The sequence below is a fragment of the Salmo salar genome, chromosome 17 (assembly GCF_965601325.2).
Source record: "Salmo salar chromosome 17, fSalSal1, whole genome shotgun sequence".
NCBI lineage: Eukaryota > Metazoa > Chordata > Actinopteri > Salmoniformes > Salmonidae > Salmo > Salmo salar.
In genome coordinates this window covers 64,626,120-64,764,953 of record NC_138307.1, presented here as the reverse complement: position 1 = coordinate 64,764,953, position 138,834 = coordinate 64,626,120, and the positions used below count along the sequence as shown (strand labels likewise).

The window sequence follows — 138,834 nt, the reverse complement described above, 5'->3', positions numbered from 1 at the left end:
TATGTGTGAGTGAGACTACAGTATGTGTGAGTGAGACTACACTAGGTGTGAGTGAGACTACAGTATGTATATGAGTGAGACTACAGTATGTGTGAGTGAGACTACAGTATGTGTGAGTGAGACTACATTATGTGTGAGTGAAACTACAGTATGTATGTGAGTGAGACTACACTAGGTGTGAGTGAAACTACAGTATGTGTTTGTGAGACTACAGTCTGTGTGTCAGAGTGAAGCTACAGTAGGTGTGAGGGGGACTACATGTGGGTGTAGGGGGAGACTACAGTAGGTGTGAGGGAGACTACAGTAGGTGTGAGGGAGACTACAGGATGCATGTGAGTTAGATATGCCTTTCTGCCCTTGACCAAAGCAGTAACCAGCAACAACAACTGCTCCCCGGGCAGCGATGACGTGGATTAAGGTAGCCCCCTGCACCTCCCTGATTCAGAGGGGTTGGATTAAATGCAGAAGACACATATTAGTTGAATGCGTTCAGTTGTATCCTTACTGACAATTTGAGCAACATTAACCTGATACCAGCACTCATTATTCATTAGCCTTGTACAAACATTATAGGTTTAAATGCATATGTGCATGTACTGTAGCTCTTATTCGATAGGGTTCAATCCAACCCTATCTTTGACTCTATGGTATTATATATATACTGTATATATATAGCATGGTAAATTATATACAGTATATTAATTCTTAATACCCACCTGTGCTGGGCCAATCAAACAAAAAAACATCACTCTGCAAATAGAGGGTGACATTATTGTCAAGCAAAAGAGCACAGATCTGTGCAAAAAATACCATAAAACTATCTCTGCGTCATGATTATTTAAAGTAAGTCAACTGCATGTGATGCAATTGCGAGTGACAGTATTTGGAACACACACTGATTGATGAGCCTTCCTGTCTATTTGAAATGTTATGGTATTTTGATCAGAACGGTGACCTTTTGCATGACAAACATGTTGCCTGGAATGAGCACAACATATATAGCCATCAAACAGGCAGTGTCAATACAAGGCTAAAATCGAATCATACTACACAGGCTCGGACGCGCGACAGATGTGGTAGGGCTTGCAAACTATCACGGATTACAAAAGGGAAACCCAGCCGTGAGATGCCCAACGACGCGATCCTACCAGAGCTAAATGTCTTCAATGCTCGCAAGCAACACTGAACCATGCATGAGAGCACCAGCTGTTCTGGAAGACTGTATGATCTCAGGCCACGGGGCCAGATGGAATACCAGGATGCATACTCAGAGGATGCTCTGACCAGCTGGCAAGTGTCTTCACTGACATTTTAAATTTTCAAGTTTTAATGTCACGTGCACAAGTACAGTGAAATGCTTTTCTTGCAAGCTCTAAACCCAACAATCCAGTAAAAAGAACAAAAAATAAGAAATCACCTATCCTTGACCCGGTCTGTAATACCAACTTGTTTTAAGCAGACTACCACAGACCACTATAGTCCCCGTGCCCAAGAACGCCAAAGTAACCAGCCTAAATTACTATTGCCCCATAGTACTCACATCTATAGCCATGAAATGCTTTGAAAGGCTGGTCATGGCTCACATCAATACCATCACCCCAGACACCCTGGACCCACTCCAATTCGCGTATCTCTCCCTATGCTTTAAATGTTTATTAGTTTTTTTAGGTGGGTAAACAGCGTTTACTTACGTTTACCCTCCACTAGGCCTACACCCCTGCCGGTAGCCTACCATCTCAGCCAAGGCAATTTTAAACACACGAACACACGCAGAATAGGTAGTCTACATTCAATATAATACATGAGTTCAATTAAAACATGTTTTACACCGTAGATCATGAGTTGTCCATATTTAATGAGTTAAATGCTGGAGTCTTCACAGATCGTGTGACATAAAACACAAGCTTTTTTTCTTTACATGAATGCCATTTATGACAGTGTTATTTGTCATTACTATCAAAAATCAAGGTAAGACCCAAGTGCAGACTGTGTGAAGTAACAATGTTTATTGTAAGTACCGGGGCAGGCAAACGACAGGTCAAGGCAGGCAGGGGTTGACAATCCAGAGTAGGAGCAAAGGTACAGGACCGCAGGCAGGTACAGGGTCAGGACAGGCAAGGGTCAAAAACCAGGAGGATGAAAAAAAGAAGCTGGGAAAAGACAGGAGCTGACAGGACAAACGCTGGTAAGCTTGACAAGACCAACTGGTGACAGACAAACAGAGAACCCAGGTATAAGTACACAGGGGATAATGGGGAAGATGGGCGACACCTGGAGGGGGTGGAGACAATCACAAAGACAGGTGAAACAGATCAGGGCGCGACAATTACTAAGCATTTACCAATTGAATTAGAAAATGTAACATAAACCCTGTACGAATCATGGATCTTGGAGATCTCGTAAAATGCACTGTAAGTCTAAATATGCCTACGTAACATTTAATGTTTCTCTGTGAAAACAGTTCTCATGGGCACACAAATCCAAAATAATATAGGACTATGCCATTGCAAAATGTAATGCTTCTAACCCAAAGAGTCAACTATAGGCCTACTGTCATTAACATATACTTGTTGGATGGATTGAATGCGTATTGGTGTCTAGCTGTAGGATAGTTGTCTAGTGGTATTGTCGATCATCATCAGCTGATCCAGGAAAGAAAAAGATATTGATAGAAAGTAATAAAGCTATATAAATGGTCTGGTACTTCTGGCCCCAGACAGCAAGGAGAACAACAGTACCCAGGAACACCTGAAAAACACAACAATGATAAATCAACGAATAAAACTAATGCACTGGAATAAAGGCTATTTTTAATCAGGGACACAATGCAAACAAATGGCGAAAATGAGGAAGTACAAAGGAAAATGTATGCATAAAGAGTACTGCCACATATAAATAAACGGTTTAAACCATGACAGAGAGGTAGGGGTGTTCGTTTGAGTTGAAGATTTTCATATTTACCACTGAATTATTTAGAGAACCCCCCCCCAAAGTTCAAATTTTGTTGCATTTAGGGGAGCAAACATCTCATTCAGGGGAGCTGAGCCCCCCCTGGTCCCCCATGTGTTTTTTACTCGTTGCTGTTATTCATTATTCACTGTATTTATTCCATGTGTTACTATTTCTATTTTATCTCATTTATCTGTATCTTTAACTCTGCATTGTTGGAAAAGGACCCGTCATTAAGCATTTCACGTTAGTCTACACTTGAAGCTTGTGACAAATAAAATGGGATTTTGATTTGAAATCCTAGAAACCCAATGCTCTGTGCGTGTGTGTGTGTGTGTGTGTGTGTGTGTGTGTGTGTGTGTGTGTGTGTGTGTGTGTGTGTGTGTGTGTGTGTGTGTGTGTGTGTGTGGGGGGGGGGGGGGGGGGGGCCTGCCTGCATGACATCCCATTTTCTCCCTGTAGACCTAAGGGGTGTGTGTACAGTTTGGGATGGCTCAAGAGGCGTGTGTGTGTGTTTGTGTCATCCAATGATAGCTCAGAGTATGGTTTAGCATGAGATCATTATTAAGATCATGACCTGGTTAATTAACAAGCTGCTGGTTTCCCAGGAACGTACCAGTGTATTTCCTGTAGTGGACGTATCATTTTCTGTGTGTGTCTGTGTGTGTCTGTGTGTGTGTGAGAGAGTGTGCGTGTGTGCTACATTCACATATGGAAGTGTTACATATGGAATGTCTGGAAAATTTGAGCATTCCAATAAACAGAACAGAATGGAGTTTGTTATTTCTGGATTGGCTGTATAAAGTTGTGATGCATTGTTTAACTGAGCTGACATAATGTTCTGTATACATGTTCAAATGGTTAATTGAAACCATATGCTGTACCTAATGGCTAGACATCAATAAACCTACAGAAATAGAGTGATTTAGCTCATTAGCTAAATAAACTGGCTTAAAACCAAATGGTATAAATGCCTATTTCATTGTATTGGAGCAGAGTCTTGCAGTTCATCTAAATGTATAGATGTAATTAACAAGTTGCTGAGAAAGCAAAAATATACTTCCAATTTTTCCATCAATGAAACAGCCATCGTTTGACTTGTTTACATATATTGTAATAGTTCATTGTTACTGGTTTGGGAAGAAAATGGGACTGGAAACAGGTTGTATTCTGTACCGAAACAGCTTTTGATGACATAACGTTCCAGTGTCATCCATTAGAGACTTAGAACGTGGCCAGTATTAACACCAGAAAAGGAAAAAAAATGTTACTGAAATATAAATGGGGAAAATAGTCCTTAGAGCCAAGACCCATCATTTTCAAACCATTGGCTCAGTTCTGAGACGTGGAGAGGATGTGAGAGCATCAGGGTTGACGTCATCAAAGCGAACAGAGGAAGCAAGGTGACTGGGAAGAATATCTGTTTTCCGAACTTCTGAGGGTTTGAATAGGGGTTTGGAGTGTTTCCAAAGTAAAGTGCAGCAATAACAGGACTGAAACATCAACACATCACCTTCAAGACATAAACACTCTGTACAGGGTGATGATGAGGTGGTAAACCAACCCACAAGGACAGGACTGGACAATGGAAAGCACTAAGAAACATCCCACTGGGCAAAAATGTCATTCAATGTTGGTTCAACGTAATTTCATTGATATTACCTGGAAACAACGTTGATTCAACCAGTGGGATTGCACTGTTTTCTGGAGGATTCATAACAGTATATTTTCCACCTTTTGTCAATGTTTTGTCCTTCGAGAGATGATTGAAACAATAAATTGGCTTGTACAATGCCAGAATGCCCCCTTTGAATGTTGTCAGCTAAGGGAACGTATTTGGATAAACGTAACACATTTAACCACCCAGCCCCAAAGTAGATCACTGTGTTTACTGATCGTTAACAGGTAATACATTCTTGACCCCTAATTAATCATGCTAATAGCTTAGTGAGAATAAACAGCACCACCTCTTTAGGGGGTCTGTCTCCGGTTACTAAAATAGCAGTAGCAAGATGCAGAGAGGAGGTGGTAGAGGTGTCTAATTAGGAGACCAGATCAACATGTAAAAGTCATGTGTAAAGGCCACCACTAGTGCAGGGTGGAGGACATGGATTCAGATGTCTGAACTGGTATTCATGTCTAAACATTCTGCATTACTTAGACCTGCAACAGGCGTGCATTCAATGAGCAGCTAGATCTTTCCATTTCTTTAATCCTAACCGTCCAGCTAACCGTGTAACTTTCCCTTCCTTCTAAGGTCAGCACACCCCAAGTCCACTACAGTATCATCAAATCAAATGAAATTGCATTGATCACATACATATGGCTAGCAGATGTTAATGCGAGTGTAGCAAAATTATTGTGCTTCTAGTTCCGACAGTGCAGTAATATCTAACAAGTAATCTAACAAATTCACAACGACTACCTTATACAAACAAATGTAAAGGGATGGAATAAGAATATGTACATATAAATATATGGATGAGCGATGGCCGAACGGCATAGGCAAGATGCAATAGATGGTATAAAATACAGTATATACATATGAGATGAGTAACGTAGGATATGTAAATATTATTAAAGTGGCATTATTTAAAGTGACTAGTGATACCTTTATTAAATCCATTTATTAAAGTGGTCAGTGATTAGAGTCTGTATGTTGGCAGCAGCCTCTCAATGTTAGTGATGGCTGTTTAACAGTCTGATGGCCTTGAGATAGAAGCTGTTTTTCAGACTCTCGGTCCCAGCAGTGATGCACCTGTACTGACCTCGCCTTCTGGATGATAGCGGGGTGAACAGGCAGTGGCTTGGGTGGTTGTTGTCCTTGATGATATTTCTGGTCTTCCTGTGGCATCGGGTTCTGTAGGTGTCCTGGAGGGCAGGTAGTTTGCCACCGGTGATGCGTTGTGCAGACCGCACTACCCTCTGGAGAGCCTTGCTGTTGAGGGCGGAGCAGTTGCCGTACCAGGCGGTGATACAGCCCGACAGGATGCTCTAGATTGTGCATCTGTAAAAGTTTGTGAGGAATTTAGATGACAAGACACATTTTTTCAGCCTCCTAAGGTTGAAGAGGCACTGCTGCGCCTTCTTCACCACGCTGTCTGTGTGGGTGGACCATTTCAGTTTGTCCGTGAAGTGTACGCAGAGGAACTTTCCACCTTCTCCACTACTGTCCCGTCGATATGGATAGGGGGGTGCTCCCTCTGCTGTTTCCTGAAGTCCACGATCATCTCCTTTGTTTTGTTGACGTTGAGTGAGAGGTTATTTTCCCGACACCACCCTCCGAGTGCCCTCACCTCCTCCCTGTAGACTGTCTCGTCATTGTTGGGAATCAAGCCTACCACTGTAGTGTTGTCTGCAAACTTGATGATTGAGTTGGAGGCGTGCATGGCCACGCAGTCATGGGTGAACAGGGAGTACAGTAGAGGGCTGAGAACGCACCCTTGTGGGGACCCAGTGTTGAGGATCAGCAGAGTGGAGGTGTTGTTTCCTACCTTCACCACCTGGGGACGGCCCGTGAAAGTCCAGGGCCGAGTTGCACAGGGCGGGGTCAAGACCCAGGGTCTCAAGCTTAATGACGAGTTTGGAGGGTACTATGGTGTTGAATGCTGAGCTGTAGTCAATGAACAGCATTCTTACATATGTATTCCTCTTGTCCAGATGGTATAGGGCAGTGTGCAGTGTGATGGCAATTGCATCGTCTGTGGACCTATTGGGGCGGTAAGTAAATTGGAGTGGGTCTAGGGTAACAGGTAGGGTGGATGTGATATGATCCTTGACTAGTCTCTCAAAGCACTTCATGATGTCAGAGGTGAGTGCTACGGGGCAATAGTCATTTAGTTCAGTTACCTTAGCTATCTTGGGAATCAAATCAAATCAAATCAAATTTATTTTTACATAGCCCTTCGTACATCAGCTGATATCTCAAAGTGCTGTACAGAAACCCAGCCTAAAACCCCAAACAGCAAGCGAAGCATGTGAAAGAAGCACGGTGGCTAGGAAAAACTCCCTAGGAAAAACTCCCTAGAAAGGCCAAAAACCTAGGAAGAAACCTAGAGAGGAACCAGACTATGAGGGGTGGCCAGTCCTCTTCTGGCTGTGCAGGGTGGATATTATAACAGAACATGGTCAAGATGTTAAAATGTTAAAATGTTCATAAATGACCAGCATGGTCAAATAATAATAATCATAGTAGTTGTCGAGGGTGCAACAAGCACGTCCGGTGAATAGGTCAGGGTTCCATAGCCGCAGGCAGAACAGTTGAAACTGGAGCAGCAGCACGGCCAGGTGGACTGGGGACAGCAAGGAGTCATCATACCAGGTAGTCCTGAGGCAAGGTCCTAGGGCTCAGGTCCTCCGAGAGAAAGACAGAAAGAGAGAAAGAGAGAATTAGAGAGAGCATATTTAAATTCACACAGGACACCGGATAAGACAAGAGAAATACTCCAGATGTAACAGACTGACCCTAGCCCCCCGACACATAAACTACTGCAGCATAAATACTGGAGGCTGAGACAGGAGGGATCAGAAGACACTGTGGCCCCATCCGATGATACCCCCGGACAGGGCCAAACAGGCAGGAGATAACCCCACCCACTTTGCCAAAGCACAGCCCCCACACCACTAGAGGGATGTCTCCAACCACCAACTTACCGTCCTAAGACAAGGCCGAGTATAGCCCACAACGATCTCCGCCAAGGCACAACCCAAGGGGGGGGCGCCAACCCAGACAGGAAGACCACGTCAGTGACTCAACCCACTCAAGTGACGCACCCCTCCCATGGACGGCATGGAAGAACACCAGTAAGCCAGTGACTCAGCCCCTGTAAAAGGGTTAGAGGCAGAGAATCCCAGTGGAAAGAGGGGAACCGGCAAGGCAGAGACAGCAAGGGCGGTTCGTTGCTCCAGCCTTTCCGTTCACCTTCACACCACAGAAACAATGGTGGCCATCTTGAAGCATGTGGGGACAGCAGACTGGGATAGGGATTGATTGAATATGTCCGTAAATACACCAGCTGCGCATGCTCTGAGGACGCGTCTAGGGATGCCGTCTGGGCCGGCAGCCTTGCGAGGGTTAACACGTTTAAATGTTTTACTCACGTCGGCCACAGAGAAGGAGAGCCCAGAGTCTATGGTAGTGGGCCGTGTTGGTGGCACTGTATTGTCCTCAAAGCGCATAAAGAAGTTGTTTAATTTGTCTGGGAGCAAGACGTCGATGTCCGCGACAGGGCTGGTTTTCTTTTTGTGATCCGTGATTGTCTGTAGACCCTGCCACATACGTCTTGTATTTGAGCCATTGAATTGCGACTCCAATTTGTCTCTATACTGACGCTTTACTTGTTTGATTGCCTTGCGGAGGTAATAACTACATTGTTTGTATTTGGTCATGTTTCCACTTAAAACCATGACCTAGGCCTTCAACTAGATGGATGGTGAGATGGAGGAGAAATCGAGGGACAGTTGCTTTAGTTTGGGACGACCGAAGAAGAAAATGATCTAAAGACAAGGATGGAGGTGAACACAGAAGCAAGCAAGGACATGGCTTTTTAAAACGGTTGGAAAGCAATACATATGGTCAAAGCTTACGAGGATGCTAGTCTTATCAGAAGTGTCTGGAAGCTACTGCAATTTCAATTTGTCAAGTCGAGAATCTTGAGCAATTCGGTTAGGTGTGAGTAAGAAGAATGTTCATTGTTAAATGAATCATGGGTTTTTGTAGCGATAGGCTACACAGCTGTAGGCCACGGTGGTTCCTTTGGAAATGCTCAAAAAAGAAGTACACACATGCTCCTCCTCAAATCATCTCTGCAGTCCAATGTTGACGCGGGAAGTCTTTTCAATCTAAGATGGCCACCAGAAAGGCATGAGCTGTGTTCGAATACTCATACTAACCTCACCAACCGTACAATTTGTCACGTGAATTGAGTATATAGTATGTTTATTGGTCATAGTATGGATATAGTTAGTATGCCAAAAGTTCCCGGATGTCACCAAAATATGAAGTGTACACGCAGAGGACACTATTTCCTTACTTTAGGGCCCATAATGCAATTTTTCAGCCGAAGTACAACGAGAGTGGATACAAATTCATTGCTTTAACTAATTATGACAAATGTTAAGAAAAGTTTGAGCAATGTAATAAAATAATGACCTTTCAAATAAGTTACCTTACACGTTATGTTGACTGACAATTTGTTAGCTACGATATCTTTACGAACCACATAGCATATCATTACAGCAGTATGCACCGGTATGTCAAAGTTGCCAGTATATTAACTATAGGCTATCTATCTACCCAGCGTTTATTGACTTGATTATTCCAGTCATTCTTAGCTTTGCTAAATGGTATAGTCGTTGTGCGTTCACAATGGACATTCGGGTGCTTTCGTAAATTCGGTCTGACTATCTTCTCCAATTTCAGAGCACTCTCGTCTGAGTGTACCACAGTGCAGAATAATGCATTTACGAGTGCTCAACACCCTTTTGAAAATGGCCGCTGTCAGTAAACGTTGGCAAAACACCCTTTGAAAATGGTCGGTGTCAAGCAAACGTCGGCAAACGTCGGCACTCTGGCACTCCACATTGAATTTAAGAACACACCCGAAGTCGTAAAATGTCTAACTAGTAATTTGTTATGCTAACTAGCTAGCAATAGGTTGCATAGCAACAGCATCAACTTCCGGTAGACAGCAGAAGAGCTAGTACGCTCAACTGAAAGCATACTGTTTGTTTACAGTATACTAAAATGAACTAATAGTATATGTAATATACTGCTCAAAAAAATAAAGGGAACACTTAAACAACACAATGTAACGCCAAGTCAATCACACTTCTGTGAAATCAAACTGTCCACTTAGGAAGCAACACTGATTGACAATAAATTTCACATGCTGTTGTGCAAATGGAATAGACAACAGGTGGAAAATATAGGCAATAAGCAAGACACCCCCAATAAAGGAGTGGTTCTGCAGACCACTTCTCAGTTCCTATGCTTCCTGGCTGATGTTTTGGTCACTTTTGAATGCTGGCGGTGCTTTCACTCTAGTGGTAGCATGAGACGGAGTCTACAACCCACACAAGTGGCTCAGGTAGTGCAGCTCATCCAGGATGGCACATCAATGCGAGCTGTGGCAAGAAGGTTTGCTGTGTCTGTCAGCGTAGTGTCCAGAGCATGGAGGCGCTTCCAGGAGACAGGCCAGTACATCAGGAGACGTGGAGGAGGCCGTAGGAGGGCAACAACCCAGCAACAGGACCGCTACCTCCGCCTTTGTGCAAGGAGGAGCAGGAGGAGCACTGCCAGAGCCCTGCAAAATGACCTCCAGCAGGCCACAAATGTGCATGTGTCTGCACAAACGGTCAGAAACAGACTCCATGAGGGTGGTATGAGGGCCCGACGTCCACAGGTGGGGGTTGTGCTTACAGCCCAACACCGTGCAGGACGTTTGGCATTTGCCAGAAAACACCAAGATTGGCAAATTCGCCACTGGCGCCCTGTGCTCTTCACAGATGAAAGCAGGTTCACACTGAGCACGTGACAGACGTGACAGAGTCTGGAGACGCCGTGGAGAACGTTCTGCTGCCAGCAACATCCTCCAGCATGACCGGTTTGGCGGTGGGTCAGTCATGGTGTGGGGTGGCATTTCTTTGGGGGGCCGCACAGCCCTCCATGTGCTCGCCAGAGGTAGCCTGACTGCCATTAGGTACCGAGATGAGATCCTCAGAACCCTTGTGAGACCATATGCTGGTGCGGTTGGCCCTGGGTTCCTCCTAATGCAAGACAATGCTAGACCTCATGTGGCTGGAGTGTGTCAGCAGTTCCTGCAAGAGGAAGGCATTGATGCTATGGACTGGCCCGCCCGTTCCCCAGACCTGAATCCAATTGAGCACATCTGGGACATCATGTCTCGCTCCATCCACCAACGCCACGTTGCACCACAGACTGTCCAGGAGTTGGCGGATGCTTTAGTCCAGGTCTGGGAGGAGATCCCTCAGGAGACCATCCGCCACCTCATCAGGAGCATGCCCAGGCGTTGTAGGGAGGTCATACAGGCACGTGGAGGCCACACACACTACTGAGCCTCATTTTGACTTGTTTTAAGGACATTACATCAAAGTTGGATCAGCCTGTAATGTGGTTTTCCACTTTAATTTTGAGTGTGACTCCAAATCCAGACCTCCATGGGTTGATAAATTGGATTTCCATTGATTATTTTTGTGTGATTTTGTTGTCAGCACATTCAACTATTTAAAGAAACAAGTATTTAATAAGATTATTTCTTTCATTCAGATCTAGGATGTGTTGTTTAAGGGTTCCCTTTATTTTTTTGAGCAGTGTATATACTCATGAAGTATGGGTATTCGAATACGGCTATGGTTTCCACTAGTAACCACAGCCACAAAGTCAAAATTGGCTATATCGTAAAAATATTTGAAAACTAAAATTACTTATTTGGTCTTAATTTAAGGTTAGGGTTAGGCATATGGTTTTTTCAGTGTGGTTAAGGTTAGGTTTAAAATCACATTTAAATAAGATATTTTTTTGAAATGGGTGGGGTTTATGATTTTGTGGCTGTGGTAACTAGTGACTATTGAAAGGCATGTTCGTGGAGATACACATGGGACTGTGACCAATTGAATCCAGACGATAGCCCTGCAGTGATGCAAGAATTGAACATAAACAAAGAAAGGTAAAAATGGGAAACCATTACAGTGTCAGTCTTCTTCACCAATTTCAACAAAATCTTCTAGAAGAGCCATTGTCTTGAAACGTGTACTGTAGATGCAGTGCAGTCTGCAGACGGATAGTTGGATATGGAAGGAGATGAAGAGCACTTTGAAGTGTGTGAAGATAAATGGAGGGGGGAGGAGAAGGAGGGGGTCTGACGGCACTTGAGTGATTTACAGTGGGGACCAGAGGAGGTTGGCGGGAGGAGCTATAGGAGGACGGGATCATTGTAATGGCTGGTATGGTATGAATTAAACAGGTTCAAACATGTGGTTTCCATATGTTTGATGTTTTTGATACGGGTTCAATGAGCCCATCTTCCCATATCTCCTCCCACCAGCCTCCTCTGCTGGGGACATATGGAATTCATTGGACGTCTGCCTCACCTTACTTTCCTCTATTATGGTACCATGTGTTTACCATGAAGAGGCAGATTAGGTTAGGGTTTAGGGGCTAGGCACTCTCCACGGGCTCGGAAGAAAGCGGATGTTTATGGTTTTCAGGGATATTTTCAACCTAACTTCCGTTTCCCCTGACAAACGGATGTGGGGACTCAGAAGTCTTCTTACTCCTGCTACGTTAGGTTAGGGGCTAGGGGTCAATTTGGGATTCAGCATAGGCTGTTTTATAATCCTTTTCTGGTCCACTAAGACCTTGTCACTTTTTCCGAGACCCTATATAAGGTTTCATGCTGCTGCATAATAATTGGCAGTTGGCTCTGGCTGCGGACAGAATTTTTCCACACACTTTCTTTACCATTCCAGGAACCTTTTGTTTTAACTTGTATCCACTTCGCTTTTTTTGTTAGTAGGGGAAAGGAAGAAAGGGAGGTGGTTGTTTGGTGGAGAGGGAGGAAAAATGACAGATATATATGATGCCATGTGTCCTTTGTGAGGCTTCGCATTCTCATTCACGCATGAGGCGAACCTCGTATCCTGGTGACTGGTCAGGCAGAGCCCATAATTCTCAATGCCTTAAAAACTCATGTTGATTCCATCGTCTTTGTATACTACAGTGTGACTTCAGTTTGGGCAGCTGTCTTCTATCAATCCGGGACTACAGTCATCTGAAGAAGCAGAAGCTTTCCCACCCCTTTCCCTCGCTCTCTCTTTCTCTCGCTCTCTTTATCTCCCCCTCCCTCTCCCTTTCTCCCTCGTTCTCCTCCCTCTCTCCAGAGACATCTGGCTTTTGAGCAACCACAGTCTTCTTACCTGCTGACCTTCCATCCCACACGCAGAGGGAGAGAGAGAGAGAGAGAAGAGAAAGGTAAGAGGAATGGACTCTTGTCATTTCCTGAAGGGTTCCTGCTCGGTTGTCCCTAGGTATTTGGTCTTTCCATGCTGGGATTAATAGTTATCCCAGTCCCAGATAAACTCTGGGGGAGGATTGTGTGTGATACAGGGTTAACTAGTTGTCACTTGACAAGGGAAAGGAGTGGAGAGAATTTTGTACTTCGAAGTTATCTGATGCTTTTCATGTTGCATTGGACAATGTGTTGTTCTTATATTGCACCATGGCATGAATGGATTTATAAAATGAATACACTGTATTGATGCACATTATTGTTAGTCAAAGTCTTGTTAGTCAAAGGCATTAATGTGTTTGCATTTGCAGTACGGTATTCTCATGTGATTACATGTCATACTTTAAATCAACACATTGAGTTAAATCATCTTAAAAGTTTCAATATGTTATGATGATATTTATTGCCTTTATTTGTTGACATTATAAAGTGTGTGCTCACTGAAAAACCTGCATTGTTGGTTCATAGATAGTTCTGAGTATTTACAGTGGGGATCTGCCTATTTTTTTAAAGAGTTTTGCAGTTCACCGGTTTTACCAGATTGCTGTGTTAGGGGGATTCATGAATAGTTTTGGTCAATTGAGCTTTTTCAATAGATGTTTTTTTCTCTCTCAGGGAACCCTAGTAGCCTGAGATGAATGTTTCTAACTTGGAATCTGTAACAAGTCCATTCTTTACCAGTTTATGTCGTCTATCATGCAATCGAAATGTCATGTATTTAACTGTTCAAATAGAGTTTGTTCTCTGTAGATTTTAAAATCAAAGTACCACTCAGGATAATAGTAGGTAAGACTATGTAGGAAATGTTCAAGATGCGGTAGACAAACTTTTGCTGACTTTCTCCCCGTTTCACTTTACGTTTTTCTCTTTGTCTCCCTTTCTCCCTCTGTCTGTTTTCCTCTCCCCAGTACAGTTATGTTTCCCCTCCGTGTCCCCATCTTTGCCGTGCTGGTCAGCCTGACCGTGGGTCAGTACGATGACTACGACTACCAGCCGGCCTCCCAGTACGGCCCGTCCAGCGCCAACTGTGCCCAGGAATGCGAGTGCCCCATCAACTTCCCCACTGCCATGTACTGTGACTCCCGCAACCTTAAGTTTGTGCCCATTGTGCCCTCAGGCATCAAGTACCTGTACCTGCAGAACAACCTGATCGAGGAGATCAAGGCTGGGGTCTTTGACAACGTCACGGCTGAACTCCGTTGGCTGGTCCTGGACCATAACCAGATCACCAATGAGAAGGTGGCCAAGGGAACCATCGACAAGCTGACCGGACTTCATAAGATCTTGTTCAGCTTCAACAAACTGACGGAAGCTGTGATCCCTCCCTCCAAGTCATTGGACGAGCTGAAGATGATGAACAACCAGCTGTCCAAGTTCCCCGCAGGGAGTCTGGCCGGCATGCAGAACCTGACCTCGGTCCACCTCCAGAACAACGAGCTGACCTCTAAAGCTCTTAACGGGGTCTTCAAGGGCCTCAACAAGCTGGTGGCCATAGACTTGACCAACAACAAGCTGAAGAAGCTGCCCTCAGGCATGCCCAGTTCACTGGAGACTTTCTATGGCGATCACAATGACATCAGCAGCATCGCCGCCGGGGACCTCAAAGAGCTGCCCAAGCTGGCGTACCTGAGGTTGGCCTACAATCAGATGACGGACGCAGGGATTCCGGCGGGCGTGTTCAACGTGACGAGCCTGATCGAGCTAGATCTGTCCTACAACAAGCTGCAGTCCATCCCTGAGATCAACGAACAGCTGGAGCATCTCTATCTGCAGGTCAACGAAATCAACAGTGAGTGATTTTCTTTGTATTTCCTCTTTTTTTTCATTCTCTTTTCTCTTCTCTCTTTCTCTTCTCTCTCTTTTCTCTATTCTCTTTTCTCTCTTTCAACATTCTCTTTCTGTTCTCTTTCTGTTCTCTTTCGTATCGTAGTCATATCTATCCTCAAGTCTGCCTCCAGCAAGTGCCAGGCAATCGGTGTAGAATGTGTACATACAGTAGGAAATGTTGAATCATGTATGAGTCAGTTCACTAAACCCCTTCCCACCCTTCCAGAGTTCAACCTGGAAAATATTTGCAAGTTCTCTGGCCCTCTGAACTACTCCAGACTGAAGCACCTGCGTCTGGATGGGAACAACCTCACACATGCCGACCTACCCCATGACTCCTCCAACTGCCTGCGCCAGGCCTCTGACATCATCTTCGACTAAGGACCCTCCCCTCATCCGCAAGTCTCCCTCTGTGACCCTCCCCGGGCACCACGACCTACCCTAAACTAATCCTTCAAACCCCGATATACACAATGTGGCTATATTTCAATATCTACAATAGCATACTACTCAGAGTATCTGCCCAATATGTTTCTTTATTCTAAGTGGAATGCTAGTGTGGATAATGAACCCGAGCAACAGTGTTTGCAACAACCCTAAATATGCATCCTTCCCCCTACCGGCGAAATCGAGGTCACCTCTGTCAACTCATCGGTAGTCCTTTCATATTACCCATAACAAAGGTATTCTCATGACAACCATAGGGTATTTTGGCCGTAGCAAATGGCTGGCCCTGTACCAATAGTTTTACCCAAATTTGCGGCAAATCAAACAATTGGTCACAATATATTGTAACAGTGCCTCGTAAAAAGCACTTGAACTGTACTTGTCTGTACTTGTTTCAAACAACAGGTGCCTTTTCTTGTGCAAAAGAGACAATATAGGAACATAGTGATTCCTGAATGAAGTGCTTTAATGAAAAAGCAGCTCACACACTTCAAACATTCCAAAAGTAGTGGCACATGTTGTTTTCAGACAAGTACATTGAGGAATATGGGAATAAATCTCGCTTGCAAATAAATGCATTGTCCAATCCTCTATTGTATGTTTGTCATGATGTTTTTTAAAGGTTTCTTGTATTTAGTCAGTACACTCCCAGAATCATATTGCTGTGCAAAAGACCTGCAGGTAAGGAATACAAGTATCTAAGAGAGCTGTGTTGTGTACTCTGGTGTAATGTCTACTGGGGAATGTTGAACAGTGGAACACTTTTGGAACCAAATTAAAACTCATATGTCATGCCAAAAGCTATGGCATATTACCCATCTTTCTGTATGAATGATGGGGGGAAAGTTTTTAAAAAAAAACACGTTTTTAATAATCCTTATCGACAAGATTAAAAGGCTTGACACTGAATAGCTCTGTTGAAGTAATTTACTGTTTTTTTAATTAGTTATTATGCAGTTAAATAAGAGTCAATCGCCCATTCATTGCAGATCACCGTTGTTATGCCGACATTTATACAACATTTGCATTGCTTGCATGCATCTCATGGTAACTCTGTATGATAATAAAAGCTAGCATTTGAAGTTTTTGTCCATTCATGGTTACCTTGTTTGCCATGTTTGATGTGTGCTTTTGCCCGTATAGCTTTATCAGAATAACAACAATTTGTTGTGACGCTAACTTTATCTTGCTCTGTTGTGGCAATGTTGGTGGAATGTCATGTGCTATTTGGGCAGAGTATATCCAGATTTATTTTCATTATGGCTTTTGACTCAGTAATCGCTGGTGAATTTACTGTGAGGACATAAAATACATTTGAATAAACTACATTTCCAATACTCATGTGTGGCAAATGTTTGTTTTAAACCTATAATACTCAGTCGTAAATTCAGCAGAAGATTTTTTTGAATGACTACATTTACCATATACTGTTTCCTGAGGAAACAGACAGTAAATGTGTCTGCAGTATGACAACATACACAAAACACGTGACACAAGAAGAAAGAGATCTCTCTAGTCTCTTACCCCCCAGGCCCTACACGTGACACAAGAAGAATGGGATCTATCTAGTCTCTTACCCCCCAGGCCCTACACGTGACACAAGAAGAATGGGATCTATCTAGTCTCTTACCGCCCAGGCCCTACACGTGACACAAGAAGAATGGGATCTATCTAGTCTCTTACCCCCCAGGCCCTACACGTGACACAAGAAGAATGGGATCTATCTAGTCTCTTACCCCCCAGGCCCTACACTGACACATGTATGTTGCTTCTTACTTTAAGCTTTCCTGAGTGGTTTGTGTTTTAGGGGTTAATGTGTTGTGTTTGGGCCTGCACCACGATGGTTGGCAACTCTCTTCCTGCAGGAAATGGGTCTTCTCCCAGTGTCATGCTGTGTCTCTGCACATGAATAGCAAGTGGAACATTCTGATCTGTTCCATATTCTCCTTGGATGGGTGGGTGGGTGGGTGGGTGGGTTTGGTGGATGGGTGGGTGGGTGGGTTTGGTGGGTGGGTTTGGTGGATGGGTGGGTGGATGTTGTGCCAGTGCAGGCATGTAGGTATGTAGATCCTATGGTCCTGGAGGGCTGCAGGGGTTGCAGGGTTTGACTGGAAACCAGAGCTGAAATGCTCAGTTGAGGTAGCTGTAACTATTCACACGGTTAGCTTTGATGTAATGATGTGTGGTAAACAGGTTTTTGGTGTTCCTTACATGGTGATTTGACAGAAGGATGCCTGTAACTTAATCAACAGTAAGTAACGCCAAACAGGTCAAGCAGCCACTTAGGTGATCTTTGGCGGCCATTTTGTGCCAGAACACTCAGTGCTTTGAGAGTCATTTGTGCAGTGTGCACCACCTCCAACACAGGATCATAACTAAAGTATGGCCCAGTGGTGATTTTCCATCAGAATTACATAAACACGTAAGCCAGTGCCTACGTGTTCCAAACAGGTGTACACGTAGGCACTGGTTATTTTTGCAGATGGTTTTGGAGATGTTGACAACCTCTCTAAAGTGTCCAGGGTGGGTGGGACTGGGGGAGTCCATTTGGGATAGGGAGAGGGGATTTCAGGGAAGAGCTGATGGATGAGCAGAACCAGTGGACTAATGCGTTTCTCATATTGTACCAAGCCGTTATCCCATACACTCCTCCTCATCTTTTTCAATGACCAGACATGGCAAATTCCTGGGGCAGACAGTCCACAGAAAAATATACCGTCCAGAGTGAGGAACGTTGGACTAATTTGGTGAAATAATTCTTCCAGTTCAAACGCCGAGGCTGAGAAATCACGAAAGTGCCGGTGTTGCGGGAGGGATACTTTAAAACATTTACTCCCTCACGTGGAAATATGCATCTGTTGGTTTTCTTGTGTAGTTTTATACTGAAGACATTTCTGTTTTAATGTGTAGTAGGAGTGAACTGTTAGCATCCTGCCTATGTAAAGTCGTATTTTGGATGGGTTCTGTGCTGGGATCAGTGGTGTCGGCTAACTTGTGCATGCCTAATTACAGCAGACACTTTCTACAGGCTCCAGGTCAGCTAATTAGCTAAACATCTTTAGCGAGTATCACTTAAAGGGTTGCCAGACGTTCAATTTTTCCAGCCTGTTACTCGTAATAAGATCCCGCTGTTATAGTCAATCACACCTTGCAATTGCTCATCTTGCACAAATAATATCGTTGAGAGGGCTATATTATATTTGACACAGTGGTTTTCTTTCACTGTAGGCTGAGTGCTATTGTGCCGGTGCTTCTATATGTCTAGTCGCTCTAGAATATTCCTGGATATTCTTTGACCTAAACAAGAGACCTACCTCAAATGACGTACTACGGAAATTTGAACCAATTGAAGCATGGGCGGCAGGATTTATAAAACCCCTAAATTACCTAGATGACATTACTGTGTTTTTGCACAACCATTCTTACTGATCCCAAATCCAATATAATCTCCTCCACTTCCTCCTCGCCATTCCTCCGTTGGAGAATAGCTTGGAGCTCTTGCTGCTGTGTCTAGACAATAAAGCCCTTCATAAAGTCATGGCCCGCACATCCTCTTCCCTGCCTTTGGAAATGTTTAATGAAAGTTTAATCAGCTGCCTGGCCAGGACGTTCGGCTCAAAGGCCCATCCTAGGCACCTTCTCCAGCTGTTCTCACTCTGCTCTTTCTTTCCTCCTCTGTTAAGTGTTTTTGTCTCCCCTCTCTCCCTCCCTCCTTTCTCTATTTTCTCTGTCTGAATAGTCAATTCCTGGGATCATCAACTAGATTCAGCCATGGGAGGATTTTTTTCTTGAGCGGATGGTCGAGGGGCTGGAATATAATTACAAATCATTTGTAGACTGCAAATTGATTGCAAGAAGCCCAAACAGATATAATATTTGACTAAAACAAAATAATTTTAAATCTTGCTTACATTTGTATACAATCTGTGTGTCTCTGTACTATGCATGAGAATACTTGGGAAGAGATTTCCTAAATTAAAATAACGAACTGTTTTTATATTCTTATATCCAACAATGAAAATCATTTTTGCTCAGAAAACTTGGGGGGCAAGTTTTCTCCCAACTCTCTTTCCCATATCCCTCTATTCTCTCGCCCCCTCAATTCTCCATCTTCCCTTTTCGTTCTCACTCTCTCTCTCCACAGAGAGCAGGATCCAGATGTTGGGTCCAGATGTCCCCGCTCTGCTCCTGTCCTCCCTGGGCCTGCCCTGTTTATCACACACAAACAGAGAGAGAGAGAGAGAGAGAGAGAGAGAGAGAGAGAGAGAGAGAGAGAGAGAGAGAGAGAGAGAGAGAGAGAGAACAGAATACATAAACAGAGGGCCTGAAGGGATGAAGGGGGAGAGTAGAGAGAGAGGTAGAGTGCTGCAGTGTTAACCCTGTCAATGTTCTTTGTGTGTGTGCATGCATGTTGCTCTGTTTGTGTCACTAAGTGCCTGTGAGTGTCAGTACTCAGTAGCCTTACATTCTTGGTTATCAAGGTGCCTGAACGGTTCCCTAAGCTCCACTCAGTCCTGGACTGACACTATGATAAACAGAACCTATGAAGAGGTCATGTGCATTGCTATGGCGATGATGATGGGGTACAGCTAGGGCCGGGACAGTACCAGTATCACCATATTGTTTTCCATGGAAAACATTAAAACACAAATCAGACCGAACTCTTTGGTCCTTTAAAAACCTGCTGTATGCTGGGCTGGTGAAAAGTAGCCAATGAACACTCCCGAAAAGACAATCCCCACAAACCCATACCCCCACCCTTACCCGCACACACACACCCACCCTCACCCCCATCCTCATCCGTACACCCCACCCTCACACACACCCCCACCCTCACCCCTACCCCTACCCTCACCGACACACACACACACACACCCTCACCCGTACCCCCCACCCACTCTCACACACACCCCCACCCTCACCCCTACCCCCACTCTTACCCCCCAACCCTCACCCTCACACACACACTCTCTCTGCTCCACTAGTGGATGTCAAAGGTACAGCCTTGAGGAAATAATATTAAAAACAATACAGAATCTAATAGGGCTTTCTCTCTCTCTCTCTCTCCTCCTTGGTCGCAGGGAGCAACTGAGACTGTTAGAGCACTGTGGACCAGCACCAGAGAAGAGTACTGGAGGACCAGACGACCACTACTACCCCTGAGCCAAGCATCACCTGGCCATACACTACCAACAAACACCGTTTGGAGAAGCAGGTATTGTTTTTCCTGGAGAGGGGTGAAAGGCTAAAAGGGGTGTGGATGGGTCATCCTTTTCGGTTCTTTTCTTTTGGGGGGCATTATTTACATCTGGAGAGATTGATATGAGAAGTATTCTGGTCTTTACCTTTGATCTTGTGCTGCGTGCCAGTTTCGGTTCCAAAAAGGACCAATGCGTTCAAGAGATCTAGCAGTATTTTCTGCAGTTTGCTGCGGTCTTGCAGGGGTGTGAAATTCAATTAGAAGTGTACTCACAGATTATTTCTTAGTTAAATGTCTCCCTTGAAAAGTATGTTTTGAAGTTTGTTAGTGGAAAGAAATAATGCAGTAACAGATTGATTATGATAGCGGTGGAAGAGTTTATAGAAATGTTTGTGGTCATACACATATCCTTAAAAACATAGGTGCTGGGCTAAAGAATTAAACTTGAAAAGAACAGAGGCCTGCATAATGAATATGCTCCCAATTTACCACCTTTTACTGGCAACGGTTCAAATCAGCACTGAACTTTGTCAGGTCAAAAGCAGGTGGTAAATTGAGAGCATATTCAGTGTGCGGGCGTCTGTTATTTTCAAGTTGAAGAGTTTATTCCATAATCAGTCTCTTGTAAATATTCATAGATACTATTGGAAAATATGCAGAGATAAAAACTGCATCATGTTTGATATTCCAATGCCAGACATAGTTCTGCTTTCCAGAGCCTTGTAGTATTATGTAGACACAGGGCTTGTTTAACACAGCTGTAACTGAGCTGAATGTCCTCTGATCAATGCTCGAGAGAAGTCAATTTCATTTCAGCGCAGTCATCAAGTAGAGCTGAAACCAACTGAAGCCCGTTCAAACACAGTCCTTTAACTAATTAACATAGCTGGCTTTGACTGGAAACCTCTTCCAGGAAATTCACATTATCATACTCCTCCACATGTTTCCTTTCAGATCGTCAAACAGGAAAGTGGCCAACATTTGTTTTCAATCCTGTTTTGTTCCATTCTGCAACATAATGAGAAGCCCTGAGTCACTACAGTGAGATTATGAAAACTTGGTTGTCACTTTGCCATTAAATCAATAGTAATGTAGTTATACTAATGAAAATCCTAATGGATGGATTCCCTTGTGGTGCATATCTGCAGTCTAATCTTTCATTTGATTAGAGACATCTGATTTCCATCAAGACAAGGTAAAAACATGACTGAAGTACTGCCAAGTGGGTTTGCCGTGCAGAACACTTTATTAACTGTTATTGTGTGTTGATTTCATGCACATTTCTCATGACCAGTTTTACTATATAGTTACTGCTGATGTGTAAGTGCCTCTAAAGAGAAACAGATGATTTTTTAAATTAAATGTAACCCTTATTTTATAATGTAAGTTGACTGAGAACACATTCTCATTTACAGCAACGACCTGGGGAATTGTTACAGGGAAGAGGAGGGGGGATGAATGAGCCCATTGGAAGCTGGGGATGATGTGTAGGTGTGGAGCACTTGACTCTGGCAATGACCACACCTTTCTCCATCTTTATTGATATACCAGCTCTGCTAGACTGCTACCACTATAGAGTGGTGGGCGTATGCTGAGGGTGTCTTTTCAACAGCAAGGTGTTTTGTGATGGAGATGGAGGTCAAACAAACTGTAGACTGTTATCTGAGAGCATGTCAGATGAGATGCTGTATATGCCAAACCAGAAACTCACATATTTTCGTTATAAGTGGACATGACGTAAACAATATGCATCACTGATTTGCAACTTCCAGGTTTTGGAAACAGCTAAGTCTTTTTCGAAGTTTTCTATTTTTGAGTGTGAGCAACATTTACCTGTTCCCATTGAGGTAAAATAACCTGTGAGGAGATACGCACTGTGATTGACGCACAGTCACTGTTCCTTCCTTTACCTTGCATTTTACGCTTTGACCTTTGAAGTGTTGTCAGTTTAAATGTGTTCGGGATTCAAGGTAGCTAAATTCTCTTAAGGGGTTAGAGTGTTTCTACCTCTCGCATTGTGTTGAGGAGTGACTGTATTGTGCGCTAGCAGCTTGCCAGACACGAGACGATCCGTATTGGTCTCTCGCGGCACATGTTGGATCAAGACTAGCTCCAACCTGGACAAGCCAATCAGATGGGATTATCCCAAGGTATTAGGTGGGCCTATGGCAGCTTCAAAGGAAATGAGAATGAGCAAAACAAAATGACCTACCCACCCCAACTTAACTAGCTAGCCCAACCCCAATGCTAACTTGAGAACACTTTGCCAACCCAGTCTACACCTTTTAAATCCCCTTATTTTCACTCTAACCCCACCCCATTAAGTCTCATTCTAGACAGACTGATGTGTACTTAATTGTACTGGGTTTGATGTCTTTTAAGGTCAGAGTCTGATTGTGTCCGATTGTGCTAGAAGATTGTTGGGTGGGTCCGCATCAGAAAGGATTTAAACAAATCTGAATCATTAGCAAAAGCCAATTTGTTCCCACAGTGTATAATTTGTTTGCAGTTCTCTGAATTCCAATTCAGAGAACTGTCAGAAAGAACACCAAGGACTGAAAGACATTGTCAAAGCCATACGTTGTGAGTAGGATAATCCTATTGTCATGAGTTGGCCCAAAAGAGGGCCATCAGCTTATCCCTTATCATGCCAACACAAGGAGACACTGTGACCATATTTCTCCTGAGTTTTTATGGCCAAGTCACTATTATGAGGAACACATGGATTGCTATTGCACCATTCTGCACAGAAAAATGAGGAGACGTAGATTTGTTTCTTTCAAACAGAGTTGAGTTGTTCCATTCAGACATCGCTGCCTGATTAGCGCTAAGAACATTAGAGATCTCAGCAGGACATTTACCTGAAGGACATAAACATAGAGATGGTGCCAAGTGCCAACTGTGGGAGAACGGGGAGTGGACAGAAGGGTTAGGGTGGTTTCATAGTGAGTATATGCCCGTATTAGCCTGATTTTGAAGTGGGCCAAGTTTCAAGGCCTCAGCTACCACACCGCCGCAGGCTTAACAGGGAAAAAGTCACTGCATGGATTATGACCTCTGATTACAGGCCTCTGATTGGCTGAGAGGAACTACAGTGGGGCTGTCAATGAAGGGTTCCCACCAACTGAATGAAGACACCGTTGGTACAAATACAGGGGAGGTGAGCGGTGTTTCTCTAAGTTTGGGACTGCAGGTGCTACCACATCTCTTGAGCAAGGCAAAAACAGGGCGCAAAGACAGACTTTGGAAAATCACTTGAACTCAAAGGTACGTGTGGTTCTAGTGGACAATTAAATTGGGTTTCCAGTTTGAGGAAAAGTAGGTATAGATGGGACTTTGCTTGCAAACTAATGGTCACAAAGACAATGTGAGTTCAGTTTTGGGAGATGACAATTGAGGCACATTGAGTAGCTGGACCTTTATTTGGCGATTTTCTGCGTTCATTTGAACTATACTGTAGGTCATCTTGCACTGAAAAGCCAGAGCTTGTGAATGGCTTTGAAGCTTTGAACGAGTGAGGCTCTGAAGAGATTCCAGTTATGGTCTTTACGGCAGTTTGCTTAACAGGAATTTCACATTTGACAAATGTGATAAGTAAAAGTAACTTTTCCTGACCTTGGCCAAACGAAATACTAGCAGCTAGAATTATGGTCAGGTGGAAAGTTTAACCCAACAGTTGGGTCTCTAAGGTTAGAGGCATGGACACATGGTGTTCCCTAGATCTTTGGCCCCATACAGTGAGATAGGAGGTGCTAGGGGCTCCAGAACCAGGTGAGCGAACCAGGTCTTTGAAGTGGGCCCAGCCATGGCATAACAAGGCATGTTGAAAATGAGTTCCAGACCAATGTGTGGAGCACACGCCAAGAATTTAAATCAGCACCAGATGACAGTTGAGAGGAATCAAGGATTCTGGGACAGGATGGGTGGATGCGCTATTGCAGAGTTTAGATGTCTCTGAGTTATTGTCTGCCTCTGTCAATCTCTTTGTCACTTTGGCTTCCTGTCTCGCTATCATCCCCAGTTCCTCTTTTCTCCATGTTTTTCCTCTTCTATGTAGGTTAATTCCACTTTCTCTGTCATGATTGCGTGGAGAATGTAACTGCTTTTATAGGCATCTATGTACTGTATGTATAAATGCTTATACGGCATTCCACGGCTAGGTGTGTTGGTGGGTATTTTAATTCATTACCAAGGTCAGGTGTAACAGATTGTGCTTCATCCACAACAGTCAGGTGGATTTGGTTTGCTCTGTGTTTTACTCCTAAAGGAACACCCAACCTCAGCCCAACCTCAACTGCCTCCTGCATGTGCCGATTTGACAGATTAGCATCCAATCAGAAGTTTTCGTGTAAGGCCATTAATTTACCTGGCAGTGCATCCTGTCCTTAAGAAAGCTTATAATCTCCCATGGACCCAGTGGACAGCTGGCCTGACCACATGATGTGCCAACGCTCATTAACTTCATGTAAACTCGAATGCTAATGACCTTGCGTCAATGCAGGAGATTTGAAGCTAGCTACGGCTAGTTTGGGCTAGCCATTGATGGAAGGCCTGGCAGTTTTTTCAATAAGGGACTAAATTAACACCTGGAATCATTGTTGTTTACATGTGAATGAACATAAGGCAGCTTGATGAACACTTGCACACTTAATGCACCATGTCCAAATAAGCTTATCTGTACTTGAAAGCACTTCATCTAAAATAAGGTGAGAGGAAACGAGACTCGCCTATAATAAAACAGGATAGGTCACAATGAAGTGCTAACACCTAGTCCTCAATCCGGTCCATGTTGAGTTATCTTGGAACATGCAGAGATCATCATTTGTGTATTTGGGTTGGTGTGTTTGTTCAACCATGTTCTTGATCTTGTCTTCAGGGTTTGTGTCTGTGCCTGTATCTGTGTCTGTGTTTTGCATGAGTCAGTCTCATCTCATGTGTTTTCTCTCTCCTCTACCCCAGGCTAAGTGTTAAGATGGCGCTTCTCCTGGCCCTTTCCTCCGTCCTCCTTCTGGTCGGTCCCGCTCTGGCCCAGAGCCCGGACATGTCCTACGAAGACTATATGGCCCAGTTACAGGCCTGTCCCAAAGAGTGCCGCTGCCCGCCCAGCTTCCCCAACGCCGTCTACTGCGACAACAAGGCTCTGAAGCGCATCCCCACCATCCCCCCACACACCTGGTATCTGTACCTGCAGAACAACCTCATCGACGTACTGTCAACAGATGCTTTCCGCAACGCCACGCAGCTGCGCTGGATCAACCTCAACCGCAACCGCATCACCAGCGAGGGCATGGAGGAGGGTGCCCTGGCCGCCATGCTCCGCCTGGTCCACCTCTACATGGATGACAACCTGCTGAGCTCCGTCCCAGCCAACCTGCCCTCCAGCCTGGAGCAGCTGCGCCTCTCCCGCAACCGCATCTCCAAGATCCCCGCCGGGGTGTTCTCAGGTCTGGATCGGCTGATACTGCTGGAACTGCAGGGGAACAAGCTCCAGGATGATGCAGTGACCGAGGTGAGCCTGAAGGGCCTGAGCAACCTGGTCCAGATCAACCTAGCCAAGAACCAGCTTACCACCATGCCCCTGGGCCTCCCCATCACCATCACCCAGCTCTTCCTGGACAACAACGCCATTGAGAAGATCCCCGCTGACTACTTCAAGGGTCTACCCAAGGTGGCCTTCCTCAGGCTCAACCGCAACAAGCTGGGAAACGGCGGGCTGCCCAAGAATGTGTTCAACATGTCCAGCATCCTGGACCTGCAGTTGTCCCATAACCAGCTAACTCAGGTTCCTATGATCCCCTCAGGCCTGGAACACCTCCACCTGGACCACAACCAGATTAAGAGTACGTTTTTGACACTGTTCTAGTTTCATTGATACATTGACTGACTGCCTGGATGGTTAACTGATGATTTGTTGAAAATCCAGATAATTGTATTATTATAATCAGTGGAAAATGTCTTTGATGAGTTGTAGGACTGTTTTGCTAAGATGGTGTATTTGCAATTGCAGGTGTGAATGGATCTGATATCTGCCCTGTGTCGGCTGATGCTCTGGAGGGCTATGCCACTGAGACCGCTCCTAAACTCCGCTACCTCCGTCTCGATGGCAATGAGGTCAAGCCACCAATACCCAGAGACCTTATGGTGTGCTTCCGTCTCCTCAGGTCCATCGTCATTTAAGAAATACACTTCCAACAGCCAATCGCATCTAGCTATAGTCTCCCGGATCCAAGGGCAGATGATTACTAACGAATGGAAGTGACTATGCTAATCTATACGGATTTTTGATCTGTGGACTACTTATTTGCATACTTATGTTGAGAACCGCATATTAGACGCCAGGGTTGGGGTCAAACCAAACTCAGTCAATTTAAGAATTAATGCAATTAATTGGTCAATAGAAAATAATGGGCCATTTTCAGTTGTTGAATTGAGTCTCCTGAATTGGTAGAATGGGAATGGAATTGACCTCAACCTTGTTGGGTGAAGGTCACCTGACAATCTGTAGATAGTGTGATTGGACTGCACTACTGTCTTTTGACCACTAGTTGTGCCTTATGTTAGTCCTATAGTCACAAGTGCTGAATGCAACAGTGCAGTATGTCTGAGTGTGCTGCTTCAATACAGCACACATTGGTCTGAAAGTGGTAGAAAACCTTGAAATTGTGTTTTTCCAAAACTCTAAAAAAGACAATCATTTACTATGACAATGTGATTGGGACAAGATAAGAGGAATATTGTTTATTAACAGTATATATTTAAGGCATGTTGAATCTTCTGATGACTCATTGTCCCCATTCTCTTTCTTTGAATGGAAGATCATCTTTTGTGAATACTGCTCCTCTCTGACAGAATAACTTGAATTGATGATATAAGACTTGAAACCAAATTAAATGCAAATTATTTTATTTTCATGTTCTCTGTGAATATGAATATGTTGAGGTAACTTTAGACACATGCTATTCCACACAAACATGCAATTGTTTGCTCTTTCACATTTAGCTAATTTATTTAATTGTCTGTTTTTCACTGAATTCACTGAATTCTTGATCACTGTCTCAAATGTGAAATTCCATTTTCTACTCAATGGGTCAATCTTTTTGCAGTCATCTTACATATTTCGGAAATGCCAAAGCAATTTTGGAATGCTTGCATTTTGTTAAGAATATGTTAAGTTGTGAATTCCTTATACAGTCAATAATATAAATAAAACATTTTTCTGGAAAAACATTAAATGAAGGAAGAAATATGTTACATTAATCACCTTCCCTTCTATAGACACACTCACAAACACACACACAGACAGACACACACAGACAGTCACACACAGACAGAGAGAGACTCAGTCACACTAACACACACACAGACAGATACACACAGACAGACAGACACACACACACAGACAGACACACACAGACAGACACACACAGACAGACACACACACACACACAGACAGACACACACACACAGACAGACACACACACAGAGAGAGACTCAATCACACTCACACAGACCTAGAAACCACACATTCTTTGAGTGCATATTTGCGGTAGTCTCTATGACTTACTGCTTAATAGTTGGAGAGCTAAGATCTCCCAGAATGCACTTCCACATGCACCAAGGAAGCAGTGCCAGAGGAAGACCAGAGAAAACACTGAGTCTCAAGCCGCTGGCCTGGTAATGATATCATGAAGGTGTTGTCACTTTATGGTTTCTCTCAGGACACATTTCCACCATTCTGCTATAGCCAATGTTTGGTGACCGATGGAATCGACAGTACAGTCAGAATACTATTCTTGCAGGAATACCACAACAGTGGTGAACACACTCAGTAATGCAACAACGTCCAAGAATTGACAGGGATTGTTATTGTGTGCCAGAAGCAAGCATTCCTCATGTCAGTTGTGATCAATCACTCTCGCTTCATATCGCCTTCTTCAGAACTTTCTCTCCCTCTCTAAATCTCTCTTTCCTTTTCATGGTTGGTGTTTTTAATTGATTGTAGCTTTATATTTTAGCTGGTAACAGTCTCAGATGAAAAGATGAATCAATTAACCACCATCATTAACCAATCCCTTCTCAGAATCATGCTGGGGTTAGTAAAATCAGAACTCCACCTGACCATAGCTATACACTGAGTTGACAAAACATTATGAACACCTGCACTTTCCATGACATAGACTGACCAGGTAAATCCAGGTGAAAGCTATGATCCCTTATTGATGTCACCTGTTAAATCTACTTCATTCAGTGTAGATGAAGGGGAGGAGACGGGATAAAGAAGGATTTTCAAGCCATGAGACAATTGAGACATGGATTGTGTATGTGTGCCATTCAGAGGGTGAATGGGTAAGACAAAATATTTAAGTGCCTTTAAAAGGGGTATGGTAGTAGGTGCCAGGCGCACCAGTTTGAGTGTGTCAAGAACTACAGTGCTGCTGGTCATTTTTACGCTCAACAGTTTCCCATGTGTATCAAGAATGGTCCACCACCCAAAGGACATCCAGCCAACTTGACATAACTGTGGGAAACATTGAAGTCAACATGGACCAGCATCCCTGTGGAATACTTTCAACACCCTGACAAATTGAGGCTGTTTTGAGGGCAAAAGGGGGTGAAACTCAATATTAGGAAGGTGTTCCTAATGTTTTGTACACTTAGTGTATGTCACCATTCCTGGTAGCAGGTGTAGCACGATTCCCAATGATTCTAAACGATTCCCAGCATTCCAGCATAGTTCAATTTCCCTCACTCAGCAAAAGCTCCAGTTACTTGGGGAGAAAGAAAGAGCTAGGTTTGGGGGGGTCGAGTGAAAATTGAGGCCAGAAAATCAGAAACGTAAGATTAAATTTACACATGAAAGCTAGTAAGGTACTTCCAGTCTGTGTCTACCGCTCCAGGCTGGGTGGAAGTAGGAATAGCAGGTCCTAGGTCAGTTTGTATTTCCCTCCTATCGGTTTAACAATAGGAATTAGAATTGAGTGAGTTGACCCTGGATCTGCATTTAATCCCAACCTCTGCCTGCATTGGGCCTTGACTATGCTGCACCAAGACCTAACCACAGATACAGGATTTGATTTCCTAGGCCAAGTCTTGAACAATAAGAATTGAAGATAAAACTGACCTGTAGTTAGGAGGAAACAACAATAGGAATTGAAGATAAAACTGACCTGTGGTTAGGAGGAAACAACAATAGGAATTGAAGATAAAACTGACCTGTGGTTAGGAGAAAACAACAATAAGAATTGAAGATAAAACTGACCTGTGGTTAGGAGGAAACAACAATAGGAATTGAAGATAAAACTGACCTGTGGTTAGGAGGAAACGTAGCTGAGCGATACCAGTGTATGGAGAGCTGAGGCCGTTCTCCTCCAGGCAGGGACTTCCTCTCGGCAGCGTGCTAACAGAGGCTCCTCACAGAGGCCCCATTGTGTTCTGGGGCCCCGTAGATTCCTCACCACATATGAAAGCCGCACATGCCAGAGTTTCACCTTATGAAAAGGAAGACAAACATTTCTGAGTCACACTGCAGGTCTGATTAAGCCACGAACCCCTCTAGAAAAATAACGGCTACTCTTGTTAGTGATAAAGATATTTTGTCCATTTGGGTGCTTCTCTCTCTCTGTCCCTCTCTGTCTCTCTCTCTCTCTGTCCCTCTCTGTCGCTCTCTCTCTCTGTGTGTGTGTCTATCTGGTGTCTGTTGTTATAGCAGGTTCTCTATGTGAGTGAGGTGGGTGTGTGTGTGTGTGTGTGTGTGTGTGTGTGTGTGTGTGTGTGTGTGTGTGTGTGTGTGTGTGTGTGTGTGTGTGTGTGTGTGTGTGTGTGTGTGTGTGTGTGTGTGTGTGTGTGTGGGTGGTGTGGGAAAAGTGTTCATGGTACGGGGTGGGTGCACAGCCCAAGTCCGAGTGACCAAAAGCAGTCCGCTCCCCTCCGATCGTTCTCAGTGCCTACCTTCACACACGCAAGGTAGGGCACACTGCTCTGGTCTGCCAGAGCACACACACCTACACACACCTACACATACACACCTATACACACCTACACACACCCACACATACACACCTATACACACCCACCCTCTCTCTTCCCGGCATCATTGGCCAGGTCCCCTAGCCCTCAGCATCTCCATCACGGCTGAAGGGACCATTCAAGAAAACAGGAGACAGAGGTAAGCCTTCTGGGTGCGATCTTCACTATGGGCTATGGGTTTTAGTATGCAGGATTTGCAAGGCACTCTAGCAAAATTAACCCCTCTAAAAAGTGCTGTTCACAAGGGTTAGTGCAGTGCATGGACAAGTTGGCTAATTGCTGATAGAGGTTTTGATATTAGATTTATTTATTGCTTTGGGATTTTTACATCTATTCTTGGTTTGGATGTCTACTGTCTGATCATACCAAGTAATTATATTTATTTATTTATTGAGTGTTTCCCTATTTCTTGCTTAATACACAACTGGCTTGGTAATTGTAACCATTCAGGTATGGGCGAACAGGTGACTTCGAGGAGTAGAGACGGCACTTTGACACGTCCTCAATTGGGACCATAACATTTGATCCGATGTCAAATTTCATACTGAACAGAGCAGTGGTTGACATACTTTTTAGGGATGAAGTTACACACGTTCTTGATTGGATCCTTTAACTGGATTGTTAGCGCGTTGTATCAAGAGTTTTGATCCCTTCTAATAACCATTGTGGTGACAGGGAAATTGGCACCCTGGATTGGAATCAGCAGGTTGAAGAGATTGGAGATATTATATTTGGCAATTGGTCTATGCATATTTTGATCTAGTAACACTGTGCCAATTTTGCCTGAATTTCAATTTACAGTAATTGATTGTACTTTTGGCTCTTCAGTTTTGTACAAATTAGTCTTACTGCTAATTTTGTGTATGTACGTCTGTCAAAAATAAATCAGCTTTGCTTCCAGCTATTGGGAAGAATAAGAAAAGCTGTCAAATCACTGAATATCAGGAATGCCCAACAAAGAGCCAAGCAAAACACAGAGGCAGTCTGTAGGCTACACACACACACACACACACACACACACACACACACACACACACACACACACACACACACACACACACACACACACACACACACACTCACACACACACACTGTGTGCTGTGATGGCGTGTATAAAAGCAAGCCTCTGTCTTTAGTATAGTCCCTCTTTCACCGTTGCCATGCGTTGTCATGGTTTCATGACATTATGAAAACTGACAGATCCCAGACCTTCCTCTATGCACCAATAAAGAGTAGATAGTGTGCTGTTATAAATAGCAGAGGTATAAAACCACATTTAGATGACTCTCTACCTCATATCAACAAAGAATGGATTTATGACTAAAATAAGGTGTTTTTTGTTTTTTTAATCAGCACTCATCCCAAAAATAGAGAATCAACATTCTTTCTGAAAGATAGGTGTGTTAGGTGTGTGTGTCTCTGTGAGGGTGGTGTTTGTGTGAGTCAGTGTTTAAGTGTATGTGTGTGTCTGCAAGTGTGTGTGTGTGTGTGTGCGCATTGAATGAAGGTTTTTCTTGCAGTCGTAACTCACTGCCATCCTGTCCACAAACCTCGGTGGAATTTCGAGTGTGAGTGCTGAGACAGGCCGGGACGTGGACTCATAAAGAACCTCTGTGAAGGCCGAGGGGGCGAGTCAGCTCACTCTCTCTCTCTCTCTCTCTCTCTCTCTCTCTCTCTCTCTCTCTCACACACACAGTGATATTTTCCCTCACTCTCTCCAGCTAACCCTGAGGGCCAGTGCCTCATCCACGTTTCTCGCAATCCTCTCTCTCTCCCCTCGCTCTCCGTTTCCCTGCCGGCCTAAAGGACTCTCTCTCTTCCCTCGCTCTCCATTTCCCTGCCGGCCTAGTGGACTCTCTCTCTCCTCTCGTTTTCCAGGGCCTTTTTTGACCGGCCTGTTTCAGTTCAGCCCAAAGTCAGGCCCTGTGTTACTGTAGAGGCTGCACTCACAAGTGGCTGTCTGGTCCTTCTACACATTACAGAATGTAGCTGTCAATGATCTACTGAACATCAGTTAGACTGGCTTTTTCTTTTCCTGGGCTCAGTATCTTCACAGCCAACAGTCCGTCTGGAATTGTCATTCTTTCTTTTATAGTGTCCAGAGATAGTCCTTATAACCTACAGATGGTCGTGTCAGATATTGTTACTGTTTGTGTGGAGTGTGTGGGGAATTAAGTATGAAGGCTAGCATCAAAGCTCTCGTCCAAGGAGGTGGTGAGAGACAGAGAGAGAGAGAGAGAGAGAGAGAGAGAGAGGAGAGAGAGAGAGAGAGAGAGAGAGAGAAAGAGAAAGAGGTCTGACTCAGAGTTTTCTGCACAACAAGCAGAAAAGCACACATGATAAATGTTCACCAATTCAAGTGAACCAAAAATTCTTATGATAACATAGCCAAAATGTTGTGACATTTTCTAGTAGGGAATAAAAAACAATAGTGATTCAGCAGTAAGATAAAAATGAAAATGAACTGGGGAAAACAACCCATATTTTCCAGCATCTTGTAAACCAATGTGCTGGGAAGATTTAGCAAAAAAACATGTTCCCACGACACCACTGAATATAATTGCAGGTACAGCAGCATTTACCAGATCAACTCTGACCCTTCACCTTTGATACACCACAGGCAGCCAATGATTAAAACCAAGATGGCCACCACCTCTTACAACAGTGAGCTTTGGGCTTTAAGGAAGGAGGTTTCAGGGGAATTTGGGGGACTCATATTTCATCTATTTGGGTTGTCTGCACCTTGGTAATGAATATTGAGTTCCCTGACCTCAAAAGTGTGTTCTACCAACCAAACGTCCAAACCGGACCCACAGCACACCCATGCAGTTGGTAACGGAGTGATGCTGAGACTCATTCAAATCTGGCATACAAAAACCAATGACTGCAAAGTTAAACAAACCATATGCACAAGGACTACCTTTAATGATTTCCACACAACAACAAAAAACCTTTACTAGAAGAACATTGCACAAGCAAAATCTGGTAACAATGACTGTTTGTGCTGTTGGTGCCACCATTCTGTTATCAAAGTTCTTCAAGTAAATGTGTTTTCGTAAAAAAAAATCTGTGGAAATTGTTATAAGTCATCCAATGAGTTGTATGGTTTGTTTAACTTTACAATCACTGGTTTTTGTTTGACATACATTTTTGTCTCAGCATAACTCTGTTACCATGAAATTTCCCTGCAGGTACTGTAAGATGGGCAAACAAATCCTTTTTCTTTGGATATGATTGGTTTCCATGGCTATTAGAGCTGTATCTAATGCAGAGATGTGACTTTCCAATGTGTGTGTTGGCGCTCTATGAAATTCAAAGGCTTGCATATACAGTATATGCATTATAGGAATGCCATGACATTTAGCGAAGATATAGCAACAAACATTTGTGACTTCCTTTGTTGTCTCTGAAGATTGAGGATAGATGATACAGCCTTTGCCATACACACTACCGGTCAAAAGTTTTAGAACACTTACTCATTCAAAGGTTTTTCTTTATTTGAACTATTTTCTACATTGTAGAATAATAGTGAAGACACCAAAACTGTGAAGTAACACATATGGAATCATGTAGTAACCAAAAAAGTGTTAAACAAATCAAAATATATTTTATTTTATCTTCAAATAGCCACCCTTTGCCTTGATGACAGCTTTGCACACTCTTGGCATTCTCTCAACCAGCTTTACCTGGAATGCTTTTCCAGCAGTCTTGAAGGAGATCCCACATATGCTGAGCACTTGCTGGCTGCTTTTCCTTCACTCTGCGGTCTGACTCATCCCAAACCATCTCAATTTGGTTGAGGTTGGGGGATTGTGGAGGCCAGGTCATTTGATGCAGCACTCCATCACTCTCCTTCTTGGTCAAATAGCCCTTACACAGCATGTAGGTATGTTGGGTCATTGTCTTGTTGAAAAATAAATGATAGTCCCACTAAGCCCAAACCAGATGGGATGGCGTGTAGCTGCAGAATGCTGTGGTAGCCATGCTGGTTACGTGTGCCTTGAATTCTAAATAAATCACAGACAGTGTCACCAGCAAAGCACCTCCACAACATAACACCTCCTCCATGCTTTACGGTGGGAAATACACATGCGGAGATCATCCGTTCACCCACACCGTGTCTCACAAAGACACAGCGGTTGGAACCAAAAATCTCAAATTTGGACACCAGACCCAATGATACATTTCCACCGGTCTAATGTCCATTGCTCGTGTTTCTTGACCCAAGCAAGTCTCTTCTTCTTATTGGTGTCATTTAGTAGTGGTTTCTTTGCAGCAATTCGACCATGAAGGTCTGATTCACACAGTCTCCTCTGAACAGTTGATGTTGAGATGTGTCTGTTACTTGAACTCTGTGAAGCATTTATTTGGACTGCAATTTGTTCATTAGAGGCTGATAACTCTAATGAACTTATTCTCTGCAGCAGAGGTAACTCTGGGTTTTCATTTCCTGTGGCGGTCCTCATGAGAGCCAGTTTCATCACAGCGCTTGATGTTTTTTTGCGACTGCACTTAAAGAAACGTTCAAAGTTCCTGAAATGTTCCGTATTGACTGACCTTCATGTTTTAAAGTATTGATGGACTGTCATTTCTCATTGCTTATTTGAGCTGTTCTTGCCATAATATGGACTTGGTCTTTTACCAAATAGGGCTGTCACGACTTCCGCCGAAGTTGGTGCCTCTCCTTGTTCGGGCGGCGTTCGGCAGTCGACGTCACCGGCTTTCTAGCCTCCACCGATCTACATTTCTTTTTCCATTTGTTTTGTCTGTATTGTTCACACTTGGTTCCCATTACGTTTTAATTATTTCCCTATTTAACCCTCTGGAGCCATCATGGTTTTGTGCGTGTTTATTGTTGTCAGTTGTCTCGTTTATGTGATTCTGGATTTTCGTTCTCCTTGTTGGAAGACTGATTTTGAGTAAAGTTACTATTAGTACTCATCTCTGTGTCCTGCGCCTGACTCCGCCTTACCCACATCACATAGACTCTGACAAGGGCTAACTTCTGTAAATGCTCAAACACATTATTAAGAAATTCCACAAATTATCTTTTAATTGAAATGCATTCCAGGTGACTACCTCATGAAGCTGGTTGTGAGAATGCCAAAAGTGTGTAAAGCTGTCATCAAGGGAAAGGGTGGCTATTTGAAGAATCTCAAATATAAAATATATTTTGATTTGTTTAACACTTTTTGGATTATTACATTATTCAATATGTGTTATTTCATAGTGTTGATGTCTTCACTATTATTCTACTTTGTATAAAATAGTAAAAATGAAGAAAAATCCTTCAATGAGTAGGTGTTCAAACTTTTGACTGGTAGTGTAGATGCTCACTACTTTCTTATGGTTGGTTCATAAGATTATCCCTTTTCCTCAGTAAAATAAAATATACTGAAGGTTTAATCAATATGTCTTCTTTGTACTATGAACGTTTCATCAAAATGTTTCTTTATCAGTGTTCAGGTTGGGTTCAGGGTTCATGATCTCACTCCCTGTGTTCAGTGCTTGGTTGACATGTCTCTCTCGTCCTGTGTTTCCAGGTGGACTATGAGGATGTTGGCGAGGCTCATATTGGGACTCTTCGTCCTAAAAGCAGTGGTGGCCAACCCCAGATTTGCCCGGCAGCTGGAATTAGACACGTACGACAGCGCTAACTATGATGTGGATCTAGACAACTTGAATTTGGAGAACCAGGATGTCTATGATTATGAAGATGGACTGACTATTGACGAACCTCAGGTAAGATACTTGGGGGAAATTGGAGGGATGGTTGACAGAGATGCTGAGATTTGACCTCAGACCCCGTTTGAACATTCTAAGAATGTATCCCTCTATCCACACGTCCTTGAAGCAATCACTAATCAGTGCGATAGGTAAAAGAAACTAGCAGATTACATACTATAGCTTACACTGACTCAGTTATGACAGGTCAGTGACAGAGGAAGGAACCTCACATCATAGACATCCTATGAAGGTGAATGTATTACTTAGAATTTTGTACATTGTACATATCACATTACTGTTTTGCCTTGGTTGATGTTGCCTGCACTTTGCTAGCTCCATTTCCTGACTCAGACATCAATGTCAAAGTGCCATGTAAGTTGGCGGATAAAGCATTGGCATTCTATCTTGTGGAAGATGGTGTGTTAATTCGTTGATGGGGACTTATTATGGCTTACACCCTACAGTATCCTGAGCCTCGATGATGGAATCTGCATTACTGAAACATTGGAAGAGTTCGAGACCCAAGGACTTGGGACTACACGTTTTTATCTGCAAAACGTATCGTTTTGAGATCATTTGTATTTTCAAGTCCCAGATCTCAGAACTGTTTTGTGATGTCTTCCTCTTTCGTGACTCAATAAGTAAACAGTCACATACAATTATTTTTGATTGACAACCCAGAATTGTGTGATTGGATTGCATAAAGAACTTTATAGCACCAAATGAACAGCTGTTTGCGCAGATAGAACTTTCAGATTTTTGGATTATATTGTACATTTACTTGTAAAGGACCACTTAAAGAGCAACTCTATGTGAATATTATTTTTTTGACCAAAATGTCAGATAGAACCTCACAAGTTTTCCTGCTTATTAGTTTGAATGCTCATAGCTGACTGTAGTTGTCAACGCTTGTCACTTTGGCCCAATTCCATGTATCCCTTTCCTCCCCCTTCTCTCCAAACTGCACTCGTTCACTCCCCCCTCAAGGGTTGATTGGCACTGATGGATTGTACTGTATGCATGCACTGAAACTAGGGAGTCTTGAACATTTGTGATAGACATCTAATTAACTCTTCTATGATGAGCAATGGTTGAAGGGAGAAGTTGAGTTTTGAGTTGGGTGGGATTAGAGGTTCCATACTTCTCAACTCTGATTGTTAGATTACATCTAGGGCTATTACAGCCATATAGCATTCAGAGTCAAATACTGCAGTTGCTGTGTCTGTAGACATGACTTGATGGGCTCAGTGAACATTTGTCCTCAGCTACAATGCCTTCAGACAGAGAATAATGCATACAATTACATTTTATTCATCTATGTCGAAAATCTTCTTTATCGTTAGTCAGAGTCAGGTACTCAATCTCCCTCTGAAAGCAGGTGTATTCCCCCCCTTTGGGGTGAGATTGTAGACTACAAACAATACTGTAGTCGTGCAGTAGTGTGTTGGTTTATCAACGTGTATATGATATCATAACTTTTTTTCTCTAATGACAGTGATTCGAATTTGATGAGTTTTGCAGATTACGTCATCTCAGAGAATGTTCTAATGGCTCAGTTTGATGGAGGAAGGTGATGTTAATGCAGAGTGTGTGTGCATGTGGGCGTGTGTGCATGTGTGCATGTGTGTTGCTTCGGATAATCACTTGTTAAATTACCACATTTTTATTTCAAGCAATTACATCTAATTAAATCTAATTTACATTGGCCCAATTAAAACTCTTCATCTCAATATAAACAGGACAGATGGAGTACAGTCCATAGGATCCAAAAGCCTTGCATACAATGCAGTTGTCAGACTCAAGTACTCAATCTCACTCTGAAAGCAGGTGTATCTTTCTCCGCTTTGGGATTACTACTTGGTTGGTTCTGGGAATATTACCAAGTTCATCATGATGCCCTTTTGCATGGTTAAACCCTTCATCCACAGTAGGGGGCAGGCCCTATATCCTGCCGTTACCACCTGGATATTTCTGCCTATGTGTCATTTAGATCAGTTATTTATCAATGTTATGAGACATCTGATTTACTGTCACTGCTGGTTTAAACTGGCCATTTTTCAGAATATTTCAAATTGCCTTTGGGGAGAAGAAAAACATGCATGAAAATATTGTGCTTGTGTGTTGGGGGGGGGGGGGGGGGGGGGGTTAGATGGAAGTGTATGCATTGAGCAATACAGCTGTTTCATATCCGGCCGTGATTGTGAGTCCCATAGGGCACACAATTGGCCCAGCGTCGTCCGGGTTTGGCCGGGGTAGGCCGTCATTGTAAATAAGAATTTGTTCTTAACTGACTTGCCTAGTTAAATAAATGTTAAATAAAAATTAAATAAATAAATACAGCTGCAGGGTTCGAGCCTTTCAACTCACTTGCATACAATGTATTCATAAAGGCCTGGGGAAGGGATACAATTAGGATAGGAATGTAGCTACATTAGACATGGAACTATTATGGCAAGTATGGGTCAAAGTAAATGAGTGGCGTTGCTGTTTGTGAGAGGTGTTAGTACCTTCTACAGTAGCCTGTAGATACTGATGGCCTATGTGGCAAAGGATATTATAGCCCTTGTTGTTAAGTTCAATTCTAACCCACATTTGGCCCAGGTCTGACATCGGCATGCTAAAATGGTCTAAACTGCTCTGTGCTAGCCAGAACCCAAACGGTTTCAAATGGGCCAGAGGGTCCTGTCGGACATTAAACAATCTGAACAATAAAAAGCACCCAAATGAGTCCAAAATGGAGGAAAGAGGAGAGTGAGCAGAGAGAGCGCTGCCCATGACAGAAGTAGCCTTCAACGGCCCAAGTTGGACGTGATGCAACTAGTCTGCAATGCAGGTTTGGACAGAGAACACTAAAACAGCCCATTTCAGCCAATGTTCCCATTTATTTTCTTTTGTAACAAAGACACAATGCCAAAACGATGTCAGGCTGGCATGAGGCTAAACAGCGGGATCAGATTTTCGACTAGTTCCCCTTGAGCCAAACCATTTAAACTGAACCCGATGTGGTATGCCACCATCCAAGTCAGTCCCACAATCCAATGCACATTTGGCTATTATGACATGAGGGATCTGTGTACAAAACAATGTTGTAGTCTTTCATTAGTCTGCTGGTTTATCAATGTGCAATCTCAGAGAATGTTCTAATGGCTCAGTTTGATGGAGGAAGGTGATGTTAATGCATTGTGTGTGTGTGTGTGTGTGTGTGTGTGTGTGTGTGTGTGTGTGTGTGTGTGTGTGTGTGTGTGTGTGTGTGTGTGTGTGTGTGTGTGTGTGTGTGTGTGTGTGTGTGTGTGTGTGTGTTTTGGATAATCACATCTGTTAAATTACCACATTTTATTTCAAGCAATTACAGCTAATTACGTCTCATTTACATTGTCCCAATTCAAACTCTTCTTCTCAGTATAAACAGGACAGATGGAGTATAGTGCATGTAATCCAAAAGCCTTGGAATGATTCAGGGGAAAGAGAAACTGATACAGGAGAAAACAATCCCTTGACAATAGTGTAGCTAGAAGACAGGAAAAACTCCAGCAGTTCCCTTCAGACCTTCTCTTCAGTGGTGTGTGTGTGCTGGGGAAAATATATTCTAGATCGCTCTCACATGATTAACATTTTCAGTGCAATTATAGAATATTTGTTAGTGTGTGGCAGCGCTTACCCTTGATACAGTAGGCTACTGAAGGGTGAGAGGGCAGATTTAGGAATAAGGATGTAGAGTGGGAAAGGGGATCATGCAGACTGGAAGGAGTCCTCCCTCACCAAGTCAGAGGAGACTCAGTGATCTCTGCTTTCTCTTTCCAGCTCTCTATTGCCTTTCTTTGTTCTGCAGCTCCTCTAAGCCTAACCCTAAGAAGCTTCACACTTTTCTCCTGTAAACTGTAATCCAAGGCCAGAGTTAGTGATCTGGTGCATTTAAAGCTCTTTGCAGACACTCCTAGAACAGGAGCTGACTTGGTTTAGAGCACTGTAGAGTATGTGCTTGTTGTGAATAGGTCACAGGTCACATTGCATCAGCAACATGCAAATAGAAGCTTGTAATGCTCTCTTTGGTCTATTTAAATGGTACCTCTAAGCAGCTTCAGAGTAGCAGCTTTAGAGACGGTGCTAGGGGCCACTCCTGGAAAACAAGTGAAGTTATGTAGTAAAAATCCGTCGCTTTATTCTGTTTATACCTGATTGTCATTATCCTCTAGTGGTGTCCTTAAATATTTTAATACCAGTCCTGGGTCAAATATAGCCATGTATGGAAAATACTTTCAAATACTTGAGCTGCACTTCATTTAGTTTTCCCGTTACAATAGAACCAATAGAATAGTCCCAAAAGTACAAATTCCACGTTAAATCAAGCTCATCTCAAATTTTACTTTTTAAATATTTTAGCGAAGTCTGATCTATACTGCAATTCCACGTAAGATCCACAAAAGTTTTTTTTTTTAAATACAATCATTGCATATGCATTTTATTTATTATATCATAATACATGACAACTGCCATTGTTTCGGCTATTTCTCAAATTAAAGTCTGTGGTGTTGCTTTGAAAACAAACAGACGTGTCCGTCTGATCGCTCAGGTGACCTATGACCTTGTGATTGGCAGTTGCTGCATGTGGACAGGGATTAGTGTTTTCATCAACTTATAGGTCACGCATGCTGAACCCGTGTCATCTGGGCACCACAAGTCCCTATTAGCCCACTTAGCTAAACCCTAAACGTGAGCCAAGTGTTTAAGTCCTTCGTCACGTGTAACTAGGTCACCAAACTTTATAGCAGAAAGCCTTTCAATGGACAACATATTGTAAACAAGCGCTCTGCAAAATGTTTTGATCTTACATAGATATTGTATTTCTTACCATTAGAATGCATTAACTTGATGTCTTACCAAGGTAAATTATTTTAGTGCACTGGCAGGATTGAAACAAGTCTGAATTATCTTGTATTTCCTGGGGAAGCAAAATCAACAAAAAAAAGTTCATGCATTTTCTGGGTGAGTGAGAGAAACTCAAAACAAGTCATGTTTACTTCCTTATCTCAATACAAAAGAAAAATCTATGTAAGATTGACATTTTTTGCAGTGTGGCTGCAATGTATCTTGTGTTATCATGAAGCCATCATTGAGCGAAGTTAGCCGTTGTAGAGAGGGGCAGTGGGCCCTGAAAAAGACACACGGAACATTACACAAAGGCAGATGGAACGTATGCATACAGATGTACATGTGTGTACAGTCCCATATGCCTGCCATTGAACCCATACAGTGCGTTCGGAAAGTAATCAGACCCCTTGACTTTTTCCACATTTTGTTACGTTACGGCCTTATTCTAAAATGGATAGTTTTTTCCTCATGAATCTACACACAATACCCCATAATGACAAAGCAAAAACTGGTTTTATAATTTTTTTGCTAACTTATAAAAAATTGAAAAATTCAATCACATTTACATAAGTATTCAGACCCTTTACTCAATACTTTGTTGAAGCACCTTTGTCAGCGATTACAGCCTCGAGTCTTGGGTATGACACTACAAGCTTGGCACACCTGTATTTGGGTAGTTTCTCCCATTCTTCTCTGAAGATCCTCTCAAGCTCTGTCAGGTTGGATGGGGAGCGACGCTGCACAGCTATTTTCAGGTCTCTCCAGAGATGTTCGATCGGGTTCAAGTCCGGGCTTTGGCTGGGCCACTCAAGGACATTCAGAGACTTGTTCCGAAGCCACTCCTGCGTTGTCTTGGCAGTGTGCTTACGGTCGTTGTCCTGTTGGAAGGTGAAACCTTGCGTCTGTCTGAGGTCCTGAGCGCTCTGGAGGAGGTTTTCATCAAGGATCTCTCTGTACTTTGCTCCATTCATCTTTCCCTCAATCCTGACTAGTCTCCCAGTCCCTGACGCTGAAAAACATCCCCACAGCATGATGCTGCCACCACCATGTTTCAACGTAGGGATGGTGCCAGGTTTCCTCCAGAAATGACACTTGGCATTCAGGCCAAATAGTTAACTCTTGGTTTCATCAGACCAGAGAATGTTGTTTCTCATGATCTGAGAGTCTTTAGGTGCCTTTTGACAAACTCCAAGAGGGTGGTCATGTGCCTTTTACTGAGAAGTGCCTTCTGTCTGGCCACTCTACCATAAAGGCCTGATTGGTGGAGTGCTACAGTTGCTTGTTCTCCCATCTCCACAGAGGAACTCTGGAGTTCGTCAGAGTGACCATCGGATTCTTGGTCATCTCCCTGACCAAGGGCCTTCTCCCCCGATTGCTCAGTTTGGCCAGCTCTAGGAAGAGTCTTGGTGGTTCCAAACTTCTCCCATTTAAGATTGATGGAGGCCACTGTGTTCTTGGGGACCTTCAATGCTGCAGACATTTTTGGTACCCTTCCAAGATCTGTGCCGCCACACAATCCTGTCTCAGAACTCTATGGACAATTCCTTCGACCTCATGGCTTGGTTTTTGCTCTGACATGCCCTGTCAACTGTGGGACCTTATATAGACAGGTGTGTGTCTTTCCAAATCATGTCCAATCGATTGAATTTACCACAGGTGGACTCCAATCAAATTGTAGAAACATCTCAAAGGATGATCAATGGAAACAGGATGCACCTGAGCTCAATTTCGAGTCTCATAGCAAAGGGTCTGAATACTTAAATGAGGTATTTTCTGTTTTTTTTTATTATACATTTGCTAAAAATTCCACACCAAAAAATGCTTTTTCAATATGGGGTATTGAGTATAGATTGATGAGAAACAAATATTGAATCAATTTTAGAATAAGGCTGTAACGTAACAAAATGTGAAACAATGGGAGGGGTACGAATACTTTCTGAATGCACTGTATTTGTTTAAAATTCTTGTTTATATGTAAAGAAGCACTTTCCAACATACCACTTCACCCCTATGTGCATGGAGTACCAATACGCATATTCTAAAGTTATTCATTCCATTTGCCGGTTTTGGGTTCCATTGTATATCTTCTTGGTCCTAAACAAGCCTGATATTGTCTGACAACTAGAAGACTCCTAGACAAACCCATTTAGCCTCTTCCTGCACATTGTTTTAACTTACTGGTTTTATCTGTGCAAATAAACTACATCCAAATGGGTGATCATATGTGGTATACACTCTGACAATGACCTAACATATAAACCATTCTGTGAGGCTAGGACTTTGTGGTAAATGGGATTCCTTGGTTGGTTTTGTGACGTGTTTTAGGGTGTCACAGCTTGGTTTGGAAGAGTGATGGTATTATGCATAGATCTCTCTAGAGTTGTGAAGTTTCTAAAGAGATGCATTGGCGTGATAGACCAGAAAATAATGTTTGTGAGTGAGCAAGAGTGCAGTGCTGCACAGAAAGATCTGTATGCTTCAAATCAGCTCCTCTATTTCACATTATGGAACTTCAAAACTCTCTCCCTGCACATTTTGTATTCCCACGTTGTATCCCAGAGTTGTTTTTTTGGGGGTGGCCAAGCTTACGCCTCTCGTTTCCCCCGAGTTTGTATGTTTGCTTTTTGGGGGGAGGAGGAGGAGGGGCATCAGCAGCAAGCAAACTAACTCTGTGCAAGACTACTCAAAGGTCTACCTTGTTGTCTCCTAAACTCTGTCACTGCCAAACTGCATTTTCAATTTCATACCTGTTCTACGTGGCTGCGTTTACAAACGTCCCCATTTTACTGTACATGCCTTTACTTGCATCTAAATGTGTATCTACTTTTAGGAATTTCATTATACAACAACATACACTTTGTGGTGAGTTGCCTTTAGGTAAGTCTCAGGCTACCTCGGGTTAGGAATCTGCCTGACTTGGAGTGAAAGTCGATGGACAGCTTCTCTCAACATTGGTTGAGAGAAGTGGAGTGAAATATGCATTTTTGCAGCTACCATGTGTCTCTTGGTTCCACAAGGACCATTCCCTGTTTTGGAAGATAAGAATCAGCCCATGGGTGTAAGAGGCTCAAATATGACCTTTTGCACATTGTGGGGTTTCAGCGCCCCTGTGTGGCTAATAATAGAACTGCATGGCATTACTCTGGTGGTTTGCTGAATAGCAAGGACAATGAAGGCAGGTACCCCTTGAAGTGACTATCACATTCTTAACATTAGTTGAGAGTAGATATTTCTTTATTGTCTGATTTTCAGATATTTGCTTTACGTGCAAGAAAATGCACTGTGGTCAGGTGGCATAGGCCAGACATAACATCAAACAAACAAAACAAGAATGACAGTTCTTACCCCTCTCTTCCACATTGCATAACAATGTAGCTGTGTTGGAAGTTTTGCATTATGTTCATCTGTTTAGGAGGTGAGATGTATGGCTTAAAGCACAGTAGATAGATGCAGTTGCAGTTGATATCATAACTGGTATTAAAACAATGAGTGTGTCGTGCTTTGCTGTGAGGCACTATCACAACATACTATGGGGGCCCTCTTACAGCCAAAGACCGCTTCTGGAAAGTGTGCCATTAGGATTTCAAAATGTCCTCTTGACATTGCATATTTCGGCTGTCTGTTCGGTAAATTTGAGTCAAAATGCTTCAACCTTCTGACACACACACACTCCTCATTGGGTTCTGAGGAGTGTGAGAACATGGAGAGGTGAAAGGTCAACAGGATAAGATGTGACTGAGTTTAGGAGATTTTCTTTAGATGTAGGCCTACCTTGTAGTGTGACTGTTTATTTGCTTTCTAAACAAACCAAACACCTGCTGTGGTCATCATTCTACATGAAACACACAAACTGCTCATAAATGGCATAATTCCTCTTTTACAATTTGTCATAGTCAATCTCAACTGGGTCAGGTTAGACATGTTTCCAACATGTTCACACTGTAGCCATTCTAACTTCTCCATTTGCAACGGATTCTTCCATTTTTCGGTTTGTATGTACTGTCTGAATGTGACCCCTATGAGTATATCCTGTCACTTGAACCAGGAAGTGATTGTCACAGAGCATCCTACCAAGACATCACTGCCATAGGTAAGCCTACTGTGCAGGTTATGCAGTCCCCAAGTTGAAGACCCACAACAGTCAGTTAAAGGGGAAGTTCGGTATTTTACAAGTTGTCGAATGGTTCGTCACACTGAAAAGGCCTTCTTTTTTTTAAACAACCATGGATTACGGTTTCCCCTGGTCCATAGACTACTTTCAGGGTGAGGAAGTTTCTTACATTAAATTGTAAAATACTGAACTTCCCTTTAATGAAAATGATAGGACGTTCCTATTGTATAGTGACGGAAAGTTGGTTTGTGCCACACCTGTGATGTTTGAACTGATGCTCACTATCCTGTTAATTTTGACCAAACATTTTACAGTTATGTTTACAAACCAACAGACCATGGAGAATGTGGTAACAGTAAAAAATCTGTCATAAAATATCTGTAAAACAGGGTGAGAATAGTCTTGTTTCCTTGGTTGGAAGGTGGAGTTTCCCCACTAAAAACCCTTTCTGTTGTGCCTTTACCCAGACTGCACTTATATTCTTCTCTCATCTCAGTTTGTGGTGCGAAATTGTACCCAGACATTTGTATCCACATTTTCCAATTCCTGGCTGGGATTTTTGGGGGGAGGGCAACCCTTGAGGGTCTTCCTCAAATCAATATTCATGTCCTCAATTTTTTTTCAACATTCACCTGTAGATATGAAGCAATACACCAAGTCTTCCACTACTTGGCCATTACCAGTGTCATGATCATTTAGGAGGTTTATCATGACTGAATCATCTGCATACTTAATGATGTGTCTCCGTTCCTGGTTGCTTCTTCAGTCATCTGTATTTAAATGGTAGAGGTGAAACAGCATAGCCCTGAGGTGCCCCTGTTAAGCTACACCTGTGAATGACTGATACTATAACTGTCTCTGGATCTTCTATTCTCTCTGAACGGTAGAAGTCAGGATGTCTAGAAGTCCTCATGTTCCTGGTCCTTTTCCTGGGCACTCTTTAGCTACTCGTGTTGTATCCAAATATGTCATTCTTGTTTGGTCGCTGTTAAGCTTTATTGCCTATTGAGCATGGTCATACATAACGTTATCCTGTGACATAAATTGGGTACTGATGAGATGATTACTGATATTGAACTCAAAATCAGTGCTTCACACTCTGCATGGCTATACCAAAAGATGTAGAGCTTCCGGTCCATGAGCGACAGTTGGCTTTTGATGCCTCCGGTTACTCAGTAAGTGAGGCTACTGCCCTCTGGTGGTCTCTGGCGCTCTCTGGTGGTCTCTGGCGCTCTCTGGTGGTCTCTGGTGGTCTCTGGCGTTCTCTGGTGGTCTCTGGCACTCTCTGGTGGTCTTTGGCTCTCGATGGTGGTCTCTGGCTCTCAATGGTGGCCTCTGGCGCTCTCTGGTGATCTCTGGCGCTCTCTGGTGGTCTCTGGCGCTCTCTGGTACTCTCTGGCGGTCTCTGGTGCTCTCTGGTACTCTCTGTCGGTCTCTGGTGCTCTCTGGTACTCTCTGGCGGTCTCTGCCGCTCTCTGGTGGTCTCTGGTGTCTGGCGGGCTCTGGCGCTCTCTGGTGGTCTCTGGCGCTCTCTGGTGGTGCACCTCCTGCATTAGCATTGACTCCCTCTGTCGCTGTCTTTCTCACAGATAGAGATTGGCACACTGGCCCCACCAGATTATAACTACCCTGGCCCTGGGGGCCCTGCATCACTAGAGGAGGAAGAGGAGGAGGAGTTGCCCCTAAGACCCCAGCTCATTCCCCAAGGCTCAGGGGGGTCTGGGGTACTCATGGGCCCCGACGCACAGGGAGGTCTGTATACACACATACACACACCCACAGCACATACACCGTGTCACCTCACACTATGAGCCCATACACACAGGGAGGTCTGTATACACACACCCACAGCACATCCACTCTGTCACCTCACACTATGAGCCCATACACACAGGGAGATGAAGGTATGTGTCCAGTACTGACAGTGATACATAACACACAACCTTCCCTCTTAACGCCTACCCATGCAAATCGACCCCTTTTTACAATCATCCTTCGTCATTTCCAAATGCATGAGTTCCATTTAACTGTCTGACATTAGTTAAATGTGTGGTACTCAACCATAAATCTCATTAACTTTTTGTAATGTCACCTAATCATCATTAGAAACATGACTCACTAGCCCTAAACGGAATCATGGTCCACTCTGCTCTAACCTGTCTCTTCTAACACCTAATCTTGTCTCTAACAAGAGGAGGAGCTGCGCCTGAGTCCCATTGACATTCTTCATATCTCCGGGGACTTCGGGGGTTCCACGGGTTCTGGAGGTTCCGGTGGCTCTGGGGTTTCCGGAGGTTCTGGGGGTTCCGGAGACCTTTTGGCTTCCGGTTCTGGGGACCTTTTGGCTTCTGGAGGCTCAGGGGGTTCCAGGGAAATTGGTTCAGCAGGTTCTGGGGATCTTGGTTCTGGGGGTTCCAGGGTCCTTGGTTCCGGAGACTCTGGGGGTTCCGGGGACCTTGGATCCGGAGGCTCTGTGGGTTCCGGGGACCTTGGATCCGGAGACTCTGTGGGTTCTGGGGACCTTGGATCCGGAGACTCTGTGGGTTCCGGGGACCTTGGATCCGGAGGCTCTGTGGACCTTGGTTCTGGAGGCTCTGGGGGTTCCGGGGATTTTGGTTCCCAGGGCTCTGTAGGTTCCGGCACCCTCCTAGGCTCAGGGGGTTCCGGGGACATATTGGTTTCCAGTACTGGGGCTTTCGGAGGTTCTGGAGGTTCCGGGGACTCAGGAATAATAATTATATCTGGAGGTCAGTACCTATACTTATACAGACTAGACTGTAGAAGTATACAGATAGTTGGTTGGGCCTATAGTGGCCTTGTGAACCTAGTACAGTTCCAAGCACTGATTGATACACTAAGACTATATGGGATTTCATTGCATTTCTAAATTTGCCTTTTCATTTAACTGCTTTGTGCTGGTTAAATGTGAATTGATAATGCTTTCTTGTGATTTGCTACTTGTCGTCATTGTAAACCCTGTGTCATTGCTTTGCCACTTACAGTATCATTGTCAGTGTAACCATCACTCATTGTCCTACCATTGTCATTGCATTACTTGCCATAAGTTCCTAATCATTGTTAACCTAACCCACTGTCAAACCATGTTTGAGAATGATTGATTGATTGGCTGATTGAATGATTGTTGATTGACAGTCCATCCCATCCCATGAGAAGCACTAACCTGTCTCCTAACACCTCCCCTTGGCGCTAACAAGAGGAGGAGCTGCCCCTCATTCCTGACACTACCCCCCAGGAGGCATCGGGTGCTTCTGGGGAGTCCGGGGCCTCTGGCACCTCAGGGGCCTCAGGGCCTGGGGGCTCCGACTCTGGTGGGTCAGAGGTCACATTAATCCCTGACCCTGAAGAAGGTCAGTACCACCAAATAAAGAAACAATAAGAAAACATATCTATGCTATCAACCCATTGTATCATATGTGTAAGGATAACAGAGGTAAAGGTCCCAAAAACTTTGAGCAGAAAGCATGCTCTGCTGCCATGTCCGTATTTGGACAAGAGAAGGTGACCAAATAATCTGGTCAAGAGATGCTTTTCAAAGGATTTGTGGTTGACAAGTATGAATAATCTCCAATTCCAGCTAAGAACACTGTTCCAATGTACCTACAGTTGAAGTCGGAAGTTTACATACACCTTAGCCAAATACAATTTAACTCAGTTTTTCACAATTCCTGACATTTAATCCTAGTAAAAATTCCCTGTTTTAGGTCAGTTAAGATCACCACTTTATTTTAAGAATGTGAAATGTGTCAGAATAATAGTAGAAATTTGATTTATTTATTTCTTTCATCACATTCCCAGTGGGTCAGAAGTTTACATACACACGATTAGCATTTGGTAGCATTGCCTTTAAATTGTTTAATTTGGGTCAAAAGTTTTGGGTAGCCTTCCACAAGCTTTCCACAATAGGTTGGATGAATTTTGGCCCATTCCTCCTGACAGACCTGGTGTAACTGAGTCAGGTTTGTCGGCCTCCTTGCTCACACACGCTTTTTCAGTTCTGCCCACACATTTTCTATAGGATTGAGGTCAGGGTTTTGTGATGGCCACTCCAATACCTTGACTTTGCTGTCCTTAAGCCATTTTGCCACAACTTTGGAAGTATGCTTGGGGTCATTGTCCATTTGGACGACCCATTTGCGACCAAGCTTTAACTTCCTGACTGATGTCTTCAGATGTTGCTTCAATATATCCACATAATTTTCCTTTCTCATGATGCCATCTATTTTGTGAAGTGCACCAGTCACTCCTTCAGCAAAGCACCCCCACAACATGATGCTGCCACCCCCGTGCTTCAAGGTTGGGATGGTGTTCATCGGCTTGCAAGCCTCCCTCTTTTTCCTCCAAACATAACGATGGTCATTATGGCCAAACAGTTCTATTTTTGTTTCATCAGACCAGAGGACATTTCTTCAAAAAGTATGATCTTTGTCCCCATGTGCAGTTGCAAACCGTAGTCTGGCTTTTTTATGGTGGTTTTGGAGCAGTGGCTTCTTCCTTGCTGAGCGGCCTTTCAGGTTATGTCGATATAGGACTCGTTTTACTGTGGATATAGATACTTTTGTACCTGTTTCCTCCAGCATCTTCACAAGGTCCTTTGCTGTTGTTCTGGGATTGATTTGCACTTTTCGCACCAAAGTGCGTTCATCTCTAGGAGACAGAAAGTGTCTCCTTCCTGAGCGGTAAGACAGCTGCGTGGTCCCATGGTGTTTATACTTGGGTACTATTGTTTGTACAGATGAACGTGGTACCTTCAGGCCTTTGGAGATTGCTTCCAAGGATGAACCAGACTTGTGGAGGTCTACAATTGTTTTTCTGAGGTCTTGGCTGATTTCTTTTGATTTTCCCATGATGTCAAGCAAAGAGGCACTGAGTTTGAAGGTAGGCCTTGAAATACATCCACAGGTACACCTCCAATTGACTCAAATGATGTCAACTAGCCTATCAGAAGCTTCTAAAGCCATGACATCATTTTCTTGAATTTTCCAAGCTGTTTAAAGGCACAGTCAACTTAGTGTATGTAAACTTCTGACCCACTGGCATTGAGATAGTGAAATAATCTGTCTGTAAATTAATGTTGGAAAAATGAATTGTGTCATGCACAAAGTAGATGTGTGGAGTGGTTGAAAAACGAGTTTTAATGACTCCAACCTTAGTGTATGTAAACCTCTGACTTAAACTGTATTTATATTAAACATATATCAACATAACATAATTTGATTAACTCTCAAAATCCATTCCCAAGATTCCATTTAACTATTACCTAATTTAATCAGTTAAATGTGTCCTAAACAACGACAACAACATAACTCCCTTGCTATTTGTGACTTCTCACCGTGGCAAACAGCCCTTGTTGTCGTGTCACTGTCTATGCTGTTTCCAACCTGTCTCTTTAATACCTCATCTCTATCTCTAACAAGAGGAGGAAGTGCTCCTGACTACTCCGAAAACCCCTGAGGAGTCTGGAGGTACAGTAGGCTCAGGGGGCTCTGGGTTGCCAGAGGTTGACTTGGACATCAAAGGTCAGTATCCAGCACAAACGCTAACTATTCAATCAAAACCTGTAACCAGGCTTCTGGGGTTATAGGGTCTATTCTACTTCACTATGCAGTATATGGGGTCTATCACATTCCCATATCGAAACATATTTTCTCATATCTTTACATGATGTGTCTCTTTCATTTCACCCCAGAAACCCTGGTTTTGATTGAATAGGGTTATTGAATCTTATATTTATGTGCATACTGTTAAAACTGATCACAAACTGGGTTTAAGCCATATGTATCTGTAATGTCCGTTACATGACTTATGTCTTGTCCTTACCTGTCACAAACACTATCATGTGTCTGTCTGTATCATGTGTTTACTATCAAGTTGCTCTACGATATGAGTCTGTAACATCTGTTATCGTCATCTTCACCTAACATCTGTGTTATAACCTGTCCCGAACACCATTAACACAATGTCTAACATTGGCAATGCACTACACCTCAACCATAGCACCTCAGCAACAACCATCTTAATGTGCCCACCATTGTCACATCAAGAGCTGCGTCCAATCCAAGACTTGACAACATTTCTTGATGCAAGAGGTAAAACAAACAAATCATATCAACACTGAGTACACGTCTCCACCATTCTACAAACCCATTGTTACTGCATCGAAGGCTGGTGGCCTAAACTTCATCACACAACCTCTCAGACCTATCAACTGTTCTCTCAAGTGTATCGCCTACCTCCATCTTACTTCCTTGTCCTGTCTGTCTGTCCCAGGTATGCCTACCTGCCTGCTGTGCACCTGTCTGGGTGGTTCTGTCTACTGTGATGATGTGAAGCTGACGAGCGTGCCGCCTCTCCCCAAAGAGACCACTCACTTCTACGCCCGCTACAACCACATCACCAAGATCAACAAGGGCGACTTTGCTCAGATGAGTAGGTGTCACATGTTAAAGGCACAGCCCGTGAGATTTCCTGCTGTTCAATGGCTGTTTCAATTAATGAAACCACGTGGAACAGTCTGAGTACTTTACCTTCTCTCTCTTGCAGACAAGCTGAAGAGGATCGACTTGACCGCCAACAAGATTGCATCCATCGCTAACGATGCGTTCTCCGGCCTGCCCGTGCTGGAGGAGCTGGTGCTCCGTGAGAACGGCGTGTCACAGCTGCCTGCCCTTCCGCCCGTGATGACCCTCATCGACGCCAGCCACAACAACATTGGCGCTACAGGCATCCACAAAGAGGCTTTCAAGGTATGTAGGTCTGACAAGGATTACAAACAATTGATTTGCTTTTTCCCAGCATTATCACATTTGATTCCCATACTGGACTAATCACCAAGCCCTTGATGAGTTGAATCAGGTGTTAGTGCTGGGATTAAACAAAAACAGGGATGTATTGAGAGACTGTCTGGCATAAATGACTCCACTCTAAATGTAAACAACGTGTTTTGTTTAGGACATGACGGGTCTGCTGTACCTGTACCTAACAGACAACCACATTGACCACATCCCTGTGCCCCTACCGGACAGCCTGCGCTCTCTGCACCTACAGGTATCTGCACTTCTGCCTCTTTACTGCCCCTATGTGGGTGATGTGGGAACTATAGGATAACCCCATACTGTACACCGGTGGTGACTAGAGGGATTTTTGCTCAACTGACCACTGTATCCCCTCTTTCTGCAAGCTGTTTCAAAACATTCTGGCCAATTCTCTGCCATTCAGTTATTAGGGCAAATTATTGTATATTTAAACTGTACTTTTCTCCAGCACTCTGGCAGACCGGTGCAGAATCTCAAACAAGCATTAGTTCGTCATGCATCGTTTTTTTAAGGCCCATAGATAAATAAAAATGTAACTAGGCAAGTCAGTTAAGAACAAATTCTTATTTACAATGACGGCCTAGGAACAGTGGGTTAACTGCTTTGTTCATAGGCAGAACGACAGATTTTTACCTTGTCAGCTCAGGAATTCGATCTTGCAACCTTTCGGTTACAAGGCCAACGCTCTAACCACTAGGTGGTGGTTAGAGCGCCATAATGAATGTGTTGTTTCGGAGTGTTTTCTTAGACTTCCAATGCCTTGTTTTCCAGCGCAACAACATTCAGATGATCCACGAGGACACGTTCTGCAACCTGAAAGATTTCAACTACATCAGGAACGCACTGGAGGACATTCGCCTGGACGGCAACCCCATTAACCTCAGCAGGACCCCACAGGCCTATGTATGTCTGCCCCGCGTCCCCATCGGAGCCCACATCTAACCACACACTGATCAATACACACGCATCTTCACACAGCTCAACTCATTGTCTACGAGACATATGTACATACCATACACACACACTTAGCTACTGAGACAGATCATAAAAGTTGTCCAGTCTCAGTTCAATTGCAATCTGCACATACAGTAAACACCGGAACACAGTATCTACCTATCTTGCCTAATTTAAGTCTGATGAGTTGTTGATCGCATACATAACACACAGTGAGCGAGATGGTGTGTATCTCTCATTCCTACACACACAAATACACACCACATAATTTTTTGTCAAAAGCCAAACTGTTCAGCAACTTGAAGCAAAAAAAAGAATGAAAATGTGACATTTTATTGATCCAACAATCAAACATTGTTTCATGTCTGTTCACGACTGGCAATGACAACCTGTAATATTGTTTAAATATGTTTTTGTAAAGGAAAAAAATTATATTACAGAAATCTAACACTATTTAAAAAAACTATTATACTAGCATTAACTAATTGAAGCTTACTGGAATGCTAAATTGAATATCAATGCAATAAAAGAAGCAATTAAACAAGCATTTGTTGTAAAGTCTGTACTGTAATATAAAAATATATTCTGAAGTCACTTTTTTACATGAACTGCAATATTTGGCATATTACATTTCAAAGTTACTGTTATGACCACAATAGCCTACATCAATAAAGATCAAGACTATTGTATGACTGGGGAGGGGGGGTCTGTTGGGTGTGGATGGGGTTAACAAGAAGAAACAGCCTGCTATTGTGTGCTTTGTATGGAAATACCACAATTGAATAAAGTTGTTTTGATGACCTCAATGGCTAAACATTTTAATTGAGAATTGACCGGTAAGGTGTGTAACTGCAAACTGGTTTTGAAATGAACTGACTGAGTACAACTGTTTAGGCAGTTAATGTTCAAATACTTCGAGCCCAGATAACAATAGGCATACAGGCATCTCTGAACAGCAATACAAAAAGGATTTGTCATTATACTTTATACATTCATAGAAAATAAAACCAATACAAATGATATCCAATTACTTTCCAATTGAATAGTCTAGTCTATTGTAAACAAACGTGTAATTGTTCTTCACATACGTTCAACCAACTTTTCAAACATCTTGAGGAATCTCTCGGTTCTTTCCAACGACCCAACGACCCTCTGTCCTCCTGTTTTACAGCTTTGTCCTTCCGCACCGTTCTCCTCCGCTGCTCTACCCTCCGCCAGTAGAACTCTGTCTCTGTCCACAGCCAGCCTATCCCTGGCTACCTGCGCTTTCTCCTTCTCTATCAGCCCCCTCTCCCTCTCCACCGCTGCCTTCTCCCTCTCCAGTTGGGCACGCTCCCGGTCCAGGTTGGCCATCTCTCGTTCCAGCCCTGCTTGCTCTCTCTCCAACGCCATCCGCTCTCTCCCCATCACCTCTCGCTCGCCCTCCAATGCCGCCCGTTCGGTCTCCAGCGTCGCCCTCTCGGTGTCCATCTCATCCAGGTCGCAGTGCATCCCCATCACCCCTATTCCGCCCATCATGGATCTCTTCCTGGGCCGGGCGTCTGGGAGAAAATCACTGTCGCTAGTGCCCGGGGGGAGTGGGCCGATGATGGGGGCTGAGCCTGCCAGACGCCCCTCCATTGCGTCACTCATCAGATCATACCAACGCCAACTGTGGGGGAACACCTGCACCCCTGGGGGAGGGTACTTCAGCTCCTGTCCCCAAAAGGATAAACAGTATTAGTAGGTAGTCAGATAATGAAGGTTTTGTCTCTAGGGCAGGGTTATTAAGAACTTTACAAGGATGCCAATTAAAGGGTCAAATTCAGAGGTTTCCATCCTGAGGTACACAACATGGCCAAAAGTATGTGGACACCCCTTCAAATTAGCGGATTCTTCCATTTCAGCAATACCTGTTGCTGACGTGTATAAAATCAAGCACACAGCCATGCAATCTCCAAAGACAAACATTGGCAGTAGAATGGCCTTACTTAAGAGCTCAGCGACTTTCAACGTGGCACCGTCATAAGATGCAACCTTTCCAACAAGTCAGTTTGTCAAATTTCTGCCCTAGTCAACTGTAAGTGCTGCTACAGTGAAGTGGAAACAGCTAGGCGCAACAACGGCTCAGCCGCAAAGTGGTAGACCACACAAGCTCACAGAACAGGACCATCGAGTGCTGAAACACATATCAAGTAAAAATCGCCTATCCTCAGTTGTGACACTCACTACAGAGTTCCAAAATGCCTCTGGAAGCAATGTCAGCACAAGAACTGTTTGTCGGGAGTTTCATGAAATGGGTTTCCATGGCCAAGCAACCGCACACAAGCCTAAGATCACCATGCGCAATGTCAAACGTCAGCTGTAGTTGTGTAAAGCTCGCAGCCATTGGACTCTGGAGCAGTGGAAATACGTTCTCTGGAGAGATTAATCCCGCTTCACCATCTGGCAGGAAGACGGACGGAGAACGCATCCTGCCCCAATGCATAGTTCCAACTGTAAAGTTCGGTGGAGCAGGAATAATGGTCTGGGGCTGTTTTTTATGGTTCGGGCTTGCCCTCTTAGTTCCAGTGAAGGGAAATCTTAACACTACAGCATACAATGACATTCTAGACGATTCTGTGCTTCCAGGTCTGTGGCCCTTTCCTGTTTCAGAATGACAATGCGCCCATGCACAAAGCAAGGTCCATACAGAAATGGTTTGTTGAGATCAGTGTGGAAGAACTTGACTGGCCTGCACAGAGCCCTAACCTCAACCCCATCAAACACCTTTGGGATGAATTTGAATATAGACTGCGAGCCAGGCCTAATCGGCCAACATCTGTGCCCGACCTCACTAATGATCTTGTGGCTGAATGGAAGTAAGTCCCCACAGCAATGTTCCAACATCTAGTGAAGAGTTTTCCCAGAAGAGTGGAGGCTGTTATAGCAGCAAAGGGGGGGACCAACTCCATATTAATGCCCATGATTTTGGAATGAGATGTTCGACAAGCAGGTGTCCACTTACTTTTGGATATGTAGTGTATGTAGGATGCAATTGCTACCTTGTATCGTTTCTTCAGATTTTCCCATTTTTTCATTGCCTGACTGGCAGTCATCTTCCCCTGCAAGCCCATGTGTTTGAGGATGGCCCTGCAACAAAAAGGTATACAATGATCATTTCGATTTCAAAACATACACATTGACTCGTCTCAATGACAGGTAAAATGAAAAAACGTATCTAACAAAACGTGTACTGGGTGGGATCTCGGGTAAGTATCTGAACTCACCTCCAGGCCAGTCGAGAGGCATTTCTCCTCCCCGTAAACATGTAGCGATTTGATACGCGCAATTTCACAAAGTCCATTGTTTCATATTCAGACACTGAAATAAATAAATATGTTTTAAATCACTACATACACAATGTAATAAATAGCATTCATATTTTGACGAATAGGACAAAGGTGGATCGCGCCGTCTGATGCCTACGGCACGCATCTGCTCGAACAAGTATTCGAGACAAGGCGCCATGATGTCCCCTTTGTAGGTAGCTAGCTTGCTTGCTAACTAGCTCGGAGTTCCTTACTTCATTTGTAGTCCGAAATAAACATATACAGGATAAATTGACTACTTACATTTGTATGTGTATTCTGAATTCACTTTCTTTTTACTTTTCTTTTTTGCATTATTAGAGTATAGCGGTAGCGTGTGTTCGATGTTTTCCATTGTAGCATCCATGTTAGCTAGCACTGCGAAGGGACCACAAAGGAGTGCACTTCGTCTCTTCCGCCCTTCGTCTCTTCTTCTTCGTGTTGGTTTCCGGCCGCAGACTAGTCGCATCTAGGCATGTTGCTTCCACCCACAGTTCAGACTGCGCACACGCACCACATACTACCATTCCTCACCTCACATTAGCAAGTGCCCCTGCCTACATCAGAACGTTTTATTACTAAAGCTGTAAGATATGCAGCGGGTCTAGCTAGCTGCTCAGGTACATATTTAGGACGAATTTTGTGTTATACACATATCAAATCAAACTGTATTTGTCACATGCGCCGAATACAACAAGTGTAGACCTTACCGTGAAATGCTTACTTACAAGCCCTTAACCAACAGTGCAGTTCAAGAAGAAAATATTTACCAAATAAACTAAAGTAAAAAAGAATCAAAAGTAACACAATAACATAACAATAACGAGGCTACACTGACTCGGTACAGGGGGTACCGAGTCAGTGTGCAGGGGTACAGGTTAGAGGTAATTTGAACATGAAGGTAGGGGTGAAGTGACTATGCATAGATAATAAACAGCTAGTAGCAGCAGTGTATGGCTTGGGGGTAGATGCTGTTAAAACTTTTTGGGATCGGTGTCCCTTCCACGGGACAGTTGAGCTAACGTAGGCTAATGCGATAAGCATGAGGTTGTAAGTGTAACAGTGTAGGTTCCGTCCCTCTTTTTGCCCCAACCCGGGCTCGAACCAGGGACCCTTGCACACATCAACAACTGACACCCCATGAAGCATCGTTACCCATCGCGCCACAAAAGCCGCGGCCCTTGCAACGCAAGTGGAAACCCTACTTCAAGTCTCAGAGCGAGTGACGTCACCAATTGAAATGCTATTAGCGTGCACCACGGCTAACTAACTAGCCATTTCACATCGGTTACACTCACCCCCCTTTTGACCTCCTCCTTTTCCGCAGCAACCAATGATCCGGGTCACGGCACCAATGTAACAGTGTAGGTTCCGTCCCTCTCTTTGCCCCAACCCGGGCTCGAACCAGGGACCCTTGCACACATCAACAACTGACACCCCACGAAGCATCATTACCCATCGCGCCACAAAAGCCGCGCCTCTTGCAATGCAAGGGGAAACCCTACTTCAAGTCTCAGAGCGAGTGACGTCACCGATTGAAATGCTATTAGCGCGCACCACGGCTAACTAACTAGCCATTTCACATCGGTTACATAAGTAACAAGAACATTTCCCAGGACATAGACATATCTGATAATGGCAGAAAGCTGAAATTCTTGTTAATCTAACTGCACTGTCCAATTTACAGTGGCTATTACAGTGAAAAAATACCATGCTATTGTTTGAGGAGAATGCACAATTTTAAAATAAAAAGTTATTAATAAACAAATTACGCATATTTGGGCAGTCTTGATACACAATTTTGAACAGAAATGCAATGGTTCATTAGATCAGTCAAAGATTTTGCACATACACTGCCGCCATCTAGTGGCCAAAATGTATATTGCACCTGGGCTGTAATAATACATTATGGCCTCTCTCTTGCATTTCAAGTGATGGTACAAAAAAGTATTAGTTTTTTGCTTTATATTATCTTTTACCAGATCTATTGTGTTATATTCTCCTACATTCCTTTCACATTTCCACAAACTTCAAAGTGTTTCCTTTCAAATGGTACCAAGAATAGGCATATCCTTGCTTCAGGGCCTGAGCTACAGGCAGTTAGATTTGGGTATTTCATTTTAGGTGAAAATTGGGGGGGGGAAGGGGCGGATCCTTTAAGCTTTCCTGAATAACTGAGCCTGCCGGAGCATGTGTGGCCACATTTTAATTGGATGACTTGGGAGAAGGATGATCTGCAACAGACAGCCCATCTCAGTATATTCCCATGTAGCTCATCTGGTGGGTTTGATTGACACGGGGTACCAGTACGAAAAAAATAATTAAAATGTATGCACTCACTACTATGAGTCGCTCTGGATAAGAGTGTCTGCTAAATAATGAAAATGAGTATCAGAAGTAAAAATACAGTCAGTCTGGCCTTCTACCATGCCTTTCTACACCTTATATAACTGACGAGAGTAGACTCAAAACTGATCTTAATGGAATGAAACATTCATAATCACAGGGCTTTTGAGCCATTATTCAAATGGCATTTCACTGCAGACTAGAGTATAATGTTGTACTCACTTGAAAACAATAATGCAATGATTTATTGCATTAAGGTGTCGTAGGCTAGTCTAGGTAGGATAATTGTATTGTCACTAAACAAGATCAATAGGGGAGCATTTTGAGCTGTGCGTCTCAGGTCTTCACTGTTCTTTCATGCGCAATGATGCACCTGGCCTCTCCGCATCAGCTACACCTATTTGTTCTCGTGGATTCCTATTGAAAATTAATGCTGCTTTTAATGCTTTTTATGTGTGGTATGATTGCTAGTTAGCCTATTGCAGATTTGGATAAACGATCCACCTACCACTATTGTCACTATGAATGGTGGATCAAGGGCAGGATAGACAGACTGGTAGAATATATTGACCTGTGGTATAGTTAAGAAATAAGGCCTGAAGGGGTGTGGTATATGGCCAATATACCAGGGCTAAGGGCTGTTCTTATGCACGACTGTTCTTGTGCACTACGCAATGCTGAGTGCCTCGAAACAGCACTTAGTCGTGGTATATGGGCCATATACCACAAACCCCTGAGGTGCCTTATTGCTATTATAAACTGATTACCAACGTAATTAGAGGAGTATAAAGTTATGTTTTGTCATACCTATGGTATATGGTCTGATATATAACTTCTTTCAGCCATTCAGCATTCAGGGCTTGAACCACCCAGTTTATATTTAAGCAATAAGGCCCGAGGGGGTGTGGTACAGTATATGGCCAATGTCTAAGGGCTCCCGTTGTGGGGTCTGAGACGCCGACGGCTCCCACCATTAGCTCTGACAAATTGAAAAACCTAGTCATTGGCGACTCCATTACCCGCAGTATTAGACTTAAAACTAATCATCCAGCGATCATACACTGTTTACCAGGGGGCAGGGCTACCGACGTTAAGGCTAATCTAAAGACGGTGCTGGCTAAAGCTAAAACTGGCGAGTGTAGATAGTATAGAGATATTGTTATCCACGTCGGCACCAATGATGTTAGGATGAAACAGTCAGAGGTCACCAAGCGCAACATAGCTTCAGCGTGTAAATCAGCTAGAAAGATGTGTCGGCATCGATTAATTGTCTCTGGCCCCCTCCCAGTTAGGGGGAGTGATGAGCTCTACAGCAAAGTCTCACAACTCAATCGCTGGTTGAAAACTGTGTTCTGCCCCTCCCAAAAGATAGAATTTGTAGATAATTGGCCCTCTTTCTGGGACTCACCCACAAACAGGACCAAGCCTGGCCTGTTGAGGAGTGACGGACTCCATCCTAGCTGGAGGGGTGCTCTCATCTTATCTACAAACATAGACAGGGATGCCACTAGCACAGTCAGCGTAGTCAGCTCAGCTTTCCCCATTGAGACCGTGTCTGTGCGTCGATCTAGGTTGGGCAAAATTAAAAATGGCGGTGTTCGCTTTAGCAATCTCACTAGTATAAAGACCTCCTCCATTCCTGCCATTATTGAAAGAGATTGTGATACCTCACATCTCAAAATTGGGTTACTTAATGTCACTTCCAAGGCGGTTATAGTCAATGAACTAATCACTGATCATAATCTTGATGTGATTGGCCTGACTGAAGCATGGCTTAAGCCTGATGAATTTACTGTGTTAAATGAGGCCTCACCCCCTGGTTACACTAGTGACCATACCCCCCGTGCATCCGGCAAAGGCGGAGGTGTTGCTAACATTTACGATAGCAAATTTCAATTTACAAAAAAAAAAAAAAATAACGTTTTCGTCTTTTGAGCTTCTAGTCATGAAATCTATGCAGCCTACTCACTCACTTTTTATAGCTACTGTTTACAGGCCTCCTGGGCCATATGCAGTGTTCCTCACTGAGTTCCCTGAATTCCTATCGGATCTTGTAGTCATAGCAGATAATATTTTAATTTTGGTGACTTTAACATTCACATGGAAAAGTCCACAGACCCACTCCAAAAGGCTTTCGGAGCCATCATCGACTCAGTGAGTTTTGTCCAACATGTCTCTGGACCTACTCACTGCCACAGTCATACTCTGGACCTAGTTTTGTCCCATGGAATAAATGTTGTGGATCTTAATGTTTTTCCTCATAATCCTGGATTATCGGACCACCATTTTATTGCGTTTGCAACAAATAATCTGCTCAGACCCCAACCAAGGAGCATTAAAAGTCGTGCTATAAATTCTCAGACAACCCAAAGATTCCTTGATGCCCTTCCAGACTCCCTCTGCCTACCCAAGGACGCCAGAGGACAAAAATCAGTTAACCACCTAACCGAGGAACTCAATTTAACCTTGCGCAATACCCTAGATGCAGTTGCACCCCTAAAAATGAAAAACATCTGTCATAAGAAACTAGCTCCCTGGTATACAGAAAATACACGAGCTCTGAAGCAAGCTTCCAGAAAATTGGAACGGAAATTGCGCCACACCAAACTGGAAGTCTTCCGACTAGCTTGGAAAGACAGTACCGTGCAGTATCGAAGAGCCCTCACTGCTGCTCGATCATCCTATTTTTCCAACTTAATTGAGGAAAATAAGAACAATCCGAAATTTATTTTTGATACTGTCGCAAAGCTAACTAAAAAGCAGCATTCGCAAATGGAGGATGGCTTTCACTTCAGCAGTAATACATTTATGAACTTCTTTGAGGAAAAGATCATGATCATTAGAAAGCAAATTACAGACTCCTCTTAAAATCTGGGTATTCCTCCAAAGCTCCATTGTCCTGAGTCTGCACAACTCTGCCAGGACCTAGGATCAAGGGAGATACTAAAGTGTTTTAGTACTATATCTCTTGACACAATGATGAAAATAATCATGGCCTCCAAACCCTCAAGCTGCATACTGGACCCTATTCCAACTAAACTACTGAAAGAGCTGCTTCCTGTGCTTGGCCCTCCTATGTTGAACATAATAAACGGCTCTCTATCCATCGGATGTGTACCAAGCTCACTAAAAGTGGCAGTAATAAAGCCTCTCTTGAAAAAGCCGAATCTTGACCCAGAAATTATAAAAAACTATCGGCCTATATCTAATCTTCCATTCCTCTCAAAAATGTTAGAAAAAGCTGTTGCACAGCAACTCACTGCCTTCCTGAAGACAAACAATGTATACGAAACGCTTCAGTCTGGTTTTAGACCCCATCATAGCACTGAGACTGCACTTGTGAAGGTGGTAAATGACCTTTTAATGACGTCAGACCGAGGCTCTGCATCTGACCTCGTGCTCCTAGATCTTAGTGCTGCTTTTGATACCATCGATCACCACATTCTTTTGGAGAGATTGGAAACCCAAATTGGTCTACATGGACAAGTTCTGGCCTGGTTTAGATCTTATCTGTCGGAAAGATATCAGTTTGTCTCTGTGAATGGTTTGTCCTCTGACAAATCAATTGTACATTTCGGTGTTCCTCAAGGTTCCGTTTTAGGACCACTATTGTTTTCACTATATATTTTACCTCTTGGGGATGTCATTCGAAAACATCATGTTAAATTTCACTGCTATGCGGACGACACACACTTGTACATTTCAATGAAACATGGTGAAGCCCCAAAATTGCCCTCGCTAGAAGCCTGTGTTTCAGACATAAAGAAGTGGATGGCTGCAAACTTTCTACTTTTAAACTCGGACAAAACAGAGATGCTTGTTCTAGGTCCCAAGAAAGAAAGAGATCTTCTGTTGAATCTGACAATTAATCTGGATGGTTGTACAGTCGTCTCAAATAAAACTGTGAAGGACCTCGGCATTACTCTGGACCCTGATCTCTCTTTTGAAGAACATATCAGGACTGTTTCAAGGACAGCTTTTTACCATCGACGTAACATTGCAAAAATCAGAAACTTTCTGTCCAAAAATGACGCAGAAAAATTAATCCATGCTTTTGTTACTTCTAGGCTGGACTACTGCAATGCTCTACTTTCCGGCTACCCGGATAAAGCACTAAATAAACTTCAGTTAGTGCTAAATACGGCTGCTAGAATCCTGACTAGAACCAAAAAATTTGATCATATTACACCAGTGCTAGCCTCCCTACACTGGCTTCCTGTTAAGGCAAGGGCTGATTTCAAGGTTTTACTGCTAACCTACAAAGCATTACATGGGCTTGCTCCTACCTATCTTTCCGATTTGGTCCTGCCGTACATACCTACACGTACGCTACGGTCACAAGACGCAGGCCTCCTAATTGTCCCTAGAATTTCTAAGCAAACGGCTGGAGGTAGGGCTTTCTCCTATAGAGCTCCATTTTTATGGAATAGTCTGCCTACCCATGTGAGAGACGCAGACTCAGTCTCAACCTTTAAGTCTTTACTGAAGACTTATCTCTTCAGTAGGTCCTATGATTAAGTATAGTCTGGCCCAGGAGTGTGAAGGTGAACGGAAAGGCTGGAGCAACGAACCGCCCTTGCTGTCTCTGCCTTGCCGGTTCCCCTCTCTCCACTGGGATTCTCTGCCTCTAACCCTATTACAGGGGCTTAGTCACTGGCGTACTGGTGTTCTTCCATGCCGTCCATAGGAGGGGTGCGTCACTTGAGTGGGCTGAGTCACTGACGTGGTCTTCCTGTCTGGGTTGGCGCCCCCCCCTTGGGTTGTGCCGTGGCGGAGATCTTTGTGGGCTATACTCGGCCTTGTCTTAGGACGGTAAGTTGGTGGTTGGAGACATCCCTCTAGTGGTGTGGGGGCTAGGGTCAGTCTGTTACATCTGGAGTATTTCTCTTGTCTTATCCGGTGTCCTGTGTGAATTTAAATATGCTCTCTCTAATTCTCTCTTTCTCTCTTTCTTTCTTTCTCTCGGAGGACCTGAGCCCTAGGACCATGCCTCAGGACTACCTGGCATGATGACTCCTTGCTGTCCCCAGTCCACCTGGCCGTGCTGCTGCTCCAGTTTCAACTGTTCTGCCTGCGGCTATGGAACCCTGACCTGTTCACCGGACGTGCTTGTTGTACCCTCGACAACTACTATGATTATTATTATTTGACCATGCTGGTCATTTATGAACATTTTAACATCTTGACCATGTTCTGTTATAATATCCACCCGGCACAGCCAGAAGAGGACTGGCCACCCCTCATAGCCTGGTTCCTCTCTAGGTTTCTTCCTAGGTTTTTGGCCTTTCTAGGGAGTTTTTCCTAGGGAGTTTTTCCTAGCCACCGTGCTTCTTTCACATGCATTGCTTGTTGTTTGGGGGTTTAGGCTGGGTTTCTGTACAGCACTTTGAGATATCAGCTGATGTACGAAGGGCTATATAAATAAATTTGATTTGATTTGATTTGTTCTCATGCACAATGTAACAAGGAGTGCCTGGATACAGCCCTTAGCCGTGGTGTATTGGCCATATACCATAAACCCCCAAGGTGCCTTATTGCTATTATAAACTGGTTACTAACATCATTAGAAGAGTAAAAAGTAATGTTTTGTCATACTGTACCTGTGGTACATTGTCTGATATACCATAGCTTTCAGCCAATCAGCATTCAGGGCTCGAATCACCCAGTTCATAATTAAGCAATAATGCATGAGGGGGTGTGGTATATGGCCAATATACCACGGCTAAGGGCTGTTCAAATGCACGACGCAAGCGGAGTGCCTGGACACAGCCCTTAGCTGTGGTATATTGGCCATATACCACAACCCCCAAGGGCCCTTATTGCTATTATTAACTTGTTACCAACCTAATTAGTGCAGGGAAAACAAATGTTTTGTCATACCCATGGTATACGGTCTGATATGTCAGCCAATCAGCATTCAAACCACCCAGTTTATAAATAAACTTAGTGCAAGGAAAAGGCAGGCATAAGGGAAGTACCATAACACATTGATTATAGGGGAGGCGAATGCAAGCAGATGGGGACATTTGGATAGGATGGAAGAATTATATCGTAAACAAACGCAAGAGAGTCAATGTAAACCTAGGGGAAAAAAACACACTACCATCCCCTGTGCCCAATAAAAAAAAAAAACACACACACAACCCTCCCCAAAGCAAAATAAAAAAGTTTGTCAAACCCTGCTCCGTAAATTTCGATCTGTCCCTAATATAAAACGATTGAGCAAACTTCACTGGGAAACGAAAGCTATTACTATTCTCACCATGGCGTCCAGCAGCGTAAATGGTAAGACGCATTACATTCGAACTGATTAGATTATTTCCTTACAATGTTTTATTTTATTATATCCCCTTCCCTTGTAATATTTATGTTTCATATCAAGCGGTATGATGCGTGAATTGTTGTTGTTTCTTGTCGGACAGACGGCTTTGATTCAAAAGGTCCTAGCCAACTTGACTACACGTTAAAGTTAATTTAGGTGTTTTATATAAAATTCACATTTCAATGTTTACTTTGTTCTCAGGTATAGTCGTTATGGTAAAGTTACTATAATAGTAGGATTTTGTTTCTATGAAATTATAACATGCTTTCACTTTCATTTCTTTAATTCATAACAATGTCCTATAATGCTCAGACGGGTAGACTAAAAACAAGAAAGCCATGCCTATACACAGCTACACTACATGACCAAAAGTATGTGGACATCTGCTCGTTGTACATCTCATTTCAAAATCATGGGTATTAATATGGATTTGGTCCCCCCTTTGCTGCTATAACAGCCTCAACTCTTCTGGGAAGGCTTTCCACTAGATGTTGAAACATTGCTGCGGGGACTTGCTTCCATTCAGCCACAAGAGCATTTGTAAGGTCTGGCAACTGATGTTGGGCGATTAGGCCTGGCTCGCAGTCGGCGTTCCAATTCATCCCAAAGGTGTTTGATGGGATTGAGGTCAGGGCTTTGTGCAGGCCAGTCAAGTTCTTCCACACCGATCTCAACAAACCATTTCTGTATGGACCTCACTTTGTGTATGGGGGCATTATCATGCTGAAACAGGAAAGGGTCTTCCCCATTGCCACAAAGTTGGATGCACAGAATTGTCTAGAATGGCATTGTATGCTGTAGTGTTAAGATTTTCCTTCACTGGAACTAAGGGGTTTAACCCAAATCATGAAAAACAGCCCCAGACCATTATTCCTCTTCCACCAAACTTTACAGTTGGCACTATGCATTGGGGCAGGTAGCGTTCTCCTGGCATCCGCCAAACCCAGTCGGACTGCCAGACGGTGAAGCGTGATTCATCACTCCAGAGAATGCATTTCCACTGCTCCAGAGTCCAATGGCGGCGAGCTTTACACCACTGTCATTGCGCATGGTGATCTTAGGCTTGTGTACGGCTGCTCGGCCATGGAAACCCATTTAATGAAGCTCCTGATGAACAGTTCTTGTGCTGATGTTGCTTCCGGAGGCAGTTTGGAACTCGGTAGTGAGTGCTGCAACCGAGGACAGACAATTTTTACCCACTTCAGCAGTCGGCGGTCCCGTTCTGTTGTTGCTCCTAGATGTTTCCACTTCACAATAGCAGCACTTTCAGTTGACCAGGGAAGAAATTTGACGAACTGACTTGTTGGAAAGGTGGCATCCTATGACGGTGCCACGTTGAAAGTCACAGGTCTTCAGTAAGGCCATTCTACTACCAATGCTTGTCTATGGAGATTGTATGGCTGTGTGCTTGATGTCATACACCTGTCAGCAATGGGTGTGGCTGAAATAGCCGAATCCACTAATTTGAAGGGGTGGCCACATACTTTTGTATGTATAGTGTAAATCAAAATCCTTCTTGCCAATTTAACCAGGTCCATATTGCTGTTATCAATTGTGGGAAACACATTTAACACTGCATTCGGTCTAAACCTCATAATAAGCAGGAGGACAGCATTATACACTGTAAACCCGGATAAGTTCTGGCTTCTCAAACATTGAGGGGGAAAAAATGAAGTTAAGATACTTAAATAGTACTGCTCACTTCAGCTATCTTCATATGAGTAAAATAAATGCAGTTTCTTTTGAGTAAGGTATACTTAAATTTAAGCCCCCAGTGTGCCTTTCAATTGTAGAGTTACCGCCCATGACTGTATTTGTTAATGAGAGACATAGTTGTTGAATTTGTTCGTTTTCAGTCCTGTGGCCTTCACCATGTGAGTTCCTAGGCGAGGATCATTATAATTGAGCCATGACATACAGTATACCTTAACATAAGGCCTTAAACCGTGGCCTGAAACTCATGGTTTACAGGCCACAACAGGCCTGTAAGTAGGGTTGCAAAATGTATCGTTTAAAGTAATTATCAAAACCAGAGAAATAGTTTCAAACAAAACTATGCTCATCCATATCAAATGCTTTAAAAATATTTATTAAGACACTATAGTCTATGACATCTAAGACCAAACAAATATTACAAATGTGTCTCCCTCATGATTCCCATGTCCAGCCATACTTTGGGTCTCAGTGTGTGTCCCTAAACATCATTTAGTCTCAACTGCAGCATTCAAATTGTGGTCATCGTGTGTCTGTGAATCACAACATTAAAAACGTGAGTAATCACAGCATTTCCACAAATTAAGCCATACACAACATTATAGTTTACACTAGGTCTACTGTGTGGGAATGGTGAAAAAATCTTAGCCCAGCTGTAGGTCCATCTGAGTGTGTGGTCACTTAGGGTGGCACATCAACCAGTTCTGGGACCATTGGAGACTTGGGCTGCTTGCTCTCAAAGTGCTATAAAAGGTCATGTACAAATTGGAGGACATAAAAATCTGTGGCTTAGATGGAATTCAAAGTTGACAAATGATAAACTGAGCAATACGATACAACAAACTACTACACATGAAAAACTGTACCACACAGGCCAGGTCCCGGTTAGAACCTTCGTGGGAGCATCGTTAAATCTCCGAGCTGTTTCCCAAAACCATTTTTACTGAAGTTGCACTTAAAAACGCTTGTTACTTACCAAATGCCTCAGACCACTCGTAACACAGCTTAGTGCTTCGTTAGAGGTGTTTTTCCCTACCGTATCACTTCATACACAGAAGATCTCTGCTAAACATAGAATCAAGATACTTCTCTGTCTATGACTTCAGATAACTTCAGAACTAAGTTGAATACAAATACAGAGTTGCCAATGTCTTTACAATTGTTACAAACAAGTGAAGGATACAAATATGCTTCACATGAAAACTGAGATGACTGCATTAAAAGATAAATAGTCTAGTGTAGGGATGTTTAGTTTGTGAATGATTCATTATTTTTGAACAACTCTTTACTGACTCGAGAGTCATGATATGTTTTGAGTGAGTCGTTCGTTTGACCTGCTATTGCTGGCCTCAATGAGTTCTACAGCAGGAGTAATTGCAGATCGCTATTAGGGGCGTTTTCTGATGTCAAGTTACACCCATTGATGCTCGCCATTGAATCAAATTTGTCACATGCGCCAAATACAACAGGTGTAGACCTTACCGTGAAATGCGTACTTCCAAGCCCTTAACCAACAATGCCGTTCAAGAAATAGAGTTAAGAAAATATTGACTTAAATAAGTAACACAATGCAATTACATAACAATAACGAGACTATATACAGGGAGTATCGGTACAAAGTCATTGTGCGGGGATACAGGTTAGTCGAGGTAATTTGTACATGTAGGAAGGGGTAAAGTGACTGTGCATAGATAATAAACAGCGAGTAGCAGCAGTGTAAAAACAAGAGGGGGCGGGGTAGGTAACACCAATGGGCATTACCTGATATCAAGGAACGACCACATCAAGAAAAGCCCTGAATTGCATCTGCAATTACACCATATTGGGGTCAGCGGCTCCAGAGACGTGCTCCGACCACAAACTGTCTGTCATATGCTGTTGTCATGAACCGGCTCGAAGTTCATAACAAAAAGGAGACAACGTGGAGATAAGGAATAACAAAATATATTTATTAACTGAAGTAAATACAATTAACAATGGTGTGTGTAGTCAGTAATCAGTAGTGTAAGTGAGTGGTTGCGTGCATAAATGTGATAATGAGGGGTGTAGAAAGGTGCCAAAGCAAACAAACGGCCACAAAAATGCCACAACCAAAATCTATAAGTGTGTCTGCATGGAGAGAGTCTCTTCAATGAATGGGGAAAGATGTATATTTATCCCGGGACACACAGGTGTCCCATGTCGCTGACGACCCTCCCAGCTCCACCCACCGACATCCTAATAAGGAAAACAAGAGCAAAGAAAAAGAATATGGCAGACAGAGTGTGGGAGGGTCATCCCGCCCCCCCCCCCCCCCATAACACCGGGGACCAAGAAGGACCCCGGAACACCATACCAGTCACAAACAAAATACTGCCCTGGATCCTAGTAAATGACCTAGCCTGTGTCCCAAATAAACCCAGCCTGCTTACCAAATTCATAAGGGGCTACGTGTTCACACTTCCACTTGCCCCAGCCAACCTCGTCCTCCCCAGACCTTAGCAACCTTAGCGCACAGGAAGTAACCTTTAAAAGGAAAGACAAAAACGAGACCAGAAGGGAACAGACAGGAGCGACAGAACAGGACAATACCAAACAAAATAAACAACGGTCAGTCACATAGACATTCAGGAACAGGGTGCATGAGAGAGCGCGTCAGCAACAAGCTCCAACAAAAATAAAGTCTCAGGGTCCTTCTCATTACATTTTGGCAACATACGTAAGTTTCCAATAATATCAAATGTGTCCGGTAGAGGTCGACCGATTAATCGGAATGGCCAGATTAATTAGGGTCGATTTCAAGTTTTCATAACAATCAATAATTGGCATTTTTGGACTCCGATTGTGGCCGATTACATTGCACTCCACGAGGAGACTGCGTGGCAGGCTGAATACCTGTTACAGGAGTGCAGCAAGAAGCCAAGTTAAGTTGCTAGCTAGCATTAAACTTATCTTATAAAAAACAATCAATCTTAACAATCACTAGTTGACGGTATTACTAGTTTATCTAGCTTGTCCTGCGTTGCATATAATCGATGCGGTGTCTGTTAATTTCTCATCGAATCACAGCCTACTTCGCCAAACGGGTGATGATTTAACAAGCGCATTTGTGAAAAAAGCACTGTCGTTGCACCAATGTGTACCTAACCATAAACATCAATGCCTTTCTTTAAAATCAATACACAAGTATATATTTTTAAACCTGCATATTTAGTTAATATTGCCTGCTAACATGAATTTCTTTTAACTAGGGAAATTGTGTCACTTCTCTTGCGTTCCGTGCAAGCAGTCAGGGTATATGCCAGTTTGGGCCACCTGGCTCATTGCGAACTGTGTGAAGACAATTTATTCCTAACAAAGACCGTAATTAATTTGCCAGAATTGTACATAATTATGACATAGCATTGAAGGTTGTGCAATGTAACAGCAATATTTAGACTTAGGGATGCCACCCGTTAGATAAACAGAACGGTTCTGTATTTCACTGAAAAAATAAACGTTTTGTTTTCTAAATGATAGTTTCTGGATTTGACCATATTAATGACCTAAGGCTCGTATTTCTGTGTGTTATTTTGTTATAATTAAGTCTATGATTTGATATTTGATAGAGCAGTCTGACTGAGCGGTGGTAGGCAGCAGCAGACTCGTAAGCATTCATTCAAACAGCACTTTCGTGCATTTGCCAGCAGCTCTTCGCTGTGCTTCAAGCATTGAGCTGTTTATGATTTCAAGCCTATCAACTCCCGACATTAGGCTGGTGTAACCGATGTGAAATGGCTAGCTAGTTAGCGGGGTGCGCGCTAATAGCGTTTCAATCGGTGACGTCACTCGCTCTGAGACCTTGAAGTAGTTGTTCCCCTTGCTCTGCAAGGGCCGCGGCTTTTGTGGAGCGATGGGTAACGATGCTTCGAGGGTGGCTGTTGTCGATGTGTTCCTGGTTCGAGCCCAGGTAGGGGCGAGGAGAGGGACGGAAGCTCTATTGTTACACTGGCATACTATAGTGCCTATAAGAACATCCAATAGTCAAAGGTATATGAAATACAAATGGTATAGAGAGAAATAGGCCTATAATTCCTATAATAACTACAACCTAAAACTTCTTACCTGGGAATATTGAAGACTCATGTTAAAAGGAACCACCAGCTTTCATATGTTCTCATGTTCTGAGCAAGGAACTTAAACGTTAGCTTTTTTACATGGCACATATTGCACTTTTACTTTCTTCTCCAACACTTTGTTTTTACATTATTTAAACCAAATTGAACATGTTTCATTATTTATTTGAGGCTAAATTGATTTTATTGATGTATTATATTAAGTTTAAATAAAAGTGTTCATTCAGTATTGTAATTGTCATTATTACAACAAAAAAAAGAAATCGGCCGATTGATCGGCATCGGCTTTTTTTGGCCCTCCAATAATCGGTATCGGCGTTGAAAAATCATAATCGGTCGACCTCAAGTGTCCGGGGCACGGCCAAAAGAGCAGCGACCCCTAGGTAAATCTGGGTCACCTTCCCAGAGCAAACTCTCCCCTGAGAGGTTTCCTTCCCTAACCAACTCTAGCCGGTCTTGTTGCAACTTGATTTTAGCACTCGCCAAATCCTGTTTAAATTCCAATTCCTTTTCATATTTTACACGATCATGCTCTAACTGTAACAGAAGCAGTTCTTTCTGCTGTTCAAAAAGAAGCCTACTAGGGCTAACAGATGGAGCAGCCATTGTAATGAAACAGGAGGGTGGTGAGTCCTCGGCAGAGGCTGCTCCAGTGGTAACTTCAAGAATACCACTCTCCATCAGATTGGCCTTCAATATCAACCTAACAGAATTTTAGACCTTTCACTAATCTCAACCTTGTAGTGTTCAGCGATCTTCAACAGCTGTTCTTTAGTACATAATTCTAACAGTTCCTCTGATTGAAAGCAAATGAACTCGTCTACGTAAGACACCATAGTCACAAGTAAATACAAAAAAGAATCTTGCTCTTCCCCTCTGCTGAGCACACCAGACCAGACCACAAGAGAAACACCAATCACACTGGGCACCACAGAAGAGTGATGAGATATATATATGGAGCTTCCCCAAAACCTACAATAACTCAACCCTAGTCTTCGTGCGGATTTGCAGTGGGTAATTGCGCACTGTAGCCCGCTAGCAAGGAAGAGAGAAAAAACAAAAAACACCCAGCACGCTGGCATATTCCCCCAAGCCACGGATGTGTCCCCGAGACAACTGTGTCCCCGACATGTGTCCCCGAGACAACTGCTCAGTCCACGGACATCACAAAAATAAACAAAATAACCATGCCCAACGTATTCCAAAGTGAAACATGTCGCTAAGCCTAACAGGGGAAAAAGAAAGGCTATAGCTCCGATTGTACTCACCTCCTCGGACCGATGTCCCAACAGCAAGCAGAGCAAGAGTCTTCAACCTGGGCAGGGGCCTGGAAACTAACCAATGTACTCTCTCCAACGCAGCACACAACCAACTATCCACTGCAGTGGCAAGTTTTCCAAACAAATAAAGGCAGCCAACACTGGGCACCAAAACATTACAACTCAAAAAAGCTGTAACAAAAGTTGCAAACAAAGCACCAACAGAGTTTAACATTAACTCCACGTTTCCTCCCAAACACAATACCTTCAAGATCCCGGACGAGCCTCCACATGTCATGAAACGGCTCGAAGTTCGTAACAAAAACGACCCTCCCCGCTCTGTCCACCGACATCCTAATAAGGAAAACAAGAGCAAAGAGTAAGAATACGGCAGACAGAGTGGGAGGGTCGTCACACTGTCCGTCATATGCTGTTTGTCATATGCTGTCTGTCATATGCTGTCTGTCATATGCTGTCTGTCGTATGCTGTCTGTCATATGCTCGCAGGAAAATAGATCATGAGCATAGAGAACAAAAAATACATGTTTGGAACTGATAACTGATCGCATGGTGCTAGAATGACTGAAATTCATTGATTATTGAATGTTGTAGTGGACACAGCTTTGTAAAACCAAGACATACACAGCCTCTGCTCAACAAACTCAAACTTGAGAACAAATTGTTTGGGGGGGGCTGCAGTTTGTGACTGTGATTATCATCTTGCCTGGCTACACAATCTAGTCCAGTTGCGGCCACAACTAGACTTCTATTCAAATGTATCAAGAAACAATCTTATTTGTATGCTTAGCAATCAACAAATGTACATTGTTTAAAGCACATGTTTACAAGTCTCAGTCACAAATGACAGCTCCAATAAGCCCCCTATGGTGAACAACATGTGACAAATATGGCTAGGTTGTAGATTCGAAAGAACATTAAAATAAGGGAAAACTTCAGTGCTGATATTAGGCCAGAAGGAAACACTACAGAATGTTCGTCCAAAACAAGGAAGGAAGCAGTATTTCCAGATTAAGGGGGTTTATTGAAGATACACACACACACACACACACACACACACACACACACACACACACACACACACACAACCATTGTAATCCAAGATGGCATAGCAGTCAGACATCTTTGTCCTTCGTCTTGTCGTGTCCCATGTATATATCTTTTTATATTTTTCTAAACCTCAACTTCAAAATACTCTCCTGCAATCCGCCTCACCCAATGTGGTGTGGATTAGTTTTTTTGTAAAGGATTTTTATTTACCTTGGAACCGGAATCCCCCAACAGAAGCTAGCCAGCTCACTAGCGACTAGCTAGTAGTCAGCTAACCACTGCTAGCGGTCATCAGCTAACCTTTAGCTCGGAAAGCTCTCGCCAGTTTGTACAACGCGATTCAAACCAGAGCATACCGGACCTATTTTCTGTCCATATCCCCAGATTCCTACCGCAAGCTCTGAACCTTTTCACCTGGATCATCGCAGGTAGCTAGCTGCAATCCGAGTGACTACTCCTGGCTAACGTCTGTCCCGACGCAAGCACCAATAAGCCTGGAGCTAGGCCCATCTCCCGGCTAGCTGAAGAAGCCCATTTGCCACTCCTGGGCTATAATACCCGGACCTCTTCTACTGCCGGTACGGGGCACGGAACCCCGTCGATCCTTCACAACTGGACTACCGATGTAATCTGCTCGAGGGAGTACTCAACTGGCGCCTACGCTGTGACGTCTCCTAAATGCCCATCTGCTAGCCACGGCTCGCTAGCAGTCTAGAGCATATTGGACTGTTAGCTGAATAGATCCATCGGCCAATTTCTTGGGCCACTATACCTATTTTGCCAATTGGACTTTGACTCCTCTGCTACTCGGAACCCTACTAATCCATCACGACTGGTCTATCGACGTCACCACATGCGGAGGCTAAAACAGACTTTCCTCCGTCTTGACGTCCCTCTAAGGCCCTTCTGCTAGCTTGGTAGCCTTGGCCTGCTAGCTGTCTGAATCGCCGTGTCTCTAGCCAGCCCAACCACTCACTGGACCCCTATGATCACTCGGCTACGCATGCCTCTCCCTAATATCAATATGCCTTGTCCATTACTGTCCTGGTTAGTGATTATTGTCTTATTTCACTGCCTTAACCAACCATTTAGTTCCACCTCCCACATATGCGGTGAAATCACCTGGTTTAAACGTCTCTAGAGACAATCTCTCTCATCATTACTCAATGCCTAGGTTTACCTCCAATGTACTCACATCCTACCATACCTTTGTCTGTACATTATGCCTTGAATCTATTCTATCGCGCTCAGAAACCTGCTCCTTTTACTCTCTTTCCGAACGTACTAGACGACCAGTTCTGATAGTCTTTAGCCAAACCCTTATCCTACTCCTCCTCTGTTCCTCTGGTGATGTAGAGGTTAATCCAGGCACTGGAGTGCCTAGCTCCACTCCTACTCCCCAGGTGCTCTCATTTGTTGACTTCTGTAACCGTAAACGTCTTGGTTTCATGCATGTTAACATTAGAAGCCTCCTCCCTAAGTTTGTTTTAGTCACTGCTTTAGCACACTCTGCCAACCCGGATGTCCTAGCCGTGTCTGAATCCTGGCTTAGGAAGACCACCAAACACCCTGAAATTGCCATCCCTAACTATAACGTTCCGACAAGATAGAACTGCCAAAGGGGGCGGTGTTGCAATCTACTGCAGAGATAGCCTGCAGAGTTCTGTCTTACTATTCAGGTCTGTACCCAAACAATTCAAGCTTCTACTTTTAAAAATCCACCTTTCCAGAAACAAGTCTCTCACCGTTGCCGCTTGCTATAGACCACCCTCTGCCCCCAGCTGTGCCCTGGACACCATATGTGAATTGATTGCCCCCATCTATCTTCAGAGGTCGTGCTGCTAGGTGACCTAAACTGGGACATGCTTAACACCCCAGCCAACCTACAATCTAAGCTTGATGCCCTCAATCTCACACAAATTATCAATGTACCCACCAGGTACAACCCCAAATCCGTAAACACGGGCACCCTCATAGATATCCTCCTAACCAACTTGCCCTCCAAATATACCTCTGCTGTTTTCAACCAAGATCTCAGCGATCACTGCCTCATTGCCTGCATCCGTAACGGGTCTGTGGTCCAACGACCACCCCTCATCACTGTCAAACGCTCCCTAAAACACTTCAGCGAGCAGGCCTTTCTAATCGACCTGGCCCGGGTATCCTGGAAGGATATTGACCTCATCCCGTCAGTAGAGGACGCCTGGTTATTCTTTAAAAGTGCCTTCCTCACCATCTTAAATAAGCATGCACCTTTCAAAAAAAATTGAACCAGGAACAGATATAGCCCTTGATTCTCTCCAGACCTCACTGCCCTTGACGAGCACAAAAACATCCTGTGGCGTTCAGCGTTAGCATCGAATAGCCCAAGTGATATGCAACTTTTCAGGGAAGTTAGGAACCAATATACACAGGCAGTTAGGAAAGCTAAGGCTAGCTTTTTCAAGCAGAAATTTGCATCCTGTAGCACAAAATCAAAAAAGTTCTGGGACACTGTAAAGTCCATGGAGAATAATAGCACCTCCTCCCAGCTGCCCACTGCACTGAGGCTAGGAAACACTGTCACCACCGATAAATCCACTATAATTGACAATTTCAATAAGCATTTTTCCACGTCTGGCCATGCTTTCCACCTGGCTACCCCTACCCCGGTCAACAGCCTGCACCCCCCACTCGCCCAAGCCTCCCCCATTTCTCCTTCACCCAAATCCAGATAGCTGATGTTCTGAAAGAGCTGAAAAATCTGGACCCATACAAAATCAGCCGGGCTAGACAATCTGGACTCTCTCTTTCTAAAATGATCTGCCGAAATTGTTGCAACCCCTATTACTAGCCTGTTCAACCTCTCTTTCGTATCGTCTGAGATTCCCAAAGATTGGAAAGCTGCGGTGGTCATTCCCCTCTTCAAAGGGGGAGACACTCTAGACCCAAACTTCTACAGACCTATATCTATCCTACCCTGCCTTTCTAAGGTCTTCGAAAGCCAAGTTAACAAACAGATTAGAGACCATTTCGAATCCCACCGTACCTTCTCCGCTATGCAATCTGGTTTCAGAGCTGGTCATGGGTGCACCTCAGCCACGCTCAAGGTCCTAAACGATATCATAACCACGGTCAATAAGAGACATTACTGTGCAGCCGTATTCATTGACCTGGCCAAGGCTTTCGACTCTGTCAATCACCACATTCTTATCAGCAGACTCAACAGGCTTGGTTTCTCAAATGATTACCTCGCCTGGTTCACCAAATACTTCTCAGACAGAGTTCAGTGTGTAAAATCGGAGGGCCTGTTGTCCGAACCTCTGGCAGTCTCTATGGCGGTGCCACAGGGTTCAATTCTCGGGCCGACTCTCTTCTCTGTATACATCAATGATGTCGCTCTTGCTGTTGGTGATTCTCTGATCCACCTCTACGGAGACGACACCATTCTGTATACCTCTGGCCCTTCTTTGGACACTGTGTTAACCTCCAGACGAGCTTCAATGCCATACAACTAACTATCCTTCATGGCCTCCAACTGCTCTTAAATGCAAGTAAAACCAAATGCATGCTTTTCAACCGATCGCTGCCCGCACCTGCCCGCCCATCCAGCGTCACTACTCTGGATGGTTCTGACTTAGAATATGTGGACAATTACAAATACCTAGGTGTCTGGTTAGACTGTAAACTCTCCTTCCAGACTCACATTAAGCATCTCCAATCCAAAGTTAAATCTAGAATCGGCTTCCTATTTCGCAACAAAGCATCCTTCACTCATGCTGACAAACATACCCTCGTAAAACTGACCATCCTACCGGTCCTCGACTTCGGCGATGTCATTTACAAAATAGCCTCCAACACTCTACTCAACAAATTGGATGCAGTCTATCACAGTGCCATCCGTTTTGTCACCAAAGCCCCATATACTACCCACCACTGCGACCTGTACGCTCTCATTGGCTGGCCCTCGCTTCATACTCGTTGCCAAATCCACTGGCTCCAGGTCATCTACAAGTCTCTGCTAGGTAAAGCCCCACCTTATCTCAGCTCACTGGTCACCATAGCAGCACCCACCCGTAGCACGCGCTCCAACAGGTATATCTCACTGGTCACCCCCAAAGCCAGTTCTTCCTTTGGCCGCCTTTCCTTCCAGTTTTCTGCTGCCAATGACTGGAACGAACTGCAAAAATCACTGAAGCTGGAGACTCATATCTTCCTCACTAGCTTTAAGCACCAGCTGTCAGAGCAGCTCACAGATCACTGCACCTGTACATAGCCCATCTGTAAATAGCCCATCCAACTACCTCATCCCCATACTGTATTTATTTATTATCTTGCTCCTTTGCACCCCAGTATCTCTACTTGCACATTCATCTTCTGCACATCTACCATTCCAGTGTCTAATTGCTATATTGTAATTACTTAGCCACCAGGGTCTATTTATTTCCTTACCTCCCTTATCCTACCTCATTTGCACACTCTGTACATAGACTTTTTGTACTGTATTATTGACTGTATGTTTGTTTATTCCATGTGTACCTCTGTGTTGTTGTATGTGTCGAACTGCTTTGATTAATCTTGGCCAGGTCGCAGTTGTAAATGAGAACTTGTTCTCAACTAGCCTACCTGGTTAAATAAAGGTGAAATTAAAATAAATAAAACGCACACTGACCACTCTTAGTTTTAAGTTCCAACCCAGTAATAACTGTAGATGGTGATTCTACAAGGGTAGAAAAGAAAGGACAAATTATAACACATCATCAAATTTAAAAGGGGTAAGGCTATACACAGATACAACTTGACTTAACTGAATGATAATGCAGCATAGAAAAATATGAACGACAATAGCAGGATAAAGCTGCAGTCTTTACTGCTACATAACACAGATCCGATATGCACACATAGACTGAAGTATAATGTGGCCCGAGAGTACACGTGACCACCGCACGTTAAGAAAACTGTCACTAAACCAAGTTAATGGCGGACAGAGCGAGAGCGCTCATTAACCAACTTAACCGTGGTATACTTGGTCATTAAGATGCTGCAACAGTGAGCAGGCTGTACAGTATAACAAGAACTCTGTATAGAATGGAACTACCATCTTACAAGTAAGGCATAATCATGACTCAAATACACAGTGTATGACACAGGGGAAAGGTAGCTAGTTAGCCTGGCTAACTGGCTAGTAAGCTAGTAATGACAATGTACATAATTATATTACAATGTCCCCCCCGACAGCATGTAATATACAAAGCATTAGGAACACCGTCCTAATATTGAGTTGGATCCCTCTTTGCCCTCAGAACAGCCTCAATTCATCAGGGCATGGACTCTACAAGGTGTCGAAAGCGTTCCACAGGGATACTGGCCCATGTTGACTCCAATGCTTCCCACAGTGGGTCAAGTTGACTGGATGTCCTTTGGGTGGTGGACCATTCTTGAAATTGTTGAGCGTGAAAAACTCAGCACCTTTGCAGTTCTTGACACACTCAAACTGGTGCGCCTGGCACCTACTACCATACCCCGTTCAAAGGCACTTCAATCTTTTGTCTTGTCCATTCACCCTCTGAATGGCACACGTACACAATCCATGTCTCAAGGCTTCAAAAATCGTTCTTTAACCTGTCTCCTCCCTTTCATCTACACTGATTGGATTTAGTCAGTGGATTTAAAGATGCACTATGCAGAAATAGCTCTGCCTTTTCCTGTTTGCCAAAATTCGAATAGTTCTCCTAATTTCAGTTTATGTGGCTAAACAAGCAAGTATAGTCTAGAAAGTCATTGCACCATCTAAACCGCCATAAAATATATTTTCCATAACCAAAATATTGAATTTTCAGCTGTTTGAAATTGGTGTACAAAACCGAAAGTAAAAGACGCAAAAACAAAACTTAAGAATGGGAAGCATAGAAATAGTGCACATAGAACATATCTACCGCTTCTTAGATTTGCTTTCGATGCGAAGGACAGAACAATAACACACATTTCTATGTGAATTCGGTCAGGTCCCTGAAAAAGTTACATATTGTGCTTTAACAGATGACATCAATAAGGGATCATAGCTTTCACCTGGATTCACCTGGTCAGTTTATGTCATGGAAAAGGCAGGTGTTCCTAGTGTTTTGTACACTCAGTGTACATCACATTGAAAATACACACTCATATTATTCACCTAATTTCCACAAGGGGCCAGCTCTTTACATGTAGCTCCTATTTTTGTGGTTTACTTTTAACAATGGAAAATGATTTATTTGTATGTTGTGCCTTTCTGACTGTATATGTTTGTGTATAATATAAAACAACACTGCCATCAACAAAGTAATGCATATAAATCAACAAAACAAGTACCAGTAAACGAATAATAAAATATTAAATGTATTGTGTAAGTGAACTGCTACTGTATTTTATGAAGCATTTATTTACGTTACAAAATACTTAAAATATTTCCCAGTCGTTACATTTTTCCCGAATATGCAATGTAATATACAGTTTGTTACTATTGATTATACAGTTATTTACTGTGACAAAACACAATTTGATATCACACTGGTCCAATATCACACTGTAATCACAGCTTCTCTTCTATTTCCTATTGTTCTATTCTATTGTATTTCTATTCTATTTTCCCTGTCCAGACCCTAGTCAAGGGAACAGCTACCAGGAGGACTTCAGCTGCTCTGAGAGTAACTCTGAGAGCAGTGCTACAGAAGAGGAATCAGACAGTGATGCAGCAGGACCCCGGCAGGTCAGAACTAAGTCTGTAAAAATATCAAGCATCCTTTTTTTTTTTGTAGTTTCGATCTGTGGCTCAAATTAAACATTTTATGTAAAAGTAAAGAAAATAGCCTTTACACGTGAACTGTTCAACTTTACAAATGCAACCCCACTTATAGTTAACAGATATAGTGCCTTTTTCAGACCCCTTGACTTTTTTCCACATTTTGTTATGTTATAACCTTTTTCTAACATTTATAAAATTGTTTTTTCCCCTCATCAATCTACACACAATACCCCATAATGACAAAGCAAAAACAGGTTTTTAGACATTTTGCAAATGTATAAAAAAAAAAGAAAACTGAAATATCACATTTACATAAGTATTCAGACCCTTTACTCAGTACTTTGTTGAAGCACCTTTGGCAGCGATTACTGCATTGAGTCTTCTTGGGTATGACGCTACAAGCTTGGCACAATTGTATTTGGGGAGTTTCTCCCATTTTTCTCTGCAGATCCTCTCAAACTCTGTCAGGTTAGATGGGGAGCGTCGCTGCACAGCTATTTTCAGGTCTCTCCAGAGATGTTCAAGTCCGGGCTCTGGCTGGGCCACTCAAGGACATTCAGAGACTTGTCCCAAAGCCACTCCTACATTGTCTTGGCTATGTGCATAGGGTCGTTGTCCTGTTGGAAGGTGAACCTTCGCCCCAGTCTGAGGTCCTGAGCACTCTGGAGGAGGTTTTCATCAAGGATCTCTCTGTACTTTTCTCCGTTCATCTTTGCCTCAATCCTGACTAGTCTCCCAGTCCCTGCTGCTGAAAAACATCCCCACAACACAATGCTGCCACCAGCATGCCTCACCGTAGGGATTGTGCCAGACGTGATGCTTGGCATTCAGGCCAAATAGTTCAATCTTGGTTTCACCAAACCAGAGAATCCTGTTTCTCATGGTCTGAGAGTCTTTAGGTGCCTTTTGGCAAATTCCAAGTGGGCTGTCATGTGCCTTTTACTGAGGAGTGGCTTCCGTCTGGCCACTCTACCATAAAGGCCTGATTGGTGGAGTGCTGCAGAAATGGTTGTCCTTCTGTAAGGTCCTCCTATCTCTGCAGAGGAACTCTAGAGCTCTTGGGTTCTTGGTCACCTCCCTGACCAAGGGCCTTCTCCTCCGATTGCTCAGTTTGGCCAGGCGGCCTGCTCTCCATCATTTCAGAATGATGGAGGCCACTGTGTTCTTGGGGACCTTCAATGCTGCAGACATTTTTTGGTACCCTTCCCCAGATCTGTGCCTCGACACAATCCTTTCTCGGAGCTCTACGGACAATTCCTATGACCTCATGGCTAGATTTTTGCTCTGACATGCACTGTCAACTGTGGGACCTTATATAGACAGGCATGTGCCTTTCCAAATCATGTCAAATCAATTGAATTTACCACAGGTGGACTCCAATCAAGTTGTAGAATCATTGCAAGGATGATCAATGGAAACAGGATGCACCTGAGCTCAATTTCGAGTCTCATAGCAAAGGGTCTGAATACTTATGTAAATAAGGTAGTTATGTTTTTACAAACCTGTTTTTGCTTTGTCATTATGAGGTATTGTGTGTAGATTGCTGAGGAAACATTTTTATTTATTCCATTTTAGAATAAGGCTGTAACGTAACAAAATGTGGAAAAAGTCAAAAGTCATGCTGTCATATCTATTTCAGTTTAATTGATTATATTATATTTGATCAGGATCAGGAAGAGCCTTGCCGGTACTACAACAGTGGTCACTGCCGGGATGGGAAAAGGTGCCACTACTTACACGTCTGCAAATACGCACTGAGAGGCAACTGTCGCTACGGAGCCAAGTGTCGCCTCAAGCACCTCAGCTCCTCCTCTGACCGTAATGGAGGTAGTGGGAGGAGGGAAAGGAGGAGATCTTTATCTGGAGGGAGAAGAGAAGGCGGTGGGAGAGAAAGGAGGAGGTCTTCATCTGGAGGTAGAGGAGGAAGAGGTGGAAGGAGGGACAGGAGGAGGTCTTTATCTGGAGGTAGAGGAGGAGGTGGAAGGAGGGACAGGAGGAGGTCTTCATCTGGAGGTAGAGGAGGAAGAGGTGGAAGGAGGGACAGGAGGAGGTCTTTATCTGGAGGTAGAGGAGGAGGTGGGAGAGAAAGGAGGAGGTCTTCATCTGGAGGGAGAGGAGGAAGTGGGAGGAGGGACAGGAGGAGGTCTTTATCTGGAGGGAAAGGAGGAGGTGGAAGGAGGGACAGGAGGAGGTCTTTATCTGGAGGTAGAGGAGGTGGAAGGAGGGACAGGAGGAGGTCTTCATCTGGAGGTAGAGGAGGAGGTGGGAGGAGGGACAGGAGGAGGTCTTTATCTGGAGGGAGAGGAGGAAGTGGGAGAGAAAGGAGGAGGTCTTTATCTGGAGGAAGTGGGAGAGAAAGGAGGAGGTCTTTATCTGGAGGTAGAGGAGGAGGTGGAAGGAGGGACAGGAGGAGGTCTTTATCTGGAGGGAGAGGAGGAGGAGGTGGGAGGAGGGACAGGAGGAGGTCTTTATCTGGAGGGAGAGGAGGAGGAGGTGGGAGGAGGGACAGGAGGAGGTCTTCATCTGGAGTGAGAAGAGGAGACCGGGCCAGGGAAAGTTCTTCATCTAGAGGTGAGACGTGTACTAGGCTGTAATAGGGTCAGAGAGGAAGGGAGGGAGTCGACAAGTTTGCTTCCATTCACTCCATAAACCTTGAAACGTTAAGAAATGTTAATTGACCAAGACTGAAAATGGACATTGGCCTAATCAAGTTAATATGGTTGTGTTTGTGACCATGAGCAGAGATATGTATGGATGCAACGAATGAGTGTGTTGTGAGTGTAATTTACCTGTATCCATTTTGTGCCCCACTGTCAGGGGCTCAGCGTGACTTTAGCGGGCCATACAAATGGCAGTTGGAAGATGGACATGGCTGGAAGGACATAGCCAACGATCACATTTTGGAAGGACAGTACTCCCAACCCAATACCAAGGGCATCAATATCTACAACACCCCCTACGGGTAAGGAGAGGAAGTACACCTGATGGTATTAGTTCAGTTCAGAGCCAGATAGGCCTACATACATTGTCTGTATATACAATATATATACAGTACCAGTCAAAAGTTTGGACACACCTACTCATTCAAGGGTTTTTCTTTATTTTTTACAATTTTCTATGTTGTAGAATAATAGTGAAGACATCAAAACTATGAAATAGCACAGATGGAATCATGTAGTAACCAAAAAAGTGTTAAACAAATCAAAATGTATTTTTTTATTTGAAATTCTTCAAAGTAGCCACCATTTGCCTTGATAAACTCTTAGCATTCTCTCAACTAGCTTCACCTGGAATGCTTTTCCAAAAGTCTTAAAGGAGTTCCCACATATGCTGAGCACTTGTTGGCTGCTTTTCCTTTACTCTGCAGTCCAACTCATCCCAAACCATCTCAATTGGGTTGAGGTCGGGATTGTGGAGGCCAAGTCATCTGATGCAGCACTCCATCACTCTCCGTCTTGGTCAAATAGCCCTTACACAGCCTGGAGGTGTGTTGGGTCATTGCCCTGTTGAAAAACAAATGATTGTCCCACTAAGCGCTAACCAGATGGGATGGCGTATCGCTGCAGAATGCTGTGGTAGCCATTCTGGTTGTGTGCCTTGAGTTCTAAATAAATCACAGACAGTGTCACCAGCAAAGTACCCCCACACCATCACACTACCTCCTCCATGCTTCACGGTGGGAACCACACATGCGGAGATAGTCCGTTCACCTACTCTACGTCTCACAAAGACACGGCGGTTGGAATCAAAAATCGATTTCCACCGGTCTAATGTCCATTGCCAATTTCGGATGCTGGTAACTAATGAACTTATTCTATGCAGCAGAGGTAACTCTGGGTCTTCCTTTCCTATGGCGGTCCTCAAGAGAGCCAGTTTCATCATAGCGCTTGATGGTGTTTCCGACTGCACTTGAAGAAACTTTCAAAGTTCTTGAAATGCTCTTGATTGACTGACCTTCATGTCTTAAAGTAAAGATGGACTGACGTTTCTCTTTGCTTATTTGAGCTGTTCTTGCCATAATATGGACTTGGTCTTTTACCAAATAGGGCTATCTTATGTATACCAACCCTACCTTGTCACAACACAACTGATTGGCCCAAATGCATAAAGAAGGAAAGTAATTCCAAAAATGTACTTTTTAACCAGGCACACCTGTTAATTGAAATGCATTCCAGGTGACTGCGTTCCTCACTAAGCTGTTTGAGAGAATGCCAATAGTGTGCAAAGCTGTCATCAAGGCAAAGGGTGGCTACTTTGAATCTCCAAAATAAAATATATTTTGATTTGTTTAACACATTTTTGTATCTACATGATTCCATATGGGTTACTTCATAGTTTTGATGTCACTTCACTATTATTCTACAATGTAGAAAATAGTAAAAATAAAGAAAAACCCTTGAATGAGTAGATGTGTCCAAACTTGACTTGACTGGTATTGTGTATATATACAGTGGCAAGAAAAAGTATGTGAACCCTTTGGAATGACCTGGATTTCTGCATAAATTATTCATACAATTTGATCTGACCTTCATCTAAGTCACAACAATAGACACACAGTGTGCTTAAACTAATAACACCCACATTATTGTAATGTTCTTGTCTATATTAAATACATCATTTAAACATTCACAGTGTAGGTTGTAAAAAGAATGTGAACCCCCTAGGCTAATGACTTCTCCAAAAGCTAATTGGAGTCAGGAGTCAGCTAACCTGGAGTCCAACCAATGAGACGAGATTGGAGATGTTGGTAAGAGTTGCCCTGCCCTATATAAAACACTCACAAAATTTGAGTTTCCAATTCACAAGAAGCATTGCCTGATATGAGCCATGCCTCGAACAAAAGAGATCTCAGAAGACCTAAGATTAAGAATTGTTGACTTGCATAAAGCTGGAAAAGGTTATAAAATTATCTCTAAAAGCCTTGATGTTCATCAGTCCATGGTAAGACAAATTGTCTATAAATGGAGAAAGTTCAGCACTGTTGCTACTCTCCCTAGGACTGGCCATCCTGCAAAGATGACTGCAAGAGCACAGCGCAGAATGCTCAATGAGGTTAAGAAGAATCCTAGAGTGTCAGCTAAAGACTTACAGAAATCTCTGGAACATGCTAGCATCTCTGTTGATGAGTCTACGATACGTAAAACACTAAACAAGAATGGTGTTCATGGGAGAACACCACGGAAGAAGCCACTGCTGTCCAAAGAAAACATTGCTGGACGTCTGAAGTTCGCCACCTGGATGTTCCACAGCGCTACTGGCAAAATATTCTGTGGACAGATTAAAACTAAAGTTGAGTTGTTTGGAAGGAACACACAACACTATGTGTGGAGAAAAAAAGGCACAGCACACCAACATGAAAACCTCATCCCAACTGTAAAGTATGGTGGAGGGAGCATCATGGTTTGGGTCTGCTTTGCTACCTCAGGGCCTGGACAGCTTGCTATTATCGACAGAAAAAATGAATTCCTATGTTTATCAAGACATTTTGCAGGAGAATGTAAGGCTATCTGTCCGCCAATTGAAGGTCAACAGAAGTTGGGTGATGCAACAGGACAACAACCCAAAACACAAAAGTAAATCGACAACAGAATTGCTTCAACAGAAGAAAATACGCCTTCTGGAGTGGCCCAGTCAGAGTCCTGACCTCAACCCGATTGAGATGCAGTAGCATGACCTCAATAGAGCGGTTCACACCAGACATCACAAGAATATTGCTGAACTGAAACAGTTTTGTAAAGAGGAATGGTCCAAAATTCCTCCTGACCGTTGTGCAGGTCTGATACGCAACTACAGAAAACGTTTGGTTGAGGTTGTTGCTTCCAAAGGAGGGTCAACCAGTTATTAAATCCAAGGGTTCACATACTTTTTCCACCCTGCATTGTGAATGTTTACACGGTGTGTTCAATAAAACATGAAAATGTATAATTGTTTGTGTGTTATTAGTTTAAGCACACTGTGTGTGTCTATTGCTGTGACTTAGATGAAGGTCAGATCAAATTGTATGAACAATTTATGCAGAAATCCAGGTCATTCCAAAGGGTTCACATACTTTTTCTTGACACTGTATATATACATGGGTTTGGTTGACTGATCTAAAGTCTTTCAAGGACTTTGAAATAATGATTTTGGTAATTGAGACTCACCCCCCCCCCCCCCCCCCCCATGTCTGTCTGTCTCTCCCTCTATCTTGTCTCTTTCTATTATCTCTCTCTGTAGCAAAGTGAGTATTGATTTCAAGGCGATGAGAGTCCACGGTAAGAAGAATCTGAGGGTGAGGCGTTTGGATGGTCAGCAGACAGAGTGGATCTGGTTCTACTCAACTAGCAAAGGCTGGACCAAATATGGAGAAAAGGTACAGCAGAACACCAGGCAACAACCCCAAGTGTACCGTTATCTTTAGAAGCTGAACTTAGGGACATGCCAGGGTTGAGGTCAATTCCATTTCAATTCAGTCAATTCAGGAAGTAAACTGAACCATGGAAACCTCTTCTGGAACTCTGGAATCCTCTTCTCCAGTCTTAATTCAGCTTAGAAACATATCATATGACATGTAATGCTATTGAGAGAAAAAAAGTGTCACAGAAACCATTGTTGAGTGACAGGAAGAGTGTTTGTTTTTTCTCTCAGGATTCCAAGGGAAACCCAGGCCCCATCCAGAGTTCTGAGATCGAGAAGAAATTCCAAGGCAACCGTAACGGTTCTCTTACGTTCAACATCGGATCCGATATCTTCGAGATCCGATTCAGACGTGAGTCAGACTGAAAGAAACCTTAGACAAACACTTATATTGACATTAGAACTTTAATGTCAAATCAGTCAAATCACATTTTATTTGTCACATGCGCCAAATACAACTGGTAAAGACTTTACCGTGAAATACTTACTTACGAGCCCTTTCCCAACAATGCAGAGTTAAAAAGTAAGAAACATTTGCTAAAGAAAAAAAGGAAATAGTAACACAATAAAATAACAATAATGTGGCTATACAGTATAGATATAGATATATATATATATATAGATATATATTTCAAAATAAACATATATTTCTAAATAGACATATATACACCGCCTGTTATAGAGCTGGATGTACTGGGCCGTACGCGCTACCCTCTGTAGTGCCTTGTGGTCGTTGCCAAGCAGTTGCCAGTCTGTGACTCACTCAAAACAGAAAGACTCAACGTAACTGGGAAAGTGAAAGTATGTGAATAAAACATTTCTGCGTTGCTTATTCATTTCTCTGTTCATTATGTGTGTGTGTGTTTGTCAGAAATGAGACAGGTGAGCGGCAAGAGGAAGAGGAAAGTTGTCCGTCGTCCAAAGTACCAACCACCTCAAAGCGGAAATCTGTAAGTTCAAACACAATGGAACAGATTACCCCTTTAGGAGAAGACATTGACTGTGCCATAGATAAAACCCTCATTATTTGAATGTGCTGATTTGAATGTATTGATATTTTACTTGAGACAAGCGAACCGGTCTCTCTGATTGAACAGAATTGGTCGAGTGACGTCTGCTTTCCAGAGAGTGAAGATGTCCCCAGCGGGCCAGAGTGAATCTCCAGAGTGGCAGTTTGGGGGGAAAAGTGGGGGCTGGCACACCTTCAAAGACAGTGCTGACATTGAACACCAGTACCAGCAGGACTTCAAGGGATCCATGTCCTACACTGTCAACCGACAGACCTACAAGCTGGACTTCTCAGGTAGGAGGCCTCAAGACGTGTAGCCTTACAGATGATGTGTAACTCATGTTAGAGGAGAGAGAACTTCAGTGGGATCTCTTTTGAAGATCATCATTCTCATAGTAGGTCTTAATCAATTAGATTCTCTAGAAAAGGAATGACAGTATGTATTTAGGCCTTGTCTGAAGCATTCTCTAAATGTCTCTGTCTTTTGCAGCCATGAAGCAAACCAACCAGTCTACAAGGGTGACGCGCAACATCAGGCGTGTCTTGAGAGCATGATGAACAACGCAACACTCCAACATCATCATTGCCTGTTTATTTCAGGGGAAGTAGAATTGTTGGGTTGCTATTGTTTACATGCAAGAACCTGCCATTAGCTCACTAACGAAATACATGCCTATTGCAGAAATGGACTACAGATATTGGATATACTCCTGTATACACTGTGTATGAAACAACATACACAATAACAAACTGTTTACCTTTTTCTGTGTGTTTTTTATTTTTAATTTTTATTTTGCATATATGAGGAATGCTGTAGCAGACTGCCATGATCAAGTAACTGGGACATTTAGTTAGATAACATTTGTGTGCATGATGTTGAAATGTAGGTCATACCTTTTATCTCAGGTGTTGTTCGAAAAGACGGGAATATTCAAAGCACTCATTAAATAAGCCTTAATATTTTTAATTGAATCATTTATTTCAATCAAGAGTCATAGCCAATGATGTATATACACATCATTGGTCATCTAGCTTGTGTTCATTTCTAACATGGCTGTTCAGAATAAACAGCCCACTGACTGCCTTATACTTTACCCCTAGATGAGTTACAATTTTTTGGTGCAATAACTGCTCAGAAGAACTGTGAGTAAACAAATTCTGTTACGAACAGTTGAACAGTTTGACTTTAAGCAATGATGAATTGATTATGTTTTATGAAAATCAATGCAATACAATCTACAGTAATGTGGTAGTAACAATGTTGGACTAACACTGCGTTAAAATGTTCAAAAAAATGGGCAAACGCTTGTCCTAGGTACCTTAATAATATAATTGAAAGCTTAAACTGCCGTATTGTTACTGTACACAATGAATAAAGACAAAACAGTGTATGTTTCTATGTAATAAGGTTTTGAAAAAGCAGAATAAATTGCAATGCTTTTATTTTGTGTTCTGGTAGTTAGTATGATTTTTCTTGGTTCTAATAAATCTGCGTTTCACCAACCCTTTGTTCGTCTTTATTTATCTTTCTCCAATCTGAAAGGGTATGTTTTATGCGAAACAAGAGTCGCGCCCGTCATGCCCAAGAAATGAAAGTGAAAGCAATACAAAATAAAGTCATGAGTGATGTGTAAAGACGAATGAAACTTCCACTCTATATTTTCAACTAAAAGTAAGAAGTTTTATTTGTTTAACCATTTGACTATTATATTTAAATAACTAGCCTTTCAACTTTTCTAGACATGATTTAATACCCATTTAATCTTTTGGGAGGTTTTCTTTGTACTAAAGCAAGCAAGTCGGCTCGTCATTGACTAGATAATTTTTCACTTTGTTTGTTATAATGATTACGTTTTATATCTGTTATTTACAGTGTCATTACGTGGGTTTGGCAATAGTTATCTGGTAAGTTTACGAGCATTACAGGTCAACATTTCTCAGTTGCATTATTGTTTGCATAGGCTATTGTCAATAACACACCAACAAAACACTTTATTGTCAAATGCCTAATGCTGATGTCACAACTGACTACTTGAGCAATAAATCGGCCATAGCAGAAAATCAAGTACTTAACAATGAATAAGAGCCCATAGACCTGTCGGTATATCATTCTATAGATGAACATTATTTATAGGAAATAGTTTCAGACTTGTTTATTACCGGTCTAATCCTTATTGAAGGAATATGACGAGGAAGAGGAGGAGGAGGAGGAAGACAACTATGAGCAGAGCACATCTAGGGAAAGAAGGGAAGAAGGGAAAGAACTACAGAAACTGACCTTAGATCAGTGCAAAGGGGGCAACTTCAACAGATGACGCACAATTGCTATTCCTATTTCGACAGCCAGGGGGAGCCACTTTGAGTGGCAGCTGTATGAAGGACAGAGATGGCTTAATATTGGCAATGACCATGTGATCGAGACCCACTACTGCCAGCCTGGGGCCAAAGGAATGAACATCTACCCATCACACATGGGGTCAGTTTACAGACGTTTCGTGCCAATTTCTTTTATACAGGCTGCATCCCAATAGTCTTGAATAGTGTTCATTCCTTGTCCCCTTTCCTTGATAGATAATATTGGTTCAAGGAGGTGAACAGGAGAGGAAGCATTTTAAGAGAATTAAGACTCAAACCTAGGATCTGATTATGTATTTGTTATATGTTAAACAATAGTTCAGTAATCTAAGTTCTGACATATGTTTCTGAACAAACAGGTGGATTGTGTGTGTAGCCTTTCTGCTCTGTGTATTCTAGGCAGGTCTATATAGATTTTGATCAGATTGAGGCTCAAAATGCTGCCATGGGTGTACGGCGACTCACGTTCCTACCTCAGGGTCAAAGTGAAGACATCGGGTGGTACTTCAAACACAATCTGATATGGCGTGAATACGGTTCTTTGGTGAGTGAATCTGAAAGTTCCCAAATGGTCCTATAATACAACGTTTTAAATTGGAATTAAATAAAAATGAAATTCTCCCTGCATATTTCATTTCTCTCTCTCTCTCTCTTTCTGCTCCCCCCCAGGGTCCAGGTCCGGGCTCGTCCTCAGTCAGTAGTGGTGATGTGGAACGACAGTACATCCTCAGACCTCAGGGGACCTTCCACTTCACTGTGGGGAGCACCAGCTACACGTTAGACTTCACAGGTAGACTCCACACAGGGCCGTATTCATTAGGTCACGCTGTAGCAAAATGTTTGGAAACGTGCAGCGGAAAAACAAAACAAGTTTTTCTTATTATAAAGTCCTAATCCCTCCCAATTATGACAGAGCAAGTAGCATAAAGAGGGAACACCGGGGTTGAGATCTGGCACTTGGGGTTTGATTCAATCCATAGCGTGGAAGATCTGCGCTTTAGCGCGATTGACATTTAAAGGCAATGTTACCACGTTTGCGGAGACTGCATTCACATAAACGCTGCATATTTTGGCTCAATCGTAAATGACCTTTAAATGTCAACTGCGCTACAAGGCAGGTCTTCTGCGCTATGGATTGAATTGATCAGTTTCTTCATCACTTTTTGGACATAATGATATGTACCTATTAATTATTGAAGAATATAACTTATAAATGCCTTATGAGCTTAGTTCAACTGTCATACCCCATCAGAACCCAAAATACAAGCTTGTTTCACTCCAGTGTTTGTAAATGTAAACAAACATTTAATAGCCTCAAAACATGGTTAAAACTATACTTTTGATATCATGAATGGTCAGTCCTTGTAATCATAGCTCTATGAATTTGAGATTGGTTACATTTCTCCAGCTTCCTCCCTTACCTTTTTACCAAAACGGGCATGGAGAACGATTTGTTATTGTTTCAACTGCTGATTGCTGCTTTAAGCTTATTTTTTGTTTTTGTAGAGCAATTGACAATACTTTGCATATCCTGCCAGACAGCATTTTCCCGTACAATACAAAGGTTTTTCTTAGCATATGTATGTCTTCTTCAGCTATGACACAGACCAATTCAGCCACCCGGGTACAGAGAAAAGTCCGGCGGCGTCCAAAGTTCAACTCCATCGTCTCAGGGAATGGCAGGTATGAGGTTTCGTCCACAGCCTTATTCCATTTAGACCCCTGGCCTCTTCCCCTAGGATAGGGCCTACGGTGAACAGCAGGTATTTTGGCCCCTAGCCTCTTCCCCTAGGACCTACGATGAACAGCAGGTATTTTGGCCCCTAGCCTCTTCCCCTAGGACCTATGATGAACAGCAGGTATTTTGGCCCCTAGCCTCTTCCCCTAGGACCTACGGTGAACAGCAGGTATTTTGGCCCCTAGCCTCTTCCCCTAGGACCTATGATGAACAGCAGGTATTTTGGCCCCTAGCCTCTTCCCCTAGGACCTATGATGAACAGCAGGTATTTTGGCCCCTAGCCTCTTCCCCTAGGACCTACGGTGAAGAGCATTTATTATGCTGCCTCATCTATATACACCGTTAAGCGCCTGCCTCATTAATTTAACCTGTGTGATGGTGGTGTTGCCAAAGTTATTTGAATGGATAAGTTCCAGGTCAACTTCATTGCATTCGTTGTATTGCATCATCGACTGAGCACTCAGGCAGCTGTATTATATGATGTGTTTAGCTGATTATTTAAACCCATCCAGGCTTTGTGAGATCTGGCCGCTGTCTGCAATGTAATCAGCCTGGAATGCAGACTTTCTGTATACAAACTGCCCTATAGGAATCTTGTATGTGTTAATCAATAGAAATCTTCATCAAATCTATACAGAAAAAGTTACAAACACCAAAACAAAATAGCCACAACATAATAAATAGCATTAAATATACATTATTTATAACAAAAAATTCCAGCTTCTCTTTTTTATTTTATTGATTTTTATTTCACCTTTATTTAACCAGGTAAGCTAGTTGAGAACAAGTTCTCATTTACAACTGTGACCTGGCCAAGATAAAGCAAAGCAGTGCGACACAGAGTTACACATGGAATAAACAAGCGTACAGTCAATAACACAATAGAAAGAAAAAGGCTATATACAGTGTGTGCAAATGGAATGAGGAGATATGGCAACAAATAGGCCATAGTAGCAATGTAATTGCAATTTAGCAGATTAACACTGGAATGATAGATGAGCAGATGATGAGTAGATGATGGTGTGTAAGTAGTGATACTGGTGTGCAAAAGAGCAGCAAAGTAAATAAAAACAATATGGGGATGAGGTAGGTAGATTGGGTGGGCTATTAACAGATGGACTATGTACAGCTGCAGCGATCGGTTAGCTGCTCAGATAGCTGATGTTTAAAGTTAGTGAGGGAAATGTAAGTCTCCAGCTTCAGCGATTTTTGCAATTCGTTCCAGTCACTGGCAGCAGAGAACTGGAAGGAAAGGCGGCCAAAGGAGGTGTTAGACATTTTACATTTACATTTTTTTTTACATTTTAGTCATTTAGCAGACGCTCTTATCCAGAGCGACTTACAAATTGGTGCATTCACCTATAATATCCAGTGGAACAACCACTTTACAATAGTGCATCTAAATCTTTTAAGGGGGGGGTTAGAAGGATTACTTTATCCTATCCCAGGTATTCCTTGAAGAGGTGGGGTTTCAGGTGTCTCCGGAAGGTGGTGATTGACTCCGCTGTCCTGGCGTCGTGAGGGAGCTTGTTCCACCATTGGGGTGCCAGAGCTTTGGGGATGGCCAGTGAAATATACCTGCTGGAGCGCGTGCTATGGGTGGGTGTCGTTATTGTGACCAGTGAGCTGAGATAAGGTGGAGCTTTACCTAGCATAGACTTGTAGATGACCTGGAGCCAGTGGGTCTGGCGACGAATATGTAGCGAGGGCCAGCCGACTAGAGCATACAGGTCGCAGTGGTGGGTGGTATAAGGCGCTTTGGTAACAAAACGGATGGCACTGTGATAGACTGCATCCAGTTTGCTGAGTAGAGTATTGGAAGCTATTTTGTAGATGACATCGCCGAAGTCGAGGATCGGTAGGATAGTCAGTTTTACTAGGGTAAGTTTGGCGGCGTGAGTGAAGGAGGCTTTGTTGCGAAATAGAAAGCCGATTCTAGATTTGATTTTGGATTGGAGATGTTTGATGAGTCTGGAAGGAGAGTTTACAGTCTAGCCAGACACCTAGGTATTTGTAGTTGTCCACGTATTCTAGGTCAGAACCGTCCAGAGTAGTGATGCTAGTCGGGCAGGCGGGTGTGAGCAGTGAACAGTTGAAAAGCATGCATTTGGTTTTGCTAGCGTTTAAGAGCAGTTGGAGGCCATGGAAGGAGTGTTGTATGGCATTGAAGCTCGTTTGGAGGTTAGTTAACACAGTGTCCAAAGAAGGGCCAGATGTCTACAGAATGGTGTCGTCTGCATAGAGGTGGATCAGTGAATCACCCGCAGCAAGAGCGACATAGTTGATATATACAGAGAAAAGAGTCGGCCCAAGAATTGAACCCTGTGGTACCCCCATAGAGACTGCCAGAGGTTCGGACAACAGGCCCTCCGATTTACACACTGAACTCTATCTGCGAAGTAGTTGGTGAACTAGGCGAGGCAGTCATTTGAGAAACCAAGGCTATTGAGTCTGCTAATAAGAATACGGTGATTGACAGAGTCGAAAGCCTTGGCCAGGTCGATGAAGACAGCTGCACAGTACTGTCTTTTATCGATGGCGGTTATGATATCATTTAGTACCTTGAGTGTGGCTGAGGTGCACCCGTGACCAGCTCGGAAACCGGATTCCGAGCTGGTCACGGGTGCCCCCGACCAAACCAATCTCTCTAGTGGGATTGGTTTCCCCTTTGACCTCAACTCAGTGTCAAGATAACTTTACATACTTTCCTGACATATGCAAGTGTGATCATCTATAGTTTCATACCTAGTTTCTTGTCACAGCAACACTGAAGTGTAAATTCACTATTTCTTTGCAGCGTATCCATTGCCCAATCAGCCCCCACCGTAATTGCCTCACCACCTCCCTCTGCTGGCTACACCTGGGAATTCATGGGCGAGGAGGGAGTGTGGATAGAATACCAGACTCCAGTGAGTGGGACATTATTTGATTCCTTGAACCCTTGCAAATAGCACACTACATGACAGATTGTATATTGTATATGCCCTCATTAAGGTGAGAAAGGGGGAGGGAGACAGTCATGGTATAGCAGCACATAATATGTGGCTATTTCCAGAGTTGCTCACTGGACAGTGCTGGGATTGAGAGACGCTACCAGAAGAACCCTAAGGGACAGATACGCTTCAAAGCTGGGAGATATTCCTACACCCTCGACTTCTCAGGTCAGACTGACTTAAATACTGGTGTATCGTAACGTGACCTGTCTAGGAACACTCCTGAAGTGTTCTGTGTCTCTTCCAGGCATGTGTCAGACCAACGTTCGCGTCGGGACCAAAAGAATTGTGAGGAGAACTCAATGTGAAGCTCAACAAACAAGCAGGTATGGACAATACAGGCTGGGAACCTAGAGCAAGGAGTTTTACTGACCAGGTTAGGGCCAAGAGTTTTTCCTGGTCTGGTCATGTATTCAGGAAGATGTCCTGGCCATTAGTCAAGGCCTTTCTGACCAGCTAGAGAGAACCCATGTGTAACAACTGTACAATGTGACAAATAATGAAAACCTCAATGTCTAATTCCCATCCTCCTCTCACAGTGGAGGTATGGGTTTACAGTCCCGTTGGCAGTTTCAAGACGTGGACGGAAGCTGGAAAGACTTTGCCAAAGTAAGATGAACCGTTTTACTGCGCTCTCTCATCAGACTCCATAAGAGTAGTCTTCATATTACTACATTAAAAACACATGACCGAGCAGCGTGTGTGTGTTGACTTAATCCTGTAGAGAAGCGGCACCTGCAGTGTATCTAGCCAGGACATTGAAGCCCAGTACCAGCAGAACCCAAATGGAACTATGAACTTCACTACCAGGGGATTCAGCTATCAACTGGACTTCTCCGGTAAATATGTCATCTTCTCAGAACAAGTGCCTATAGCAGGGGTGTCAAACTCATTCCATGGAGGGCCTAGTGTCCGCTGGTTTTTCCTTGTAATTAAGACCTAAACCACCAGGTGAGGGGAGTTCCTTTCTAATCAATGACCTTAATTCATCAATCAAGTACAAGGGAGGATCGAAAACCCGCCGAGACTCGGCCCCTCCGTGGAATGAGTTTGACAAGTGCCTATCGGGTAAAGGATAGCGGTTGGTTGAAGGTTGAGGAATAGTTTAACTGATTTGATGAATCCAAACTCCAAACCAAGCGTTTCCTGTGTTGGAGAACATTATTGTCATGACCTAACAGTTGTTTGATTTGTCTTTCGCAGCCCTGACCCAAAAAAACCTGTCCACTCAGACCACCCGATCGGTTCGACGCCTGAACTAATCACTGCCCACGACGACACTGTCCTCTGTCAGGGGCGAAGTGCAATACCCTGGCAGTGGAGGCTGGTGGGAGGAGCTATAGGAGGACAGGCTCAATGTAATGGCTGGAATGGAATAAATGGAACGGTATCAAACACATGGAAACGTTTCACTCCGTTTCCTTTATTCCATTCCAGCCATTGTACCCTGGGTGCATCTCAATTGTCTAAAGTGGCTTCCTCTCAACTCCATTTCTTCGTGTGCACAGTGAAGACGAAGTCACTGTCCGGTATTGAGATGGAACCCCTTCCATTCCACTTCCTCCTAAAAATGACTTGTTTACGTATGTATTCATGGGTTCCTGTTATTTCTTCAACATAGTGCATATACTTAAAAACCAATAATATTATTAGAAAAGTAGCTTCTGACTATCTGCACAATACTTTTTAAAAAATGTGATCTGTAAAAAGAACCCTTTCACTGCCAATGGTACAAAAGGAACAAGCCTTTTGAGCATGTTCTAGCATGTACATTTTCATTGTCTTTAGTTTGAATAAAGGTGATTTTCAAGTATCTACTGTTGAGGCCATCTTATTCCAGAACTCAAAGTTACTTTTCAAATCTCTGGCTCAGACTCAAATACACAGACATCATAGAGAATATTAGATTGTGTATTTTCATATATATGTACAGATTTTCATTGAATTACCTCAGACAACACCACACAATACATAGTTCATAGAGGCCACACAACACATATGACAGCAGTAGTATACAAAGGATCAGAACTCTTGTAGAAGAATAGGCTTTTGTTTTTTGTCCTCGCGTCCAAACGCACGAGTCACAATGACAGGAAATGCAATCCAGTTCTCGCCCTCAAAAAGGCTTCCGTCGTCATAGTTACAATCACATGAACATTGCAGCTACCTTTCGTGAAAGATGGACATCAGAGAGGTCTTTGCCCAATCAGGACAGACCTCCATCACTTGTGTCCAATAGAGAGAGGTTTACAACCCAGAAGGCCCACCTTTTTGTTATACACTGGCCCATAACATTATCATTGTGCCAGCTCAGTGCCAGCTCACCTAGTCACGGTTTACAGTAGGAATAATTATTAATTTTAATCCAACAAAGACCTGTGAATATAAATTAGCATGTGTTCAGTTAACTAACAAAACCTACATCCCCCAGTCTGCAAACAGCATTCAATGAGGATTCACACAAGGGGGTTGGTCTCAAAAGTCTACAATGGCGTCCTTTTCTCCTCTCCTTCCTTCACCTGCACTAGTCTGCAACAGGTTGATAGGTGAGATGACACTCCTGTCCCATTTGGTCCATAGGGCTTTCACCTATCCTGGGATTTCAGATGAGTGCAGATGAAGGGAAGGAGATACGCAAAGGGGACGAGGAAAGGAGGCTACTTTTGACTATTGAGATGCAGTCCCAGACTTAGTTCCACCCCCAAGGATTATTACTGCACACAGCGCTCCTCTAAGGCCTTTCATTCATCATCACAAGACCACAACAATCCAAGGGCCCCTTTAAGAGCTCTTCCAATTGAAATAGATTTATTTATCAACAATTTAGGACAGGTCCCCTTTAATGAAAAAGTGCTCAACTCATATATATATATATATATAAATAAAAACTGCATTTGATAGTACATTTGATATGTCCAACGATTAACTTAAAATGCACGGACTGCTTGCTTTGTTGAAAGCAGCCTGGTTTGATGCATGGAATAAAATAATTCATTACTAAATTCACTACATTTCAACAGGATCACAATCATTTGTGGTGTCCCAGCTTGGTCAGGTCAGTAACATGATGGAAGGGAACACATTGATGAAGTCAGAGGGGGTATTACAAAACAGGAACACACAGGGCTAAAGTTACCAGATACCGGGCAAACTAACTCAATGAATGATGATTGTGATGACATTTCAATATGCACCCATTTGTGTATACTACTTCACATTCATTCACAATTCCCAGTATATATCGACCAATCACTCACTTACAGCAAACCATTCAGTACATATGCAGGTGAGTTACTTCAATTAAGAAGGTAGACATATGTAACAGTCACCCTCACAGCACACACAGGATTCTGTGTGGATAACAATCCCTCACCAGACTTCTAACCTAAACACAATCAACCCCTCCCTTTTCAAACTGTTCGTTGAATTGGATTTCTGCTCAGAAAATAACCTTTTCTTTAGGTCAGATATAGAGACTGCAGAAGTGCTAGTAATATTTCACCGCACCCACTATAACATCTGCTAAACTGTGTACGCAACCAATAAACTTCGATTAGATTTTCACTTCCATCCCGTTTCATTTGGATTCATTTATACTGTAAGAATCTTGACACTTATGACATCACTGTTGAATCCTTATCCATCATCTCCTAGGCAGAGAACAGAAAGCATAGGTACTAAAAATCCCCAAATGGAGTGGGGTGTTACTGCGGAGACCGTTTCCATGGAGACTTGGCCTTTCCGCCCGTGCGGTTTAGCCGGCGATTCTACAGCTCTTCTGGATTGTCGTCCTCAAAGCAACAGAACCCCTAAAAAGAACCACATTGATATGATATAGCAGGCTGCTGAGGTGGGCAGCATGAATAACGTGTTAGCACTGGGCTAAAAAGGAATGGACTGAGAAAGACTGGTCTCCATGCCACTGCTCATCCTAGCACATAGAACAGGGATTATGGAGAAGATATGCATTCTAGAATAAACCTTTCACCCCAAAGTGTCTCAAGTAAGAAACGATATGAAACCCCCACAAACATTACTGAGAGCAGAACACAACGTGAGTCTTTTTCCCTCTCTCTCTAGTCAAGAAGGTTTGGAATCCGCGTGCAGATTGAAAAGCTGAGTCTTCAGTGTTCAATCTGATGGGAGCATAGAAGAACCACACTGCAACCCAAACCACAGAAGATTAAAATACAAAAAGCAACAAATATCAAGTGGATTTCATCATCATTTTCACAGTCGGTCCAAAAAGTGGATTTTTCTTTCTTCTTGTTTGCAGTTCAAAAGTCCAACTCCCCTTTTATCAGTCTGTCGTCATTAAAAGAGGGGAAAGTTGTTTTCAGCCAAAGAGGTCTTTCAGGTCGTTGTTGACGGACGAACTGTGTCTGAGCCCACCACCCGCGTTCATTCCGGGAGCGGCTGTGGGCTGAGAGAAGTTCTGCGGGCTGAAGAAAGGGTTGGCCTGCATCCCGAACCCACTGGTCAACCCTCCCATGGCTAATGGCGAGCCCTGCATCGGGGCAGTCTGACTGGGCTGGGCTGAACCAAACTGATTAAGCCAGGGGGTGGCGGTGGTCCCAGGGGTGGGCTTGGGAGGAGCCATTTGGTTGAGGCTGACTTTGGGCTTGTTGGAAGTGAACAAGGAGTCCAAGACAGACATGTCAGGGGTGTTGGTGCTCCCTTGGTTGTGGGTCAGGGCACCAAAGTTAGGGGTGCTGGTGGTGGTGGCCATCCCTCCGTAGAGGCCGGGGCCGGGGGGCCGCATGCCCAGCCCCCCTGTCTGGAAGCCCATGGTTGGGTTGTAGCCGTTGCTGACCATAGAGCCCATGGGAGTGGTGGAGGGGTAGGCTGAGATGGTGCTGCCCTGGATGAGGCCTGGTCTGGGGGGAGAGGTGAGGGACAGGCTGCCCAGGGATGTCATATTGTTCAGCAGGCAGCTGGTCAGGTCCTTGGCCTGCCAAACACATCAGGTCAAATCAGCTTATCATCTCAATGACAAATAGGTGGCAGGTTTGAAGTGGAAACTAAAGTAGATTACATCACTCTAAACATCAAACTAATAAATTATACAGATATATTGTGATTGTTCTATATGAGGAGATCAAAACGTGTAACCATGGATGGCTACCAAGTAAGAAACCATACATTTTCACATGAGTATGAGTGTGTATGTCTATTACCTGGGCAGAAGGAGTAGATGGTTTGATACTCTGGGGGGCTAGTGCTGGCTGGTTTCTTAGTTTGGCTGCCTGTTCCTGCTCCTTGGCTAACCGCTGCTTCTCCTCCAGAGTCAGAGACATCTATAGAGAGAGAGGGAGAGAGAGAGAGGAGAGGGACAGAGGAGGAGAGGGACAGAGAGAGGGGGGGAGGGAGAAAGAACAGAAAACAATAATAACCCCTTATCCCTGAAATATACACTAGCAGCTATACAAGGTTAGGATAGATAAGATGGGTTTGGTAACGTTCAATCACAAAAAGAGAGTCAAACAGAACATGCACCACCCAAGCTAATTTAACAGGAACGTTAACAGACTTCCAGTGCAATACGTTTGCTCCAGTCTGTGCCTACTGAATAAGATCCAGAGTACGTACTCTGTTGAGTTGGGGAGCTGATGCCGAGTTTCCGTTCGCTTTCCCATTAACCCCTGCACTCCCAGAACTCCCTCCAAAGACATCATCAATCTGGAAAAAGACAATGGTTTCAATAAGCCATAACACTAACCCATGCCAACATGCATTTTTATTATACATTCGACCTTATAAGTGTATGAAATCACAAACATCAAGCCTTCATTAAATCAATCCTTCATGCATTTGCCTCATCCGGGCAAACGCCTCTCCCCTCGCTGTCAAGGAAATGACCTCTCACCTGGTTGCCAGGGCTGGGGGTGCGCTTCGTCTCTTCCGATTGGTTGGTCTGACTGGTATTAATAGTCATACTCCTGAGGACAGACAGAATAGCTCAAACTATTTCATTCAGGGGAATTTGGTTCGCACAAACAATCAAATATGACTCAACCCTCATCTTTCTAATCAGATTCTGAACATTAACTTGCATCACATCTTTCCTGAGTCATTGTTGACCAATAAAAGGAGAAGTAGGAAGATAGACTTCTGTTCTTTCTGTATTTACTAAAACATTATAAAGTGTGTAGAGCCCTGTGAGTGTGCATAGAGAATAAAATACAAATGTCTGACCATCTCTATGCACACTCACAGGGCTCTACACCCTAGCCACACTGACACTCCAACACACATACACAAACCTATACATATCTACCTCTATCGACCCAATATCCCTGCTGGAACTGACCCTGTATATAGTAACCTTACCCCTATACATATCTACCTCTATCGACCCAGTATCCCTACTGGAACTGACCCTGTATATAGTAACCTTACCCCTATACATATCTACCTCTATAGATCCAGTATCCCTACTGGAACTGACCCTGTATATAGTAACCTTACCCCTATACATATCTACCTCTATAGATCCAGTATCCCTACTGGAACTGACCCTGTATATAGTAACCTTACCCCTATACATATCTACCTCTATCGACCCAATATCCCTGCTGGAACTGACCCTGTATATAGTAACCTTACCCCTATACATATCTACCTCTATCGACCCAGTATCCCTACTGGAAATGACCCTGTATATAGTAACCTTACCCCTATACATATCTACCTCTATAGATCCAGTATCCCTGCTGGAACTGACCCTGTATATAGTAACCTTACCCCTATACATATCTACCTCTATAGATCCAGTATCCCTGCTGGAACTGACCCTGTATATAGTAACCTTACCCCTATACATATCTACCTCTATAGATCCAGTATCCCTGCTGGAACTGACCCTGTATATAGTAACCTTACCCCTATACATATCTACCTCTATCGACCCAGTATCCCTGCTGGAACTGACCCTGTATATAGTAACCTTACCCCTATACATATCTACCTCTATCGACCCAGTATCCCTACTGGAACTGACCCTGTATATAGTAACCTTACCCCTATACATATCTACCTCTATAGATCCAGTATCCCTACTGGAACTGACCCTGTATATAGTAACCTTACCCCTATACATATCTACCTCTATCGACCCAGTATCCCTACTGGAACTGACCCTGTATATAGTAACCTTACCCCTATACATATCTACCTCTATAGATCCAGTATCCCTACTGGAACTGACCCTGTATATAGTAACCTTACCCCTATACATATCTACCTCTATCGACCCAGTATCCCTGCACATTGGAAATGTGGTACTGGAACTGACCCTGTATATAGTAACCTTACCCCTATACATATCTACCTCTATCGACCCAGTATCCCTGCTGGAACTGACCCTGTATATAGTAACCTTACCCCTATACATATCTACCTCTATCGACCCAGTATCCCTGCACATTGGAAATGTGGTACTGGAACTGACCCTGTATATAGTATGCGTACTTACTTTATCGTGTTGTTCTTATATCTCATGTGTTTTTGTTCTACCTTGTTATTTTTAGTAAAACATTATGGATTCATCATCATTGTACTGGTGCACCTGACATTACAACGTCAGAGGAAGACAGGAGGGAGAGAATGATTTGACTGATACCTCTGTTGTTCCTGCATGCTGTGTAGCTGCTCCAGTTTGGTCTTGTGTTCTGCCTCCATACGAGTTAGCATGTCTTTGATCACAGCCATGAAGGAGTTAAACTGAAACACACAGAGAGAGGGTGGGAATACAACCTCTGTGTCTGTCTGTGTGTGTGTGTGTGTGTGTGTGTGTGTGTGTGTGTGTGTGTGTGTGTGTGCGCACTCGTGCGCACGCACACACATCTACATACCTGGTTGAGGTTGAGGTTGTTGTCTATACTGAGCGAGACTAGGTGAGGCAGACTCTTGGCAGCTAGGTGCTCTTTGGGGATGCCCAGTTTCTTATGGGAGAAGGTACACTTGTAGATCCCTATGGGAGGAAACAACCATTCCACAATAAATCAGAACCACAACAATCAACAGACAAAGCAGCAATACTGTTAAAGCGATAGATCATGTTTTTAAGTGTTAGCCTATTTCAATTTGTCATTTCATCCTAGGTGAGTTGTCGACTCATTTCATCCTAGGTGAGTTGACTCATTCCATCCTCGGAGAGTTGACTCATTCCATCCTCGGAGAGTTGACTCATTCCATCCTCGGAGAGTTGACTCATTCCATCCTCGGAGAGTTGACTCATTCCATCCTCGGAGAGTTGACTCATTCCATCCTCGGAGAGTTGACTCATTCCATCCTCGGAGAGTTGACTCATTCCATCCTCGGAGAGTTGACTCATTCCATCCTCGGAGAGTTGACTCATTCCATCCTCGGAGAGTTGACTCATTCCATCCTCGGAGAGTTGACTCATTCCATCCTCGGAGAGTTGACTCATTCCATCCTCGGAGAGTTGACTCATTCCATCCTCGGAGAGTTGACTCATTCCATCCTCGGAGAGTTGACTCATTCCATCCTCGGAGAGTTGACTCATTCCATCCTCGGAGAGTTGACTCATTCCATCCTCGGAGAGTTGACTCATTCCATCCTCGGAGAGTTGACTCATTCCATCCTCGGAGAGTTGACTCATTCCATCCTCGGAGAGTTGACTCATTCCATCCTCGGAGAATTGACTCATTCCATCCTCGGAGAATTGACTCATTCCATCCTCGGAGAATTGACTCATTCCATCCTCGGAGAATTGACTCATTCCATCCTCGGAGAATTGACTCATTCCATCCTCGGAGAATTGACTCATTCCATCCTCGGAGAATTGACTCATTTCATCCTAGGTGAGTTGACTCATTTCATCCTAGGTGAGTTGATTCATTTTATCCTAGGTGAGTTGATTCATTTTATCCTAGGGGATTCTAAAATAAGATATAACTCTAACAGTACTGATAATTTTCTGTTGAGATTTTCTTTGTTTGAAAAAAAGCAAACTATTCCTAGGACTATCATCTAGATTCTAAGACGTTCTAGATGTTCTGTTACCTAGAACCCCCATGAGTACGGCTGGTTCTCTGGAGGGGATCTGTTGCAGGAAGGGAAGGATCTCGTCAATGACGTACCATTTGTCCAGGTACTCCAGAATCTTCCCCAGGCACACCAGAGAGTTCACCCTCACCTACACACACAGGTCAAACATACGCACACACAATCAGAATATTTCTGTCACCTGTCAATCAATGGTCAGTCAAAAACAACCGTGTGCATTTGATCAACAGAGAGAGAGACTGACAGAGACAGACAGAGAGTCAAATGAAAGCGAGAGACTGACTGCAAGTGAGGAGGTCTGTAGACAGGCAGACTTGATGCGGGGGATGAGTGCGTTCTTCATGGAGGGATACTCAATCAGGTTGGCGAAGGTAGGGATTATGTTCAAACACAGCTCCTGGGGGGGGCACACAAATATATGGCACAGCATTGCTGATGACTTAACGGCAGGGGTTTCCATAGAATCACATAAAGCCTAGAACTCTCGAATGGACATTGGGATCATAGCAACGGCAAAATATTGTCTGTCTTGGTCAGGCGTATTATAGAATCTCTATGGAGGTTCCCATGTGAGCTTTACAGAGTTGGTTGAATGTGCTGCTAACCACTGGTCCAGGGTCAGGTTTTTCTTATCCTCGCAATGGTTAGTTTAGGATTTGGGGACAGGCAATGGGATTCTAGAGCTGTGGTTAGGGGCAACTTGTACCACAATCAGTGTTTAGACGTTAACGCTGCAGTTATCCTCCTACACTTTACTTCCTTCACTACATCACTGACTCATTTGGATAGGTAAATAGAGATGTCTGTCTTTTATAATGTACAGTACCTGGCCAACAAATTACGCATTCAATCAAGGTGGTATTTTTAACGGGCAGAATATGTATGGCAACGGACGACAGTATGCTAATTTACACTTACCTTGAATCACACTCAAACTAAACCTAACTTTAACCTCAATCCTAAACCTTATTTCATTAGTACTGCAGGTCTCTTTCTGCCGGTGGAATAAACACTTTGTAAACTCATGATGTGCTTGTCCGTGGTACCTGTATCTGGATGGAGGGGGCCTCCAGGGCTCTGTAGACCATGGGCAGAACGCTGTTCTTAATGTCCTCCGGTGGGGTCTTGGTCAGCAGCAGGTCCATCTTTTGCAGGAAGATCAGCAGGATCTGAGAGACACAGAGGGTTAAACGCAGTTCATCCAGGCTTAATGATGGGAGAGTGACAGATAAAAAGAGAGAGATGGGTAACTACCAGTGAAATGAAACTAGGAATAAAGTGAGCTCTTCTTTTAAGCATTAGAGTGTCTCACACACACACACTGTCTTAGCAACTACGCTTAGCAAAGACCACTCACCATATTGCTTGCCTGAAGGCGTGGAAAGGAGAAGAGAGAGAAACAGTATGATACATACAGCCCTGTCACCAGATAAAGCGTATAGCATCCTCTAGTCTGTTATCTAACCATGCCATCCCTGTAACACACATCAAGCAAACATAGAAGGTAGGCCTGGAAACTGGGTATGGGGATACACTGTATGCGTGTGCCCTTTGCATCCTGTGTGTGTGTGTACCTGGACAGGCTCCTGCTGCTTGAACACAGGGCTGAGGTCCGGCAGGATGAGTCTGACGTACTCGTCCTTGGTACACTCCTCTGCGATCAGCAGCACGTTGGGCAGGACGAACGGCACCATGTCTGGGTTCAGGAACTCTGAGGTGAGGGCTGGGAGGATACGATATACCACCACTCTCTGGGGTGGAGAGGACGAGACAGGACACAATGGGGTTAGGAATAGTGGCTTTAATCAGAATCATTTGTATTAAGTCACCTTTGAGCACATATTTGCAAAATGGCCAATCCCAATTTGACTGGATTATTGAAGACCACATTCCAAACTACCTGTCCACTGAGCATGAAGCATTCTACTGCAGGAATGTACAGCTAGGACACTAAAATGACCTGTAAGAGCAACACACACACACAGTGAACACTAACCTTGGGTAGCTTGGGCAAGACCTTGGGCAGGTTTTTGTAGAACTGGGACTTCTGCAGGTTGTCCCTCTGGAAGAGGGAATCAAAGTAGGCCAGCGTCACCGCCCCCACGTCATCAAAGAAGGGGATCTGAAGCACCCAGACACAGAGAAGGGATGATTCAACTGAGCTGGCTGGTATGTCATGAAGCAGGATCAATGACATCATCTTGCTTAAATTCTCTGATGTAACTTTTTAGGAAGACCATCTTGAAACGGGCCTTCAACCGACGACACATATTCAAGTTTAGCTTTATTAATGAATCAGAAAATCTAAAAGGTATTTCTAAATATTTATCAGTTAGCTAACTTGGTGAGCCTGTTTTAATATGTAAAAAGTCTTGTGTATCCTGTTGTATTAGTGACATAAGGTCATAGTTGGTGACACGGGGGGGGGGGTGATCTGACCTTGGTCATCTGGTCAGCGTCAGGCCGGACGTTGGGCGTGACACTCAGCAGCATCTTGACGTGCTCCCTCACCTCCTCAGGAATCTTATTCAACATGGTGGGGCTCAGTCTGCTGAGCTATGGACAGACGGGGGGGGGGGGGGGGGGGGACGGGACGAGAGAGAGAGATCTACCAATTCAAAAAGTATGGAATCAATGAAGCATTACAAATATTGCAGTGCACATTGGCATTAATCTCTCTTTGTCCTTTTCTCCCTAAAATGCTAAATAAGACGTGATGCATTCTACCTGAGGTCTGCTGCCTGAATGAGGTCCTTGGGTGCTGTCGCTCCAGAGAACTCTAACTTTATGAAGAGGACCAGCACTCACAACTTTGATGTAGATTTTTTTACGAGCAATCACGTGGACATGTTCTGGCCATCAGGCCTTCATCTCACTCCCCACCCCCTCACCTGGTCCAGCTGTCGGCTGAAGCTCTTGAAGATGTCGTGCTTGTTGACCTGGAACACGGACTTGCCCTCGTTGAAGACGGCGTGCATCACCACGCCCAGCGAGTACATGTCCGAGGCGGCGTCGCAGCTCACTGACAGGATGTACTCGGGGGCCAGATACTCTGGGTTGGGCAGGCAGAGCGGCGGCAGGTTGGGCTCCCACTCCTTACAGGAATACTTGGGCTGAGGGAAGGAGGTGGAGACGGGTATGTAAGGATATATACAGATACACACAGAGGAAGAGATACATACAGGTGCACACAGGCCACACACAGGCAGATGCGCTGAGCGTCTCACCTCGGCATCGGAGGGGTTGGTGGAGGAGATGCTGAAGTCAAAGCCCATGATCTTCCAGGCTCCGCTCTTGTTGAGGATGACGTTCTCCAGACACAGGTTCCCATGGACCATCTTCACCCCGCTGTGTAGGAATGACAAGCCCTCCGAGATCTGAGGGAGGGACATATGAAGGAGGGGGAGAAAGAAGGAGGGAGAAGAGAGAGAGATGAGAGAACATAACAAAGTAGAAAGAAAGTGAAAAAGACAAAGGAAAATAAAAAGGCATGAAGCAGATAAAGATAGGAGAGGTAAGACAGTGAGCAGAGAAACAGAAAGACAATCTGTGATATTAACTAAAGACTTGGGGATCAGTAAAGTACAGTCTGATTACTTCATCTCATCTCACGTGTCCCAGGCATTTTAGAAGACGTGCAACAACAAAAGAACATTCACGCCATAACACACACATTCAAGCTGTACTTGACGGAGGTTTTTTCTCAACAGAACAATTATGTAGCATTGGCATTTCACAGCATTCCTCCTTCAAGGGGCAATCTGCAGTTCAAACAATAACAAAGCGCAACTCCGCCAATGTTTTGGTAAAAAGCCGAAGGGTGGGGCTGGAAAATGTTTACCACTCCCAAACGGAGCTATGGATGCAAGAACTGACCATCCATTACATCAACATTATAGTTTTAACCATGTTTTAAAGCAAGTGTTTGTTTACAATAACAAACAAATTAGTAAAACCATTTCTGATGGGGTACGACAGTTGAACTAAGCTCATGAGGCATTTATACAGTAAGTTATATTCTTCAAGAATCAATGGGTAGATATAAATGATTTATAAGTTTAAAAAAAAATGTATGTAGCAATCGCAGATTGCCCCTTTAAATAGCTGTGTGACTTGGCAGGGGAGTACAATCTAATCAATTATCCCCAAAAATATGCCTGGGACACAATTTAATAAACAGAAAGAGAGGTGTGGTTAGTTCAATTGGGTTTGAAACATAAATCTGCCAAGCAATATACATAGCAACAAGACGTGTGTGTGTTCATTTCAGACTGTGTGTGTGTGTGTGTGTGTGTGTGTGTGTGTGTGTGTGTGTGTATGTGCACGATTGCATGTGTGTGTATTGGGTCTCACCTGCAACAGGCCATACTTGGTCTCCACGTCGTACAGCTTGTAGTCCTTGATGTCTGTGGGCACGGGGCTGGGCAGGTTGTCCCACTGACCCAGCACATTGGACAGACTGGCAAACACTGGCTCTGTACAGAACGCCAGGCAGTCCCTGAAGGAGGGAGGGAGAGAGGAAACAACAGTGTCAATTATTACAAACAAACAACGATGAAGAAAGAAGGAGTGTGTTAAAAATGACAGAGAAGAGAAGAGGAGCAGTAAGATAAAGAACAAAAGAGAAGGGGGATGATGGTGAACTAAAGGAAGGATTGAGTAATAAAAAAGGTAGAGAAAGAGGTAGTGTGTGTGTGTGTGAGAGAGAAGGAAAGAGAGGTAGTGTGTGAGTGAGAGAGAGAGGTAGTGTGTGTGTGTGAGAGAGAGAGAAAGAGAGGTAGTGTGTGTGTGAGAGAGAGAGAGAGAGAGAGAGAGAGAGAGAGAGAGTAGTGTGTGTGTGTGAGAGAGAGAGAGAGAGAGGTAGTGTGTGTGTGTGAGAGAGAGCGAGAGAGAGAGGTAGTGTGTGTGTGTGAGAGAGAGCGAGAGAGAGAGGTAGTGTGTGTGTGTGAGAGAGAGAGAGAGAGAGGTAGTGTGTGTGTGTGAGAGAGAGAGAGAGGTAGTGTGTGTGTGTGAGAGAGAGAGAGGTAGTGTGTGTGTGAGAGAGAGAGAGGTAGTGTGTGTGTGTGAGAGAGAGAGGTAGTGTGTGTGTGTGTGAGAGAGAGGTAGTGTGTGTGTGTGTGAGAGAGAGAGAGAGGTAGTGTGTGTGTGTGTGAGAGAGAGAGAGAGGTAGTGTGTGTGTGTGTGTGAGAGAGAGAGAGGTAGTGTGTGTGTGTGAGAGAGAGAGAGAGGTAGTGTGTGTGTGTGTGAGAGAGAGAGAGAGAGGTAGTGTGTGTGTGTGTGAGAGAGAGAGAGAGAGGTAGTGTGTGTATGTGAGAGAGAAGGAAAGAGAGTGTGTGTGTGTGAGAGAGAAGGAAAGAGAGGTAGTGTGCGTGTGTGAGAGAGAGAGATAGTGTGTGTGTGAGAGAGAAAGTGAGAGGGGTAGTGTGAGAGATACCAATTAGGATCTGGCTAAAAATACATGAATCAGTTATAGAACCCATTTATGCCCTTTATGGTTGTGAGGTCTGGGGTCCGCTCACAAACCAAGAATTCACAAAATGGGACAAACACCAAATTTAGAGTCTGCATGCAGAATTCTGCAAAAATATCCTCTGTGTACAATGTAAAACACCAAATAATGCATGCAGAGCAGAATTAGGCCGATACCCTCTACTTATCAAAATCCAGAAAAGAGCCACTCAATTCTACAACCACCTAAAATGAAGCGATTCCTAAACCTTCCATGAAAAAGCCATCATCTACAGAGAGATGAACCTGGAGAAGAGTCCCCCTAAGGAAGCTGGTCCTGGGGCTCTGTTCACAAACACAAACAGACCCCACAGAGCTCCAGGACAGCAACACAATTAGACCCAACCAAATCATGAGAAACCATTGGAAAGAATTAACAAAAGAACAGAGCAAACTATAATGCTATTTGTCCCTAAACAGAGAGAACAGAGTGGCAGAAAAACTGACCACTGTAACAGACCCAAACATAAGGAAAGCTTTGACAATGTACAGACTCAGTGAGCATGCCAATAAAGCCCTTTGAATTGAAGTAGAGAGCGAGAAAGAAATAGAGAGAGAGAGAGCGAAGGAAAGAGAGCTAGACAGACCCTTTAATTCTCACACACACACACGGTTGCAGATTGCATTGTACTTATTTTTTGTGCAAACTATTCTTAATTTTATTGGCACCGGTATTATAGTTATGTATGTATGTATGTATGTATGTATGTATGTATGTATGTATGTATGTATGTATGTATGTATGTATGTATGTATGTATGTATGTATGCATGTATGTATGCATGCATGTATGTATGTATGTATGCATGTATGTATGTATGTTATTTAGTTTTTTTTTCAATGTACTTTACTCAAACCAGTGAATATCACTTATTATAAATGAGATCATTAACTATCAGCTCTTGGAATATCCAAGGCCTATACTCTTCACATTTTGGTTATAAAACAACAAATCCAGAATTGATTAAAAACATCAAGGGACAGGACATCATAATCCTACTGGAAACATGGTGTCGTGGAGACATAGATACTCAGTGTCCCTCAGGCTATAGAGAAAGTTTACTACCATCAATCAAACATAAAAATGTTAAACGGGCCGAGACTCAGGTGGAATCATCATTTGGCATAAGCAGGACTTAGCACTGAATGAAATGAAAAAAGGTACCAGTCACATTTGGCTAAAACTTAACAAAGGTACAATCTACTGTGACAATGATGTATACGTATGTGCAGCTTATGCTCCTCCTTCAGATTCACCATATTATGATGATCAGTTTTTTGACAATCTCCACACAGAAATCATTACATTTCAGGCAGAGGGTAAAGTGCTTATTTGTGGAGATTTCAATGCAAGAACAGGTTCTGAGCCTGACTACACTGATGCGGGAGGTAACCACCACATATTTGGACACCCCTCCTTGTACAGTAGCCCTATTATAAATAATAGAAACAGTCCTGACCAAATACTGAACAAAAATGGGAAGGAGTTAGTGAACCTCTGTCGAGCCTTAGGCCTGTACATGCTTAATGGCAGAATCAGAGGGGACTCTTTAGGTCAGTTTACTTACTGCTCAGCTCTTGGGACAAGTGTAGTCGATTATGCCATCACTGACATTGACCCCTCCTCCATTAGTGCATTCACTGTCAGACCACAGACACCATTGTCAGATCACAGTCAGATCAACGTGTTTCTGAAGAAATTAACCGGCAATACTCATTCAAAAAAACAGCCCAATAAACTCTACAACATAAACCAATCGTACAGATGGGCTCCAAACAGTGCAGAGAGATTCATTGAAACGTTGAACGTAAATGAAATGATGAACTCTATACAGTTTTTCAATAACTCACAATACCAAAACAATAAAGATGGTGTCAATTCGGCTACTCAAAACATCAACTGCATATTCCAAAAAGCAGCAGCGAAAGCAAATTTGAAAAAAAAAAGAAAAGAAATGCAACATCAGAAACAAAAAACAAAATGTTTCTGATAAATGGTTTGATAATGAATGTAAAACAATTAGAAAACACCTAAGACAAATGTCAAACGAAAAACATAAGCAGCAAAACAACCCAGAGCTACGATATGAATACTTTGAAACTCTGAAACAGTATAAACAAACACTGAAACGCAAGAAATTGAATTATACCAACAAGACACTTGATGAAATTATAAACGCAATTGACCAAAATCAGTTCTGGGACATGTGGAACAATTTAAGCACAACAAAGCCACAAGAATTAGCCATACATGATGTAGGAATTTGGAAAACTTATTTTGATAATCTATACAAAAACATCCCACAAAAAGACTTAAAACAGAACCAATTAGAAATTAAAGAAAAATTGAACATCCTTGAATCAGTCATTAAAAACAAACAAAATCCATTAGATTACCCAATAACCCAACAAGAACCAAATGAAAAGCTCAAATATATTAAATCAAAGAAGGCTTGTGGTCTAGACAACATCAGAAATGAAATGCTGAAAAACAGCACACCTGAGTTGCAAAATGCTGTGCTTAAATTGTTCAACATGGTTTTAACTTCTGGCTGCTTCCCTGATGTCTGGAACCAGGGGCTCATCTCCCCTATCCACAAAAGTGGAGACAAATCAGACCCCAATAATTACAGGGGAATTTGCGTAAACAGTAACTTGGGAAAGATTTTCTGTAGCATTTTGAATTCAAGAATTCAAACCTTTCTTCAAGAAAAAAATGTAATAAGTAAATGTCGAATTGGCTTTCTCCCTAACCATCGCACTACTGACCATATATACACCTTACACACACTAATTAATAAACACGTCCACCAAAAAAAAGAGGGCAAAATCTTTGCTTGCTTTATTGACTTTAAAAAAGCATTTGATTCTATTTGGCATGAAGGGCTATTCTACAAAATTCTCCAAAGTGGGCTTGGTGGTAAGGTGTATGAATTAATAAAATGTATGTACACAGAAAACAAATGTGCAATAAAAATCAAAAACCAAAGAACATAATTATTTTAACAATGTCGAGGTGTGAGACAAGGCTGCAGTTTGAGTTCAAACCTTTTCAACATTTATATCAATGAATTAGCAGACATGTTGGACCATTCTCCAGCCCCAGGACTCACACTATTTGACACAGAGGTGAAATACCTGCTATTTGCTGATGACTTGGTACTTCTATCACCAACCAAAGAAGGTCTTCAACAGAACATTAATATTCTTGAGCAATATTGCCATAATTGGGCCCTGGCAGTAAATTTCCAAAAAAACGAAAATCATGATTTTCCAAAAGAAAACCAGATGTCAGAAACACAAATATAAATTCACCCTGAACAACGCCATCATTGAACACACTAAAAATTACACCTACCTTGGTCTGACCATATCTGCATCGGGAAACTTTAATATGGCAGTGAATGCACTCAAAGAAAAAGCCCGCAGAGCATTGTATGCAATAAAAATGTAATTATTCAAAATCAACATCCCAATTAGAATTTGTACCAAAATATTTGACAGTGTAATCCTACCAATAGCTCTTTACGGAAGTGAGGTTTGGGGGCCACTCAATGAACTGGACTTTAAAATGTGGGACAAACATCCAATTGAAGCCCTACATGCAGAATTCTGTCGGAAAATCCTACAAGTCCAGAGAAATACACCAACTAATGCATGTAGGGCAGAATTGGGCCGCTTTCCAGTAATAATGAAAATACAGAAAAGATCATTCAAATTTGGGCTACATCTAAATTCAAGCCCAAATTCAAGTCTGCAATTTAAAGCACTTCAAACCCAAGAGCTGAGCCCAGAAACGAGCCCTCTCAGTCAGCTGGTGTTGGACCTCACCAACCAAGCTGACACCAGCACTGCTTCAAATGAAAGAATTCAAATAAACAAAATCATGAACCAATCAAAGGACTCATATTTACAACATTGGAAAAACGAAACAAAATCCCAAAGCCGACTAAATTGCTATCTGACCCTAAACAGAGAATATGAATTGGCTGATTATCTCTACTCTGTCAGAGATACGAAGCAGAGACAGATCCTTACCAAGTACAGGCTGAGTGACCACCGATTGGCAATAGAAACCGGCAGACATAAAAAGACATGGCTACTCAAAGAGGACCGTGTATGTGGTCACTGCACGACAGGGGAGGTAGAGACAGAGATGCACTTTCTCCTTTACTGTGATAAATATTCCTCACAAAGAGATTCATTATTCACAGAAATAACTACATTCATTCCAAATTTGAACTTATTAAACCCAGAAGAAAAACTAAAAATACTCATGGGTGAAGGAGCAATGGCTCCTCTTGCAGCCAAATATGTATTTGCCTGCCATAGCCTGAGGGACACTGAATAATAACATCTGCATAGTAAATAGTAACTTACTTATTATTATTACTATTATTAATGTTGTTTATCATTCCAAATAGTAGTGGTATGGGTGGTAATGATAGCAGTTTAGTGATGGTGGTGGTAGTAGAAGTAGTAATGACGATAGTAGTTGTAGTACTGATGTAATGGTGAAGATGACCGTTAATTAGTTATAAGTTAGTTATAGATTCATTTTCCATATTTAGATTTTTATATTTAATACATTCTACTATTTTACTATTATTTTATTGTTATTATTTTTATATTTAATTTTATATTATTATTTACTGCCATTTCATATTATTTGTTATTGTTTATAATTGTATTACAATGTATATTGTATACATTGTTGCTTTGGCAATATTGACACAATGTTTTTCATGCCAATAAAGCAGCTTTAATTTGAGAGTGAGTGAGTGAGTGAGTGAGTGAGTGAGTGAGTGAGTGAGTGAGTGAATCTCTTGTTCCACTTCCTCTGGCAGGTGTATGTATTATTCAGTGTCAAGTCTGTAGAGCTAGGCCCGAAACTTTTCATCATATCTTGCTGCATGTGTGTATGTGTCATCTGTCGTGTGTATGTATCCATTTTTTGCATGGGTGTGTATGCATGACTTCCTTGTGTGTATGCATGACGTGTGTGTGTGTGTGTGTGTGTGTGTTACGCGTTTGTGTCTGTGTGTAAAGGCTCCTAGCAGAACTCAGCTAGGCGAAGTGAACATCTGTGCTCACATACTCCCTTAAAATACCCTAATTTGAAAAACTAGAAAAGTGGCAATATTACTGTTTGTCCCTCTTGAGACGCCGTAGCAGCTAGTACACATCCTTAAAATAGTCTGAATTAATCTACAATAACTCAAGAGGTCTGTAATTATCATTTTGACATTTTTGCAGAGGAGGTCTTAGTCTCGCAATTTTACATCTAACCAAGATGTTTGGAGGAGTATTTCTCAAGTGAAAGAATTTGCATGAAAACGATTAGTCTGTCGTTGAATGACTACAAACACTTCATTGAAGAATCCCTACTGTTGACCAATCACAGATGAAGGGGCGTAAAACTTCAACTCGAACAGCCCCAAAAAAATCCTGCAGAACACCAAAACAAACAAAAATTTCACAAAATGTAGTCAGAATATACGCGCAAACTGTTTGGACTGGGAAGCAGACTTAACCCACCTCGACTCCTCCAGTGGGTGCTGGACAGTGAGCAGACGAGGGTGACGCAGTCTGGTGAGCTGCTGCACACCTCTCTTCAGAGACTCAATGATCTGGTCCTTGTCAAACTTCTGATACTTATCCACCATCTTCTTATCAAACACAAACACAGCCACCTCCTGGAAGAACAAACAATAAAACAGGAATTACCTTCTGTATCAGGACAACCACTGACAGTTTGTGTCAGTTGGCGATGGTAAAATGAGTCCCATCTATCCTTTGAACAAATTGTGGAAAACAAATATGTATGTTCTCAGGCTGCCCAAGGACTGGGTTGGGAGACATTGTTCTAGTTAAGTATAGAACGGTCCATGAAGCCCCCAGGCAGCCTCACCTGTTTGGTTGACTTCTTGGTTCCATTGTAGATCCTCCAGCACATGCCGGGCCCGCCGCTGGCGATGTGGCGGCCCACTTCAAATTCCCGTGTCACCGGGTTGCCCATGACGGCGCTGGTCATGTCGGCCGTCACCTTGGTGACAGTGCTCTTGAGCTTGTTCAGCATGGACTCCATGGTGACTCAGCCTGACCTTTGACCCCTGGGGGAGAAGAGAGACAAAGAGGTCACAAACATAATTTTTTTTTTTTTTTAATCGGTGGCCAAAAATACCGATTGTTATGAAAACTTGAAATTGGCCATTCCGATTAATCGCTCAACCTCTACATTAAAGTGTCCTGTGATGGCTGTAGACAGAGCTATCGATGTCTCTGACGTGTGCCCCCCCCCACACACACACACACACACACACACACACACGGCGACTGTGATTACACAAACACAAATCCCAACAAATCTCCTAAATCACAGTGACTTAGAAGTGAGAGAGACAGATCCGAACAGGAGTCAATATCTCTGTATTATTAGTATGCATTGTCTGCACTCGCGTCTGACAAACCCCGACAAGCGCTGTCCAAACCCCGGCACGACAACAATAGAATCAGAGTGAATGAACACATTCAGACATAATATCCTATTAGCATATCAAGCAGTGGGCTTGCGTCTCAAATGGCACCCTATCCCCATTTAGTGCACTAAGCCCTGGACAAAAGTAGTGCACTATATAGGGAATAGGGTGCCATTTGGGACGCATGCTGGAGATGTGGGTTCGCATGCCAAACAGACTAGTGAGGAAGCCATTGACCCCATGTTTATTTATAAACCTTATTGAGTCACTGTCTGAAGCCTCTATCTGTCTGAGTCGGTCTCCTGCAAGCAGGGTATAACGTCATTGCTCTCCTCATCACCTGGGCTTGGTACTGATGTTGTTGCCAACAGCCATAATTGAGTCAGTGGACAATGCTGTACGTGGACAGAACCAAGTGCTTTAATCTTGAGCAGGGAGGAAACCAACCGGTCCATAAAACCCATTACTTAATCAGCTTCTTCCCCACTGTGTGTGTGACTAACTTTCTGTCTCTCATTACTGCCCAATCCATCATGTCCAAAAAACTGTGGAACACACACTAGAAAAAAGCAATGATTCACACATCGGTTGCCATAACAACAAACTGAAAATTCTGTCCCAAACTAAATGTGTGGACTAGGGCTACGCCACTGCTTATAACTAACTAGAAGTTAAATATAACTACAAGAAATGTAAGACGTATCAAATAAATGATATCCAGCTCAGAGCTCCAGCTATGCATTTTGTTTTCTAACTTGCTATCTAAGTGGCTAGATGTCAAGATCAAGCTTCTTGGTTACAGCAGAGACATCCTGAATCAAGATTGAGCTTGCCTAAAAAGTGTCAAACTCTGTCTGTCTGCTGTGAAAAGATTTACACAATACTATTCCTGAATGCAGTCGTGTCATTTCAATAAAGAGTATTTCAATTTCCAGAATCTCGCCTTACTGTGCTATTGAGATCCTCACATTGATGACAGATATTGAAATAGAGTTGAATGAATGTATGAATTAGACCAAAATATGTCTGCAAGCTTGGAGACCTAGCTACTGTATATCCTAAGCAAAATGCAATGCAATGTTGGAATATGATATATCACAAGTATCTCTCTCTCTGGATATTGTATAAGTTAGGCTACATTTAACACTCCACTATGGACCTTATGATCATAAAAGTGTAATCAATTTAGCTACTTGTTACAATTGGTTTAATTTATTTCCCACTGGAAATGTGAATGTGCCAATCAGAGACTTTCCCCTTGTCACCTCACCGTCTGTGTAACTAACTAAGTAGCCAGATCACGTGAGTCAGGTAGGGTAGCTGAACAAACACAAGCAGCTAGTTAACGTTAGCTGGCTTCTAGGATAGGCTATCCATACCAGTGAGCCTGCCGACGGCCAGTTCAGCAATTGCGGAAGGAACGCGGTTGTGTGACAGGGTTAGAGTTTGCTACACCATGTAGCTAGCTAACGTATCGGCGAAACCAATACCTGTCCTGTTTGTTTAACCGGTTTTTGTTAATGTGGCTACCCAGTCAGCTAGCCGCATAACCTGGAATGGATAGCTAGTTAGCTATCGCATAGCAGTAGGAAGCTAGTTAAAGAGAGACGTCACTTTTGACGTTTGTTGAAATGCCGTGTTGCGTTTCTGGGTCTGAATCAAACTATATCATGCTTACCTGTGTCACGAAGGGAATGTCAGTGGTTTTATGATTCCAAGTACTGTTTAAATGGGAAAACAGCTGTCAGTGATGGCTGTGATACACAGCCTCCATCTCTTCCAGTCTAAATTTCTGGTTGACTTCTTTGCTAAGCTAGCTTGCCACTTACTGTAAACGTCACTTCCGGCTACTCTATCAGTTAAGTGCCCTTTCTGTTCATTTAGGATCACTTCTCATGATTATACCAGACAAGTGATTATACCCTTCTGTATAGTGTTTGAATATTGTATATTTCATGCACATCTATATGTCCAATGGTTGCTCAAATGAGAACTGGAACTTCCAATGATGTTTAATGAAAGTCTTATTGTACTGTATTTAATACAGTTTTTCAACAAAGTGCATTTCAAAACAATTCAACGCATTAACTATAAAACCTGAATCGGCAACGTTACAGATCATGTGTACTATTCTGTTGACTAAGATACGTAAAGCTCAAAACTAGGCAGCAACATGCAGTACAGAAAATGCTATACAATTTAAAACATAGTACCAATGATGCAACAACTTAATTAACAATGTAACACTCACAAAAAGTAACCCGGGGTGTATTCACTAGGAACCACACAGAGGAAAACGGAAACAAACGGACCCATTTGAATTTGTCCAACAGAAACTCATTTTTTTTTGCACAACTTTTTGCTAGGGTGGATTGTATGATTTACACTCATTTCAATAAGTTAATTCACTCAACCTTCAAGTTATTGTAAAAACATGGCACTTATTTGAGACAAAGCATTCATTTGTAAGACCGCCAAAAAACTACAAAAGTAAAAACTTTTGGCTGCATTTGAAACATTACACCTTATGATTAAACTTGCAAATCCATGCAATCAAACCTATTACAATCCAATAGAATAGTTAGTGTCAACTATGTGATTAACAGATATGAAACATGTTCTTGACAGCAGTGGGAAACAGGTTCCACAAATAACTAAATGAATACCATTTCAAATAATTCAGTTTGTCCCCAACAGAAAATGTACAGATATAAAAGTAGTGTTACATTTACCAGCATTATTTCCTTACCAGTTATAAGATGCAATCAACGAAATCCAAAACAATACGTCATTTGTTAAAAGACTGTCAACACAATAAGTGTGTTACATTTCATTTAAGGTATAGAAATAAAGTGTAATGCTTCCTCTTCAAGCTTAATATCCAGCCTAAACTTCTATTTACAGTACCTAAATCAACTCTACCTGAGAAAACTAGATACCAAAACCAGCCCTGAATAAATTCAGTTAGATCCTATGCCTGTTAGTTTTAGATTAATGTTGGTGAAACATTTCACACATTCCCCACTGTGTAGATTTCAACAAAATCAAAAGGTTTTCCTGACAGGCATCAGCTAAGGAAAGCAGAAAATGCTCTCATTCACCAGAAATAAACCCTTGAGGCACCTGGGTAAGTGCATCTCTCCTTGTTAGAACAAAACAATTGTTACTATCATACCACTAGCATCTAGTGTTGATGAGAACATACTATAGCCTACAAACTAGTGCAAATGCATTCCTGAAGCCGGAGTCATAAGAATGCTTGAAAAGCAAAGCCTCGTAAGAGTAACATCACTAAAAGATAACACTAACTAGGCCTACATCAAATCAAAATAGTCATTTCATCCCATGTAAAGCACAAACAGTCCTGATAATCACCTGGCAAAAACTTACTGTATATCCTGTCTTGGGACAAAACTATTGCCAAAACTGTGGAAAATGTTGGCATAACGAAGAACAAACGCGCTTGTTAAGGCGACAAGGATCCCTACTGCCCAATTCCAAAATCAACCTCTAGGCCCATCCCCTATGTAGTATGCCCTTGTGTAGACCAGGGGCATGTTCAGCAGGGTTGAACGTTCAGATATAAATATGCTATGTAGATCAAACATGCCTCTGACATGTAGAATAAGGAATCACATAGGCTCACTTCAATCTGTAATGTTCAAGAACATTTAGCAACCGAACATAGCCCTGGAATGACCTTACCCTCTTATTGGTAAGTGGAACACTTATACCTGGAATTGCTTATAATTAATCCAATCCTTTCAGATCTACAAATGCATGGCGGGGGTAAGGTTTGATTTTGGATTGGGTCTACCACCACTCATTACATTCCTTTTCCCCCCCTAGAAAATGGAGGAGAAGTGCTGGAGGAAGACTACGGGATGGTGCTTCTGGAACTCCTTGACCAGCCTCCTCCTCTCCTTGACAGACAGGGCCTTGCTCAGGCTGATGTCCCTGATCAGCTGCTTCAGGCTCTCCAGGGTGGCCGCCTCTCGCTGGTCCTCATACTGCTGCAGCGACACCTGCTGGCAGAACGTAAACACTGCAACACAGGATGAAGAGAAGGGAGTCAATACAGGGGTGTATTTATTAGGGAACGCATCACGGAAAACAGAAATTAGCTTCTCATTGGTAGTTTCAGTCATTTTTCTTTCATTTCGTACCTAGTGAACACGACACTGATGGTGGTTTATTTCATTACTGAAGATTAGGGACGACTCACTATTTTATGTAGTACTGTTATAATAATAGCATAACCACAAAAGGGCATATACTGTAGATCACCAAGTCCTAAAATGATGTATCAAGTGGGGCTGAATGTACTCAAGTTGAATTGAACTCACAATGTTGTTCGGATCTCTTCCTTGCTGCAGGATTTGCAGCGTTCTCCTCATAGCATCAATCAGCGATGTGGGGGTCTATTTCCATTATGGATAGAGAAGGGTTGATAATAGGTTACTTTATTCACATAAACAAATCATATACATGCTGCACTTAATGTATCAGGCAATGTCAGAAATACGCCAAACAAATTGAAACTACCGTTGTAGTACCTCCTCCCTACCGTTGTAGTACCGCCTCCCTACCGTTGTAGTACCTCCTCCCTACCGTTGTAGTACCGCCTCCCTACCGTTGTAGTACCTCCTCCCTACCGTTGTAGTACCGCCTCCCTACCGTTGTAGTACCGCCTCCCTACCGTTGTAGTACCTCCTCCCTATCATTGTAGTACCTCCTCCCTACCGTTGTAGTACCTCCTCCCTACCGTTGTGTACCGCCTCCCTACCGTTGTAGTACCGCCTCCCTACCGTTGTAGTACCTCCTCCCTACCGTTGTAGTACCTCCTCCCTACCGTTGTAGTACCGCCTCCCTACCGTTGTAGTACAGATTACACTCTTGAGAATAGGGTGCAGTATTAAGTCTTCAGATGCCTGACTTTAAAAAGGCAAGGTGTCCAAATCCTGATTATAAAGCCTCCCTCTGTAGCTACTATTTCTTTTCAACAATGCGGCCCTAAACTTGTTTATTTTGGGATTGGAGGACTGCGGGCGAGGGTCTGTCAGAAGAGGGCCAGGCAAGAGGATCAGGGATTTCATGTGCCTACCTTAAAGAGCTGAGTGTGGTTGTCCATCAGACACAGCAGCAGCCTCTCGCTCTGGGTACGAGATAGCTCTTTATTCTGCACGATGGCCTTCAGAAATGTCCTGCTGACCAGGGCCCTGTTGTCTGTCTGGACATATTGAGTGGTCCGTCACACAGTGGACCACCAGTGTTACCACTTTGGCTGAAGCAAAAACCTACACCCACAGCCGCCATCGCAGGGTATGATTGGCCCACCACTGATGTATTTATCATTGGGCCCTGACCCATTATTTGAGAAACAATAGTTTTCAAATGGTGTGTGTGGAGTGAGATTACCTGTTTGTGCAGACGGCAGGCATCTGGATGGGCTGCTGTGGACATGAAGGCCAGGAGCCTCCTCAGCTCATCTCTCCCAGCAGGCTCCAGCAGATGCACACACAGCTGATAGGCCCTGACAGCATCAAGCATCATCCACCTTCCCACAGTCTGAGAACGCACACACAGGAAGAGTGAAAATAGGGAGAGAGTGGGTGGGAGTGTATGTCAAAGAGACATGTACAGACACAGGGGTCTAACATGATGAAAACACTATATCACACAACACCCCACAATAATTCCTCAACCAGCCAGTCTCACCCAGCAGGTCCAGTATGACCGTGTGGATGTCCAGGTAGCGTCCGGTGAGCAGTGGGGACCTCTCCTGGCCTCTGTAGTGCTTGGCCATGGTGTCAAACAGCAGTTTCTTCTGGCTGGCCAGCCTCTTTGCCTCCTTGCATTTACATTTACATTTAAGTCATTTAGCAGACGCTCTTATCCAGAGCGACTTACAAATTGGTGCATTCACCTTATGATATCCAGTGGAACAACCACTTTACAATAGTGCATCTAAATCTTTTAGGGGGGGGGGGGGGGGTTAGAAGGATTACTTTATCCTATCCCAGGTATTCCTTAAAGAGGTGGGGTTTCAGGTGTCTTCGGAAGGTGGTGATTGACTCCGCTGTCCTGGCGTCGTGAGGGAGCTTGTTCCACCATTGGGGTGCCAGAGCAGCGAACAGTTTTGACTGGGCTGAGCGGGAACTGTGCTTCCTCAGAGGTAGGGAGGCGAGCAGGCCAGAGGTGAATGAACGCAGTGCCCTTGTTTGGGTGTAGGGCCTGATCAGAGCCTGAAGGTACGGAGGTGCCGTTCCCCTCACAGCTCCGTAGGCAAGCACCATGGTCTTGTAGCGGATGCGAGCTTCAACTGGAAGCCAGTGGAGAGAGCGGAGGAGCGGGGTGACGTGAGAGAACTTGGGAAGGTTGAACTCCAGACGGGCTGCGGCGTTCTGGATGAGTTGTAGGGTTTAATGGCACAGGCAGGGAGCCCAGTCAACAGCGAGTTGCAGTAATCCAGACGGGAGATGACAAGTGCCTGGATTAGGACCTGCGCCGCTTCCTGTGTGAGGCAGGGTCGTACTCTGCGAATGTTGTAGAGCATGAACCTACAGGATTGGGTCACTGCCTTGATGTTAGTGGAGAACGACAGGGTGTTGTCCAGGGTCACGCCAAGGTTCTTAGCACTCTGGGAGGAGGACACAATGGAGTTGTCAACCGTGATGGCGAGATCATGGAACGGGCAGTCCTTCCCCGGGAGGAAGAGCAGCTCCGTCTTGCCGAGGTTCAGCTTGAGGTGGTGATCCGTCATCCACACTGGTCTCTTCTGTGGTACTGCCTTGCTGGAGGAGGTGCTCCCCCGCCAACACGATCAGCTGGTCAGGGAAGAGCTCCAGGCAGTCGGCAGCTGCCACCAGCCATGCGTCCAGCCTACAGTGTCACAGGGAGAGGAAGCCAACTTCAGGGCCTTCTTTTAATGTCAAAAGAGCTTAAATATAATGGTAGGTTGTTAATGTTTTGACCAGCGGTTGGAGCCAAATTAAATATTCCTATCTTTTTTCGTTCCAGTTTTCCGACCAGAAAAGTTTGGAACCGGTTCAGATTGTTCCTTTTCATTGGGTGAAATCAACAGTTTTTACAAAATAGCTCATTCATTTACTCAACACATTAGCATTGATAGAGAAGCTTGCTATGGAAGCATAAGCTAGTTGTTTACATGTTGATTGGTCAGATATTTCAGTCGCATCTTGAGCCTGCACCGGTGGGGGGAGAAAGAGAGAGACCAGCTTGGCTTGAAGCACTGAACATCATGTCATGAACTGGAATGTGTTTAGGCTATTACTAGCATTAAAACTTTAGATCAAATTATATACTAGATATTAAGAATATTTTTGGAACAAAAAGAACATTATTAACCCATTCTAAAGATTTGAAAATAATGTTTCTGTTCCAGAACACAAGATCACTTTCATTCCCAGTTCAGTTTCCGTTCCTCAAATGACTTTTTCAGTGTTCTGTTCCATAATCCGGTTCCAATCCCTGGTTTTGACCAACAAAATAATGCTTACAATTCCTAGTATCTTTTCCATGAAATCATATGGCGGCTGGTTAGGTACTAACTCGGGAAGGTTGGTGGTCTGGGGCAGCTCACGGTCCAGGCAGGTGTTGGAGATGACCAGGTCCTGGTGGTGGCTCTACAGCAGCTGCAGGGTGGCAGCCTGGAGGTGGGGCTGGGTCCCCCGGGTCGGAGACGCCAGGATGCAGTCCAGCACGGGTAGCTCCACCGTCTGCAGCAGCTGAAGCAACGTCCACTGCTTCCACACCTCCTCCACCACTGAGGACAGAGGAGGGAGAGAGGGGGTATAGAATGACAAGCAAGAGTGGGAAAGAAAAAAAGAAAAAAGTACATGAACTTTTCCAATATAGTAATTTCCAACATGGCCAGGTGGAGACAGCCAGGCTTTGTCATCTCACCTGTCTTTGAAAGGAACATGGTGGTGGGGGCTTTGGTAATGGCCTTAGGGAGGGAGGGCTGCAGGTTGATGGTCTTCAGCAGCCTCTCTACCCTCCGGTCTGAGGGGCCCAGCGCCAAGGGGTTGGAGATGGTCCTCAGCTCACTCAGTCTGCAGAGAGAGAGCAGTGACGATGTAGTGAGGTATAGTAAAACCGTGTGTGAGAGAAACCAAAAGAATAAGAATGTATGTGTGTGCATGTTTGTGACTCAGACAAACCTAGAGCCTTTCTTCCTCTTCCTCACTAAGTCCTCGGGGGCCATGTTCTCTGTGTCCCCATCCTTCCCAGCCTTCCTGGCTGAACCGGGCAGCGAGCCACAGTCCTGGAAACGGTAGAGGCTGCAGCCCGTGTCCTCGAAAGTGGCCTTCTTTGTCCCGGCGGAACAGCTTGGTCCCCACCGCCTCAAACACCTTGGCCTCCATGAGCGCCTGGCAGAGCCTGGCGGCCTTGAGGTGTGACACCTCGCTGGCACAGAAGAAGACGTTCTGCATCAAGCAGCTGAGCACAGCGTCTACTGCGTCCGAGCCCGTGAAGCAGTCAGGGTGCACACACAGGTGGTGCCGCCGTCGTCGCACCTCCACCTGTGTATGCAGCGCCTGGATGATGTTGTGCCACAGCTGTGTAGCATGGAAGGGCCCAGAGAATCCTATGTGATGACACATTCAGGTAGTAGACTCAGTCATAGTTCATCAACAGTATGGCGACTGCATGCAAAATAAAAACACCACGACAGAGTTCAAATCTGCCAAGACAGCCACTGTTGGCTCTTGTCAGTTCAGATTTCTTTGGTGGGGGTTGTTGATTTTTGTGGGATGTCGTCACATTGCTGAATCTAGTTAGTTAGCTACCCTTCACTTCAATATTAATAACACACCTCTAGTATGGTCGTTTAACTTAAGTTTACTCACAGTTGTGTAAAAGATAAGGGTTGTGGCCATAAGCCATTAAAAACATGACATGTAGCTAGCTAAGTTAGAATGTAATGTGTTTATAAATGGCTTAGTTAGCAGTTTAACTAACGGCGTTAACTAGCTAGGCTAGCAAGATGAGCTAACACAGCTTTGTACGCTGGCTGTGTTTTTGGATATAAAAACAAAAAACAAAAAGTTGAAAGCATGTTACGGTTTATAGCCTAAGGATGTTCATGTCAATTTCTCACCTGGTTGAACATTTTCACGAAGGCTCCGTGTTTGACTGTTCAATCGTCTAAACCTCTGAGTTAAATCAGCCGCCATTGTGAAAAAGGATGTGACGTAGATTCTTCTTCGATGAGGTTTAACGGCAGTTGGCATCCAATAAATGTTGCATTACCGCCACCAACTAGACTAGGGTATAAATCCCTTATACTTTGAGTGGAAAATACATTAAAGAAAATACCCTGCCATCTAACCCTACACATTAAAAACCCACCACGCTATTCAAACCTATCTGGTCCTACCTCAGGCCAATGGCCTGGGAGGTTTGGACCCCACCACTCAACACACCCTAACTCTGACGTCAAATCTCGTACACCTAAATACTTCTCTGTAGCTGCCACCACAACTTCTATTTTCTGTGACTTAAGTTCCATCTCTGGGGTGCATTGATGAGCGCTAAAAAGCCAGTCTTACTGAAGCATGTATCACTCAATTACCTATCCCTCTGTGATGGCACAGATCTACTACTCACACAAATCCTCTCAGGATCCCTCCCCTTTGAGCCATCTTCCTCAACACAACTCTAACCCTGGTAACCTCAACCTGCCTCTCACCAGACACTTCTGATCCCCAGCCCCATAAGCACCCATACAATTAACACATACCACTTCTTTCCCCAATACAACACATTCCTTTGTTTTATGCCCATCTGCATACTTCTCACACCTAGGAACCTCACACCTACACACTGCTGCCAGATGCCCATAAGCTTGACACATATAACAACGTAATGGATTCTGCACAAATGCTCGCACGGTATGACTGAAATTTCCTAACGTCACTTTGTCAGGCAAATACTTAACATCAAAACTCAAAAGAACAGACCATGACTCTTCTATTTTTACATTCACACCACAATGTTTGCGTCGCACCAAACGACAAGCATCACAAACACCGGGAATCTTTCCCTTCAGCTGGTCCACTTTCACATTTACCGCTACCCCAGTAATCACTCCTTTCAATGGTGCCCTTTTCTTGAGAGCAAAATAAGTCACAGCTCTAATCCCAATTATTTATTTATTTATTTTATTTCACCTTTATTTAACCAGGTAGGCAAGTTGAGAACAAGTTCTCATTTACAATTGCGACCTGGCCAAGATAAAGCAAAGCAGTTTGACACATAGAACAACACAGAGTTACACATGGAGTAAAACAAACCTACAGTCAATAATATAGTAGAAAAATAAGTCTATATACAAAGTGAGCAAATGAGGTGAGATAAGGGAGGTAAAGGCAAAAAAGGCCATGGTGGCAAAGTAAATACAATATAGCATGTAAAACACTGTAATGGTAGATTTGCAGTGGAAGAAAGTGCAAAGTAGAAATAGAAATAATGGGGTGCAAAGGAGCAAATACAGTAGGGGAAGAGGTAGTTGTTTGGGCTAAATTATAGATGGGCTATGTACAGGTGCAGTAATCTGTGAGCTGCTCTGACAGCTGGTGCTTAAAGCTAGTGAGGGAGATAAGTGTTTCCAGTTATAGAGATTTTTGTAGTTCATTCCAGTCACTGGCAGCAGAGAACTGGAAGGAGAGGCGGCCGAAGGAGGAATTGGCTTTGGGGGTGACCAGAGAGATATACCTGCTGGAGCGCGTTCTACAGGTGGGTGCTGCTATGGTGACCAGCGAGCTGAGATAAGGGGGGACTTTACCTAGCAGGGTCTTGTAGATGACCTGGAGCCAGTGGGTTTGGCGACGAGTATGAAGCGAGGGCCAGCCAACGAGAGCGTACAGGTCGCAGTGGTGGGTAGTATATGGGGCTTTGGTGACAAAACGGATGGCACTGTGATAGACTGCATCCAATTTATTGAGTAGGGTATTGGAGGCTATTTTGTAAATGACATCGCCGAAGTCGAGGATTGGTAGGATGGTCAGTTTTACGAGGGTATGTTTGGCAGCATGATTGAAAGATGCTTTGTTTGCGAAATAGGAAGCCAATTCTAGATTTAACTTTGGATTGGAGATGTTTGATGTTAGTCTGGAAGGAGAGAAACAGTCTAACCAGACACCTAGGTATTTGTAGTTGTCCACATATTCTAAGTCAGAACCGTCCAGAGTAGTGATGCTGGACGGGCGGGTCGGTTGAAGAGCATGCATTTAGTTTTACTTGTATTTAAGAGCAGTTAGAGGCCACGGAAGGAGAGTTGTATGGCATTGAAGCTTGTCTGGAGGGTAGTTAGATCAGAGAGTTGGATCAGAGACTCACCAGCAGCAAGAGCGACATCATTGATGTATACAGAGAAGAGAGTCGGCCCAAGAATTGAACCCTGTGGCACCCTCATAGAGACTGCCAGAGGCCCGGACAACAGGCCCTCTGATTTGACACACTGAACTCTATCAGAGAAGTAGTTGGTGAACCAGGTGAAGCAATCATTTGAGAAACCAAGGCTATTGAGTCTGTCGATGAGGATGTGGTAATTGACAGAGTCGAAAGCCTTGGCCAGGTCAATGAATACGGCAGTGTGGTGTGAAGCGCCCGCTCCCTCTGACCAGCAGAAACACAAACAATTATCACAAGACCACTTCGGGTTACCTTCACCGATTCCACTGCAGCCAACTTGGTTTTCACCCACCCTGAAACCACATATGGATCAGCAAAAAGGCAGGGGTCCACTTTGTCAAAAAATGACACTCCTACCGTCAGACTAATCTTTATCCTGACCATCGGTGCAAGCTCTGAGAACTTCACTGCACATGCCACCTCCAATAATTCTCCCTTATTCACTTCCATTTCAGACCTGTATTGATCAGGCCACACCTCGCCAAAACCACCAAACGGAACCAAACGTACTTCAAAGGTTGTTAAAGAACGGTGCGCACCATTTTGGGAAAACGTGTCATACAGTACAAACCATCACGCAACGTAGCAACTGTTGTGGCAAACTGAACACACCCCAGGTGATTAGACAACATAAAATGCAGCCATGTCTTTTCACCTGGCCCGGTCCCCTCTCTGAAAGGTAGGTATTAGGGATTTTGATAAGGCATTGCACTCAGTCACTCACGGATCTCTACACCTGGATTGTATACGTAGACAGTGTGATACAATACTTCATCTTCTCCTGGCATTGTCGATACCAAGGTAAGTGTGATAACTTGGGCATGTAATGGTGCAGCCTTAGCCTGGTCTATTATATTTTAATATTATAATCTAAAATGCTATACAGTGTGATTTGGAAAAAGTGCACTAGTTCATTGCCATGCATAGTTATCAACCATTTTACTTCTTCAGTGGGGTTAATTGGCAGTTGGCATCCAACGTTATAGTGCATTACCAACACCAACTGTACTGGTGTGTGGGCCAGAGGCCGGGAGAAACTAAATCCTACCTGCCAGCCTTGTTGCACTTAAAAAAAGATCAAATATTTGAGTTTATATATAATGACGTTCTACTCAATATACTCCTTAAAAACTAATTTCCTGTATCCCCTTCTCCCTCATACTAGAGCTCAGCCTCTCTCTTTCCCTTTGATATTGCCCACTGTGAAGCAATACATGCTCCACGGTCTCTGTTTCCTGGCAATAATCACACTTTCCTGTTGGATGCTTTCCCATCACATTTAAGGTATTTTTCAACTGGCTGTGTCCCACCCTTAATCTTGTAAAAATAGCCTCCTCTCTTTGATCCCTTCCTGCCGGCCTCCCCGACTTTCCTCTGTACTTTAAATAATTGCCTGCCCGTAGTATCTCTTTTCCACTGCTCCTGCCATCTCTGCACCATCACTGTCCATATCAGGCTTTTTGCCTCTGCCTTGCTCATTGGAACTACAACCTCAACATCCCCAATACTAAGTGCTTGTTTAGCCAACTGCCTCGTTGCCCTCCACCCCCACATGGGCTTGGACCCAAGTAAATCATATCTGTATACTAATTTGTCTAATCCTGCAATGGGTTTGTTGCACCTCTTAAAGCAGGTCTTGTCTGCTAGGTGAGATAAAGGACTGGAGACTCATCAACACTGCACATGAATCAGAGCAAATAACTACTCTGTCTGGCTTAACTTCCTCCACCCACTGCCAGACCAACAGTATGGTCATCAGCTCCGCTGTATATACAGCCAGATGATCTGTAATACATTTCCTGACTGCCACCCCACATTCCTGCACTACAAATGCTGACCCAGTACGTCCTTCCTTGGATCTTTTGAACCATCTGTGTAAATGGCTACAAAATCCTGATACACACTATCCAGACATCTCTTAAACATCATGTCTTTCTGTAGTCTCTCCAACACTTCTAGATCAACTACTGGAGGTGGGAGTAGCCATGGTGAATTTACAGGAATAGCTACTGTTGGACTAAACTCCCTTCCATACAGTCCCATCTCCTTCGCCTGGGTATTACCCACCCACCCAAAGCTTGTGTTCTGTCTTCACTCATGTTCCCAGCATGCCTGTAAAATCCCTTTCGCAGGATGAGACACCCCATGTCCCTGTAGGTTGATCCAATAATTCATTGCCAGCTGCTGTCTCCTAATCTGCAATGGCATATCCCCCCCAGCTCCACCTGTAGTTCAGACACTGGGGAGGTCCGAAACACCCCACTACATATTCAGAGTCCTTACCCCTGTACGATATAGCCTTTGCAATGAGGTCCGGCCTGCCGAACTATACGCTACACTGCCATAGTCTACTACAGATCGGATCAACCCAACATGCATGGTACTCAATGAGGAACGCTCACCCCCCACTACTTCCCCGTTAGACAGCGCATCACATTTAGCACCTTCTTACACATTTCCACCATTCTCTCAACATGTTCTGCCCAGGTCAGTCAAAGTATAACCCAAGGAACCTGAAGGCCCCCACTCTCTCCAAGTTTCTCCCATATAACCTCAAACATACCTCATCTCCCACCTTCCTCCTGGTAAAGAACACCGAGTTCTCTACAGAGAACCTGAATCCCATCGCTCTACCTCATCAATTGCTTCCTGTACCTTCCTGACTATGTATGGCACATTTCTTCCATAAGGCCCCATCATCTGCAAATAACGACCTCCCAATATCTGTCCTTACCTGAGAGTAAACATAATTGATCATGATTGAGAACAACAGAGGACTAATCACGCTCCCCTGTGGTGTACCGTTATCCACCAGGTAGCTGCCTGATAGACTTCCCCACCCTCACCTGGATAAACCATCCAAACAGGAAATAATTTATCCAGTTGTACGTTCATCCTCTGAACCCCATAATATCAAGCTTGATTAACAACCCCTCCTTCCAAATCATATCATACGCCTTCTCCACATCAAACAAAGACAGCTACAACTGTCTCCTTGTTCACCTGAGCCTTCCTGACCTCTGCTTCTAAGAAGAGCACTGGGTCCATAGTTCCCCTACCCTTGCTGAACCCACTCTGATGTGGCGATACTAGCCCCCTGCACTCCAGGAAGAAAGTTAGCCTCTCCGTAATCATATGTTCCATAATCTTACATACATGTGATGTTAAAGCTATTGGCCGATAGCTTGTTGACCTCATTGTGTCCTTCCCTGGCTTGTTTACACTACTGCCTCCTTCCAGCTGCCTGGTAGTTTCACCTCCTCCCACACTCTGTTGTACAACACCAACACCTTATCCAGTGCCTCATCACAAAGATGGGCCAATATAACATGGCACACCTCATCTTTCCCAGGTGAAGTTAACCCAGCCTTATCTACTGCCCTTTTCACCTCTGCCATGGTAAATGGTGCATTCAACGCATCATTTACATCTTCCCTCCTATCCAGCACTCCAGGATGCTCCTCTCTCGTTCTCTCTCCCTCTCCTCTGACAAATTTGCTATGCACTTGGACAAATACTTTGTCCATCATCTTTGCCTTCTCATCTGTTACTGCCACATCCTTCCCACTCGTCAACACTGGATAATCTCACTCACTCATCCTCTCATCTCCCACACTTCTCCCACAGGTGTCGCCCTTGCAATGGTGTCACAGAACCGACGCCAACATGACCTCTTTACCTGACGGATAGTTCTCCTCACCAGGGCCTGCTTATACTGAATCAGACGTTGGAAGTTATGAGTCCTTTTCAGTATTCTAAATGCCCTGTTCCTACTCCTTACCATTACCGCACACTCCTCCGTCCACCATGGGACTGCTTTCCTCCTCCTCCCTGAACTCTTATGTATAGCCTCAATAGCTGCCCCCACTAACACTTCTCACCCAGTTATTCATACTATCCACTTCCTCTCATATCCACCTGAGTCATCACCTGCTCACTCAGCTCCTGAAACTGAGTCCACTTTGCCCTTCCAAACACCCACCTGCCTACTCCATCCACTGACACCTCCTCCTCCGGCCTACTGTACATACTATGGGGTAATGATCACTCCTTACTGTCAACTCCTCCCATACCTCCCACTCACAGATTCCCGCCATCGCACTAGATACCAGAGTGAGGTCCAAGGCAGACTATTTCCCTGTAACTACATGAATCCTGGTCCCTCGGCCATCATTCAGGCACACCAGATCTTTCCTTTCTATCAGATTTTCCATCACTTGGCCATTTCCATCCAGCCACCCCCACTCCTGTTATCGCCCATTTAATCCACTGCTTCCCTGCTTGATGAGTCCAGCTGCTTGACACCACCTTATACTTTTTCCCTCTGTGCCATGTCCTTACAGAACACCAACAAGCTCCCGTCTCTTAACACTTTAGCATGGACAACTTCCCAAATCTACTCTTTTATCACAGCCGTCAACCTTATTGGACTCATTGCCCCAACTTCCCCTTCCTCCCTAAACTTCAGAATCACTTTATGTGCCTCCTCACCGCCATGCTCCCCTCGCGACTTATCTTACCCTTCCTCGGCACTCTGTACCTCTGAACTGCTGCTATAGCGTTGGAAGCTATGTTGCTCTCCTCAAACATCCCTTTCTGCCTCCTCTCTGCCTCCATAGACCTTTCGCTCCCCTTCAAACCATTACACCCTTTCTCTCCCGCTTCATTTCTCTTTCTTACTCCTAAATTTATTTGTACCACTATGCTCCATACTTGCTTCACTTTCGTCTCCATCATCTCCTACTATCTTTGACCCAGTGCTGAACCATCGCCACACCAAGAACAGTTTGATTGTTTGTTGATCAACGATTGATAGCCACAGCTTCCAGCCTCTCCCTCACTTCTGTCATCTAGGTCACCCCCCATCTATCTTCAGAGTTCGTACTGTTAGGTGACCTAAACTGGGACATACTTAACACCCCGGCCATCCTACAATCTAAGCTAGATGCCCTCAATCTCACACAAATCATCAAGGAACCTACCAGGTACAACCATAAATCTGTAACCATGGGCACCCTCTTAGATATCATCCTGACCAATCTGTCCTCTAAATACACCTCTGCTGTCTTCAACCAGGATCTCAGCGATCACTGCCTGTGTGCGCACTGGGTCCGCGGTCAAACGACCACCCCTCATCACTGTCAAACGCTCCCTAAAACACTTCAGCGAGCAGGCCTTTCTAATCGACCTGGCCCGGGTATCCTGGAAGGATATTGACCTCATCCCGTCAGTAGAGGATGCCTGGTTGCTCTTCAAAAGTGCTTTCCTCGCCATCTTAAATAAGCATGCCCCATTCAAAAAATTTAGAACTAAGAACAGATATGGCCCTTGGTTCACCCCAGACTTGACTGCCATTGAACAGCACAAAAACATCCTGTGGCGTTCTGCATTAGCATTGAATAGCCCCCGTGATATGCAACTTTTCACGGAAGTCAGAAACCAATATAGTCAGTTAGGAAAGTTAAGGCTAGCTTTTTCAAACAGAAATTTGCTTCTTGTAGCACTAATTCCAAAAAGTTTTGGGACACTGTAAAGTCCATGGAGAATAAGAGCACCTCCTCCCAGCTGCCCACTGCCCTGAGGATAGGAAACACTGTCACCATCGATAAATCTATGATAATCGATAATTTCAATAAGCATTTTTACACAGCTGGCCATGCTTTCCACCTGGCTACCCCTACCCTGGCCAACATCTCAGCACCCCCTGCAGCAACTTGCCCAAACCCCCCCGCTTCTCCTTCACCCAAATTCAGACAGCTGATGTTCTGAAAGAACTGCAAAATCTGGTTCCCTACAAATCAGCTGGGCTAGACAATCTGGACCCTCTCTTTCTAAAATTATCCGCCGAAGTTGTTGCAACCCCTATTACTAGCCTATTCAACCTCTCTTCGTATCATCTGAGATCCCCAAAGATTGGAAAGCTGCCGCGGTCATCCCCCTCTTCAAAGGGGGAGACACTCGAGAACAAAACTGTTATAGACCTATATCCATCCTGCCCTGCCATTGTAAAATCTTCGAAAGTCAAGTTAATAAACAAATCACCGACCATTTTGAATCCCACCGCACCTTCTCCACTATGCAATCTGGTTTCCGAGCTGGTCATGGGTGCACCTCAGCCACGCTCAAGGTCCTAAATGATATCATAACCATCATCGATAAAAGACAGTACTGTGCAGCCGTCTTCATCGACCTGGCCAAGGCTTTTGACTCTGTCAATCATCGCATTCTTATCGGCAGACTCAATAGCCTTGGCTTCTCAAATTACTGCCTCGCCTGGTTCACCAACTACTTCTCAGATAGAGTTCAGTGTGTCAAATCGGAGGGCCTGTTGTCCGGACCTCTGGCAGTCTCTATGGGGGTGCCACAGGGTTCAATTCTCGGGCCGACTCTTTTCTCTGTATATATCAATGATGTCGCTATTGCTGCTGGTGACTCTCTGATCCACCTCTACGCAGACGACACCATTCTGTATACATCTGGCCCTTCTTTGGACACTGTGTTAACAAACCTCCAGACGAGCTTCATCGCCATACAACACTCCTTCCGTGGCCTCTGTGGTGGATACTTTCTGCATTACCAACTGAGGAGAGTTACAAACTTCACACACACAAGGCAGAGTTATACTTAAAACTACATCTTTAATAATTAAGATGCTTTTGCAAAAGCACTTGACCTTCAATGAACCATTGAAAAGTGATTACACAAAAGTACAAAGATCTTTTATACCGTACATGACGAATAACAGATCTTAGGAACTGTTCACAAAGGGACCTTATACTTAAGAAAGGAGTATCCCTTAACCAGATAACATTCGCTATAAATGATCGTTCAGTTTGGTCCCCAATGACGAGGTTCTAATCTCGTTCCTGGTACTTCATAGTACAAAAACCCCATCTCATCCAATGGCATATATCAATTGTCAACTCTAGATACTCTCATCTCAAGTAAACCCCCTCTTGATCCCACTTCTGGACAAGCTCACTGAGGGGAGTGACTTGCGCACAGACATTGTGGAGACAGATAATTGGTTCCCCATTAATCACGCCATCTCTTCACATGGTTTAAGAATAGGTAAAGACACATTCACATATGAAGACTCTGTTCCATTTTGTCCTCCTCCCTGTCTGATATTCTGCATAGCAACAGAGATATGTCAAAGACAAGTCTGACCTCTCCCCTCTCTGGGCCCCAAGTGACTGAGCCCCAGCTAAGGGAAAAGTGCAACTAAAAGACACCTGAGTCCAAAGGACACTTTCTAATGACAAGTATCTCACATAAGCATATTATGCTAATAAAACATCTTAATTATCTATGTTACCCAACTAATTCTGATTCATCCACCACACCTCCAACTGCTTTTAAAATGCTAGTAAAACTAAGTGCATGCTCTTCAACCGATTGCTGCCCGCACCTGCCCGCCCGACTAGCATCACTACTCTGGACGGTTCTGACCTAGAATGTGTGGACAACCACAAATACCTAGGTGTCTGGTTAGACTGTAAACTCTCCTTCCAGACTCACATTAAGCATCTCCAATCCAAAATTAAATCTAGAATCGGCTTCCTATTTTGCAACAAAGCCTCCTTCACTCATGCCGCCAAACATACCCTCGTAAAACTGACTATCCTACCGATCCTTGACTTCGGCGATGTCATTTACAAAATAGCCCCCAACACTCTATTCAGACTACATCCAGTTTGCTATCACAGTGCCATCCGTTTTATCACCAAAGCCCCATATACTACCCACCACTGCAACCTGTATGCTCTCATTGGCTGGCCCTCACTAGATGTCCTTCGCCAAACCCACTGGCTCCAGGTCATCTATACGTCTTTGCTAGGTAAAGCCCCGCCTTATCTCAGCTTACTGGTCACCATAGCAACCTCACCCGTAGCAGCGCTCCAGCGGGTATATTGCACTGTTCATCCCCAAAGACAACACTTACTTTGGCTGCATTTCCTTCCAGTTCTGTGCTGCCAATAACTGGAACGAATTGCAAAAATCTCTGAAGCTGGAGTCTTATATCTCCCTCTCTAACTTTAAGCATCAGCTGTCTGAGCAGCTAAATAGCACACCCGACTACCTCCTCCCCATATTATTACTTAACCTCTTGCTCTTTTGCACCCCAGTATCTCTACTGGCACATCATCATCTACACATCTATCACTCCAGTATTAGTGCTAAATTGTAATTATTTTCGCCTCTAGGGCCTATTTATTCCCTACCTCCCTACTCTTCTACATTTGGACACACTACATAGATTTTTCCATTTTTCTTTTCTTTTGTGTTATTGACTGTACGTTTATGTGTAACTCTATGTTGTTGTTTTTGTCGCACTGCTTTGCTTTATCTTAGCCAGGTCGCAGTTGTAAATGAGAACTTGTTCTCAACTGGTCTACCTGGTTAAATAAAGGTAAAATAAAAAAGGTGCTGTACTTTTCCTCAGCTCAGGTTAGATTTTTTTCTCTCACCACCCTGTACAGTAGGTGGAGACAATGCACCTTTTGAGTGTAGTCTGCCAATAAACCTTGAAGAAGCAGCAGCAGCAGCAGCTCAGGGTTGACACTTCCTCCATGTAACAGTTTGTTTTTTGTGTCCTGTTTGTTCAGCCAGTTCTTGCGAGCTGTCCCGGTGAAATCTCTTTAGTCCCCGTAGGAGTAATGCTTGATATGATTTTGATGTGATAACATGGTTTGGTATTGTCTAAAGACCTTATTGTTCCTTGTATGAGATATTGCTGAACCTATACTTGCCATATTCACAGGATAACACAAGTGGACTTTATTCAAAAAGATAGGGGGGAAATGAAAAGTATTGCCTTTAATTTATTTGAAAATATATACACAGAGGACAACGTTAAGATAAGTATTTACAAAAAAAACAGAAACTGGAACAATCCAGACTTATCATCACACACAGTAACTCCCAACAATGCCCTCAGGCCAATCTACAAATGCACAAAAGTACTGTTACATAGCTCTACGTATTGTGCACATGGTTTGCTGTGCAGGGGTATTCAACTCTTACCCTGCGAAGTCCAGAGCCTGCTGGTTTTCTGTTCTACTTGATAAGTAATTGCACCCACCTGGTGTCCCAGGTCTAAATCAGTCTCTGAATAGAAGGGAACAATGAAAGAATGCAGTGGAACTGGCTTCGAGATCCAGAGTTGCGTTTGAGGGTTGTAGTGTACGTCATCATATAGGACAACCAGAGAGTCCACATCAGGGGAGTCAAACTCATTCCACGGAGGACCGAGTGTCTGCGGGTTTTTCCTTTCAATTAAGACCTAGACAACCAGGTGAGGTGAATTCCTTACTAATTAGTGACCTTAATTAATCAATGAAGTACAAGGGAGGAGCAAAAACCTACTGACACTCGACCCTCTGTGGAATGAGTTTGCACATGGTCAACATGAATGCTGAATTAATCAACAGCACTGAATGTTGGTATGTTTCACTAGTGATGCATTTTGCATTCCTTGTGTATTTTGTTCCCTGGATTCCATGGTGTATTGTCATTTTATAAGATGGCTATTGTTGATATTCTAGAGTGGATTTGATTGGTCTCTTTTCTCTTTCAAAAGGGTCAAGGTATGTCCACTCCGGCTTCCCAGGGGGTTCTACGGCCTGTTCTGATGATGACATTCTTACTGGGCTTATCCTTCATGTACTACAAACACCAGATCAAGTTTCTCTCATGCCCTATCGACCAGGCATCCCAGGCTTGTTGTCCTCCTTGCACTCAAGTACGTAGGGCAAGGAACCAGATGGTGAACCAAACACACCATGCCCAGACAACCATTCAGGATGACTATCATTTTGATTTGGCCACTTGATCACACTTTTGACATAGACTCTTGTGCCTACTTTAACATCAAAGGCTGTCACCTAACCGTGGATAAAAACCTTTACAGCAAGGCGCACGGTGTCATCGTCCACCATAGAGACATCCATGGAGACCTGAAGAACATGCCTCAAGAACAACGTCCATGGTTCCAGAAATGGGTGTGGTGGAATGCAGAATCACCGGCTAACACAAACAGGATCCCTGGTGTTGACCACTTGTTCAATTTGACTTAGAGTTATCGAATGGATTCTGATATCAAGGTTCCATATGGGTCGCTTGTCGAGGTAACCAGTGAGGATAAAATCTTTGAGCTGCCCAAGAAGGACAAATTAGTTTGCTGGGTAGTGAGCAACTGGAACCCAAACTACAAGAGGGTACAGGTGTTCAACGAGCTCAGTAGGCATGTCAAAGTAGAGGCCTATGGGAGACATTTTAGTAGATACCTAGAAAACGAAGACTACTCAAAGACGCTGTCCAGCTGTATTAAAACCAACAATCGTTAAAAGGGTGTCAATTGTAGGTTCTGTGTTTGTACAATACGTGGAGGATTTGTTATTAGCGTCAAAAGACGAAGAAACTCATATGCGAGACCGCACCACATTGGTAGACAATTTGACGGAACAGGGTCATAAAGCATGTATGACAAAGCACAACTTGTTACTAGTGCAAGATGGACAAACTGGGAGTTAACGTTAAATGGGGAAAATCTACCATTTCATAAGATCGGTGCTTTGAATCCTGCGTTAATGCCGTTGCATGAGGGTGAATCTCATACATGTGACCCAGATTATATTACTCCAAAACCTAGGCCTGATTTGCAAGAGACAGCATTGGAATCATATAGTCATTTGTTAGTTTTTTTATTCATGTTTTATTATCATTGTTATACATTTATTAGTAATTTCCAAGTTTATATGAATTGAACATTAGGATGCTATTGTTCAAGAGGAGGGACTGTTGGGTTTGACATTTTGAACATTGAGATATTAAATAAATGATAGAGAAGAAGCATAGAAAGTTAAGGGTTCTCTGTAGAAAGCCAGAAGGCTTTGGAATGTGTTTGATGGAAGAGAGGAGAGCGACATGTTGATATAGGGAAGACAGATCGACATCTGTGGATTAGGTGGAGGGGTTGAGGTCAGCAAATGAGGGGTGAGGTCAGTTCCCCTTAAGGGAGTAATCAGGGTAGTATCTGGTTACCTTCTTCCTGTTGGGGCATAAACTGTAAGGATTGGAGAGAGGGAGTGTGGAAGGGAGTGTGGAATATAAATATCTGGATGGGACAAATGTTGGGTTGTCTGATTACAGCTGTACAGAACCTTTGGGATAGATTGAAACTTGGTTAAAGCTTCTCTAGTGTCCCTGGATTATTTACTCTGAAAAATAAGAACCTGACACTAGGTTTCCATCCAATTCAAATCAAATCAAATCAAATTTATTTTTATATAGCCCTTCGTACATCAGCTGATATTCTCAAAGTGCTGTACAGAAACCCAGCCTAAAACCCCAAACAGCAAGCAAAGCATGTGAAAGAAGCACGGTGGCTAGGAAAAACTCCCTAGGAAAAACTCCCTAGAAAGGCCAAAAACCTAGGAAGAAACCTAGAGAGGAACCAGGCTATGAGGGGTGGCCAGTCCTCTTCTGGCTGTGCAGGGTGGATATTATAACAGAACATGGTCAAAATGTTAAAATGTTAAAATGTTCATAAATGACCAGCATGGTCAAATAATAATAATCATAGTAGTTGTCGAGGGTGCAACAAGCACGTCCGGTGAACAGGTCAGGGTTCCATAGCCGCAGGCAGAACAGTTGAAACTGGAGCAGCAGCACGGCCAGGTGGACTGGGGACAGCAAGGAGTCATCATACCAGGTAGTCCTGAGGCATGGTCCTAGGGCTCAGGTCCTCCGAGAGAAAGACAGAAAGAGAGAAAGAGAGAATTAGAGAGAGCATATTTAAATACACACAGGACACCGGATAAGACAAGAGAAATACTCCAGATGTAACAGACTGACCCTAGCCCCCCGACACATAAACTACTGCAGCATAAATACTGGAGGCTGAGACAGGAGGGATCAGAAGACACTGTGGCCCCATCCGATGATACCCCCGGACAGGGCCAAACAGGCAGGATATAACCCCACCCACTTTGCCAAAGCACAGCCCCCACACCACTAGAG

The 138,834-nt window shown here is 43.5% G+C and overlaps 6 protein-coding genes, 1 long non-coding RNA gene and 2 pseudogenes across 9 annotated transcripts; 5 read left to right on the top strand and 4 right to left on the bottom strand.

The window, feature by feature from the left end:
• The first annotated feature begins 12,893 nt into the window (after nt 1–12,893).
• On the top strand, nt 12,894–16,588 carry lum (lumican). Of its 2 annotated transcripts, none has more exon segments than NM_001140062.1 (3): nt 12,894–12,940; nt 13,886–14,766; nt 15,031–16,588. In NM_001140062.1, coding segments are annotated over 2 exon segments (1,029 nt in total). In that variant the 5' UTR covers nt 12,894–12,940; nt 13,886–13,892; the 3' UTR covers nt 15,186–16,588.
• Nucleotides 16,589–20,214: 3,626 nt separating this feature from the next.
• On the top strand, nt 20,215–27,356 carry LOC106576462 (keratocan). Of its 2 annotated transcripts, none has more exons than XM_014153661.3 (3): nt 20,215–20,466; nt 25,411–26,291; nt 26,459–27,356. In XM_014153661.3, the coding sequence occupies exons 2-3, from the start codon at nt 25,424–25,426 to the stop codon at nt 26,626–26,628; spliced, it is 1,038 nt and encodes a 345-aa protein (XP_014009136.1). In that variant the 5' UTR covers nt 20,215–20,466; nt 25,411–25,423; the 3' UTR covers nt 26,629–27,356. The 2 variants fall into 2 exon arrangements, with proteins under 2 accessions (XP_014009136.1, XP_014009135.1); XM_014153660.3 differs by lacking the exon at nt 20,215–20,466 and adding an exon at nt 23,398–23,718.
• Nucleotides 27,357–30,392: 3,036 nt separating this feature from the next.
• Nucleotides 30,393–53,778, top strand: LOC106576453 (uncharacterized). Its single transcript, XM_045700018.2, has 10 exons — nt 30,393–30,616; nt 36,022–36,220; nt 46,775–46,937; nt 47,378–47,932; nt 48,401–48,553; nt 50,621–50,722; nt 51,474–51,632; nt 51,747–51,949; nt 52,155–52,250; nt 52,790–53,778. The coding sequence occupies exons 2-10, from the start codon at nt 36,029–36,031 to the stop codon at nt 52,958–52,960; spliced, it is 1,794 nt and encodes a 597-aa protein (XP_045555974.1). The 5' UTR covers nt 30,393–30,616; nt 36,022–36,028; the 3' UTR covers nt 52,961–53,778.
• LOC106593927 (uncharacterized) lies at nt 53,290–56,756 on the bottom strand. Its single transcript, XM_014185304.3, has 4 exons — nt 56,566–56,756; nt 56,221–56,314; nt 55,996–56,083; nt 53,290–54,667 (listed from the first exon to the last, which is right to left on the bottom strand). Exons 1-4 carry the CDS (start codon nt 56,666–56,668, stop codon nt 54,053–54,055), a joined length of 900 nt encoding a protein of 299 aa, XP_014040779.2. The 5' UTR covers nt 56,669–56,756; the 3' UTR covers nt 53,290–54,052.
• An 8,023-nt stretch (nt 56,757–64,779) lies between these two features.
• Nucleotides 64,780–96,141, top strand: LOC106576451 (uncharacterized). Its single transcript, XM_082963338.1, has 18 exons — nt 64,780–64,932; nt 79,718–79,827; nt 81,531–82,434; nt 82,681–82,825; nt 86,080–86,215; nt 86,491–86,611; nt 87,131–87,209; nt 87,357–87,562; nt 89,582–89,744; nt 90,023–90,167; nt 90,293–90,413; nt 91,219–91,306; nt 94,159–94,270; nt 94,417–94,522; nt 94,602–94,680; nt 94,894–94,963; nt 95,079–95,193; nt 95,558–96,141. Exons 1-18 carry the CDS (start codon nt 64,911–64,913, stop codon nt 95,614–95,616), a joined length of 2,781 nt encoding a protein of 926 aa, XP_082819464.1. The 5' UTR covers nt 64,780–64,910; the 3' UTR covers nt 95,617–96,141.
• On the bottom strand, nt 68,611–72,370 carry LOC123728254 (uncharacterized). Its single transcript, XR_014381202.1, has 2 exons — nt 69,094–72,370; nt 68,611–68,899 (listed from the first exon to the last, which is right to left on the bottom strand). It is a non-coding gene; the product is annotated as an uncharacterized LOC123728254 (long non-coding RNA).
• A 108-nt stretch (nt 96,142–96,249) lies between the features above and the next one.
• LOC106595592 (SCY1-like protein 2) lies at nt 96,250–117,188 on the bottom strand. Its single transcript, XM_045700014.2, has 18 exons — nt 117,050–117,188; nt 114,804–115,005; nt 114,431–114,588; nt 107,738–107,882; nt 106,612–106,761; nt 106,276–106,497; nt 105,824–105,940; nt 105,381–105,506; nt 104,959–105,135; nt 104,431–104,553; nt 103,668–103,781; nt 103,382–103,514; nt 102,208–102,326; nt 101,976–102,076; nt 100,221–100,293; nt 99,944–100,033; nt 99,532–99,651; nt 96,250–99,305 (listed from the first exon to the last, which is right to left on the bottom strand). Exons 2-18 carry the CDS (start codon nt 114,978–114,980, stop codon nt 98,691–98,693), a joined length of 2,760 nt encoding a protein of 919 aa, XP_045555970.1. The 5' UTR covers nt 114,981–115,005; nt 117,050–117,188; the 3' UTR covers nt 96,250–98,690.
• A 2,026-nt stretch (nt 117,189–119,214) lies between these two features.
• On the bottom strand, nt 119,215–123,998 carry LOC106576456 (DEP domain-containing protein 7-like; annotated as a pseudogene).
• An 11,940-nt stretch (nt 123,999–135,938) lies between these two features.
• On the top strand, nt 135,939–138,007 carry LOC106576458 (4-galactosyl-N-acetylglucosaminide 3-alpha-L-fucosyltransferase 9-like; annotated as a pseudogene).
• Nucleotides 138,008–138,834: the final 827 nt, after the last annotated feature.

Excerpts from the sequence above, each read along its gene's own strand:
- lum (XM_014153659.3), top strand. The coding sequence starts at position 12,950 with ATGGACTCTTGTCATTTCCTGAAGGGTTCCTGCTCGGTTGTCCCTAG. Across the intron at positions 12,997-13,885 it reads TCCTGCTCGGTTGTCCCTAG|TACAGTTATGTTTCCCCTCC; the intron begins GTATTTGGTCTT and ends TCCTCTCCCCAG. Across the intron at positions 14,767-15,030 it reads GCAGGTCAACGAAATCAACA|AGTTCAACCTGGAAAATATT; the intron begins GTGAGTGATTTT and ends CCACCCTTCCAG.
- LOC106576462 (XM_014153661.3), top strand. The coding sequence starts at position 25,424 with ATGGCGCTTCTCCTGGCCCTTTCCTCCGTCCTCCTTCTGGTCGGTCCC. Across the intron at positions 26,292-26,458 it reads GGACCACAACCAGATTAAGA|GTGTGAATGGATCTGATATC; the intron begins GTACGTTTTTGA and ends TTGCAATTGCAG.
- LOC106576453 (XM_045700018.2), top strand. The coding sequence starts at position 36,029 with ATGAGGATGTTGGCGAGGCTCATATTGGGACTCTTCGTCCTAAAAGCA. Across the intron at positions 46,938-47,377 it reads GGGCCCCGACGCACAGGGAG|AGGAGGAGCTGCGCCTGAGT; the intron begins GTCTGTATACAC and ends GTCTCTAACAAG. Across the intron at positions 50,723-51,473 it reads GGTTGACTTGGACATCAAAG|GTATGCCTACCTGCCTGCTG; the intron begins GTCAGTATCCAG and ends TGTCTGTCCCAG.
- LOC106593927 (XM_014185304.3), bottom strand. The coding sequence starts at position 56,668 with ATGGATGCTACAATGGAAAACATCGAACACACGCTACCGCTATACTCT. Across the intron at positions 56,315-56,565 it reads TTCAGAATACACATACAAAT|TGTCTGAATATGAAACAATG; the intron begins GTAAGTAGTCAA and ends TATTTATTTCAG. Across the intron at positions 56,084-56,220 it reads GCCTCTCGACTGGCCTGGAG|GGCCATCCTCAAACACATGG; the intron begins GTGAGTTCAGAT and ends TTTTTGTTGCAG.
- LOC106576451 (XM_082963338.1), top strand. The coding sequence starts at position 64,911 with ATGGCGTCCAGCAGCGTAAATG. Across the intron at positions 79,828-81,530 it reads ATGCAGCAGGACCCCGGCAG|GATCAGGAAGAGCCTTGCCG; the intron begins GTCAGAACTAAG and ends ATATTTGATCAG. Across the intron at positions 90,414-91,218 it reads CTACACGTTAGACTTCACAG|CTATGACACAGACCAATTCA; the intron begins GTAGACTCCACA and ends TGTCTTCTTCAG.
- LOC106595592 (XM_045700014.2), bottom strand. The coding sequence starts at position 114,980 with ATGGAGTCCATGCTGAACAAGCTCAAGAGCACTGTCACCAAGGTGACG. Across the intron at positions 107,883-114,430 it reads CACCCACTGGAGGAGTCGAG|GGACTGCCTGGCGTTCTGTA; the intron begins GTGGGTTAAGTC and ends TCCCTCCTTCAG. Across the intron at positions 103,782-104,430 it reads CCCCCTCCATCCAGATACAG|GAGCTGTGTTTGAACATAAT; the intron begins GTACCACGGACA and ends TGCCCCCCCCAG.